This window comes from Balaenoptera ricei, chromosome 7 (genome assembly GCF_028023285.1).
Source record: "Balaenoptera ricei isolate mBalRic1 chromosome 7, mBalRic1.hap2, whole genome shotgun sequence".
Taxonomy (NCBI): Eukaryota; Metazoa; Chordata; class Mammalia; order Artiodactyla; family Balaenopteridae; genus Balaenoptera; species Balaenoptera ricei.
Genome location: NC_082645.1, coordinates 115356742 through 115497324, shown reverse-complemented (window position 1 = coordinate 115497324; position 140583 = coordinate 115356742). Strand labels below are relative to the sequence as shown.

At 40.6% G+C, this 140583-nt stretch overlaps 2 protein-coding genes and 3 pseudogenes across 11 annotated transcripts; 3 read left to right on the top strand and 2 right to left on the bottom strand.

The window, feature by feature from the left end:
• Positions 1–4011: 4011 nt before the first annotated feature.
• On the top strand, positions 4012–4728 carry LOC132368748 (dnaJ homolog subfamily B member 3-like). The gene has a single exon (XM_059927502.1). It carries the CDS (start codon positions 4012–4014, stop codon positions 4726–4728), a length of 717 nt encoding a protein of 238 aa, XP_059783485.1.
• A 6975-nt stretch (positions 4729–11703) lies between these two features.
• On the bottom strand, positions 11704–19397 carry LOC132368840 (neuropilin and tolloid-like protein 2; annotated as a pseudogene).
• A 15775-nt stretch (positions 19398–35172) lies between these two features.
• On the top strand, positions 35173–35635 carry LOC132369313 (ATP synthase subunit a-like; annotated as a pseudogene).
• A 10701-nt stretch (positions 35636–46336) lies between these two features.
• Positions 46337–140268, top strand: USP40 (ubiquitin specific peptidase 40). Of its 10 annotated transcripts, none has more exons than XM_059928963.1 (33): positions 46337–46390; positions 47525–47742; positions 50328–50395; positions 52670–52783; positions 55798–55962; positions 57691–57837; positions 60555–60698; positions 63192–63320; positions 70062–70157; positions 71541–71648; positions 80533–80833; positions 83496–83577; positions 85108–85279; positions 87429–87513; positions 88518–88588; positions 89274–89593; positions 92512–92635; positions 94040–94097; positions 99842–100105; positions 101626–101679; positions 102440–102528; positions 103843–103929; positions 114376–114412; positions 116020–116084; positions 119484–119558; positions 122472–122598; positions 124594–124688; positions 126012–126130; positions 129915–129980; positions 132253–132463; positions 132603–132698; positions 136970–137064; positions 138373–140268. In XM_059928963.1, the coding sequence occupies exons 2-33, from the start codon at positions 47544–47546 to the stop codon at positions 138482–138484; spliced, it is 3975 nt and encodes a 1324-aa protein (XP_059784946.1). In that variant the 5' UTR covers positions 46337–46390; positions 47525–47543; the 3' UTR covers positions 138485–140268. The 10 variants fall into 10 exon arrangements, with proteins under 10 accessions (XP_059784946.1, XP_059784951.1, XP_059784949.1 ...); XM_059928968.1 differs by having other exon boundaries at positions 46360–46449; XM_059928966.1 differs by lacking the exon at positions 55798–55962 and having other exon boundaries at positions 46369–46449.
• Positions 73218–73367, bottom strand: LOC132369407 (small nucleolar RNA SNORA11; annotated as a pseudogene).
• Positions 140269–140583: the final 315 nt, after the last annotated feature.

Sequence of the window (140583 nt, the reverse complement as noted above, 5' to 3'; positions counted from 1 at the left end):
TCCCCAGAATTCATGCTCCATCTGGAGAGACAGACTGACAATCTATACAGATAAACAGACACATCAGAGGTTGTGACCTAGCAGGTAAGAAGGAAATGAATGCTGCTGGAGTAGAGAATGATGGGAAAGGAAGCCCAACTCAAGTCTGTGTGCACAGAAGGCCTTTCTCAGGACAGATCTATATCCATTCAGGGAGGCAGTGAGAGAGCACTCAGTAAATAAGAAACCAAAAGAGATCAGGCAGCAAAAGGTCAACTGTGCTCATCACTCAGGCCCAGGGAAAGAAGACACTTTGGGAAATTCTGATGATCAGTTGAAGGCGAAGGGGCAAGAGGAACAAAAATACTAAGAGGAACATGTATCTATTGAGCGTATGCTATGTGCCAGGTATGACACTTAGTACTTTACAACACATCTTAGGTAATCCCCAAGAACTGTGCTGTAAAAGCTGATACTCTTATTCCCATTTTACAAACAAAGACACTGAGGCTCAGAGAGATGGAGTGATTTGCCAAAGTCCTGTATTTACTAAATGGCAGATCTGAGACCCAGGCCCTGGGTGTGGAAGCCTGGAAGCACTGCCTCTTAACCACAACTCCCCACGGCCTCAAGCAGGGCCCAGACAACAGTATTAAGACTGAGATGGAAATGGACAACAGACCAGAAGACAGAAGTAGAGCTGTAATCCCCACAGTCATGACCCAATCAAAATAAACGGAGAGAAGGCAGATGGCAGGACTTTGGGATTAAGTAGAATGTACTCCCACAGCAATACCCAGCACTAGCTGGTGCTCCGAAGATCGGGCGAAGGGTCAGGGAGCGAAGTGTGGTAGTTGCCGAATAGAAGTGCCCCTCCCCAAGAAAGGGCAAATCGGAGTGCAGACAGAACTGAGCACCTCGCTCTTTCCTTTTGGGATCCATTGTTGTTTGACGCAACCCCAGGATGAAAGCACAGAGCCCAAAGTTTTCACTATGGACATCACTGGCCCATACTTGGGGATCTGTTAGGAGGTTCGTGGAGAAACTGCTAACTTAAATTGATGTCCTGTGGGGCATGTTCACTGGGTCCCCCTCATTCCGGTACTTAGAGTAGTTACTTAGAGTCCCTTTTCCCTGTACCACCATCCTTCCTCCACAGACCTCCAGTCTTGTGTGTGCTTACGTATGGGTGCACATGTGTGCACGTGCTCACACTCATGTACTCTGAAGCTCCCTGCCCTCCCTGCCCTGCCCAGACACTCAGCAATTCTCCAGGACCAAGATTCTGGGTGAACAGGAAAGAGGTAGCAATGCTTTTGCTCATTGGTGTGCGCTTATCTGCCATTCTGAAATTCATAGCCCAGTTTAAACAGTAAGGGCAGTAATTCTTCCGAAGTCTCAATGTTGTGAGAGTTCATCTGTAGATCACACAGAGAAAAGGGGCTGTAAGTACACACAGTCACCACGGTAATGATTTTGTGGCTTTCCTGCACGACGCAGAAACTCAGAAATTTTTGAGGCCTCTGTGCACTTGGATGGTTTGGGATCGTGACTCTGCCCATGACCAGGGAATGTTCTTTACCAATATGAATAGCAGACAATCCACACACTGTCAAAAATTATGACCAAGAACCACTACTAAGCAATTCGATAAAGCTCCTGCCCTGAAACCTGTGAAGATCTGACACTCAAAATCCATTGTTAATTCCCCCACTCATCAAATATTTATGGAAAGTCTTGGCTCTCCCAGCACAATGCTAGGAGCTGGGGCCACAAACCCAAGTTAGAAACGGTCTGTGCCTGTCAAGAGGGCTCTGGTGGACAAACAACCAGGCAATTACAGGGCAGAGTGAGATGTGCCCTGGTGGGGGAGCATGGGTGGCCAAGGAAACTGAGCAGGGCAGTGATGTAGTCTTGCTTTAGGGGCTACTGAAGAGTGGGGCGTCTGCAAGAGCATTCCTGGAACCCATTGGAAGGTGATTTCTTTTAAAGCTGAAGCCAATAGTTAAGAAACCCACCACTCCACAGATTCCTAGTTCTTTTGATGGAATCAGATTGGAGCTGCTTGTTACTAAACTAAAAGGGCTACATAAACAAGTCTTTTGCCCTCTGGATAATCTGTGGGACCCTGCAGGGGGAAACAAAGCCACCTTCCTTAAACCTCTGTAGCATTTTGCTTTATTCTGCCTTGTACCCCTTAGCAGTCTGCCTGTCTGTCTCTGCTACTAGACTCTCTCTGTGTCTCCGCCTCTACCTATGTATCTATCTATTCACATATATATACATATATATGTCCACAGGTTCAGCTTTGGAACCACTCTCTCACGCAGGTGGCCGTCCATGGTTTTGCAGACAGTAAGACTCAGTAAATGTCTCTGTATGGATGTGACACCCCTTCTCCCTTTGCTCTAGGCCCCATGTCCAAGCAAGAAAGTGCTGAATCCGGATCATTCTATCACTGTTTCTCAGACCCACCTGCCATGGTCCTGCTTCAGGGCCTCAACCGCCAAGCCCCCTAATCCCTACCTGTCCCTTTTGGCTCCCTGCATCAGCTGTCCCCACGCCACCACCACCCCTGAAACCTTGGTCAACAGATTCCTAGGGCCCAGAATAGAATTCAGACTCCTCAGCCTTGCCCTCGGAACTCCCTGCGGTGGACTCCAGCTCACTCCTCCTCTCTAGCCCTTCTGCTTAACCCCTCCCTCTGCCCCTTTCCCTCCTGCCGTTCTGGATCACTTAACCCTCCCAAAACACACCTGGTATTTTTCCATATTGCTTTGTTTACACCGGACTCTACTCCCAATCTGCTTCCTACTACTCTTTATTGCGTGCTTAGCAAATGCCAAGTTCAGGGCTTCAGTCTCTCCAGGCGATATGGAGTCAGCAGTTTGTCATGGTGAAATGGTGCACCCTTTTGGATCTACTACCCTTCATGATGAAATGTTGAGAGTTCATTGGTTAATCATTTCCTCTTAGAACTAAGTGACCTTTATTGGTGTTGCCTCACCATTTATGAAAGCAAAGAATATAGAGTCAGGGAGAGAATAAGGAGGTGGAGGAAAGAAGTCAGATGTCAAAAAGAAAATCATGGTTATGATACAGCAGTTTTAGCAGAAGTAATCATTGAACCCCAAGTTTACCCACAGCACTATAAACATGGCCAAACAAGCTTTAATCATTTTGATATACTAGACGAGGTGTTCACAAACTATGGGCCACAGCCCCCTCGAGATCCCCAAGACTTCATCAGAGAATTTCCCAAAGTTAAAACTATTTCCATGATAATGATATTTGACTTTCGTGTACAGTGGAATTTCCCAGTGGCTACATGACACGTGATATAGCAATACATTAAATGTAGGAGCAGATATAAAAACCTAGCTGTCTGTTAAGCCAGAGAGATGAAAAAAATGTAAAATGAAACCACTCTTCATTAAATTTCTTTGGCTTGAAAGATATTTTTCCATAAAAATATGATTTATGTTATCATGTAATGGGTTTATCGTTATTAAATTGACTAACTTTGGCTGTTTTAATTTTTAATGGAGTAAGTGCTGATAGATATAACCCACATAAAATCAAAAGGGTCCTGAAGCCAAAAAGTTGGAGAAATGCTGTCCTAGACAAATGATACGACTGTCCTTCAGCCCAGGGTCAGACTAAACTCACTCCTGTTGCTCTACCCCTACCTCAGGCCGAGGGGAACCCTGACGTAAACCCTATTTTAAGAAAAGCATTTCCTAAGGCATTCAGAGCCACTGCCCCTATTTGGAGACCACAGGTCAGCTGAGGGCCGGGTGGGCGGAGTGAATGAGTGGGCGGGGCCTCCGCGCCTGCGTGAAACACGTCACAGAGCGCCTCGTGGGGAGAGCATTCTGGGATGCGGCCTCGGCCAATGAGACGCGGGCCTCGTCACAAGGGGCGGGCCCTCCGGGCAGCCTGGCCTGGTGGGCACTCTGGCCTGTGCCCCGAGGCTGACGGCCGCGCCGTTCGCCCTCTCCCTGGCCTGCGGGCCGTGCCGAGCCGTCCAGCATGGTGGACTACTACGAGGTGCTGGGCGTGCCCCGCCAGGCGTCGATCGAGGCCATCAAGAAGGCGTACCGCAAGCTGGCGCTCAAGTGGCACCCGGACAAAAACCCTGAGAACAAGGAGGAGGCGGAGAGGAGATTCAAACAAGTGGCCCAGGCCTACGAGGTGTTGTCAGACGCCAAGAAGAGGGACGTCTACGACCGATACGGTGAGGCGGGAGTGGAGGGCAGCGGTGGCGGCAGGCCCTTCGAGGACCCGTTCGAGTGCGTCTTCACCTTCCGCGACCCGGCCGACGTCTTCAGGGAGTTCTTCGGCGGCCGGGACCCGTTTTCGTCTGACTTCTTCGGAGACCCGCTTGAGAACATTTTGGGCGGTCGGAGGAGCTCCCGCGGAAGCAGAAGCAGAGGGTTCGCACCGATTTTCTCCACCTTCAGTGAATTTCCAGCATTCGGAGGTGGTTTTTCTTCCTTTGATACAGGATTTACTTCCTTTGGTTCCCTGGGGAATGGGGGCCTTTCTTCCTGCTCCATGTCTTGTAGTGGTGGGACGGGCAACTTCAAATCCATGTCGACTTCCACCGAAATCATTAATGGCAAGAAGATCACCACCAAGAGAATCATTGAGAATGGCCAAGAAAGGATAGAGGTGGAAGAAGACGGAGAGTTAAAGTCCATGACAATAAATGGCAAAGAGCAGTTGCTACGCCTTGACACCAAGTGATTCCGGTCCACATTTAATTCAGAGCGCATTTTGAGGAAGAGTAGGATTTTTTTTTTTTTTTTTTTTTTTGAAGATTGCAAGCGAACTCTACTTTCAAAACGACTGTACTCAAGAATTTAGAAACAGATCAAGGCAATGCCTATTTGTTGTTGTTGGGACCACAGAATGGGACCTCTGTTTTTCTTTAAAACTGTGGTAAATATCTGTATGCTCTTTGCTACTTATTAAACATCCCAAGGCTGATAGTGATTATTTCATGGTACTAAGACAAAATGTTCACCACCGCACTTTGAACCTTGCCTTTCCATTTTGTTTGAAGTGTGAGCCAAGTAGCTCGCTCTGAAGTTAACATTGCGAAGGTAAATATGTTTACTTCAATTTTTTAGCACAAAGTAGTAAGAGGTATGAATATATTAATAATACTCCTGGCTTACAGATGGTTTTTAGTTCTATATAATGCTGGTGACATAGTAAGAGTTGACTGCTTAAATATAGTGGTAAACCTAGGCTTTTTTAAAACAGGTAAACCTGGCATAGGTTGATGTATTAGTTTCCTATGGCTGCTGTAACAAATTACCACAAACTTGGTGGCTTGAAACGGTGTCTGTTTATTCTCTTAGAGATCTGGAGGTCGGAAGTCTGAAATTGGTTTCATTGGATTGAAGTCGGTGTTAGCAGGGAGCGTGTTCCCTCCAAAGGCTTGGGCAAAATACTTAAGTAAATTCCTCATGGTTACCATTAGTTAATAGGATCCTTAAGACACTATTCAGATAACTTGATTTAAACAGTAATTTAAAAAAAAAAAGCAGTGGTGGTGATGACTCAAAAACTTTATTCAATTGCTAGCTGTACCCAAACTGGTTCTACAACTATGAATGCTGGAAATGTAAAAAAGCATTTCCAGGGGCTTCCCTGGTGGCGCAGTGGTTGAGAATCTGCCTGCTAATGCAGGGGACACAGGTTCGAGCCCTGGTCTGGGAAGATCCCACATGCCGCGGAGCACCTAGGCCCGTGAGCCACAACTACTGAGCCTGCGCGTCTGGAGCCTGTGCTCCGCAACAAGAGAGGCCGCGATAGTGAGAGGCCCGCGCACCGCGATGAAGAGTGGCCCCCGCTTGCCACAACTAGAGAAAGCCTTCGCAGAGAAACGAAGACCCAACACAGCCAAAAATAAAACAATAAAAAAAAAAAGCATTTCCATAAGGCTACACAAAACTATCCCATTGCCATGTGCATGATATATCTCATTTCAAATTAGATTGACAAAAGCCACAAAGATTGGAATAGTGGAAAGTTTGGAATATTGTTTGAGTGATGAAACACACACACATCTGAGAGGATAGCTTTCTGTTGGCACAATTTATGCCCCCAAAGGGGGCATGGTTGCCTTAGGATAGTCCACTGCAAAATGTTCCATCCTCCTTGGTCCTCTCCCAAGGAAAGGTTTGCGTGAGGCATGAGAGCAAAAAGACAACTGAACTGGACAGACTGAAAATGCAGCATGTTCTTAGTTCTTTACGGAAAAGTCATGTGACCTGAGCACATTGTTAACAAACTTAGAATATATGAGATTGAGTTTAGATACCCTTTGGTCCTTTAAAGTTCAATCCCCATGGAATGACATGCGAAAAATACACAGCAGGGACACAGGATTCAGCCACCACTCTCCTACAGGGACACGCGGAGTCTATTAAAACCATGTCAACTAAACAGTCACTGAAGTACCTCGGCAGTGCTGCTTATATACTCTGTTCAAGCAGGAACAGAATAAAACAGACTACTTGGGCTTTTCAAAAATGAGTTCATTTCCTTGCCAGGCAAGGGAACACACTGTTGAAGACATTCATGGTTGTTGAGGGAGCTGGAAGGGATGGGGAGCAGGGACAGAAGGGATGTTAGGAGTTTTGAAGTGATAGGAAGGAAGGTGCACAATTTCATGGTGCTTATGCTAATTAAGGGTAGAAAACTACCGTTCTAGATAGAGCAAAATAAGTGCATTTGTATACAAATAGTTAAAATAAGTCCCCGTTGTTCAGTGGTCAGGTAAGTCTTCAGTTGAATCCAGTACGAGTCTGGCACACCAAGATGACACAGAGGTCTTAGATCTTCAACCGCTCTGGGTAATTAGAATAGTTGAGGGCAAGGACAGCGTTCAGTTTTGATATATCCTGGATTAGTACTGCTAAGTGGAAAGTTTCCCTTTTACAGAAATAGAAAACATTTAAGGAATTTTCAGGGAATTCCCTGGTGGTCTAGTGGTTAGGCACTTTCACTGCCATGGCCCTGGTTCAATCCCTGGTCAGGAAATTAAGATCCCTGCAAGCTGCGAGGTGTGGCCAAAAAAAAAAAAAAAAAAGAATTTTCAAAACTGAAAATCTTTTTTTAAAATTAATTTATTTATTTTTGGCTGCATTGGGTCTTTGTTGCTGCGCGCGGGCTTTCTCCAGTTGTGGCGAGCGGAGGCTACTCTTCGTTGCGGTGTGCGGGCTTCCCATTGCGGTGGCTTCTCTTGTTGTGGAGCACGGGCTCTGGGCGCACGGGCTTCAGTAGTTGTGGTACGCGGACTCAGTAGTTGTGGCTTGCAGGCTCTAGAGCGCAGGCTCAGTAGTTGTGGCACACGAGCTTAGTTGCTCCGTGGCATGTGGGATCTTTCCAGACCAGGGCTCGAACCCGTGTCCCCTGCATTGGCAGGCAGATTCCCAACCACTGCACCACCAGGGAAGCCCAAGTATTCCTCTTTTATGGAAAGGCTTGAATGGGTTTCAGAGTGGAAGAAAAGCATTTCCTCTGGTGCAAAAGTGAACATCTCAAGTCCCCTGCGTTGGATTCCCTCCATGGAATCACTAGCACCACCCCACAGAACACACCAGGCAGGGAAAAGTGTGTTCCTGTGAGCTCCAAGAGACCTGGGGACCTGTCGTCATCTTAGCAGAATCCAGATAGACACTTCCCCGCTGGAGCGCCACACTTAACTAGTTCTAGTTCAGCTTATCTCACACAACAGAAAGTATTTGAAAGAAAGAATACTCTCTTCAAATAACCATTAAGGATCAGTCTTCTTTCCCCTGTGATTCCACTCTTCTGTCTCCAAACAGGGAGGGAGTCCCTCTTCATCTTGGGCAATCATTCACCCAAATGCTTACTTGTCCAGCAATTTCTAATTCCACTTTCTCAGTAAACACAGATTCATTTCCTCTTCTCCTACTCTCCTTTGAACTCTTTCTGTATAATTTCAACGACCACCAATGAGCATATGCAGCAATGTAATGTGACTACACTCTGGGAAAGAGTCCACAACCTCATTAATGAAATAGTCTATTCTCCATCTTTAGCCCATGCAGCTGAATTTTGGACTTATTAGTAACTTACAGAACTCTTTCCTCCTATTAATATGCAACTTGTAGAATACCTAATCAGAAATAAGCTTTGTTAAGGTGGAGCTCTCTAAGGAAAGCTCCTTATTTGTTTTTTTGGTTTTGTTTTTGTTTAGTGGATGAGAATACTTAATGTAAAATCAGGGAGAATGCTTCATTTGAGGTATCTATATTTGGCAAAATAAAGAGGAACTCTTTACCTTGGAACTTTATGAAAACAAAACCATTTGTTGAAAATGAGTATATTCATATTATGGGAGGGGCAGTAACTAACTTGAAGGAAGCAAAAGAGTGAATTTTTTTAATGCATACTGAAAGCAGTAAAGATCATAATTGATAATGCAGAAAGTAAAATCAGTGTAGAAGTATGCTCTTCCAGAGATCATCTCCCAGAATGCATCAGAAAAATAGAGTAGATAGGATTGAAGAGCAACATGAGAGCAACAGAGCCTGGAAAGTAGAAATCTGTGGGTGACAGATGTTCCCCAAGAAGAGACCAGAACAAAATTTCAATAACTTAGAGGAAAACTTTCAAGTTTTCAATAAGATCTGGGTTTAACTTTAGGCTGATGGTGTGTGGTAGGCAGAAAAATGGCCCTGCAGAGAAGTTCACATTCTAATCTCTGGAAGCTGTGAATATGTTGCCTTACATGGCAAAGGGACTTTGTAGATATGATTAAGTTAAGGGTCTTGCCATAAGGAGATTACCATGGATTATCTGGGTAGTTTCAACCTAACCCCACAGGCCCTTATAAGTGAGAGGGAGGCAAGAATGTCAGAGATTTGGAGATGCTGTACTGCATTTACATGGAAATGGAAAAATAACAGATAATTCCCAAATTAACAACAAATAATATTGTTTATAAAAAAAGGAAAAAGGAAACACAAAAAGAATGAGCTTATACTAAATGGAAGGAATAAAGTAATTATATTGTGTGAATGAACAGAATTCTTACATCAAAAGAAATAGATTGGATGGAGATTTTTTTAATATTTTTTAAATTTTTAAGTGAACTTTTAAAGGTTTCAAGTTAAAAGAGATAGACTTCACATACATGGTCAAGTTACTTTTTTCAAGGGTTCAAAGAATATTCAATAGGGACAGTCGTTTCAAGAAATGGTGCTGGGAAAACTAAATATCCAAATGTAAAAAATGAATTTGGACTCTTACTAATGTCATATAAAAAATTAACTCAAAATGGATCAAGGATCTAAAACTATAAAACTCTTAGAAGAAGACATAGGACAAAACTTCACAACATTGAATTTGGAGAAGATTCCTTGAAAATTACACCAAAGGCATAATTAATGAAAAATAACAAATTGCTGATAGTTTTGGTTTTCTTTTTGCGGGGGGCGGGGGCATGCCACACAGCATGAGGGAACTTAGTTCCCCGACCAGGGATCAACCCCGTGCACCCTGCAGTGGAAACGCAGAGTCTTAACCACTGGACTGCCAGGGAAGTCCCTAAAAAATTAACAAATTGGAGTTCATGAAACAATGTTAAATGTGTACATCAAAAGATATCACAGAGTAAAAAGGCAGACCATAGAATGGGAGAAAATATTTGCAAATCATATATTTGATAAGGGATGAATATCCACAATATATAGAGAAGTCCTAAAACTCAAAAACGACAAAAAGACCTGATTCAAAAATGGGCAAAGGACTTAGACATTTCTCGAAAGATGTGCAAATGACCAATAAGCACATGAAAAGATGCTCAACATCATTAATCATTAGGGAAATGCAAATCAAAACTACAATGAGATATCACCTCACACCCATTAGGATGGCTATCATTTAAAAAAATACAAAAAAAAACCAAAACAAAGCAAAAAATACAGAAAATATGCCTGGCAGAGGATGTGGAGAAATTGAAACCCTTGTGTACTGTTAGTGGGAATGTAAAATGGTGCAGCCACTGTGGAAAACAGTATGGCAGCTCCTCAAAAAATTAAAAATAGAAATACCAGATGATCCAGCAATTCCACTTCTGGGTATATACCCAAAAGAATTGAAAGCAGCATCTCAAAGAGATAATTGTATGCCATGTTCATAGCAGCATTATTCACAATAGCCAGAAGGTGAAAGCAAATTGTGTCCATTGGCAGTTGAATAGGTACACAAAATGTGGTCTGTATATACAATGGAATATTATTCAGACGTAAAAAGGAAGGAAATTCTGACATATACGACAACATGAATGAACTTATACGAGGTACCTAGAGTAGTCAGATTCTTAGAGACATTGAGTAAAATGGTGACTGCCAGGGACTAGGGAGTTGGGCAAATGGGGAGATGCTGTTTAAGGGACGTAGAGTTTCAGTTTTTCAAGATGAAGAGCTCTGGTGTTTTGTTGCACAACAATGTGAGTGTAAGCACTACTTTGCACAACAATGTGAGTATAGTTAACACTACTAAACTATACCCTAAAAAATGGTTAAGATGGTAAATCTTATATTAGGGGTGTTTGACCACACTTAAACATTTTTAAGAAGCAAACTTTATGAAGAAAACACAGCAGTCATAAACCTATGTGCACCAATCTAGCAGCTATATGTTTAAAGTAAAAACTATTAAAATTCCAGATGTAAATTCACCAAAATTCAGTTAAATGGGAAAATAATTTCAGATTTGGGCACAGCAAGATTTTTTTTTTAATAAAAAATTGAAAATATACATTTTTAGTTTTATCTATGGAACATTTACAAACGTTGATCATATGCTGTCTGATATAGTAGCCACTAGCTACACATGACTATTGAGCACTTGAAATGTGTATAGCCCAAATTGATATGTGCTGTAAGTGTGAAATACATACCAGATTTTGAAGACTTAGTATGAAATTTAAACATGTGAATTATCTCATTAGTAACTTTATATTGAGGCAAGTGGGCAAGATGTCAGATTGGGAAGAACTTGAGCTCACTTCCTGCCACAGGCACAGCAATATTACAATTTACAGAGCAAATATTGAAGAGAAAGACCTGAAGACTAGCAGAAAAGATCTTCTACAACTAAATATATAAAGAAGGAACCACAAGAAGATGTGTAGGAGAGGTGGAGACAAGGTAGAGTCAAGACCCATACCCTTGGGCGGACGACCCACAAATGCGGGATAATTACAATTGCAGAGGTTCTCCCTAAGGACTGAAGGATATGAGCCTACATTGGGCTTCCCAGCCTGGGGGTCCTGAACCAGGAAGAAGAGCTTCCAGAACATTGGGCTTTGAAGGCCAGTGGGGCTTACTTTCCAGAGAGCCAGGGGGCTGTAGGATATAGAGACTCTACTCTCAAAGGGTGCACACAAAATCTCACACAGACTAGGACCCAGGGCAGAAGCAGTAATCTGGGAAGAGCCTGGTTCAGACCTGCCTTCTGATCTTGGAGAGCCTCCCAGAGAGGCAGGAGGCAACAGGAGATCATCCTGGGGATATACACACTGGCAGCAGCTCTACTGGGGAGCTCCGTTCTACCACAGTAACACTGTGCTGGCAAGTGACATTTTGGAATCTTCCCTCTAGCTTATTAGCATTGGGACCCAGCCCCACCCACCAGCCTGTCAACACCAGTACTAGGATGCCTCAGGCCAAGTAGCTAGTTGAGTGGATACACAGGCCCATCCACTAGTAGGCCAGCTTCCTTAGGACCCCCTGAGCTCACAGCCACCTGGGACATGGCCCCATCCGCCAGAAGGCCCAGGATCTGGCCCTGTCCACCAGAGGGCCCAGGACATGGACTCGCCTACCAGTGCATCAGCACTAGCCCAGGGACCCCCTGGGCCTCACCCCACCCTCCAGCAGGCTGATACCAGCTCCAGGACCCTCAGGCCCTGCAGCCAGAGACTCCAGGATCTGGCTCCACCTACCAGTGGGCCAGCATTAGATATACACATAGATATATATGGCCGCAACATAGGAGAACCTAAATACAAAAAGCAAATATTAACAGACATAAAAAAAGTTGACAGTAAACAACAATATTAGGGTACTTTAAAACCCCACATACATCAATAGATGCATCATTCAGACAAAATCAATAAGGAAACACTGGCCTTAAACAACACATTAGGCCAGGTAGACTTAATAGATATAGATAGAACAGTCCATCCAAAAGCAACAGAATACACACTCTTTTCAAGTGCACATGGAACATTCTACAGGGTAGATCACACATTAGGCCACAAAAGAAGTCTCAGTAAATTTAAGAAGACTGAAATCATATCAAGCACCTTTTTCAACCATGATGCTATGAAACCAGAAATCAACTACAAGGAAAAAATTGCAAAAAACACAAACACATGAAGGCTAAACAATGTGCTACTAAACAACCAATGGGTCATTGAAGAAATCAAAGAGGAAATAAAAAACTACCTGGAGACAAATGAAAACGAAAACATAACAATCCAAAATCTATGGGAAACAGCAAAAGTAGTTCTAAGAGGGAAGTTTAGAGCAATACAAGTGTACCTCAGGAAATAAGAAAAATCTCAAATAAACAACCTAACCTTACACCTAAAGTAACTAAAAGTAACCCCAAAGTTAGTATAAAAAAAATAAAGATCAGAGCAGAAATTTAAAAGATCAATGAAACTAAGAACTGATTCTTTGAAAAGATAAACAAAACTGATAAACCTTCAGCCAGACTCATCAAGAAAAAAGAGAGAGGGCCCAAATAAATAAAATCAGAAATGAGAAAGAGGAAGTCACGACAAACACCACAAAATATATAAAGGATCATAAGAGATTATTGTGAACAATTATATGCCAATAAAATGGACAACCTGGAAGACATGGACAGATTCCTAGAAATGTATAATCTCCCAAGACTGAACCAGGAAGAAATAGAAAATATGAACAGACCAATTACCAATAATGAAATTGAATCAGTAATAAAAAGACTCCCAAGAAACTGAAGTCCAGGACCAGATGGCTTCACAGGTGAATTCTACCAAACATTTAGAGAAGAGTTAACACCTATCCTTTTCAAACTATTCCAAAAAATAGGAGAGGAAGGAATGCTTCTGAACTCATGCTATGAGGCCAGCATCACCCTCATACCAAAACTAGAAAAAGATATCACACACACACACACACACACACACACAAATTACAGACCAATGTCACTGATGAACATAGATGCAAAAATCTCAACAAAATATTAGCAAACCGAACTCAGTGGTACATTAAAAAGATCATACACCACAATCAAGTGGGATTTATCCAGGGATGCATGGATTGTTCAATAGCCGCAAATCAGTCAATGTGATACACCACATTAACAAACTGAAGATTAAAAGTCATATGATCATCTCAATAGATGTGGGAAAATCTTTTGACAAAATTCAACATCCATTTATTAAAAAAAAAAAAAAACAACTCCACAAAGTGGGTATAGTGATAAAATACCTCAGACTAATAAAGGCCATATATGACAAGCCCACAGCTAACACCATACTCAGTGGTGAAAAGCTGAAAGCATTTCCTCTAAGATCAGGAACAAGACTCTTGCCACTTTTAATAAACATAATGTTATAAGTCCTGGCCATGGCAATCAGACAAGAAAAAGAAATAAAAGGAATCCAAATTGGAAAGAAATAAGTAAAACTGTCACTCTTTACAGATGACATGACACTCACTATACATAGAAAATCCTAAAGGCACGATCAAAAACTACTAGAACTCATCAGTGAACTGGGTAAAGTTGTGGGACACAAAACTATTATACAGAAATCTGTTGCATTTCTATACAGTGACAATGAACTATCCAAAAAAAGAAATTAATGATACAATTCTATTTTCAACCACATCAAAAAGAATGAAATACCTAGGAATAAATCTAACTAAGGAGGTAAAACATCTATACTAGGAAAACTGTAAGACACTGATGAAAGAAATTGAAAATGACACAGATAGAAAGATACACTGTGCTCATGGATTGGAAGAATTAATATTGTTAAAATGACCATACAACCCAAGGCAAACTACAGATTCAACACAATACCTATTAAAACACCAACAGCATTTTTCACAGAATGAGAACAAATAATTCTAAAATTTGTATGGAAACAGAAAAGACCCTGAATAACCAAAAAAAAAAAAAAAAAAATCTTGAGAGAGAAGGACAGAACTGGAGCAGCAACAAGGATGGACCTAGAGATTATCATACTAAGTGAAGTTAAGTCAGACAGAGAAAGACAATAATCATGTGATATCACTTATATGTGGAATCTAAAAAAATGATACAAATGAACTTATTTACAAAACAGAAACAGACTCACAGACACAGAAAAGAAACTTATGGTTACCAAAGGGGAAGGAGAGAGGAGGGTTAAATTAGGAGCTTGGGATTAACAGATACACATCACTATATATAAAATAGATACATAGCAAGTTCTTACTGCATAAAACAGGGAACTGTATTCAATACCTTGTAATAATCTATAATGGAAAAGAATCTGAAAAAGAATATATATCTGAATAACTTTGCTGTACAACAGAAATTAACACAACATTGTAAATTAACTATACTTCAATTTTTAAAAAGAGCAGAACTGGAGGCGTCATGCTCCCTGGTTTCACACTATACTGCAAAGCTACAGTGATCAAAATAGTATGGTACTTCAGTCTATGATTGAAGGCAATTTGTAGGATGATACACATAGAGGAAACACCATGTAAAAAACTTCTTCTTGCTGTTAATGTTAGTGTATGTTAGCTGTGAGTGCCACTCCAACTGTGTTTGCAACTGTACATGCCAAACCTGATAGCCCAGAAACCATCACAAATGAACTTCCCTTGACAGAAAGAAAAATTATGATCCCAGTGAGGGCTAGAAAAGAAAGATAAAGAAGCCAAACACAACTGGTAAGAATCTGGACACGTAAGTAATAAAAACTGGGGATTATTTAAAGTGTTCATTTGAAAATATGAAAATATGGTCGTATTCCCCACTGCTATTTCATTTTATTTTATTTTTTTAAAAAAGCATGTTATTTATTTATTTATTTTTTAATATTTATTTTATTTATTTATTTTTGACTGCATTGGGTCTTTGTTGCTGTGCACGGGCTTTCTCTAGTTGCGGCGAGCAGGGGTTACTCTTCATTGTAGTGTGCAGGCTTCTCATTGTGGTGGCTTCTCTTGTTGCAGAGCACTGGCTCTAGGTGCGTGGGCTTCAGTAGTTGTAGCACGAGGGCTCAGTAGTTGTGGCTCACGGGCTCTAGAGTGCAGGCTCAGTAGTTGTGGTGCACGGGCTTAGTTGCTCCACAGCATGTGGGATCTTCCTGGACCAGGGCTTGAACCCATGTCCCCTGCATTGGCAGGTGGATTCTTAACCACTGCACTACCAGGGAAGCCCCCCACTGCTATTATTTTAAATAAAAATGTTGAGAATCACACACACACAAAAACAGGATGGTACTGGCACAAAAACAGACACATAGATCAATGCAACAGAATATAGAGCAGAAATAAACCCACACTTACATGGGCAATTAATCTATGACAAAGGCGGTAAGAATATACAATGAGGGGAAGACAGCCTCTTCAATAAATGGCATTGGGAAAACACAACTACATACAAAAGATCAAACTGGATTACTCTCTCACACCATGCACAAAAATAAATTCAAAATAGATTAAAGACTTAAATGTAAGACCTGAAACCATAAAACTTCTAGAAGAAAACACAGGCAGTATGCTCTTTAACTTCAATATTAGTAATTTTTTTTGGATATGTCTCCTAAAGCAAGGGAAACAAAAGCAAAATAAACAAATGGGACTATATCAAACTAAAATCTTTTTTTTAATGTAATAATGTATATTTTAATATCAGATTTGTGTAGTGATTTAGAACAATAAATATCACACAGTGAAAAATTTATCATAAACTAAATGCAATAACAAGAGGAAACATATGCTTATGTACACATTACCAAGGTCTTTACAGTAAATTATAGTGTACAGTTCCATCACAGCATATTTGTATACAAAGCTGCTAATGTGAACACTGAAAGAAATCTGTCATGTAGCTCTTTAATCTTGATTTAATAAAGTTTGTACAGTATCAAATAATATCAAAAGTCTAAGAAAATGCAGTGAGCTTTTATATCATGTTTATAAATTATTGTTTATATACCATAAAAAAAATAAGGTCAAAAGTGCAGTTTTAAAAAAAGTGGAAATTGTTATTCTTGGTAAGAACTAGAAAAATGTATTGTCCCAAAGAAGAAGCAATCTAAAGGCTTATACAGTTTCTTAGGCATTTTCCTTTAACTCTCATACAACCTTGGTTACCATATCCTATAAGATAAACCAACACAAAGGGAGTGAAATAATCTTTTTATAAAAATAATAAAAAACACAGATCTAGTAATGAGAAACACTGGAAATAAATATAATGATAGGCCTCCCCCGAAATGAATTAAATGACTTTTTGCTCACAGGAATGGATGGGCTATCACTGAATGTGATAAAACTTGGGAAATTTCAAAGCATTTCTAAAAATTTTTAATCTTTTTCAAGTTTTTAGGTATGACTGGCAATGGTGCATACGTCCCAGGATTATGAAACTTTTTAGTATAATATAACTAAGACAAAATATGACTTAAAGGTGCTAAATCATATCACAGAAAATAAAGACTAAGGATCCAGTGATTAAAAGGCAGCAGTATAGAAACTAGTCAAGAAGAAGCAGATGGACAGAACACAACTCTGCGTCTTAATTGGCACTTACCGCAGTAACTAGTTATATTTTGACAAATTCTAGAACAAATGCCTATATTGAAATACGTGTGATACATGAACCATTTACATAAGAAACTGAAAGGGTAAAATTACTGGCTTATAAAACAAATTAAATTTAGTGAAAAGAAAAAAATAAAAGGAATGTGAAGAAAAATCTTACTTTTAAACTTACTGTGGGATCAAAATATTGACAGAGCTGTATCAATCAAGAGCAGTCTTCCTGCTGCTAAGACCCGCAGGCAGCTGAGCCTGGCGCACCACGACCCCTCCTCTCTCCAAATGCTACTATGTAACTGGTGCTTTGTTTGTAGGACACTGAGCAATAGAGGCTTATTTTTTGTTTTTTACTGAATGGAGTAAGTTCCTTGGTTGGCTTAACATATATAGACTGCCTGAGATAATAGAAACTTCACCATTACATTAGGTTAATGGGAAATGAAGGTCTTCCTAGTTCTGACCGGAGAAAAGGGCTGGCTGCTGAAGACAGTATGGGTGGTCCGTAGGCTACATACGTACATACTTAATAATTAATGTCACCTTCAGTAGAAGATTAAAAATCGATGGCTAGGGTGGGAGGGAGGGAGACGCAAGAGGGAGGAGATATGGGGATATACGTATATGTATAACTGATTCACTTTGTTATAAAGCAGAAACTAACACACCACTGTAAAGCAATTATACTCCAATAAAGATGTTAAAAAAAAATCGATGGCTATGGATACTTGTGCAGAATCTTCCCTCCCTCTGACAAATTTCACAGGGAATCTCTTCCGTTACTCTGTCTTCTAGAGCCTGTTCAGGGCACTCATGTGCCTGCTTGAAAGTGTAGCTTCTCTTTTTGAAGGTGCTATTAAATGTTTTCATTGGCTGCGTTTGTGCAAAACCATTTCGGAAGGGAAGTTCCATGGAACTCAGGTTGGTCCTGCTTTGTTTGATGCTGGGTGCTTGCGATCCCCAGTGATGGTCGCGGATGCACCGCGACGCAGTGGAGGAGCGCCGCGTCTCCTGTAGCTGTCCAGTTCCTCCGACAGGTCTGCAGACATCACCTTGTCTCTCGGTGAAAACAGTTCATAATGAGGAGGATCAAACTCTTCTTGAAATCTAGTTTTATTAAAAGCAGTTTTGCAAGCCATGACCTTTTTTCGAGGCTGTTTCACTTGTACTAAAATAGAAATAATGAGAAGGACCAAGACAATCCCTGACGCAATGCCATCGATTGTTCCGTGAGTTTTAGTGATTTGTTCAAACAGTCCTGCTTTTTTCTTTTCTTTACGATGATTTTCATCCCAAGGGTAGGCACAGTTTTGAACCCCATTACAGACTAAAGAATTATTGATGCACACGTTGCTATGGCAAAAGAAAGTGCTGTCTGTGCAGGGAGGCTCCACAAAGGAAGTAAAAAGCGTTCTGAACGTGCTAAGCCGCCTACCTTCATCAGCCCACAGCCGTATCACCCCAACTCCTGTTTTACGCGTTACCTCGTGGGCCACAGTGCTGCAAAACCTGGCCTTCAGATTTTCAATAGAACTGCTCCCATCGTAGACTGCAACAAAATTTCTCTTGCATTCATTTGAGCCCTCCATTTGATAATCTAGGAACCTCAAATAAATCTTATCTTTTGGAGTAGCTTTTTTTTTTTTTTTTAATTAATTAGTTAATTTATTTATTTTTGGCTGTCTTGGGTCTTCGTTTCTGTGCAAGGGCTTTCTCTAGTTGCGGCGAGCGGGGACCACTCTTCACCGCGGTGCGCGGGCCTCTCACTGTCGCGGCCTCTCTTGTTGCGGAGCACAGGCTCCAGACGCGCAGGCTCAGTAGTTGTGGCTCACCGGCTTAGTTGCTCCGTGGCATGTGGGATCTTCCCAGACCAGGGCTCGAACCCGTGTCCCCTGCATTGGCAGGCAGATTCTTAACCACTGCGCCACCAGGGAAGCCTCTTTTGGAGTAGCTTTAATCGTCCACATGCAATCAACTGCTAGGCCGCGTTTTGTTTTCTTCCCTTGTTCTACCTGACTCGAACGTACTATTCCGTCGGCTCCTGACGGCTCAAAATGGCAATCTCCTAGGTAAGTAAAGTCTGGATCTGGAATAAACGAATATTTTGCTAGAAATCCCAGTCCTTCAAGTTCTTCATCAGAACTGAACTTAATCCACATGAATCTCCCTGTTGATCTAATTGATGGAGGGCTTTTCACACCACAGTAACGATCTACATGTGGAGAGAAACCAAACTTCCAAGTGATCAAACCGACATTCAAATGATGGTTCTAATATAATAATGTTCCTCAAAGGTCAGCTGTGTTTTTTGACTTGGAGCAGCTTCCAAAATGTAGATACATTCCTTGTTTGGTGGATATGAGTCAGGATAATTTGGTACAGCAAAATGACCTCCATTACTGGTTCGAACCCAAAGGCCACGCTGGGTTGCAGGAATGTGCTTGATTCCAAAATTTTGTCCATCTTGGGTCTTTTGGGCCACAGCAATCCCTTCCACTACAATTATTGTTATTAACCACGCGGGACGCAGCAGAGCTGCTCCAGGGCCATGTTCCCGAGCTGCCCGGCGCTTCGCTGCGGGGCCGAGGAGGCGGCGGCGGCGGCAGCCCCGCTCCATCCCCATCGCCCGCCACCAGCTTGCTCCCCGAGCTGTAGGGCTCAGGTCCTGCGGCCCGCCGTGCCCGAGCCTCCCGGCGGGCTCTTGCGCTGCCCCAGCCCCGCGACGGGCGCCGCCGCCTGCTCCGCGGCGCTCGGTCCCATCGACCGCCTCGGGGCCGGGGAGCGCGGACAGGAGGGACTCGACCTGCGCCGTCCGCCTGCGGCCGCGGCGCAGACCCCGCCCAAGTTCAAACGAAAATCTTTTGAACAGCAAAGGAAATTAGTAACAAAAGGAAAAGGCCACTTACTGAATGGGAGAAGATACTTGCAAATGATGTGTCTGATAAGGGGTTAATATCCAAAATACGGAAAGAAAACATACAAGTCAACAACAACAACGACAACAAATAACATGATTAAAAATCGGCAGAGGGGCTTCCCTGGTGACGCAGTGGTTGAGAATCTGCCTGCTGATGCGGGGGACACGGGTTCGAGCCCTGGTCTGGGAAGATCCCACATGCCGCGGAGCAACTGGGCCCGTGAGCCACAACTACTGAGCCTGCGCGTCTGGAGCCTGTGCTCCGCAACAAGAGAGGCCGTGATAGTGAGAGGCCCGCGCACCGCGATGAAGAGTGGCCCCCCACTTGGCACAACTAGAGGAAGCCCTCGCACAGAAACGAAGACCCAACACAGTCATAAAAATTAAAAAAAAAAAAAAAAAAAAATTGGCAGAGGACTCAAATAGACATTTTTGCAGAGAAGACATACAGATGGCCAATAGGCACATGAAAAGATGCTCAACATCATTAATCATCAAGGAAATGCAAATCAAAACCACAATAAGATTACCACTGCACACCTGTCGGAATGGCTATTATCAAAAAGACAACAAAGTAACAAGTGTTGGTGAGGATGTAGAGAAAAGGGAATCCTCGTACATTGTTGATGGAAATGTAAACTGGGGAAGCCACTATAGAAAACAACATGAAGGGTCCTCAAAAAATTAAAAATAGAAACCCCATACGATCCAGCAATTCTACTTCTGGGCACTTATCCAAAGAAAGGAAAACACCAATTAGAAAATATATATGCATCCCTGTGTTCACTGCGGCATTATTTACAATAGACAAGAATATTGGCTATTGCATATTACTCAGCCATAAAAAAGAATGGAATCTTGTTTTTGCGACAACATGGGTGGACCTGGGGCTACTATGCTCAGTGAAATAAGTCAGATAGAGAAAGACAAATACTGTATGATTTCACTTACATGTGGAAAATAAAAGGCAAAGCAAATGAACAAAATGAACAACTATAACAAAACAGAAACAGACTCATAGATACAGAGAACAAACAGGTGGTTGATAGAGTGGAGGGGAGTAGGGGAAGAAGAGAAATGGGTGGGAGGGATTAAGATACAAACTTCAGTTGCAAAATATATGTCACAGGTAAGAAATTCGAGTGTGAGAAATACCGTCAATGGTTATGTAATATCTTTCTATGGTGAATATCATAGCCTGATTTACTGTAGTGATTATTTTGAAGTGTATGGAAGTACTGAATCACTATGTAGTGTGATAGGAGCTAACATAGTGCTGTAGGTCAATTATACTTCAAAAACAAACAAACAAGCTTATAGAAATAGAAATTCGATTTGTGGCCACCAGAAGTGCGGAATGGGGGGAGGGGGAATTGGATGAAGGCGGTCAAAGGGTACAAACTTCCAGTTGTAAGAGAAATATGTGCTAGGGATGTAATGTACAACATGGTAAAGATAATTAGCACTGCTCTATGTTATCTATGAAAGTCGCTGAGAGTAAATTCTAAGAGGTCTCAGCCCAAGGAAAAAAAAAGTTTCTGTTCCTTTAATTTTGTATCTATATGTGATGATGGGTGATCACTAAACTTATTGTGGTAAGCATCTCATGATCTAGGTAAGTCAATCACTATGCTGTCCACCTTAAGCTTATACAGTGCTGCACGTCAATTATATCTCAATAAAACTGGAAGAAACAATGGCAAATGAGCACCTGAAAAATTTTTTATATTGAGTATATGTTTAATGGATCATGTTTTTGATATATTTGATTCAATAAAATATAGTATTAAAATTAATTTTAACCCTCATTTTGCTTTTTTTAATATGTCTACTAAAAAGCTTTCAATTACATATGTGGCTTGCATTATATTTCTGTTGGATATTCTGTACTAGACCATAAAGAAAACCTATTAAGAAATTTTTTAAAGCAGAGACCCCATAAGAAACATTCTCTGATTATAATTCAAAATCATTAGAGAAAAATAAGAGAAAGATGGCCACAATAAATCTTAACTATATGGGAATTAAGAAACAACCTTGTTAAAAAATATAGATAGCCACTGACTCAAAGAGGAAATCAATCATGTAAATTTAAGAAAAAGAAAATGAGAGCAATTTATACCAAAATCTAAGGATTCAAGAAAATGTTTTATGTATGACCTTCAATTCTTCATTATTAAGAAAACATAAAGGAACTTAATGCTTACCTAAGGAAATTAGAAAAACAGCTATAACATAAATCAAGGGATACAAGGATGATAGCATTAATAAAAACAATAAGCTGCAATTAATGAAATAGAAAACAAAAACAGTAAAAAGAATAAGCAAATCCAAAAGTTATTTCTTTGAGAAGACCAATAATATAATTCAACCCATCATAAACTTTAAGAAGGAGAAGGAACAAAAATATTAAAACTTTAGACTTTAATCTTTCATATTTTGAGAAGAATTTCCATAAACATTTAAAGGAGTCACATCTAAGGGTAAACCAAACCAAATAAATAAGGATGACAAAAATCTCAAAGTAAAAAAAAAGCTAGTGGAACAAAAAAGATAATGCTGTGCTTACGATGTATAAAACTTGAGAATTTCAGTGTAAATGATCTTTCATGTACCAAATAAATTGGCACAAACATATCTACATGCCTCCAAATGACATGCCTCCAGATGACATACCTTGTCTTGCTTGGCACCTTTTAAATAATGATAATAGATAATATTTGTGTGCTCTCTGTGACAGTGTTAAGATCAGAATGGTTAGGTCACCCACCCAAGGTCATTCAGCTATAAAATGAGGATTTGAACCAATGCAGTCTACTCTACAGAATATATTCACACAGAAAAAGTAAAAAGGAAAGAGCGGCAATTGTTTTTTAAATGCCTCCCTACTTTCCCTTTTTACAAATCTAATAGATACATACATATTTTATCATTGATCAAATGCATTGCATATAGGAAGAAAAAACTAGTAGAATAGATCCATTATGGTGCGAGCAAAAAAGAAAAATGAAGTTAGAGTCCTGTGCAATAACATATACTACATTAATAAAAAGAGATACAAAAGTAAGAATACAAAAACTATAAGAGATCTAAAGTCATGGAAGTTAATATAAATTCAGTGACTATTACATAAAAGGGCAAAAAAGATGGCTAACTCAGTGGATTAAGAAACAAATCTGGCCTCCAAGAGTCCTATTTCAATTAAGCCCAAATATTCAGGGTTAACCTAAGAAGACTCTGAAAGGATGAGGAAAGTAGTAGTTCCTGTCATGGAAACTTGGGGTGGGGTGGCTTGGGCCGGGGTAGGTTTGGTGATGTGGTCAGCCCCTCCTAAGAAACCCTTCCTCTTTGAGACTCATTTCTCAGCATCGCTCTCCCCACCTTCACTGAGTTTATAGGCTCAGTTTTACCTCCTCTCTAGCCCCTGCCGCTATCCTTTGATGCCCTCAGTGTCCCAAGTAGAAGACCTACCTGACATGCCATTAAACTCTGGTACATCCCCACATTTTACTCCAGACACCAACTCCTGGTCAGAAGACTTCTCATCAGCACAGCTCCATCTCTGAAAAGTTGGACTCAATTATTTCTTTCTCTGATCACAGAGACCCCAACTTCTCTCTCTGGCATTGTCTCACTTCCACTTAATTTTTCGACCTCTCTGAAACTTCTGCTTCTTTTTGGTGTTTAGGTCTCCTGTGACCACACCTCCGTCCCTTCCAAGACAAAACCACTAAGAACTATCAGGTCAACAAATGTAATTTGGGACTTCCCTGGTGGCGCAGTGGTTAAGAATCCGCCTGCCAGTGCAGGGGACACGGGTTCGAGCCCTGGTCTGGGAAGATCCCACATGCCACGGAGCAACTAAGCCCGTGTGCCACAACTACTGAGCCTGCGCTCTAGAGCCCGCGAGCCACAACTACTGAGCCCGCGTGCCACAACTACTGAAACCCACGCACCTAGAGCCTGTGCTCCACAAGAAGAGAAGCCACCGCAATGAGAAGGCTGCTCACTGCAACAAAGAGTAGCCCCACCTCGCCACAACTAGAGAAAGCCCGTGCGCAGCAACAAAGACCCAATGCAGCCAAAAATAAACTAATTAATTAATTAATTTTTTTAAAAAAACGACAACAACAACAGCAAAAAAGAAACAAAGCCAGGCTTGTTAAAAAAAAAAAAAAAAAGAAGGGTTAAAAAAAATTTTTTTAAACAAATGTAATTTGCCAGTTCTTTCATCCTACTTGAACACCCTCAAGCAAAATCCCCTGATGGATGGATTCACAGCTCAAGTTCTCTGCTCCTACTCAGCTGGAGAAAATTGCACAACTGTTACGAACGTGCCTTTACTAAAGGGCAATCACGGTTGAATCACACCATTGCTTGTCAATCCTATTATGGACCCTCACCCCTTCCTCTCATTCCTCTCAAAGACCATAGCAAACCTTTACTGCACTACTGGAGGCACTTTAACAATTTATCTATCTCACCAAAGACTGTTAGAAGGAGAATGAGAGGTGGAAATCTTTAAAAAGATCAGTAGATAAATAAGCACCTGGAAGTAAGTTGTTTTTTTAAAAAAATGTGTTCCGCTTGGAACATTGATTGAATAAAAGCACCAATACAGACCCGAGATAATGGTTTCCTGTTGACACAGTTGATACCCCCAATGAAGACCATGTTGGGCATGATTGGCCGGGGGTAGTCCATCACAAAGTCTCCTCTGAACAGCCAAATGGATGCAGAGCCAAAAATATCCACCAGCGACACCTCTCTGTGAAGAAGTTCAGAGGCCATACGTGCATAAGGAGGGAAAGAAACTTGGCAAATGTACTTGAGGGTCAAAGGGTAGAGCATGTTCTTGACCCTTTGGAAGAATGTCATGTGGTCTGAATTCATTGTTAATAACCTAGGAACATACGAAAAAGGGTTTGGGCACGCTGTGCCCTCAATATCTAAGTCACATGGAATGGAACGCAAAAAAAACACAGCCGGAATCGACAGGTACTTAGCCAGCACCGCTCCGCAGGGGTAAACGGGGTCCGTTAAAACCACATCAAAGGAACTGGCATTCAGGTGCCTGATCAGGTCCTTGTTATACAATAGTTCCTCACAAGACCTTTGAAAGACCAAAGACACATTTTTCAAAGAGGCCATAATTTCCAAAAACAGTGTTAGAAAATGTGTTCTTTCAAAAAGCAGATGAATCTTGCCTGTCATGATGTAATCAAATTCATCCTGGGTGTATGGAATGGCATAGGTTTTCATGGTGAAAGAGTCCTCTGCCTTGATGTGCATATTCACCTCAGGAGAAAGGACCACTGCTTGGTGGCCTCTGGCATGGAGCTCCCGCACGGCCTCCCTCATGCTGAGCCAGTGGCTGCCCTCCATGGGGACCACCAGCACCTTCCCAGCCTCGGCCCATCGCCCGACCCACAGGCAGAGCAAGAGGCCAGGGAGCACCTGCCAGGGAAGCTGCAGTCCCAGGGACATCTCTGCAGAAGCCAAAAGCAGCTGACTTTCCGTTCAGGCTGTGCCGCCTGCGTTTGTTCTCTTTATCTTATCATCAGGCCACTTAAGCAAAATGGCATGTAATTGGAAGGCAGTGCTCCCTCCTTACATTAATCATTACAGAATAAGTCTATCCCTGTGTTTCATCACCTCTGCTTTCACCCAGGGAAAGACCACTCCCCCTTATCTTGGAAAAACTCATCTGACTCTGCTGTTCCCTCTGGGGAGCATTCAAGTTCACTCTCTTGTTTTTCATCCAATGCCCAAAGCAAGGCTGTGCCTGCGCATTCCCTTTGATCACCTCCTATTTCTCTGTTAACCATGTTCTATGGGGCTGTGACTGAGCTCTGAGGAGTCACCTGCGCCCTAGTCCCAGCCAGAACCTCTCTGCTGGATGTGACCTTATTTGATAACTCTTTCAACTCTTTCCCCCAATCATGGGTGAACACAGAGCACATCCAGGGAAATATATAACATTGCCAAGACAGCTTTCTCTCAGCGGGGAGGGGATGCTGGCTGTCCGTTTTGTTCCCGTTCCACATGGGGACACCTCTTGCCATGTTCAGGGCAGAGTCTACTGAAGTGGCTGTCAGCTATGGAAATATCTGGAGGGATTCCGGAGGAAGGACAGCAGAAAGGTTGGTTGAGAATTCTGTATCCGCCTCGTGGAATAGGAGTTGCCGTTATCTAAGGCATCAGTGGACAAGGCAACCCTTAGCAATGACAGAGTGGAGTCAGAGAGCGTCGTCCCCCGGCCTCGGAGCAGGCTCTCTGAATTCCTCTTCTGATGCCGGAGGCTCCAGTCTTCTGCTACTCTGTTTAGGGACTGGGGTGTACATTAATCTGGGCCTTTGTTACATCTTATAGTTTATGTTCAGATTCTGCTCCAAGGTCATTTACAGTCCTAAGTCCTGATAAGGACAGATTCCTCCAGGACAGAGGGGCTCCATAATTTGTGGGACCTTCTGAGGTGGGGCCCATGAGTCCGGCCCTGCTACAGAGACTGATGCCCGCACGTGCTCAGCAAGATACTGACATCTCCGTGTCCCATCTGCCCTGGGGATGGTGCGGGAGGGCTCCTTGGGCTGCCCAGCTCTCTCTCTCTCACTGAGCACGCTCTTCTGCATCCATGGCTTCTGCCATAGCGACATCCTGTCCCAGGCTGCAGGACCGGCCAGGCTGAGGCTTCCCTTTCGGAGAAAGTTACCCCCAGTAGGGATCCACCACTGAGCAAACACGTGCATGCCAAGACGCCTCCTGTGTCATGCCAGCTGCCACTGTGCAGGGAGCGTTTGCTTTAACCATCCTTGGAGGCTGTGAGTCCAGGGTCCTGCTTCTCTTATTTCCCCTCCAACAGCAACATCTATGCTCTCTTTTTCTGGATCTCCTTTCTGTCCCAGCCACATAACTGCATGTTTTCCCCAAGGCTCAGTTTCTGACCTCTACTCCCAGGTTAAATCCTATCGTTTCTGTCCCCCATTCATTTCCACAAACTGCCATGCAGAATTTCTTGAGAGTGTAGGATCAAGGCTGCTCATGTGCTACTTTCAGGGTATAAGGATATGCTAGGGAAGGGAGCAGGGCCGCCGGGAGGGTGGGACTTCAAGCTTGTTTTTGCTGCTGCAGCTGCTGTCAGTGTTGTTAGCAAGAGAAGCTGCTGTTTGGGTTTCCAGCCACCAGTGAATCTAGCGACACCCTATCTGGTGGCAGAAGCAGCAAGTTAGCAGAGTTGTATCCCCTTCGCTCTGCTAAGAACTCAGTAGCCCCTGTTACTGGTCTGGCTCTAACTGCAATGGACACCTGTCAGCGAGTATCCAGGGCAACATTCTGGCTTTCCTCACTGTGATCAGCTGCCGTGTGTTTGCCACTCAACCTAATACAGATGCTGTAAGCCAAGTAAGGATACACAGTGCACTTAGGGGATTGGAAAGGGTGGTGGTGTTTTCTCTGCTCCAGTTAGAGATATCAATCTAGACTAGAATAAAATAAATGAAGAGGCATACAACATCCTGCGTGGGAAGATGTAACATTACAACACTCTTGATTTTGCCCCCAATTAAGCTATAGATGTAATGGTAGGCCAAGCAAAATCTCCCTGGGAATTGTAATATGACCAAAAATATATATATTTTTAAATTCACCTAGAAGCATTTCTGGCTTCCGGTAGGAGTAGCTCCTATCAGTCCAATGCTCCCACACATAATGATTATAATCTCTTGGGAAATTTTTTTTTTTGCCCCTGCCACATGGCTTGTGGGGTTGACTGGGGATCAAACCCTGCCCCAGCAGTGGGACCTCCGGGTCCTAACCATTGGACCGCCAGGGAATTCCCGGGAAATATTTCTTTTTGAAAGGCTGTCTGAAGGCACTGGAGAGCAAGCCAAAGCAGTGGAGGTTGAAAGGGATGAAGGAGACAGCAGATGGCATGGGAGCCCCAGGGTGGCCAAGAGCCAAAGGAGAGTTTCCCCGCTCTTCTTAGCACTCACCTCTCCTACTCTGCCCTCGCCCGATGCACCAGCTCCTACCTCTCAACAGGGAGACTATCCACAAGCCATTTGTGCCCATGTGGCCAGAAAGTAACCAGCATCTCAGTCAGCCCATCAGCCCCAGGGAGCCGGCATCACCCTGGGGCAGTGGAGTTGACAAGCCCCTAATATCGCCACCAAGCTGTGGTGTGTTTCCTTGGCAACCCTGCATCATCCTTGGAGGCTGTGCGTCCAGGATGCTGGTTCTCTTATTTCCCCTGCAACAGCAACATCTATGCTCTCTTTTTCTGTCCCAGCCACATAACTGCAGGTTTTCCCCAAGGCTCAGTTTCTGACCTCTACTCCCAGCTTATATCCTATCAAATCTGTCAAGCAGATTACAGAGCACTGGTCCCCAATCCCAGAGCAGGACACCAAGTACATGGAGAATAGCAAAGATCGTCACTATGCCAGCCACCAGGAATAGAAGTACAAACACCTCTGCCCACTGCATGTCGGTATCTGAGTCGCCAAGAAGAACAAAGTGCAGTCACGCACCAGATGGGACAACACTTTACTTATGTAGAGAAGACACAGAGCAAGGTCACCTCCAGCAGTGGGCATCAGTCTTCCACGGCCAGTCTGTCTCCCCTGATACCTGATGCAGGGCAATTTGCCTACATGCCTCCCCCCTGTGCCACGGTGGAAAGACCCCATCCCCTCTCCGAGGAGGACAGATGTAACAGTAGGGTTGGCCAAGTGCCATAAGATGCACGCACTTCAAACAAAGACAAAAGAGCAGTCATTGAAACTGAAACAGGGAAAGATACTCCCACACAAGGTGATAAGCCCGGCATAGGCTCTTGGTAAGGAAGAGTTCTAAGCCAAGGCCCATTCTTATGCCGCCAAGTGAGGGCCAAAACACTGCACGCGTGAGGCTGCCTTTGCCAACACAAATTTTTATGGCTTTTTACAAGAGGGCAAGTCATAATTGGTGCTTTGATGGGCCCCACCTGCACAGAGGCATGGACATGGCAGGAAGCATTCCTAACAGCAAGAGAACTGTACACCTTGGGAAACTCATGAAACATACAAGAGCAGGAAGCAGGAGGCTGAAAACGGAGAGGGCTGTATTCACCTCTAGGGCTGCTGTAACAAAGTGCCCAAAACTGGGTGACTTAGGACAACAGAAATTGATTGTCTCACATTCTGAGGGCACGGTCCAAATCAAGGTGGCAGCAAGGCCATGCTCCCTCTGAAGGCTCTGAAGGAGAATCTTTCCTTGCCTCTTCCAGCTTCTGGTGTTTGCCTACAACCTTGGTCTTCCTTGGCTTATAGGTGCATCACCCTTGCCATCTTCCCCCTGGGTGTCTTTACATTATCTTCTTTCTGTGCATGTCTGTCTCTGTGGCTAAATCTCTTTTCATAAGGACACTGGTCATATTGGATTAGGGTCAACCCAAATGACCTCATTTAACGTGACTACCTCTGTAAACACACTGTGTCCAAATAAGCTCATATTCTGAGGTGCTAAGGGTTAGGACTACAACATATCTTTTGTGGCCCCTGAGGAGGCCACAATTCAACCTATAACTAGGGGCCACAAGCTGGGGGCTTGAGCTTCATTCCGAAGTCTCGGACAACAACTAAAGTTGTTGTGGCCTGGCCAAGTTTGTGGGGTTTTTTGTTTTGTTTTTTTAATAAGTTTATTTATTTATTTATTTTTGGCTGTGTTGGGTCTTCATTTCTGTGCGAGGGCTTTCTCCAGCTGTGGCGAGCGGGGGGCCACTCTTCATCACGGTGCGCGGGCCTCTCACTGCCGCGGCCTCTCTTGTTGCGGAGCACAGGCTCCAGACGCGCAGGCTCAGTAGTTGTGGCTCACGGGCCTAGTTGCTCCGCGGCATGTGGGATCCTCCCAGACCAGGGCTCGAACCCGTGTCCCCTGCATTGGCAGGCGGATTCTTAACCGCTGCGCCACCAGGGAAGCCCCAAGTTTGTGTTTTTTAAAAGTCCCTTTTGCAAAGAAGTAGGGAATAGTTCAGAGGGGTCAACCTGGACCCCAGGTGTCATATTCAGAGGCTGTTTGTGTGAGGTGAGGGCCTGAATCACAGTCGCAGGAGCACTGGAGACAGAACAGATGTGAGAGGCAGTACAGGAAGCATCTGCTAGGGGGCGCCCACAGAGGACAGCGCATGAAGGATGGGTCCAGGGAAGGCAGGGACAGGGCTGCAGAGGCGTCCCGCACTGCCCAGGGGAGGATGGTCTGGGTCTGGAAGTTGCGCGTAGACTGGGCACTAGAAAGGGGTTCTTAGCTAGGGGTGAAATATTTCAGCCCCTGAGCTATTCGCCCAAACCAATTAAAATGTCTGTGAGTATTGGGGTGAGGGCAGGAACACACCTGCAGAGGAGTGAGATTGTTCTTGTCCCATTGAAGGGCTCTCTCCCATTCTACATCAGCGCAGTGGCACTTTACTTAGACGTTGGTGTCATCTGATCTCTACTTGCACTTCTTGTACTCGGAGCCCCTGGGGAGAGCTGGACCCCTGGGGGGATGGTGGTACCTTCACAGAGATGCGGGCCCTGGGGAGAAGCAGGGCTGTGGGGAGGGAGCAGCGTGTGTTCCCTGTGCCTGTGAAACACCAGGAGGATATGTCCAAGGTAGTTGGCTTCACGGATCTGGAGCAGAGGAGGGGCCTGGATTGCACAGATGGGCTTGGAACCATCAGGATATGGTGGTGACTGACGCCAGGGGTGTGGGTGAGGTCACCCCACAAAGGCCAGAAATAGAAAACGACATCACTCGAGCCTGACCCCTGAGAGGTGGTATTCCCCACTGCCACTCTCATAAACCTAAACAGAAAAACTAAAACTATTTAAACTTTTTGAAGAAAACATAGGACCAAATCTTCACACCTTAGGATAGGCAAAGATTTCTTAGGACACAAAAAGTACAAACTATTAAAAAATTGATTAGTCGGACTTTACCAAAATTTAAAACTTTTGCTCTTTGAAAGACATTGTTTTAAAAATATAATATAGGACTTCCCTGGTGGCGCAGTGGTTAAGGATCCGCCTGTCAATGCAGGGTACACGGGTTCAAGTCCTGGTCCGGGAAGATCCCACATGCCGCAGAGCAACTAAGCCTGTGTGCCACAACTACTGAGCCCAAGAGCCACAACTACTGAAGCCCGTGCGCTTAAAGCCTATGCTCCACAACAAGAGAAGCCACCGCAATGAGAAGCCCACGCACCGCAACAAAGTGTAGCCCCTGCTCGCCACAACTAGAGAAAGCCCGTGCACAGCAATGAAGATGCAAAACAACCAAAAAATAAAAATAAATAAAATTAAAATAAAAATATAACATAAACCACACACCAGGAGAAAACATCAGCAAAACATGTATCTGACAAAGGACTTGTATCCAGAACATATAAAGAACTCTTACAGCTCAAAAATAAGAAGACAACTACCCCAATAAAAATGAGCAGAAGATTTGAAGGGACACTTTTTTTTTTTAAAGATATGCATGTGATCAGTAAGCACATGAAAAGATGTTCATCATCGGCAGTCATAAAGAAATGCAAATTAGGGAGTTCCTTGGTGGCCTAGTGGTTAGGATTCGGTGCTTTCACTGCTGTGGCCCAGGTTCAATCCCTGGTCCGGGAACTGAAATACCGCAAGCCGCGCAGCGTGACCAAAAAAAGAAGGAAGGAAGGAAAGAAGGAAAGAAAGAAAGAAATGAAAATTAAAGCCACAATGAAATTCTACTACGCATCCACAAGAGTGGTTAAGATATAAAAAACTGATAATAGCAAGTGTCAGCAAGAATGTAGAGGCAGGAATGTAAACTAGTACAATTACTTTAAAAAACAGTTTGGCTGTTTCTTATAAAGTTTACATACACCTACCATATGACCCAGCAATCCTGCTTCTAAGTATTTACCCAAGAAATACAAAACGATTTATTCACATAAACACATGTACTCAAATATTCATAGCAGCTTTTTTCCATTCATATTTGTATAATTCCATTCAGATGAAACTCTAGAAAAGATTATTCTAATCTCAGTGACAGATACCGGATCAGTGGTTGCTTAAGGTCTAGAGAAGGTGTTGGTTGACTGGGATAGAACACAAGGTCAGTTACTGGAGTGATGGAAGTGTCCCATATCTTGACTGTGGTGACGGTTACATGGGTATATAAAATTATAACTCAGAAATGTACAGTTAAAATGGTGCATTTTATTACATGTAAATAATACCTCAATAGCATTAATTGTTTTAAAAATAGCATAAATTGAAAAGATACAATGCAATGGCAAAAGAATAAAACTTTCCAGAGCTGATAAAGACCAAAATCTACCATGGAAAGACCTATATATTCTAAGAAACATTAATAGAAAAATACCGGACTTCCCTGGAGGTCCAGTGGTTAAGATTGCACTTCCACTGCAGGGGGCGTGGGTTTGACTCCTGGTCAGGGAAATAAGATCCCACATGCCACGTGGTGCAGCCAAAAAATAATAATAATAATAAAAATTTAAAAAGGAGACGGCTGCCCTTAAAAAAAAAAAGAGAGAGAGAAAGAAAAATACCCATAGCTAATAGTATTCCTTCCACTTGCTGGGGAATTTGTTAAATTTCAAGTTTAAATTTAAAAGTATCTACAAATATCACAATAGGGAAAAAAATATCTAAAAGAGAACAAAGATCAAAGACTTCAAATACAAAATGCTTAGAAGCCCCAAAATGATTGCCTTAAAAGTTGACAGATCATCCTTTCCTGGGGGCATTCCTATTTACTACCCACCCACATTTTCTTAAAATAAACTCAGATTAGGACACAGAGAAATCTATATGATAATAGATTTGTAAGATAAACTAGCAATGAAAAACCTGACATCTAAATTGAAAACATCTTTAATTTGTCCAGTGTGGAAAGTCATTAGGAAGTGACTCATCCCAGCGACCTCCCCAGGACTTCAGGTGAGGCTCCGCAAGAGCTGCTCTGGGATAGAACATGTGACCTAGGCCTCAACCGATTAGCACATCTCATCCCTTCGGCCACAGTGATTAGTGCAGAGATGGACATGTCACTTAATGAGACCCAATGAGGCAGAAAAACTTTACTAGGAATCCTGGGAAAAGGACTCCGGCTAGAGCCCCAGGTGCTTGGGTATCATGACACCCAGAAGGATATCATCAGAAGCAGATATAAGAATTAAAGGTGAAAAATGGGTGTCATGGTTTGATCGCTGGAGCAAGCCACACCTAATCAGTATACCCTGAGATTTTCCCAGTATTTGAGCCAATAAAATTGCAAGCAATGAAAAGCCTTCCAACAAATTCACTGAGTCAAGAATATGGTGGGGTTACCCGATGAGCTAATATGATCAGAGGTGGCATCAGTTATATTCATTGAGGGAGGTCAGCTCCAGCTCTCTTCTTCACTGGTCAAACAACTTAATTTTTTAAAAAAAGATAAACAGTTAATGAGGGAAATGCAAATTAAGATAACCTTGAGATATTTTTCACCTATTGGATTGGCAAAAACCTAAAGTCTGAAGATAAGTGTGAGTAAGAATTTGAAGAAAAGGGTATACTTATACATTGCTGGAGGGAGAGTAAATTGTTAATACTTACTGACATTTAAAATTCACCTTGGGCTTCCCTGGTGGCGCAGTGTTTGAGAATCTGCCTGCCAATGCAGGGAACACGGGTTCGTTCGATCCCTAGTCCGGGAAGATCCCACATGCCGCAGAGCAAATAAGCCCATGTGCCTTCCTCACTTACCAGAGCTGTGACCATGGGCAACTCGCTCAACCTCTCTGTGCCTCAGTTTCATTATCTGCAAAACGGGGCTAATAACAATGTCAACCTATGTTGGCTTTTGTTATATTTAATTTCTAAACTCTCCCTAAGGGGACTCTATCCATCTGAGGGTTAAATAATTCATAGGAGGCTCCCAACAAGAGGAGAATATTGACATCTGATCATGTTGTTTTGAAAAGAGCCTGATCTCATCGTTACTGTTAATATCGTGAAGGTTGGAAATAATCATACTGGGAAATACCTAGCACCACGAGGTTATGGCAGTTACAGCTGTCACTGATTCTTTGCCACACATCTGGCACTCTACATGCATTACCGTTTCTGATCTGGAAAAGAGCTGTGTGTGGTGCTACTATTTTATCCCTATTTAACCTATTTAGAAACAGTGGTTCTTACCCAAGGTGATGTCGCTGCTAAGTGTCAGAGCTGGGGTATTTACGGGCATGAAAAATCTAAAACATTTACTTTCTGGCCCTTTACATAAAGTTTGCCTGATATAACATCTTGAATTTACACAAACAAAATAATATGTTCTCTGCTCCAAAAACACTTAAATTCACTTTTAGCACATGTATGACGGTAAGTGCTTAATTATTTTTATTCCAAAAAAATTTCCTCGTAAAAATGGGGTGCTTTATACAAGTCTGTGCATTCTACAGCCCAACCAATATTTTGATTCTCGTTTTCTTGCATTCAGTCATGCTAAATAAATCCAACATTATCATCTGTGTTGTGTGTGTGTGTGTGTGTGTGTGTACCCAGTCTGGGTGAAACTTCCTCAGCTATGTGAGGATCCAGGGGACCCCAGTGGGCAAGGCAAGGTGAACAGAGGCCCTTATAAAATGCTGTCCTAGCCAGACTTGATTCATGCTCTAAGTAGTAGGAGTTACATAAGCAGAGTGTCCATAACATATATTCACTGAGTACCTAATCCATCTGTAACCTCTCCTTAGTTCGAAGGGGAAAAAGAGAATATGACTATATTATAAAATGTACTGAGCCTTATAAGCAGCCAGATCAATAGATAAAAATAAATAGGACTTCCCTAATAAAATAATAGGCTGAGATAAGCATTTCATCTGGATTTAGAGACTCTGCATTTGCCAGGAATATTACTCCTGTATTTGAAAGTACCTTTTCAATTGCAAGTGATTGAACTCCAATTCAAACTGTCTGGACCAACTATTCAACATTATTCATAAACTATTGAATAATTGTTATTGAACTAATGACTCCATGATGTTTTGAAGGTATATGTTTCAGTGAAACAAAATAAGAGGTATGAATATGGGAGGTTATTATTTGCAGACAATATTGTATACCTAAAAAAACTTACAAACTACTAAGAGTGATTAGTAGTATGGCTAGATCAAGATAAATGTGCAAAAAGCAAAGCTATACTTTAATTACCACTTCAAAATAGAAATGAAAATATACTCTGTTCACAATAGTTTCCAAAGTAATAAAATGCCTAGGAATAAATTTTAATAAGAAAAAATAAAAGACATACAAAGAAAAATGCAAATTTTCATTGGTAGACTTAAAACGAGATCTGAATAAGTAAAGAGAAGTACTATATTCTGAATAGGAAAAGCATAGCAAAAACATGTCTCTCATTCTATTTATTGGATCAACCAACCTTCTGGGACTACTAACCCACCCGTTTACACCCACCTCGCAGCTCTCAATAAATGTGGAATAGCTGTTCCCCTATGAGCCAGCACCGTGGTTATAGGTTTCCATAACAAAACAAAAGCATTTTTGGCCCACTTCTTAGCACAAGGCACACCCACCCCCCTCATCCCTATGCTAGTGATTATCGAACTATCAGCCTGTTTATCCAGCCAGTAGCACTAGCTGTGCGATTAACAGCCAATATCACAGCAGGTCATGTATTAATACATCTAATCGGAGGAACAATCTTAGTGCTAATAAGCATCAACACCATCACGGCTTTCATTACCTTCATTGTTCTCACCCTACTCACTATCCTCGAATTTGCCGTTGCTATAATTCCAGCCTATGTATTTACCCTCTTAGTATGCTTATATCTCCATGACAACACATAATGACCCACCAGACCCACGCGTACCGCATAGTAAACCCCAGTCCTTGACCCCTTACAGGAGCCCTTTCAGCCCTCCTCATAACATCAGGCCTAATCATGTGATTCCACTTCAACTCAATAATTCTACTAATATTAGGCCTACTAACCAACACTCTAACAATATATCAGTGATGACATGACGAGATGTTATTCGAGAAAGCACCTTCCAAGGCCATCACACACCAATCGTCCAAAAGGGACTTCGATACGGAATAATCTTATTTATCGTCTCAGAAGTCCTCTTTTTTATCATCTTCTTTTGAGCCTTCTATCACTCAAGCCTCGCCCCTACCCCTAAATTAGGCGGGTGCTGGGCGCCAACAGGCATTCGCCCTCCGAACCCCCTAGAGGTGCTGCTTCTCAACCCTTCCATGCTATTAGCCTCTGGGTGTCTATCACCTGGGCCCACCACAGCCTTACGGAAGGAAATCCGCAAGCACATACTCCAAGCTCTCTTTATTACAATTGCCCTTCGCGTCTATTTCACACCCCTACAAGCCTCAGAGCATTACAAAGCCCCATTTACATCTCAGATGGGGTATATGGGTCAACTTTCTTCATAGCCACAGGATTCCACAGACTGCACATAATCATTGGGTCCACCTTCCTTATTGTTTGTTTCCTGCACCAATTAAAATTTCACTTCACATCCAACCACCACTTCGGCTTTGAAGCCGCTGCTTGATACTGATATTTTGTAGATGTTTTATGACTATTCTTTTACGTATCTATCTATTGATGAGGCTCATAATTCTTATAGTATTAATTGGTGCAACTGACTTCTAATCAGTTAGTTTCGGTACACCCCGAAAAAGAATAATAAACTTAATACTGACCCTATTAACACATACTGCACTGGCCTCATTGCTTGTACTCATCGCCTTCTGACTCTCCCAGCTAAACACTTACACAGAGAAAACAAGCCCTTATGAATGCGCATTGGACCCTATAGGATCCGCCCGCCTGCCTTTTTCCATAAAATTTTTCCTAGTAGCAATTACATTCCTCCTTTTCCACCTAGAAATTGCCCTCCTACTGCCCCTCCCCTGAGCAACTCAAACAAGTAATCTAAAAACAATACTCACCATGGTTTTACTTTTAATCTCATTATTGGCAATTAGCCTGGCCTACGAGTGAACTCAAAAAGGACTGGAATGGACTGAACTAAACTGTATTTAGTTTAAAACAAAACAAATTATTTTGACTCATTAGATTATGACTAAACTCACAATTACCAAGTGTCTTTAGTGTATATAAATATTATTATAGCTTTCACTATATCCCTTATAGGATTACTAATATATCTATCCCACCTAATATCCTCACTACTATGTCTAGAAGGCATAATATTATCACTATTCATCCTGGCGACCCTAACAATCCTAAATTCACACTTCACCTTAGCCAGCATAATACCCATCCTCTTGCTGGTGTTCGCATTCTTCAAGGCAGCACGCAGATTAGCCTTATTAGTAATAGTATCAAATACCTATGGCACCGATTATGTACAAAACCTTAACCTCCCCCAATGCTAAAATTTATTATCCCCACAATTATACTAATACCCCTAACTTGACTATCAAAAAGCAACATAATCTGAATTAACTCCACAACCCATAGTCTGCTAATTAGTCTCACAAGCCTACTTCTTCTTAATCAATTCAATGACAATAGCCTTAATTTCTCATTCATATTCTTTTCCGACTCCCTATTCACACCATTACTGATCCTAACAATGTGTCTCCTTTCCCTAATACTAATAGCCAGTCAATCTCACCTTTCTCAAATGAGTAAAAATATTTTACATAATAGTAACAGAACCCTAATGGTTTATTTTTATATTTTGGACTAGATAAAACAATTTTCAATTTTGTGAAGGAGAATAAATTATGAGAATCACTAAGAAAACTTGGAAAAAAAGGAATAATGGGTATGGGGCATGCCCTACCAGATGTTAAAACTTACTACAAAGCTATTATAATCAAAATATGGTCCTGGCACATGAATAGATAAATAAATCAGTGGAGCAAGACTGGAAGTTCAAAAGCAGATGCAAATAAACATGGGAATTTAAAATATGATAACGATGCATTTCAATTCAATGAATGAAGGAGGAGTTTTTATTAAATGATGTTGGGATAATGGACTATCCATTTAGGAAAAATAATGAAGTTAGATCCTTATGCCATGCAAAGTTCTTATTATAAGAAATAAAACTATTAACATTGGTGGAATTAAAACATTAAGACATAATATAGAAAAAAATGCTTATATATGTCAGACTTGGAAAGATCTAAACAAGCTGAAATCCAGAAACCATTAAAGGAAAAGTCAACCAGTTTGACTACCCAAAAATGAAAGTCCTGTATGAGGAAAGATGAAAGATAGCCAAGGAAAAAAATATTTGCAGCACATATAAAAAACTAAGTATTAATATTCCTAATACTCAAGAGACATAATAATTAGCTGTAAAAAGAAAGTTCTATAAAAATGATTAGAGAATGTGAATACATAACTCACAAAAGAGGAAATACAAATGGCCAGTATATCTAAGAAAATAGGAAACAAAAATTGATGCATCTACGTAGAATTATTTTGCTAAAAATTTTAAACTTTGACAACTTCTGGAGGTGGAGGGGGTATAGAAAAAACAGAGCTCTTGTATACTTTTGACCAAAGTGTCAGGTTGTTCAATATTTTGAAAGCAATTTGTTGAATTCATTAAAATATAGTATGTACATACTATTTGACCCAGCAACACTACTCCTAAGGACTCTAGCTTACAGAGATAAGAGCATAGAAACATAGAAATATATGAAGGTAAAGAAATTAAGAATGTTAATACAGTCTTGCTTATAAAAGAAAAAATGGGAAAAGCTATCAATACCTATCAATATTGGTTAGTTGAATAAATATGGTACATCCAAAGTAAAGAATTTTATGCAACTATTAAAAAGAATGTGACAGATTTGTATGTACTGACTGTAAAGATGTCCACAATTTATTGGCAAGTGAAAAAAAGCAAGGTAAAGAACAATATATCCAGTCTGATACTAGATTGTATTTTAATAAGTGGGTGTGAGAATTTACATTAGATACATGCACTTAAATAATATTAAATAATTTCAGAAAAATTGGAAAAGATACATACAAAACGGCTAAAAGCATTTTCCTGTAGGGGGTGGCATTGGATTAACAAAAGGGAAGTTTCATTTCTTACTGTATTTTTCAGTATTTTTCCTAAAACAGGATTTAAAAATGCAGCCTGGAAATTATATACAGTTACATCAATTGTATACACATACATATCAAAGAAGACGGCTTTGTAAAATTTGATGATGCACAATTAAATGAACTGGCATAAAATAGTTTGTTCAACTGGAGAGGAATTACAAATGCAAAGGATATAAATGACAAATCACAGTTTAATAAGGAATCTTTTTTTTTTAATGTCCAAAGCCTGATTAATTCTTAATATGCTAAAGGAGAAGTAACTTACCTTTGACAACGGCTTTCCCTCGTAGCAGTTGATGCCACCGATGAAGACCATGTTGGGCATCACAGGTTTGGGATAGTTCAAAACAAAGTCACGTCGTAACAACCAAATTGATATTTGGCTGAAGAGATCAGATGCTGTGACAGTTGTCTGGAGAATCTCAGAGGCGGTTTCTACAACATTTTTGAAAAGATAGTGGCAAAATAAACGTTCCTCCAAGTGCCGGATATGATTCCACAGTCTCTGTCCGAAAGTCATGACATCAGAGAACCCTGAGAAATCTCTAGGAACGTAAGAAAGAGCCATGGGACACTGAGTGCTTTCTTCAAGATAATGGCAAAATACTCCCCTGGTGAAGACCACAGATGGGAGTGAAAGATATTTGGCTACAATTAAGCCACACATATCAAAAGGATCTAGAAACACTGCATCAAAAGAACTCTCTTTTAAGTATTTTACTAATTTTGTGTCCTCAAACAAACTCTTACAATGTGAAAAAAAGTAGTCAAAAGCTTTGTTGGACGAACTCATCAACATAAGAAGTAGACTTCGTGGCTGAGCTTTCCAGTGAAAATCGGAGAACTTCTGGAACTCACTATTCAAATTCTCCAGAGTGTAAGACGTGGAATAAGTCTTTACCGTAAGATTGAATGAACTTCCCAGGTACCAACTCACCTCTGGTATGACTAAGACCACCTCATGCCCTCTGTGGGCAAGTTTCTCCACGACTGGACGCATGGTAAACCAGTGGCTCCCATCCATGGGTACTACCAGCAGCTTGCCTGCCTCAGCAAAGCCAGGTGTCAGCAGCAGACACATGCACAGAGGAAGGAAGCCGGTTAAAATCGCAGGTGCCATCTGTTAACTGCAGCCCAGAGCAATCCAGCTGCCTGGATTCTAAGCTCATGTAACAGGAGCGGCATAAGTACAGGCACAAAACCTGCCTCAGGAGAGGGCGTGTATTTAGACATTCATAAAAAAAAAAAAAAATTATACTCATTGCCAATGAATTACTCATAAGGATGATAATGAATGAGAAGCATTTGCTGAAACAGGTAGTAGTATGTTTTCCAGATGAGATAGCTTTTGATCTTTACCATGAGCAGAGACATTTCACTGCAATGCCCTTTTAGAAACAGAATTATTAAACAATGCTCTTGGAACCTAAGGACTCAGAATGATAAAAAAAAAGAGGGTAAGTTTCAATAAAGCTGGGATTTTCGCAATTTCTCCCAAAGGAAAATTTGGATTTTATCTTCAGGGTACCAAAGACTCTTTGCCCAGAAAGTGATTGGCATCCTAGATTCCAAGGAAAGATTTGAAGCACCTTGCCGCTGACCTCCTCACTGGCAGTGAACTTGAGGTCGACAAGAGTCTCTGCGATGCTTGATGTTACTGCTTGTCTTATTCCATTTCCAAACCCTCTGAGGCTTCTGAAATGTTGAGATAAGATTGACAACCCCAACTCCCAGTCTAGGGATGTGATGGAATGTGTTTGTCATCTATTTTAAATTGCTTTCTCTAGATATGTCACATAATAGGGTTACCTGCCCAGTGTTTGCCCGAAGCACTCTGCTGGGACTGCTTTCTCTTTTCTCTCTGCTTCCACAGTCCTCTGTTTAGACGTCTGTTGTGGGATTGCCCCAATAGGCCTGGTACCCTCCTTCAGGAATCTCTGTATCTGTCTCACACTCTATCAAGCACTCCTTGAGGTCAGGGGACATGTCTTCATATTTGTACTCTCCTCCCACAATACCCATGCTATGCCTCGTACAGAGAAAGCACACAAGGAAATGTTTGTTGCACTGGACCAAACTACACTACGGAGGTTTTCTAGACACCTTCATGGGTAAACTCACTGGTGTCAGATTAGATCTTGAGGACCATTTGGTGAGGGATTCTAGAGCCAACCTAGGGGCATAATCTTTGTTAGGGGTCCAGATGGCTCCGTCCAGGACACCCAAACTATAACTGGTGACATTTGCTTAGTCACCATTTACCTTGGTGACTGGAAAAGTTTCAGATAAATGTCTGAAAAATAAAAATGGTGGTGAGTGGTCTACCTGCAGGTAGGCTTATTTTAGAATAGATATCAATGAAATAGAAAATAGAAAAGCAGTTGATTAGAGATAATCAATGAACCCAAAAGCTCGTTCTTTGAAAAACTGAATTAACTTGATAAAGCTCTAGGGCTTCCCTGGTGGCACAGTGGTTGAGAGTCTGCCTGCCAATGCAGGGAACACGGGTTCGAGCCCTGGTCTGGGAAGATCCCACATGCCGAGGAGCAGCTGGGCCCGTGAGCCACAATTACTGAGCCTGCGCGTCTGCAGCCTGTGCTCTGCAACAAGAGAGGCCGCGATAGTGAGAGGCCCACGCACCGCGATGAAGAGTGGCCCCCGCTTGCCACAACTAGAGAAAGCCCTCGCACAGAAACGAAGACCAACACAGCCATAAATAAATAAAAAAATAAATAAATAAAAAAAGCTCTAGCCAAACTGATCAGAAAAAAAAAGAAAGAGAGAGAGAGAGAAGAAGAAATGACCAATATCAGCAATGAGAGAAGTGGCATCACTACTACAGGTTCTATAGATATTAAAAGAATAAGAGAATATCATGAACAAGTTTATGCCAATATATTCTACAACTTAGATGAAATGGACAAATTTCTTAAAAGATGCAAACTACTAGAGTTTAACCAAGAATAAATAAATAAGCTGAATAGAAATAACCTATGTATTTTAAATTAAAATTAAATTTGCAATACAAACTTTCCCACAAATAAAACCTCAAACCCAGATAACTTCACTGATAAATGTACCAAACATTGGAAAAAGAAGTACTACCAATTATCATTCCAGAAAATATTCTGGAATATAGATGCAATATACTCCAGTAGAAGCATAGGGAATTTCCTAATTCACTCTATGAGACTGTTACCGAGTCCAGGCTCACTCTGCTCCCCACACGACAGGCCAGTAAATAGGGAGACGAGGGCTTCCCTGGTGGCGCAGTGGTTGGGAGTCTGCCTGCCAGTGCAGGGGACACGGGTTCGAGCCCTGGTCTGGGAAGATCCCACATGCCGCGGAGCGGCTGGGCCCGTGAGCCACAATTGCTGAGCCTGCGCGTCTGGAGCCTGTGCTCCGCAACAAGAGAGGCCGCGATGGTGGGAGGCCCGCGCACCGCGATGAAGAGTGGTCCCCACTTGCCGCGGCTAGGGAAAGCCCTCGCACAGAAACGAAGAACACAGTCATAAATAAATAAATAAATAAATAAAAGAACGTGAATTTCTAAAAAAAAAAAAAAATAGGGAGACGAGGTGTTCAGGCAAGGAATAGCGACTTTATTCAGAAAGCCAGCAGACCAAGAAGATGACAGACTAGCGTCCCCCCAAAAACATCTTATCGGGGTCTGGATGCCAGTTTCTTTTACAGAACGGAGAGGGGGAGGAGGTGATGAAGTAAAGTAAGAAGGCCATTAATTTCACAAAATATCTCCTGGCTTGGCCAGCATGGGGGAGGGGATGTGTCAATTTCTTCTTTTCTGCAGCCATTCACAGGTGGGCAGGGTCAGATTGTCTCCCTGAGAGCTGAACAAAGGCCCTTTAGTTTAACATTCAGGCAGAGAGGTAGGGTTCCCTGAGGCAGGCCATTGTGCATAATTATAATAATAAAAGTAAATGAAAAGCAAAGGTTGAAGTAGCAAAGGTTAAAGTAAAAGAAACAGATCCAACATGGAGTCGGGTTTTGCTCTTCCGTGTTACAAGACCATAGAATTGGTCTATGAGACCAGCATTGCCACATAATAAAACTAAATAAGGAGTTTGGAGCAGAGAAAGGTTTATTGCAAGGCCATGCAAGGAGAGGAGGTGGTTCATGCCCTGAAAAGTCTCAAGCTCCCCGAAGGGTTTTGACAAGGCATTTTTAAAGGGCAGGTGAGGCGGGGCTGTCACAGGGTACTGTCAGCTTGTGCACAGTTCTGTGATGGGCTGATGGTGAGGCAGCAGGACGGTGTCACAGGGGTTAAGATTATCAGTCCTTAGGCTCCAGGAGGCCTGGGGGTCTGTGCTCATGGTCAGCAAGTAGTTTTTCCATTTGGTGGGGGGTTTTCACATCTGCAAAACAGCGCAGGAAATTTGCATCAAATACTATTATCTACCCTGGCTTTTTTGTTTGTTTGTTTGTTTGTTCTGGCTCATGAAATTCTTTTGTTTGTCATGGAAATGTAAGAGTGGAATATTAATACATTTCAGTTTAGTTCTGTAATGTCAGGAATTTTTCAAAAAAATTAGAAGATGGACTGGAGCTTTTTCTTTGTGAATAGAAACTGAAAAATAAAAAATACTATTATGTAGGTACTTCAGAGAGGAGCTAAAGCAGAGGATATGGGGGAAGGTATGTCCTGGGAAGGCCCCATAGGGCCTTGCTCGGTTACACTACAGACCAATACCCCTCAAGAACATAGATGCAAAAATTCTAAGCAAAAATTTAACAAACCAAATTCAATAATATAAACATATATGTGTACCATGTAATACATAAAAATATAATATGTCATAACCAAGTGAGATTTATTCCAGGAGTGCAAGGCTGTTTTAACATTAGAATATCAATCAAGGTAATTCACCATATAAATAAACTAAAAAAGTAAAACCATGTAATCATTTCAATAGGCACAGAAAAAAATGTTTGATAAAATCCAACATCCATTTCTGATAAAAATTCTCAGCAAACTAGGAAAAGAAGGGAAGTTTCTCAACCTAATAAAGGGCATGGATCAATAATGAGAAACCCACAGTTGGGGCTTCCCTGGTGAGGGAAGTTCGCACCCCGCAACGAAGAGTAGCCCCCCGCTCGCCGCAACTAGCGAAAGCCCGCGTGCAGCAACCAAGATCCAACGCAGCCAAAAATAAATAAATTTATTAAAAAAAATAGTGTTTGGACCATGGTGGAATTTCTAGACTAGATACCAGAGAATCACCAAAGCCTCTTTGGTAGAGAAATGCGAGCTCAGGTGCGCCTCAGATGGATCTGGTAGTGACATGCATGATGGGATGGAGGTGGTAGTGATACGCATGATGGGATGGAGAAAGCGGCAGTCCACCTAAAATGTTGTCATTCTAAGGTGGGTGAGACTTAATGAGGGTCTGCCAGGCAGAGAGGGAGCCATGGAAACAGAAGAAGCATTGTCCAGGTGATACTTTGAGTTACAAATGATTGGATTCATGGAGGAAAGATGAAGTTTCAAAGACAGCTCCGAGACTTTGATGCTGGATGAGGGGAAGGATGGTGCTGTTAACAGGCCTTTCATTCAACACATATTTATTAAGATCCTGTAATGAGCCAGGCACTGTTGAGATGGCTGGGATACAGCTGGGTACAAGGGTGAGCCTGTGTCCTCAGAAACTAACCTTCCAGTGCTAATTATTGGCCAGGGAATGGAACTTTGAGGAATATTCACTGTTAGGAAGAAGGGAATGAAGCACAGCGGGCAAAGAAGAAGCAGTCAAAAGGCAGAAAGAGAAGCAGCAGGATAGAGTGCCTTGGAGCAGGGACGAGAATCATGAAGAGGAGGCTGCCAAGGGGGCAAGGTGGCCTAGGAAAGACTGATAAGAACTGAGAAGGGCTTCCCTGGTGGCGCAGTGGTTGAGAATCTGCCTGCCAGTGCAGGGGACACGGGTTCGAGCCCTGGTCTGGGAAGATCCCACATGCCACGGAGCAACTAGGCCCGTGAGCCACAACTACTGAGCCTGCGCGTCTGGAGCCTGTGCTCTGCAACAAGAGAGACCGCGACAGTGAGAGGCCCGCGCACCGCGATGAAGAGTGGCCCCCGCTCGCCGCAACTAGAGAAAGCCCTCGCACAGAAACGAAGACCCAACACAGCCAAAAATGAATAAATAAATAAATTTATTTTAAAAAAAAAGAAGAAGAACTGAGAAGATGCGATTCCCACTGTGGTTTCCTGGTCTAGACCTTCAGCCTTCCAGCTGGTCCCCTGCCTCCAGTTCTTTCCCTACCGACACTTCCTGAACATTTGCAGCCACAGGAATGTCGCTATGTTCCCAGTACAAATCCCTTAGGCTGGCATTCACTTTGACTCCTGCCTTGTGGCTTCGTCTATCACTATTGCTGTTCTCAATCTCTCAAATCTCTAGCTGAAGTCAAAATGATTTTCTTCCCGTCGCCCTCATTCGACAGGAGAGACGGCCAGAGAGCCTAAATAGGCTATGGAAAGAGTCCACCAAAGGTGCTCAAGAGGGCAAGAGAGGAGATTTTGAAGTATTTTTAGTGTACTCTTGTGTATGAGAGTTGGCGCAAAGTAAACACTGAGGATGTTATAAAGGATCAAAGTTACTTGGAACATTTTTCACTGGAGATACACCTGTAAAATGTCTTTGTAAGTGCACGGCACTCTTGAAGACCTACACAAATGTTTCCAAGGTTTAAGTAACTTGGCATTAGCCAGGCCAAATGACAAGCGATCTTTGTACTCTCTACTGCAACTAACATGAGTTGAGAACAGCGATAAAAATAAACTTTAAAAAGTGAACGAGGGCTTCCCTGGTGGCGCAGCGGTTGAGAATCTGCCTGCCAATGCAGGGGACACGGGTTCAAGCCCTGGTCTGGGAAGATCCCACATGCCACGGAGCAACTGGGCCCGTGAGCCACAGTTACTGAGCCTGCGCGTCTGGAGCGTGTGCTCCACAGCAAGAGAGGCCGCGATAGTGAGAGGCCCGCGCACCGCGATGAAGAGAGGCCCCCGCTCGCCGCAACTAGAGAAAGGCCTCGCACAGAAATGAAGACCCAACACAGCAAAAATAAATAAAAATTAAAAAAAAAAAAAAAAAAAAGGAATTAAGTTTCACAATCCAGCATCCCCCATTAGCATCTCCAGCCTACAGAGGACAGCCGTCAGAGCTAGCCAAGGATGCTGGTGGCCCTTACCAATGCATTTCTTTAAAAAAAAAAAAAAAAAAAGTGAACGAATGAGTGGCCGGCTGACCGAGCGGACTCGCGAAGCCGCCAGCAGACAAGGAAGCGAGCACTGTCCACCCAACGCGACTCCCGCATTCTCGGGCCAAAAGAACTACATTGCCCATAAGGCCCCGCGCGGCGGGCCGCCGCTCCCCCGCCGGGCATCCTGGGAGACGTAGTCCGTGCGTTCCAGAAATCGCTCACGCGCGGTGCCGCGGGAGAGCTGCTCACGCCAACATGGCGGTGTCCGGTAGTGGCGCGTTCTTTCGCTTCGAGTTTTGGCCGGGGCGGGGGTCTGGGCTTTAGGCAGTAAGTGGGGCCTGCGGCCGGGCATCTCGGGAGGGATGAGGGGGGCCGAGGCGAGAGGCTGCCCCGGCCGGCCCCGGGATGCGGCATCCTCCTGGTGAGGGGTCTGCGGTCTCCCGCCGCGGGGACCTCTGCCTCCTCGCGCCCCTGGGCTCGGTGGCTTGGAGTGCTTGAGGGCCTGGTCTGACCGTGGAGTGGAGGAGACCGGAATCTAGACCACGCGCTCGAGGCCACACTTTCAAGTTCCATTTTTTGTGCTTTTCTTCTGAGGAACGGGTTGAAAAGGCAAATAATTGCATTTCAGCGTTTCCTATCGCTTAGGAACTGTGCTAGGCGCTTGGCCTTTCTCATCTCCAGGTGACCCTCCTCCACGCTCGATGTGAGACCTTGAGCGGATTCTTTAGATCCCAGGAGCTAATGTTGGGGTCACTGGATGGATACATGTTGTAAAGCCCTCGAGGCTCCATAATTTAAATGGCAGTGTTTTTTTCCCAGTGAATCTCCACCCGGCTGTCCGGCTTCGGGGCCATGTACTAAACTACTCTAAAGATTAATTTGTTCCATTTAACTTATTTAAGTGTCATAATCTGGTGCAAGGAGTTTGAGAAGCAGAGATTTTAGGAAGTGATTCATGGTCCCTAGGCCATTGTCAACGCTCAGAATCTAGCTTCGGCTCTGCCACCTCAGCGGATTAGGTGTATTGATGGGTTTTCTTTCTTTTTTCACAAGTGATATCAATATGCCTTTTTAAAAACAGCTGTCATTTATTGTGGGCTAAATCCTGTACCCTAAATGCCTTTCTTTCATTATGTTATTTGATTGTTTAAATGATCCTGCGTGACAGTTGGTATCGCACTTTACTTATAAGAACGGGGGTTAAGTAACCTGCCCACGCTCGCACAGGTTGTGTGGAGCAGGGATGAAAAAATTCAGGTCTTGCTGCCTCCAAAGCCCAAACTACTGTCTATACTTTCTAAAGAGTGACTTAAAATGGAGACTCCCAAGTATAAAAGGGAGATGTGGGGAAGTTTTGTTTTAAAAATAAAAACATTTATATAACATGTTATATTTTTTTAAGGGTAGTATTTAGTTTCACAATGTTTGGGGACCTGTTTGAAGAGGATTATTCCAGTGTGTCAAATGATCATTATGGAAAAGGGAGGAAATTAAAGACCAAAGCTTTGGAGCTACCTGCTCCTAGAGGATTCACCAATTTAAGTGGAATCAGAAATCAGGGTGGAACCTGTTACCTCAATTCCCTTCTTCAGACTCTTCATTTCACACCTGAATTCAGAGGTATGCTATGTTACATGCATTTGGCTGGTAATATGTATCCTCAGTATCTACCTGTAATTAATTATGCAGAATCACAAATAGACAAAGTATTTTAAATGTGTATTCGACAGTGTGCGTTAATTGTTGCTAATGAGGGACATAAATTGGTAATTCTGCAGAGGAGTGTGAAGCTTAAATTATGAATATTTTCTGTGTGATCACAGTAATGTTCACTAACAAGATAAGAAAATAAGGCAGTGTATTTCTTTTCTAATTCCTATAATTTAAAATACAACATAGACAGTTTTGTCATGAGGGCCAGCCTTCATTATTGTACACCATTTGTATTTTTGAGTTTCTCAAAGTAATAAACACTTAAACCAGAGTTACTCAGTACACTTACATGCTTCCTTTTGGAGTGGGGAGGGGTTGTCACATTCATACAGTCCACAATCATTTATCTGAAGTTCTGAAATCTGGAAAACTCTGACAGCCTGACCTAATAATCTGAACTTGCTTGGCCTGAGAGCTTGACCTGCTGTGAGGCTGTTTATAGTCTTCATTATCTCACTTGGGTGAGCAGTCATACATTTGTTACAGGAATATTAAGTCCTTGATTAATAGATATTGTTTGTCCCAGACTCTGCTGGGGATGTAATGTTAACATATTGAACCCTTTCTTAGTATTACCTTTCTAAAATCTGGAAATTCTGAGTTCCAGAGATCCAAGGTGTTAGGTAAGGGGCTGTGTATAAGGAACAGAAACCCACTCAAAGTAGCTCAATTAAAAGGGAGGTTTACTGTGAGAATATAGGGGACTCTCCTAGAAACCACCTATAGGAAGCCACCCTGACCTCCTTGGACCCTTGATTTCTTGCCCCTATTTTTCTCTACATGTTTGTCCCATTCCTCCTCTGCAAACTAGCTTCCTCCACACGGGTCTTAGTCTCTGTGTTCCCGAGAGGGCCTTAGTCTCTGTGTTCCCTTGATTTCAGTGTGAAGGTTCCTCTGCCTTCACATGGCCCTGATTGGGGTCCCCCAGCTACGAGGCTCCATGACTGTAGCTCAGCTCCCCACCATGTCCCCATATTCTGAGGACAGACAGCCTGGCTCATCCTGTATCCAGTATCTCATCCCCCTTCCCACCACTACCAAATTTAGCAAAGTTTTGTGACATTTTCTGTTGCTTCTAAGCTTACAGAGACTTCCTGCCTCCAGAGATTTAGTGTATAATTACCATTATCCCCTTCCAGGGCCATTCTGCTGGGTCGAAGTGCACGTGGATTTGAGTGTTGCCTCTTGTCTGTGACTCCATCCACTCCATAAAAATACCCCCCCCAGTGCCTTCAGTAGTTCCACCGTTAGAAATTTGGAGCATGAATAAGCGGGTTCCAAGGGAGGTTAAGTTTTTCCCAAGTTTTAGTATAATTGAAGTTCAAGGGCAACTTAAAGTAGAAAAGTAGCCTTAAGAAGAGGGTGAGGAAGGCGACTGTTGGGGAAGGCAGGCAGGTCTTGGAGAGCGCCGCTAAGAAGAAAGGGCTTGGAGCCCCGGGCCCCCTTCTCTCTAGTAAAGGGGGTGGCTGGCCAAGCACGTGGGCCGACACCTTAGCGTGACTCGCACACTCCTAGTAAGGCGTAGCGCGGGTCCTGAAGCTTATTGAGGAAGGCGTACAATTTGGAAAGGGTAGGGACTGGCAGAGAACTGGGCAAATTTTTGGAACTTTTTGGAATCATATTTAAAGGAATAGGACTAGATTCGGCTCCACTGTACTCCCAGATCAGTGTAGCTGGGAGTAGTGGGAGACGATTGTGGAAGGCTTTGTACGGTTCTTATGCTTTAACCTTTATGTTTGTAACCTTCCTGTAGTGTTTTTCCCAGTTCCTGCCGGGAGCTCAGGAGGAATATAACGTAACAGTAATCACTAAGGCAGCAGTGCAACACCCGTCCCAACCCTTCTCTCCCTGGAGTATATCACAGTCTCCCAGTAGGTGTTCCTGTCTGTTTGAATACAGACTTCCCAAAAGATTCAGATATGCCCCACTGGGTGGCATACCCAGACACTGAATTATAAACAAATTCTGGAGTTGCCAACGTCTTTTTCCAGGTAAGATCACCACCATCTGTTATTACCCTCAACGCAGAAAAGATATTTTCATACCAAAATGGGAAGGGCGTTATCTCAGAGTTAAAGGTGCTCCTTCTCCTGAAAGAATGGTTGGAAGTCTCACGTGTGGCTTGTAAACAAACACGTGTGACACAATTACATATTGTGTATTTCCTAGTATTCCTCACGTGGCTTTTGGGACCCACTGCCATAGGCAATAGGAAGCCACCAAAGATTTCTGATGTTACGGTTTTTATATGTATAATTTTCCTTTTACAGCTCTCCCTTATTGAAACCTTAGCTTCCCACTTTCTAATAGGGTCAGTGGTTAAAAATAACGTTACCAGAAAGCAAGGTGTGTAGGGTAAGGGTGTAAATATTGTCAAGTCGTATTTCTGAATCTTTAACTGATTTTTACTTACTGGTGGCCTTGGCTTTCTAAGACAGTTTTCAAAAATGAGATAATGTCATTTACATCTTTGATTCTACTTTTTTGTTTAGAAGCTTTATTTTCTCTTGGCCCGGAAGAGCTTGGTTCGTTAGAGGATAAGGATAAACCTGACGCAAAGGTATTAAAATCTTTGATTCACAGGGGTTTTTTGGAGTACTGGGGAAATGTTTTAAGGAAAGAATTAAGTTGCTTATTCATAGGAATCAATAATTTTATTAATTACCAAATATGATCTTTATTTTCAGAAAGTGTCTTGGCCTATACCTTACTGCTAAGGGAACTGCCCTTCCAACAGAGAATTACTTATGCAGATGCAATGCCGCTGCTGCTTTTTAGACATACCTCTCTCTGCATTAAGGAGATACTCACGAGTTGTCCGCACTAGCGCGCCAAAAAGTCCGCTTAATGCACTTACTTGTAGCAACAACAAAAAATAAGGGGCCAGGGCTTCCCTGGTGGCGCAGTGGTTGAGAATCTGCCTGCGAATGCAGGGGACACGGGTTCGAGCCCTGGTCTGGGAAGATCCCATATGCCGCGGAGCAACTGGGCCCGTGAGCCACAACTACTGAGCCTGCGCGTCTGGAGCCTGTGCTCCGCAACAAGAGAGGCCGCGATACTGAGAGGCCCGCGCACCGCGATGAAGAGTGGCCCCCGCTTGCCGCAACTAGAGAAAGCCCTAGCACAGAAACGAAGACCCCACATAGCAACCAATCAATTAAATAAATAAATCTAAAAAAAAAAAAAAATAAGGGGCCAATATTCTTTCAGTTTGGTATTCTGGAAGTAAACTGAGTGAGGGATTGGTTTACTGTAAGTGCGTATCTAATCACGTTTCTCCCTTGCTTAAACATCATTCAGAACTTTATCACCCTCAGACTAAAATCTGTACTTTTTCTTTTGGCCATGCTGTGTGGCGTGCAGGATCTCAGTTCCCCGACTAGGGATCAGACTCACGCCCCCCAGCAGTGGAAGCGCTGAGCCTTAACCACTGGACCGCCAGGGAAGTCCCCTAAAATCTGTACTTTTTTTTTATAAATTTTTTTTTTAATAAATTTATTTATTTATTATTTACTTTGGCTGCGTTGGGTCTTCGTTGCTGCGCATGGGCTTTCTCCAGTTGCAGCGAGCGGGGGCTACTCCTTGTTGTGCGCAGGCTTCTCATTGCAGTGGCTTCTCTTGTTGCGGAGCACGGGGTCTAGGTGTGCGGCTTCAGTAGTTGTGGCTCATGGGCTCAGTAGTTGTGGCTCGCGGGCTCTAGAGCACAGGCTCAGTAATTGTGGCGCATGGGCTTAGTTGCTCTGCGGCATGTGGGATCTTCCCGGACCAGGGATCGAACCCGTGTCCCCTGCACTGGCAAGCGGATTCTCAACCACTGTGCCACCAGAGAAGCCCTGTACTTCTTTTTTTTTTTTTTTTTTTTTTTAATAAATTTATTTATTCATTTATTTATTTTTGGCTGCCTTGGGTCTTTGTTGCTGAGCGCGGGCTTCTCATTGTGGTGGCTTCTCTTGTTGCGGAGCACAGGCTCTAGGCACACGGGCTTCAGTAGTTGTAGGTCGTGGGCTCTAGAGCGCAGGCTCAGTAGTTATGGTGCACGGGCTTAGTTGCTCCGCGGCATGAGGTATCTTCCCGGACCAGGGCTCGAACCCGTGTCCCCTGCACTGGCAGGCAGATTCTTAACCACTGCGCCACCAGGGAAGTCCAGCCCTGTACTTCTTAATAAGAGTCTTTCATGATCCAGCCCTGGATTCATGAGTGCTTCTCAAACTCCCCGTGTGGCAAAGAGCCCGGTTTTTTTGTTTTTTTATTCCCAATCTGTTGCAGATCAGACTTTCATTGGATATAATAAAAATGCTGTGGCAATGCAAAATTGCCATAAAGTTTTCTGAAGGCTTATTGTCAGCTTAGATATTTAAGTCCAGTCTTCAGACCAGGCTCCAGGCAGCTTTCTCAGGGCCCTGGCCCACAGCGCACAGGCAGGAACGGCCGTGGTGCCAGCAGGAAGAAAGCCACGCAGGGTGCAGCCAGCCCTGTGAGATACTTGTGACCGGAAAATTCCTCATAGGGAGTATGTCTGTATCTGAGGTATTTTGGAGAAAGGATGAACTATTAGAGAGTTGAACTACTGTCAGTCTGTAATTAATTGGGTGGTTTATTAGGACCTGTTTGGGTTTTAATACTGATCTGTGATATGTCAAGATAGCTAAGAATTGTACTGAATTAAAATTTTCAAAGAAAAATGAATCTTCATTCACCCTTTACAGTACTTATAAATTTTCTCCCGAGTGAACTAAATGAACTAGGAGGTAGGAGAAAATTAGTACGCAGTTCTTTTAAAAAGGCCCAACCAACATTTAAAAGATATTTAGAAATGCATTTTTTTCTCATTCAGGTCCGAATCATACCTTTGCAGTTACAGCGGTTGTTTGCACAGCTTCTGCTCTTAGACCAGGAAGCTGCGTCCACCGCAGACCTCACTGACAGCTTTGGGTGGACCAGTGATGAGGTACGAAGGTCAGCTTCTCCAGGGAAAAGTTACCAGCAGTAAAGACTGAACACTGGCTTCATAATGTTATCCAGCTTCTCCTTTAATTTTGTCTTATGGTCTCAAGATATTTTTTAAATATTTACTTCTAATATTAGATAATTACAAACCAGTAAAACATTTTTACACACTTGGCTGTATCCAGGATTTTATGAATGAGTGTGATTTGGGTTTGGGGAAGAGGGTTGAAGATACAGGGAGAAGTATAAAAGCTGGTTTTTATAATTTCTACCATTTGTATAGTCTAGTTGAGATATACCACCTGTTACATTAATGGAAATTGCCATTTTAATAGCAAACTGCTTATCAACTTAAAAAGCTGACTGGCTGTAATTCTGTCTGCCTTTATGGCATGCTTGTGTGTTTGAATCTGGGTGTTCCAATTTGCACATTTGCTTCAAGCAAAACAGTGAAACCATTCTCGGCAGGTCTTTTCATTTTCACTGTCCTGCCTTTCTCCTGACTGTCTTCATTTTCTTCCTGTATCCTCCTGCGTGTGGACTTCCTCTTGTTTTTTTGTTTGAGTTCCTAAAGGGTATTTCACTGTATACAAACACCAAACATTTGTCAGCACTGAGATGTGTGTTGTCGATATTGGTGAGCTGTGAGCTGTATAAAATCAAAGCTAGGCCTGCGGTCTTCATGGAACAGATGCAGGGATGAAGCCATCATTTAAACCCATCGCAGGGTTTAAAGAGACAGTGATCAGAATAAGGGTATGTTGCCTTCAGAAGTAAACTGTCAACTCTTGTCTTTTAACCAGAAACACTCATTAACTAGGTGGTGCTATGTGGGTAAAGAGGTAGGGCTTGGGCTTGGCAGCACAATGAGGTATAATACATTCCCTAAAGAGTGTGTGTTAAGTTTCTGGTGTAGGGCAGGTGCTTAGGGTTAATTCCCTTTTTCTTTCCTTGTTTTAAAAAAAAACTGCTTGCTTTTCTTTTTTTTTTTTTTTTAATAAAATTCAGGATAGTGGTTACCACTAGAGGGGATGTCATCATCGTGGAAGGGTTTTTTGTTTTGTTTTTTTAATTAATTTATTTATTTATTTTTGGCTGTGTTGGGTCTTCGTTTCTGTGCGAGGGCTTTCTCTAGTTGTGGCAAGCGGGGGCCACTCCTCATCGCGGTGCGCGGGCCTCTCACTATCGCGGCCTCTCTTGTTGCGGAGCACAGGCTCCAGACGCGCAGGCTCAGTAGTTGTGGCTCACGGGCCCATTTGCTCCGCGGCATGTGGGATCTTCCCAGACCAGGGCTCGAACCCGTGTTCCCTGCATTGGCAGGCAGACTCTCAACCACTGTGCCACCAGGGAAGCCCAAAACTGCTTTCTTGAGATATAATTCTTATGCCCTAAGCTTCCCTCTTTTAAAGGGTACAATTCAGTGGGTTTCTTTAGTATATTCACAGAGTTCAACAAGCATCACTACAGTCAATTTTGGAACATTTTCACCACCCCAAAAAGAAACCCCATACCCATTACAAGTCACCCACACCCTGCATGCCCTTTCCCCTGAGTCCCTGGCCACCACTAATCTCTCTGTCTCTGTGGATTTGCCTATTCTGGACACTGCACAAAAATGGTATCGTATAATATGTGAACTTGTGTAACTAGCTTCTTTCACTTAAAGCAACGTTTTCAAAATTCGTTTGTGCTGCAGTATGTATCGGCACTTCGTTCCTTTTTATTGCCAGATAATGTTCTGTTGGGTGGGTATGCCACGGTGGCTTGTGGTTTTTTTTCATCTAGTCATCAGTTGATGGATTTCCCTTTGTTTTTGGTAATGAGCTTCCTCTCAATTGCTGGCTTCATACTTCTTAAAAAACTGTGAAAACTTGATTGACTGATTGACTGATTTCTAAATAAAATCTTGTAGTAAACCCTCTAGGACTGGACCTACAGTGGTAGAGAGGGTCTCTGAGGCACCTTTGCCGAATTTAGGATTGTTCAGAAACAGATCTTGAAACTTCCACAAGTTTTCTGTCCCATCAGAACCAGTGATATTGGAGAAATTTATATCATCTAGTGTCTTGTGTGTTAAAAACTAAGAAAGAGATCCCGAGTCCCACATGTTACTCCAGCTTTCATCTACTTTATCAGCTTCTCTTCACATGACACTTATCTTTAAAGTCATTGTCCCTCACTGCCTCTCCTGTGCCTTCCGTTTGCTCCTCTACCTCCTTCCTACCTTCTTGTCAAGGCCGCTCGTGGCACCCTCACGCCAAGACCAGGAGACACTGCTCATCTCTCCGCAGCCCGCAGTAGTAGCGCCACCACCCCTCCGCTGTTCCCGTGACCTTGCTCTCCTGGTTCTCCCCTTCCCGGCTCTTCCTCGGGTTCCTGTGCCGGTTCTTTCTTGTTTTCTCCACTTCTAAGTGTTGGTGTGCCCCTTGGCTTTGGGTTTATAAATGGTTCTTTGGGAGTAGTTCAGCCTCTTCACACACAGTTGCATGATTCATAGATTGAAGCAGGTTCCATCAGAGTTTTTCTCAGTAGCACTGTGTTAGTCTTCCTTTAGTTGGTCTAGATATCAAAGCAGTAAATTCTAGTTCTTTTCAAATGCTGATAATTCAGAGTGTTTATCAGTCCCTCTGAGCTGAGATTCCGCTGTGTACACACTGCCGGCTCTTAGAGACTGCTCTGTGCCTGTGTGTTCCTTCTTCCCCTCTCCTCTCTGTGGCACCGCCATGCGTATGGTGTCCCACAAAATAAACGCACTTTCCTGTTTTCAAGTGAATTGAGTTATATGTACACACTGAACACCGTCTGTTTATATTTTCGTTTTGTAGTAAAAGTAAAAATAGGGGGTGATCTCTTACCCTGCTCTCCGCTTGCTTAGCATGGTCATCCTTACGTTTGATCGAGGCTTACCTCGGGATTTCTAGATAAGTCTTGTGTTTTTAAACTCATATCACTTTAAAAATCTGTTTTTAAAAATCTGAAGCACAAAATTACATTTAAAAGTTACCTGTTTTATAGGAAATGAGGCAACATGATGTACAGGAACTGAATCGAATTCTCTTTAGTGCTTTGGAAACTTCTTTAGTTGGGACCTCCGGCCATGACCTCATCAATCGTCTATATCACGGAACCATTGTTAACCAGATTGTTTGTAAAGAATGTAAGAATGTCAGTGAAAAGCAGGTGAATATGCAAGAGTATTTTAGTAATAAGTTAAATCATAAAGTATAATTCAAGTAATTAAATCTGTGATCTATACCACATGAGGATTAATGTGTTTATTACTAGAAATAACTTTATCAGTTTTTTTCTTGTACTCTAGCTACACCCAGATTATAAATTTATAATCCAGATTTCTCCGTGTAAACTGAAAGAAGTAGATATCTTAAGATGTAGCTTTAATCTTTTATTTAGTACTCTAATATATAGAAAGTAGATTTGGGGGGCGTTTACAAGTAGGGACCAGTGACCTTATGAGAAAAGCCAATTATCATCATGGTTGGTGGTTGGAATATTATAAAGAAAGTTACTTAGAGAAGTAATAAAAATAGAGAATACTGAGGAATGTTTAAATTGACAATTAGATCTGTAATTAAATATTGGATTTAGTTTATTGATACCCCTCAGAAAGTTCATTTGTATGTGTGTGCTTAGGTTTAAATATTATTTATATAAAGCTATTATAATCCTGTTTAAACTAGTGTAACCTTCAATTCTGTGTCATAACAGAGATTGCCCATTTCATCTAATTGGAAATTTGCTCATGTAAATATAATAATCACTACTTGCGCTACAAATCTTATATAGCAAATGATTTCATCACTGAACAGTTGTCCTTTAATAAAAATATTTTCTTATGGCAAGAATTATAGGAAGTTTCTGTATTTGACTATATGAGTAGAATAATTAAATGCCATTTTCTAAATGTTGCATTAATTGCTTTTTTGGAATATATATGTATATATATTTCTATTTTTTATGAAAGTGTTGGGCATAAAGAAGGCTTTTTGGCCCTTATTGCCTATGCTAATAGAAGGTTTGGCCAGCCTAGTTTGGAAATATTAAGATGTTGTATGTCTTTGGATTACTGTATGATTGACCAGTATAATGTAATGATTCACAAAGTAATTTCAAAACATAACATATATGAAGGCACGTTATAAATTACAGACATTAACTTTTCACATATTTATATTATAAATCATATATGAATGTTACTTTTATTACTTTAGATTTCCACCTTGAACTAATTAATTAGTGCTATTATTTTACAATCCCCATAATCCCTTAAGGTAATGCGGTTGCACAAACATACACACAAAGTTATAAATGTGCTTTAAACTTGTCAAATTGTAACCGTTTATTACTAGAAATATGTTGTAATTCAAATGTACTTTTAGTAGAATTGGTAGACTCGCATTTTGCAAAATACACTCTTAATTTTTTAAAAAATACCTTTGTATCCTGGCTCAAAATAATGTTTTTCCTAAACCAGCCCTAGCAGAAGAGGAGGAAGAAGAGTTTACATTAGAGAGTCCAACCCTGGCCTTGCCATGCCAGCCTAGAGACTAAGACAGCACTAATAACCCTGCACGTATACTCTTCTCAATTCATGTATTAAATGGTTTGTCTTATTTCCTGATAAAATAGGTTTCGTTGTATCTACAGTGAACTCGTAAACTGGTTCCTGATATATTTTAAGCTAAGTTATAGTTTGGTTTAGAAAGAATAATTTATTGTTACGAATTTCACATTATCTAATCAGGAGATCTATATCTTCATATATAGAAAAAATATATGTGTTTTAGAAAAAAATATATCTGATTATTCCCAGTGTATGTATGAATTGGTGATGTGTTTGTGAACCTCTGTGGGATTGTTTTTTCAATGTTATATTCATGTGTATTTCAGGAAGACTTCTTAGATCTCACAGTAGCGGTCAGAAATGTATCAGGTTTGGGAGATGCACTCTGGAACATGTATGTGGAAGAGGAAGTTTTTGACTCTGACAACTTGTACCACTGCGGGACTTGTGACAGGCTGGTTAAAGCAGCAAAGGTAAAGATAGATCCCTGCTTTTTCTAAGGGTGCCTGCTCAGTTTTTGTTAGCAGGAAGGTCCGTCAAGGGAAGTCAACTTGTATGAAGTGTCTTGAAGATATACATGAAGCTCTTAATCAGTACTAAGCATTGAAAAGATATTTACATTTTATATATATATATATATATATATATATATATATATATATATATATATATTTTAATTTTTTACAGTAAAGAATTTTTTTTAAGCTTTCAACCCAGCAGTTCTCTCGGCTTCTTTTTCTCACAGGAAAAAATTATTTGTACCTCAGTGTTTCTTAAATAAACCTTTTTTTTTTTTTTTGCAAGTTACCATTATGAAGAAGGCAATACATTTTTATTTCTGCCAACCAGGAAGCTTGTTGAGCTTTCCTTTTTTTGGTCTACCACTATACAAATGACTTTCTTTATTTGCACATTTGCAGTTATTTTACAGTATTGATGTGTGTATATTTCTTCCCTGACTAGCAAATCCAACATGGCCTTTCCTCCTCCCCCAGTTGGAAGTACGTAACTGGCTAATTACAGGGCTTGACAGAGCGTGCCAGGGTTTCTCTTTGTACAACAGAGCAAAATACAGGAAAAAAAGGAGGATAAGATTTAAGCAAGTGATTTCTTTTGCAACGTGGCATCAACTCAGCTGTTGTTATTATCTGCAGTAGGAACTATTTCACTGCTGGCAGATGATATGACAGGCTATTCATTAGCGTGATAACCTTGAACTCAATTGAACCAATGGTTATTGAGCCCTGACTTAAAGAAATACCACTAAAGATGTATCTTTGCAGTTACTCTGTTAAGACAGAGTGTTAGCACTATTCCTAGAGCTGACAATATTGAATTTTCCAACAAAGAAAATGAGGGTTGATTTAGATAGCACACAACATTGATTTGGATCCTGGAGATTATAGGTGAAAATGTAATTAAAAACAATAAACCCCATGCCTGTAGCTTTCACAATAGGATTTGAAACCAGGATGAATTTTATATTGTTTAATATTTATTTCCATCTAGCCTTTGCCCCTTTATGAAAACCAAAGAGAGGTTTATTTTTTGCTTATTTATTTTGTATTTCCTCTTTAGTGTTAACAACTACAACCTAATAAAATAAATATAAAATTCAGAGGATGAAGCATCTTGGAAAGACACTTAAACACATTCTTAGTTTTGGTTGACCTTAATTTGCACATTAGTAAAATAAGAACCTTTTGTTAAACAAAAGCAATTCTTGTGTGCACCTTTTCTATCATTGGTTTAATTCTTTTTCACTGGAATTTTTTTGATCTTGACACTTTAAAAATTGCCTTCTAGTTGCGTTAGATTTATTGCATTCTAAGGTTAGGCTTGGTTGCATTACCTAAATTAATGCAGATCATCTTGTTCTGAGCAGTCTTTCTTTCCTCAGCCACATTATAGTTGAGTTACTCACTTTTTTTAGATTTTTTTTTTGAGCTAGTTTGAAAATCTGCCATGTTGTTAGGTTGCTGTATTTTCATTTAACTTTTCTTTTCACCCACTAGATTTGTAGAATTGTTTTAAATATATTTTTAGGAATGTTAGATGTTTATGATTATGGATAATTTTAAATATGGGGAAGGATTCTTTTTGCCTCCTCACATGCCTTTAGTGCAAGGAGATTGGGAAAAGCTGATGCCTTTTAAATAAAAAGTAGCTCAGTTTAGTGTTTTGTTTTAAAGCAAGGCATTAAAACAAAAAATATCTTATTATCTGCTTTTAAGAACTGTAAAACCCCAATCAGTGGATCTCAGCATTTGAAGAGTTAGAGTCCTTTTGAAAGTCTAGTGAAAGCTGTGACTCTTCTCCCCAGAAAAATACATATACACATGCAATTTTCATATAATTTCAAGGGTTCACATCCATTGAAACACGTCCCCAGGTCACAGGTTAAGAGCTCCGGTTCTTCAGTAAATAAGAACTGTGTGTCTGCTAGGTAAAGTAGACACAGCGACCGAGGGGGAAGGTGAAAGGTGAAAGGCCAGGGCTCGGGCAGGAAAGAAGCACTATTAGAGGGGCTTCCCTGGTGGTGCAGTGGTTAAGAATCCACCTGCCAATGCAGGGGACACGGGTTCGAGCCCTGGGCTGGGAAGATCCCACATGCCGCGGAGCAACTAAGCCTGTGCAGCACAACTACTGAGTCTGTGCTCTAGAGCCTGCGAGCCACAACTACTGAGCCCATGTGTCACAACTACTGGAGCCGGCGCTCCTAGAGCCCGTGCTCCGCAACAAGAGAAGCCACTGCAATGAGAAGCCCGCGCACCGCAACGAAGAGTAGCCCCCGCTCACCGCAACTAGAGAAAGCCCGCGTGCAGCAACGAAGACCCAACGCAGCCAAAAATAAATAAACAAATAAATAAATTAATTAATTAAAAAAAAAAAGAGCACTGTTAGGGGGGAGCACCCTCATCAGATAGCTTTGTTAGGATAGTGACATTAAAACATACGAATGGGTTGTGAATTTTCAGTTGTAAGCATAAGTGAGTGATGTCACCTTTAGCCCCATAAAATAGATGAGTTTATATCAAGAGCTATGTTGAATCCATGGTGATTAGTTTATGTGACTTAAGGACATATTTCTCTTAAAACTGTGTCATAGGTCACTTTTTTATATCTTAAGAAACATTATGTATTCTATATAATTCAGCTTTTAAAAATTAAAAATTTTTTCTTTTGACAGTCGGCCAAATTGCGTAAGCTGCCTCCCTTTCTCACTTTTTCATTATTAAGATTTAATTTTGATTTTGTGAAGTGTGAACGATACAAGGAAACAAGCTGTTATATGTTCCCTCTCCGGATCAATCTCAAGCCATTTTGTGAACAGGTTTGAACTATTTTGTTTTGAAATTCTTTCTTTTACCCTCTCAAGATTGAATCTTTTATTGACCTGATTTACAGTTGGCTGAGTGCAGAATCTCTCAGCCTTGGCACTGTTAACATTTAGAGTTGGATGATTCTCTGTTGTGGTGGGACGTGCCCTGTATTGTAGGATATTAAGCAACATCCCTGGCCTCTATCTACTAGATGACAGTAGCATCTCCCGCTTCTGCCCCCAGTAGTGACAAAAACGTCTTCAGAATTTGCCAAATGTCCGTGTCTCCAGCGGGGAGGGAAGGTGGGTAAAATTGCTCCCGGCTGAGAACCACTAGTTTATTACAGTTCTTTTGAATTTCCAAAGTATGGATTTGTTCCCAGTTCTTTTTACTAAACTTGCCTTGAAAAATCTTTGCAATGAAAATTTAAGAACAGAATTAGAAATGACCCTGCATTAGGAAAAATTACCATTCAGTAGTACATTCCTACTTGGATTTAGTTTACTTTAGATGCAAGAATGAATTACACATATAGAAAGTGAACAAGAAATTGGAATGTCACTAGTGTAGAATTTGTAATCCTTAAGACACGGGAAAGAAAAAGTTTTAAAAACAAATTAATGACATAATCTACTTACTTTATAAGCTATTTAGAAATATTTTCTATGTGATTGTATACATGCCAGATCAGAGTGATGAGACTGATGCATTTCTTACTACAAATCATTCTTTATATGTTTAAGTCCAGAACATTTATTAGCCAGCTGTTGAATTTCTATGTATAAAAGTAATCTTTTTTCTAAATGGTCTAAAATTCAGGTGGGGCTTTCTCTACTTCAAGCCTAATTACTGAGCTTTTTGGTTTTGTTATTATATTAATTTCCATTCAAAGCTTCTAACGTGTTGGCCCTGAGCCTGTTACTGGCACACATAGAATAAACAGGTTTTCCAGGGTACTTCCCCTGCTCCTATTTGCTGCCTGAAAAAAAAATGTTTTTTCGGAATAATTGAGTTAATTCTCTTTCTTTCTTCCCATCTTTATTGAGAAATTATTGACACACGTCACTGTGTGAGTGTAAGGTGTACAGGACGAGGGCTTGGTTTACACACATTAGGAAACGATTCCCACAGTACGTTTCGTTAGCATCCGTCACCTCAGAGAAGAATTTTTGTCCTTTCATAAAAAGTAGTTTGTCATGGGAGTTCCCTGGTGACCTAGTGGTTAGGATTCCTGGCTTTCACTGCCATGACCCGGGTTCAATCCCTGGTTGGGGAACTGAGATTCTGCAAGCTGCGCGGTGCAGCCAAAAAAAAAAAAAAAAGTAGTTTGTCACATGATTTTGACATATGTTGAAATAACAAAACTGAAAAAAGCAAAACAGCACTTACCTAAGAAATTCACAATAATTTTACTTTCTAATTTCTGTATTAATGAAAAAAATGATCATTTTGCACCTTTGTTTACATCTCTCTTGTTTTTTCCCTGAGCCAGACATGTTAAAAATGCTGCTTACTTAAAAAGTGCAGTTTAAGCAAATAAGTTCTTAAATAATTGGCACTCCCTCAAGTAGCATCCATATGCCAAGTATCTCTTAACCTAAAGTAGATTTTTTTAATGCCAGTGTAGGTGTTCATAATTACAGAGTACGTTACTTGTAGAAAAGATTGATCATAGAATTGATAAATCAAGAAAGAACCTGTTCGTTCCACTAAACTGCCTCTAAAGGAAACCAGCTAGTATTCATAACTGCTAAATTCCTGTTATGCAGAGGACTGAAGTGTCAGGAGGGGTGATCGATAGTAGATACAACTCTGACTTTGAGGTGCATGACAATCTAGTTAAAATATAGGACGAATTCAGCTGCTAAAGAGCACATTTATAAAGCAGCATAATAGGTTTAATACAAGATGGTTTTTTCTTGCCAAAACTCTGATAGGGTAGTGTGTGTTTTGTTATCACATGGGGTTACATGATTTTAGCCAAAGTACATAAAAATAGCATCTTGTTTGGAGATACATATATATATAATTATTATTTTTTTAAAATATTTATTTATTTGGCTACGTCAGGTCTTAGTTGCAGCTTGAGGGATCTTTTGTTGTGGTGTGCGGGCTTCTCTCTAGTTGTGGCGCACGGGCTTAGTTGCCCCGTGGCACGTGGGATCTTAGTTCCCCAACCAGGGATCGAACCTGCTTCTCCTGCATTGATTGGAAGGTGGATTCTTAACCACTGGACCACCAGGGAAGTCCCTGGATATATGTTTTTATGTTTAACTCAGAGGCAGAATTTGGCATAGTGTGATTGGTATTAGATCAACGATAGATAATTTTCCATCTAAGAATTAAGAATTTCAAAGCCGATTATTCAAATTTATCTTAATTTACCCTAAATAACAATAATAGTGAAGTTTCTTACTAACTTTAATAGTTGAAGTTTTTTCCCCCTTTGGTTATGTATCTTCTTATTTTATGTAAACTATCAATGTTTGTGCTCTTTCTTGTAGAGTGAATTAGATGACTTGGAATATATGTATGACCTCTTCTCAGTTATCATACACAAAGGTGGTTGCTACGGAGGACATTATCATGTGTATATTAAAGATGTCGATCATTTGGGAAACTGGCAGTTTCAAGTAAGTATAGAAATTAGATTAAAAGTATCTTTGCAACTTTTTCCTTTTCTAGTCCCATTATTTTGGTCAGGCTAATCTTTTGCCATTTATTATATATTCACTCTGTAGAAAACTTATAGGCACTGAAAGTTAATACAGATAGAGGTTTACATTTTTTGTTTCTAAATAATTTCACACTTACAGAAAAATAACCAGCATAGTACAAGCACCTCCTGTATACTCTTCACCTAGGTTCTCCGGTTGTTAAACATCTTGCCACATTTGTGCAGGCACATCCTCTGTATACAGACGCATGCACACACACACAGTTAACATTATCATTATCAGTGCTGACCACTAGAAATAAAGTTGAAGGCATTAGACCTCTTTACCCCTAAATAACTCAGTGTTTATCTCCTGAGAACCAGGACATTCTCTTACATAAGTGTAGGTCAAAATCAGGAACTTTAACACTGATATAATATTATTTATTATCTAATATATGTTTTATATTCGGATTTCACAGCGGCCTCGTCCAAATCCTTTAGAGCGTTTTCTTCCCCACTCTAGTATCAAGCCCAGGATCATGCATTAGATTTAGTTAGCATATGTCTTAAGTCTCCTTTAATCAGTAACCATTCCTCAGCTTTTCTTTCTTTCATGGCACCAACCAAAGATTTTCCTCCTATATTGTCTTCCAGAACTTTTATAGTTTTGCCTTTTACAGTTGAAACTTCAGTCTTCCTGGAATGCTTTGCTGTGAATGTTGTGATGTTGTTTTTCCATCTGGGTACCCAGTTGCCCATTACCATTTATTGAATGATCCATTCTTTCCCCACCAGTTTACAATGCCAGTTCTGTTATATCAGTTGTTTTCTTACATTTGAGTCCATTTTGGGGCTCTGTATTCTGTTTTTGTTGTTGTTGTTATTGTTCTTTTTTTCTATTCCTAGGCAAATACCACATTGTTAATTTCTGTAGCTTTATACTGTGTTATGATAACTGGTAGGGCAAGTCTCCCTATGTGTTATTATTCTTCAGGAGTGTTTTGCCTGTCTTGGATTTTAATGCTTTTCTGAACATTTCTAGAATCACCTTGTCAATATTCTCACACATACACACACGTAAAAGTAGTGGCATTTTGTATCTACATGTGTAAACAAGATACATCTTTTTGGTTTTTAGAGCTTCTTTAATGTCTTCTAAAAAAGTTTCATAATTTTCTCTAGAAGAGAAAGCACTAATTGGGAATCTACTTCCAGTTATTTACAGTGGGAAAAATTATAATCTATTACACACCAGCACCAAACTCTCAGCCACTTTTCTAAAATGTAACTAAAACACTGGTAAGTTCCAACCCATCATGTTAGGATGTTGAATGCTTAAAACCTATCTTCAAGAGTGTCAAACAGTTAATATCGTTGTGAATGAAAAATTGCTCCACATGTAGTAACGTGGCTTCTCTGAGTGCCAGCAGTATAGAAGATGCTGTGTTCCCTTTGTTGACATTCAGTTTGCCTTTCAGAACATCTACCTGTGTTTCTGATGCTCTATCAGTTGTACTTAGAATGTACTGAGAGATAACGTATGTTTTGTAAAGTTTGGGTATTTAAAGTCTAACTGTTCTAGTGGGAAAATGTTGATCAGGGAGGTGTTCTGTGGGGCTATGTCTATACTGTATTTTTTGGACTATTTGTGGCTGGTGTATTGAAGTACAGTTATCTTTAGTACATTGATTTTATAATCAACCATCTTGCTAAACCCTCTTATGTTGTAGACATTTTTGGAAAAAGACAGTTTTGTTTCACTCTTTCCAGTCCTTAACCTTCCATTTCTTTTATTTCTACAACTGGGTTTATCCAATTCTGGGTTGAGAAAGCCATACAAGCATCTCTCAAATGCTTGTGCCATATTTGCCAAGACACTAGCTTGTTTGGGCACATGCCAGTCAGATGGAGTGAAGCACTTCTTATCCTCCTCTGGTCTAATTCTGCTCTCCATGTTTCTATCCTTCGTTGCTGATTCTTAACCTGTTGCCTTCCTTCACTCGGCTGTCTTACACTCGCAGGGTCCCGTAGTAGTGAACCTTACTCTCTAGGGCACCCCCAGCCCTTTCAAACAATTATTTTAACTTTATTTCATTCTCTCTAAAAGATGAAGTTGAAGCCTTTTATTAGATTCTCATAGAAACTTGCGAACAGGTCTAATAAATAGTTATGATGTTGTTCATTTATTTTTTTCTCTTTGCCTTTTCCACTGTAGTTCTTGGTTTTTTCCTTCCATTTATGCTTCCATTTGTGGCAGCCTTTTTTTCCGATGTTGCCCTGTCTCTCTTCAGCCTTAGAAAGTGCTCCTGCCCTCCATGTCAGTTCCGCTTCCGCCTCAGGAGTGTGTCTCTGCTTGCCTCCATGCTGGCTGCAGACATTTCTTCAATTTTGCTCAGCCATTGTCAGATTTCAGGCACTTCTCTGGCTGGTGGGATTTATCCTCAGTATTTTGAGGCATAAAATATTTATTTACAGTTTCCTATTTAAGTTTATCATTGACGTCATGCACAGAGGTAGCTTCACACTCTGTGGTGAGGTAGCGTGGCTCAAAAGTAATGATTGTTTTCTTCATGTCTTCCTTTTGGTTTGTGCTTCCTTGAACTTCTCTGCAATTTTGTGTTCATTTCTTTGGAAATGATCAGCAGCGTCAAGCTCTTCTCCCGGTTCCGTTACGTAACTCGAGAGGGCAGGCAGGCGTTCTTTCATTTGGTTTTGCCCTCTGCACTGCTTCTCTGGTCTTGAACCTCTGGTACTTTAGCAAGGTCTTCCTCGGGGCTTAAAGAACAATCAGAAGATTGCTTTCTGTTTGTGCTTGTGTATTTCCTTATTCATGGCCTCTATGAAGCATCCCATATTTTTTTTTTTTTTTTAAATTCTGCTCTTTAAGAATCACAAGCTTTGTGGTGTTCACATACTGATGAGTGCTTTAAGAATTTCAACTTCAGTAGGTACACCTGCTGGACACTGCTTGTCTCTCTACTACCATTATCCTGAGAGATCTCTTATGCCTAGAGACAAAGGATTCCAGATACTCTAAACATAGTCAGGTATTGTTTTTTTCTGCTTATAGTTTAGCAGTTTCTTCTTCCCTTTCAAGGAGCTGTCTGCAAGGAACAAGTTTCATGACCAACCCCACATAATGTTCCCTGGGTGAAAGCCAACATCTCAGTCTCTCTCAGCCTAAGTAGAAGATGATCTCTTGCCTCTTGCCTGGAGGTCATTAACTATTCAAAATGTGGCTCTCGATCCGGTGTAAAGAGGAGCCTGACCTATGCCTTCCAAAGTGGGGTCTTTTGCTTCGCTGATGGTTGACATCACTTCAGACATCATCTTGCACATTTGAGGATGTGGGACAAAGAAGCTTTACAGCAGCTCCCAGTAGGCAGCCCTGGGACTGGTGCCTCCTGGACGAGCCTGTCCCCACAAGGCCAAGGTCGGCCACTGGCAGAGGGCAGGAGGACGAGGCCCAGCCCACGTGCCGCCTGCACCAGTGTGTCGCATCCTAGGCAATGCCGGCCTGCGTCTCCCCTCCTACCATTTCTAAATCTCTTGTTCCTTAGCCATAAATGGCTTTAAACATGTTAAACATACTATTTTATTATTCTCTGTCTGATAATTGCAGTATCTGAAGACTTTGTGGGTCTTTGGATAGCTGCTGATTCTGTTTCCTTATGATTTTGTTATTTTAGACTGTGGGCTTGGTTGGCTGGTTGGTTTTTTAAGAACACGGTGTAGGAGTAATTTGAAGCCCGAGTTAAAAGTACCTTCTTCCATGAAAGATGTGTATTTGTCTCTACCACATGCCTGGGGTCACCTCCAACCTTTAATACCTTTAAAATAAGATCTAGACTTGGTGGTTCTAGAGCCATACAACTAATGTGAATTTGGGCCACAAACCCACATGAAGACCTACTTGTGATTACAGATTATTAGAGGAAATGTTTTTCCACCTTCATATAGTATCAAGGTCAAAACAAGCAAGTTTCTCATTGTCCTTTTTGTGGGGTGGATTTTTTTGGTAGGTCATGCTTATATTGATAGCGTAGTCCTTTCAGGTTTCTAGCTTTCCGCTGGAATCTATCTTTGTGGTATAATAAAAAATATATACTTGGTCCTTGTCCCAGGTCCCTGGCACAGAGCTCCTTGAAATTTCCTGAGTGATAGGCATGATGTCTTTTCTTGTTCATAATGAACCCCTTTCAACTATACCTGAGTTTATGCTAATGAGGTTACCTGTGGGGTGAGGGCTGGTCAGCAGAGAAACCAACCACATGATTAGAGGGTTGGAACATTCAGACCCACCGCCTCACCCAGGGAGGGACAGGGGCTGGAGATTGAGTTTGGTCACCAAGGGCCAGCGATTTAATCAATCATGCCTGCATAATGAAACTTTGATTAACACTCTGAAAGAAGAGGACTAAGGGAGCTTCCAGGTTGGTGAATACATCCATGTGCAGCGAGGGTGGCCACCCCAACTCCACGCGGACAGAGGCTTCTGCACTGGGGACCCTCCCCAGCCTTGCCCTGTGTACCTTCATCTGGCTGTTCATTTGTATCCTTTGTAATAAACTCTAGTCCTGAGTATAAGTTCCTAAGTTCTAGGAGCTGTTCCAGGAAATTATCAAACATGAAGTGGAGCTTGTAGAATTTGTAATCAGCCAGGCAGGAGTGCAGGTAGCCTGGGAACCCCATTTGCAGCTGGTATCTGAAGTGGGGGCAGTCTCGTGGGACTTAGCAACATTAGTGTCAGAATTGAATTGACGGACAGCCAGGTGGTGTCAAAGAATTGGAGAGCTGGTTGTTTAGAAAACCAGCCATTCGACTCCCCGCGTTGGGTAGGTCCTTATGCTTTGTCTCCCAGACCCTGTCCTGCATGAGCATCAAGGTGGAAGCTGTGTGTCAGCAAGGCTGGGCAGCTGGAGAGCTCAACTCTGGATTTCTTCCCTGGATTCCCATGTCACTTGTTCTCTGAGGATTTTCCCGATGTTCTCTTGCTAGTTCAGCATGTGTTTAAAAAGATATTTTCTGTTGTTGTGTTGTGTTTTACTTTATCCAGCATTTTTAGTAATTTTACAGCAGGATGGTTGTATTTCATCTGCCTTATTCTTCTATATTTCTTTATTATTTTTGTCTTATGTTAACTATTTAGGTCTATTTGTGTTTATGATTTTAAGCCAGTTTAAAATACGTTTGCAAGACGCCATGTATGAAAAAAAATGAATAAAAATACCTTATCAGGAGAATTTTGACATGTTTCCAAGTAACTTCATAAGATGGGGTGAAAACTTGGGTGATCAGAAAATAGGAGAGAGGGACTTCCCTGGTGGCGCAGTGGTTAAGAATCTGCCTGCCAGTGCAGGGGACACAGGTTCAAGCTCTGGTCCAGGAAGATCCCACATGCCACGGAGCAACTAAGCCCATGTGCCACCACTGCTGAGCCCGCGTGCCACAGCTACTGAAGCCTGCGCGCCTAGAGCCCGTGCTCCACAATAAGAGAAGCCACCGCAATGAGAAGCCTGCACACCTCAACGAAGAGTAGCCCCTGCTCGCCGCAACTAGAGAAAGCCTGCACGCATTAACGAAGACCCAACGCAGCCAAAAATAAATAAATAAATAAATAATTTATAAAAAAGAAAATAGGGAATGTTTAAGCTGAGCTTGCAGAGGTTGATAGGATTTTGTTAGGCCAACATAAGTGAGTGAGAATAAATTGGGTGGAGACCAGAAAATATTTTGAACTGAATGATAATGAAAACACAACATATCAAAATTGTAGGATGCAGCTAAAGTAGTGCTTAGTGGGAAAATGTTGGAACCCGCTGTGTGTATTGTGCTAGAAGCTTTCCTTCACAATCCCAATTTACAGATAATGCCAGAGGGATTAGGTAATTTGTCCAGGATTATTCAACCACAGTTGAAATTTAAAGCCAGGCTGCCTGATTCAAAAGCATATACAAATGATTATGATGTTTTTATCATCATTTCTCCATCTTGAAACCTCCGTGGCACAAACGCTCCTATTTCATTAACTGCTTTTTAAGGAATTAGTGATAGAAACTTTTTTTCTTTCTTTTATTTGCATTTATTTTTTGTGGCATTTACTCCTGGGCCATAAGTTTTTGTTTCTTCAGTTTCTTCTGGTATATCTTTTTCTTCGGGGCAACCTCCCCTTCTGGTTTAGGAACAATCTGTTCTTTTTCAGTAAGGATCATCTCAATGTGGCAGGGACAGCTCACGTATGGGTTGATCCGACCATGAGCTCTGTCAGTCCTGCGCCGCATCTTGTGGGCTTTGTTCACCTGGATGTGCTCAATGACCAGAGAATCTACAGCTAAGCCCTTAAGTTCAGCATTACTCTGAATTTTTGAGCATGTGCAGTAAAAATTCAACACTCTTTTTGGGTCACTGACCCTGCATCCAGCCCCACTGTTTGGCCTGGGCACACCTACCGACTCCACCACAGTAACGACGGAATGGCACACACTGCTTTTTTAAAGTGACGTCCTTCAGATACTTGGTGGCTTTTCGGATACACATATCCTTAATGGCCTGGGCAGTTTCATGAGTGTTCTTAAAGTGAACACGAAGATTTGAACCTCTTGACTTGCATGATTTTGTGGGGTTTTCTGGGTCAGGTGAATAGTGAACCATTTTTAGAGGTCACCTCAGGCCGCTTACCAGGAAAGCGAAACTTTTTTATTGTTTTCTTTATTAGGAGGACAAAAGTAATCCAGATGTGAATTTGGAAGATCTTCAGAATGAAGAAGAGATTGATGATCCATTGATGATTCTAAAAGCAGTCTTATTACAGGTAGAGAGAGAGAGTGTATGTTTATATTTGTGTGTGTATATCAGGTATATGATTCAGTTGGTAGAAGTGATATTGTGACTATTCATAGTCTTTTTCTTTTGGGAAATTCTCTATGTCTATTTAAAAAAATTTTTTTATTGGAGACTTTTGGTTATAAAAGGAATACATATGAATAGTAGAAAATTTGAGGGGAAAAAATTAGAAAGTATGTAAAGAAACAAAGTTTAAATAAACCAAATGTCTGGTCATTGTTAACACTTTGATATATATTCTTTGCATTCTATTTCCTTTGTGTTTATATACATATATTAGGATTGGGTTACAAGTTTTTTGTGATATTGTTATTTTAAATAGAATTGGGATTTACTTTACATACGATTTTGGAATTTACTGTTTTCCCATATTATCCTTTTAATGTCCATAGGACCTGAAGTTATGTCCCCTTTTTCATTCCCAATATTGATAACATCTCACGTATATGACTTTTAATGTTTGCTTCGTACCCTGTTGTAAAGATGGTAGTCTCTTTTCATTTATTCATTCAGTCTTAATAAACAGTTTTTTTCTCAATTTCTTACTAGGGGCTTAGGTTGAGTATTGGTCTATGGCCACTATATTAGTCTACTAGGATTGCCATAACAAAATCCCACAGACCGGGTGTCTAACGTAACAGAAATTTATTTTCTCATAGTGCTGGAGGCTGGAAGTCCAGATCAAGGTGTCGGCAGGTTTGGTCTCTTCTGAGGCCTCTCTCCTTGGCTTGCGGATGGTTGCCTTCTTGCTGCTTTCTCACATGGCCTTTTCTATGTGCATGCACATCCCTGTGTCTTTGTGTGTCCAAATTTCCTCTTCTTATAAGGACACCAGTCAGATTGGATAAGGGCCCACCCTAAAGGCCTCATTTTAACTTAATCACTTCTTTAAAGTCCCTATCCAAACATAGTCACAGTTGAAATTTTGAGGGTTAGGAATTCAGCATATGAAGGGGCACATTTCAGCCCATAATTGTCACTTCTTACCCCCTTTTAGAACTTGGTTATACTTCAAAACATTCAGAAGAGACATTAGTCTTTTTGCACTAAAGTATTTCTTCTAAAAATCCCACATAATATCAGGAATTTACCAAACCTCGGAATACTCTTTGGATATTGCTCTTGAAATGTTTAAACTTTGCCACATGGAAAGTGGCAAAATTCAAGTTTTCTAAACTTAGGCTTAATCTATTTTTTAAAAAACTTTTTATTTTGAAACAATTATGGTTAATGCACTTACATGTTTGCTGTTACAGGCACATTTATTAATCCTGTTGGTTCCATTGAACTCATAAGTGTTGAGGTTATATCTTATCAGATTTTCTTAAATGACTTTCTTTTCTTTCATAAGGAGGAGAGTAATCTAATTCCTGTTGATCAGCTGGGCCAGAAACTCTTGAAAAAGATAGGAATATCTTGGAATAAGAAGTACAGAAAACAGTATGGACCACTGCGAAAGGTAATACATGACATCCTTATAAGAAGTCCTATTCCCAGGAAATTTTATTATGATTTTGGCAACATGAATTTCTTGTGGTTTGGGGAAGGAAATTTGGGGAAGGAAATTTAAATTAGACGGAAATACAATTAGTATTTTTGTTTAATGGTTAGAATTCAGTTAATTAAGTAATTTATAGAATCAAGAAGTAAGCAAAAAAAGAATAGAGGAGGGGCTTCTAATCACAACAGCAAAAAATGTCACAAAGTTCATATCCTAAAGCTTATCATCTTATTTATAGAAACGTCTTCAGGTATTCACCCAAATTTCACTTTTATCTTTCTTTGACACACAGTTCTACTAAACTTGGCAATCTGGTTTCCTAGGCTGTAAGGTTAGGTGCAAAAACTGGTACTGCCAGACTTGGGAGACAAAAACTTGACTAAAAACAAACAAAGCAACAGAACAGTTAGTCAATATTTTGGAGCTATTTCTTGTAGAAGCAAAGAGTGTACACAATATAGACTGTGTTTAAGTTCATCTTTTAATTAGACCACAGTTCATAAATGAAGTTAATGACCATGAGTTCATAGATAGTCTTAGGTTTTCATTTAAAATGATTGGATCAGTGTTTCAATATTTTACTGTTAAGTATGTTATCAGCTGTGCAGGGACTTTTTTGTCTTGTTTTGTTTTTAAATAAAAATATCCTTCATAAGTTTGAGGAAGTTAGCTTGTATTTACAGTTGACTGATAGTTTTATCTCTTTTTTTCTTTGAGGTTAATTTGTGCCTTTATTTGCCAGTATAACTTAACTACAATGGCTTGCAAACTTTTTTGACCTAAAAAATGCATCTTACATCACAATCCAACCAACACACACGTATATAACTTGTATACATACGTGTATAACTGAAATGAGTTTTGCCAAAAATACCTATCCTAACACTGAATGTTCTTTTTTCTAAGACTTTTTTTTGAGTAGTTTTAGGTTTACAACAAAATTAACAAGAAGGTACAGAAATTTCCCATATACCCCCTTCCCACGTACATGCGTAGGTGTTATCAATATCACTCATCAGGGTGGTGTGTTTTTTTTTTTTTCCCTAAACCTAGGATGAACTACATTGACACATCATAATTGCCAAAGTCCACAGTTCACCTAAGGTTCATTCTAATGAAGTAGATAATATGGTACATTCTGTAGGTTTAGATGAAAGTATACTGACATATATCCATTGTTATGATGTCATACGAAGTATTTTCACTGCGCTAAACAACTGGACTCTGTGTATACATCACCCCTCTCCCCCAGACTCCTGGCAACCACTGATCTTTTTATTGTCTCCATAGTTTTGCCTTTTCCAGAATGGCATGTAGTTTGAACCTATCTCTTTCTTTCTTTTTTTTTTTCTCTTGAAAAGAGAGGTTCAAAGCCTTTATATTTATGAGACCACTCATGGCCCACCCATTCATGGGCTGGATGGGCTCTAAGTGGCAGGACTTCCCCACTAAATACTGCAGCTTTTCTTCCAGTATTGAACTCTGTCCCACTGGTCTTACGCAGCAGCCACTGAAGTGCAGGAGGACACATGTAGAGTATTTGTTCACAGGAAGGCCAAAAGTCTTATGCCCGTTAGCACAATGAACCCAGATTCCTTTCGGGTGTGATATAAGCAGCTGATAGTTTTATCTTGAATAGAGGTTGGATTTTATCAAATGCTGTTTTGTGTACATTTATCAACGTGATCACATGGCTTTTCTCTTTTATTCTGTTAATGTGGTGAATTCTGTTGACTGACCTTTTCAATGTTAGAGCAAATCTTACATTTCTGGGATAAAGCACACTTGGTCATGATATACTTGTGTGTATTGCTATATACATTTGGCTCATATTTCACTAAGGGTTTTGTGTCTATGAGAGATATGGGTCTTTAGTTTTTTTTTTTCTGTAATATCTTTGTCAGGTTTTAGTATCAGGGTTATGCAGGACTCAAAAGAAGTTAGGAAATATTCCCTTTTTTATATTCTTGGAAAGGATTTCTCTGAGATAGATTGTTATTTCTTTCTTAAATGTTTGGTGAAGCTAGTTAGACCTGGAATTTTTTTATGATAAGGTTTTTAAATTATAGTTTTAATTTCTTTATTTGTAGAGTTGTTTTAGATTTTTTATTTACTTCTTGCATTCTTTTGGAAAATTATATTTTTTAAAGAATTTGTCCTTTTATCTATGGTGTCAAATTTATTGGCATGAAGTTATTCAAAATGTCTCATGTTATCTTTTCTAGTGTCTGTAGGACCTAAATTTCTTCTTTTTCATTCCTGATATTAATAATTTGTGTTTGCTTACTTTTGTTTTTCGTAAGTCTTGCTTAGGGCTTATCAAGTTTATTAAGCTTTTCAAAAAACAACTTTTTTGCCTTTGTTGATTTTTCTCTACTAATCTGTTTTCTACTTCATTGATTTCTGCTCTTGTTTTTAATTATTTCCTTCCTTTTACCTTTGGGATTTAATTTAATCATCTTTTTCTAGCTTCTTGGGTTGGTATCTCAGTTGTTTTTTAAACCTGCCTTTTAATTCATGCTTTTAAATCTATAATTTCCTTCTTAGCGCTAATTAAGCTGTAGCTAAATTTGACAGGTTATCGTTATCTTTCAATTAAAAATATTTTGTAATTTTTCCTTCTGATTCTTTTATTGACCCATGAGGTTTTTGGAGGTGGATAGCTTAATTTCCAAATATTTGGGGAATTTCTAGTTATCTTTTTGTTACATCTGTAAATTGATGTCTAATTCCGTTTTACTCTGAAAACATGCTCTCTATGATTTCACTTCTTTTGAATTTTTTGAGACTTGTTTCATGCCTCAGGATATGGTCTGTCTTGCTGAATGTTTCTATTCACCAGTAAAGTTATTAATTTTCTGCAGTTGTTGGGTATAGTGTTTCATAAATGTCAGCTAGGTCAAATTGGTTAATAGCATTCTCTATTTCATCCCTATTCTTAACTAATTTTTCTGTCTTTCTGTTGTATCAGTTACTGAGAGAGTAGATTTAAATCTCCAACTGTAATTGTACCTTTGCCCTTTCGTCCTTTTACTGTGGACAGTTTTGCTTCATGTATCTTGAAGATACATTATTAGTTGCATACACACTTTGGATTGTTAGTGGCCTTTTGACATAAGCCCTTCCTTTATCTCTGCTAATAGTCCTTACCTTCACATCTGCCTTATCTGGGATTAATGTCACATACAAGCTTTCTAATGCACGTGTGTCTCTTGTAAACAGTATGAAGTTGGTTCTTGTTTATTTTGGAAAATTGTGATTTTTAAGGAATTTGTTCTCAAAGTGTCAAATTTCTTAGTATAAAGTTGTTTGAAATATTACCATATTATCCTTTTAATTTCTGTAGGACCTGTAGGACCCTATTTCATTTCTGATATTGGTAATTTGTGTTTTTTAGCTTTCTTTTGCATCAGTCTTGCTAGGGATTTATCAAGATTATTGTACTTTTCTTTTTTAAAAATAATTAATTAATTAATTAATTAAACTTTTGGCTGTGTTAGGTCTTTGTTGCTGCACGCGGGCTTTCTAGTTGCGGCGAGCAGGGGCTACTCTTTGTCGCAGTGCACAGACTTCTTATTGCAGTGGCTTCTCTTGTGGAGCATGGGCTGTAGGCGCACAGGCTTCAGTAGTTGTTGCACGTGGGCTCAGTAGTTGTGGCTCGTGGGCTCTAGAGCGCAGACTCAGTAGTTGTGGCGCATGGGCTTAGTTGCTCCATGGCATGTGGGATCTTCCCAGACCAGGGCTCGAACCCGTGTCCCCTGCATTGGCAGGCGGATTCTTAAACACTGCACCACCAGGGAAGTCCAAGGTTATTAAACTTTTCAAAGAAACAGCTTTGCATTTGTTGTTTTTCTCTATTGTTCATCTCTTTTCTATCAAATGATAGAGTTTGACAGTCTCTTCCTTTAAAGTAGAATGTTCAGTCCATTTTTTTTTATTAAATTTTAAAAAATTAATTTATTTAATTTATTTATTTTTGGCTGCATTGGGTCTTCTTTGCTGCATGTGGGCTTTCTCTAGTTGCAGTGAGCAGAGGTTGCTCTTTGTTGCAATGCATGGACTTCTCATTGCAGTGGCTTCTCTTGTTGGGGGGCAGAGGCTCTAGGCATGCGGGCTTCAGTAGTTGTGGTACGCGGGCTAGGTCGTTGTAGCTTGCGGGCTCTAGAGCGCAGGCTCAGTAGTTGTGGCGCACAGGCTTAGTTGCTCCGCGGCATGTGGGATCTTCCCGGACCAGGGATTGAACCCGTGTCCCCTGCATTGGCAGGCGGATTCTTAACCACCGCACCACCAGGGAAGACCCCATTTATTTTTATTTTTTATTTTTAAAAATATTTATTTATTTTTTTATTATCTTTGGCTGTGTTGGGTCTTCGTTTCTGTGCGAGGCTTTCTCTAGTTGTGGCAAGTGGGGGCCATTCTTCATCACGGTGCGCAGGCCTCTCACTATCACGGCCTCTCTTGTTGCGGAGCACAGGCTCCAGACGCGCAGGCTCAGCAGCTGTGGCTCACGGGCCTAGTTGCTCCTCGGCATGTGGGATCCTCCCAGACCAGGGCTTGAACCCGTGTCCCCTGCATTAGCAGGCAGATTCTCAACCACTGCGCCACCAGGGAAGCCCCCATTTTTTTTTAATGTATTAAATTGTGTGGTTGAGTTTGAATTTATCATGTAGCCATTTGTTTTTTATTTGCTTCCTCTGTCTTCCTTGCCTTTCTTTCTGTCTTTCTTACCTTTGGACTAATCAAGTAATTCTTAGTGTTGGATTTTTGTCTCCTCTGTTGACTTTTTAGCTGTACTACTTTAACTTTTTTATTCTAGGTATTACACTATATACATAAGTTAATATTATAAATTACAGACCAATAGTGTAACACTTCATGTACAAGGTAAGATGTATAAGGTACAGTAGTATAATTCCATTTCCCGACTTCCATCCTTTTCTGCTGTTGTCTTATATTTTACCATTATGTGTAAATTCACCGTGTGTGTATGTATGTATGTGTTTACTTTAAACATTTAAGCAACTTTTAAAGAAATTAATGAAAAAATCATGTTTTATTTTATCTATTCTGGTGTTCATTGCTCCTTCTTGCATGTCCAGGTTTGCATCTAATATCATTTCTCTTCAACCTAGAGAACTTCCTTTAGCATTTCTTGGGCATCCAGAACTGCTGGCAAAAATACTCTCAGCTTTTGTTTGTCTGAAGTTTTTATCTTGCATTCGTTTGTTTAAATGGTATTTTTGCTGGATATAGAATTCTTTTTTTCTTTTTAAAAATTATTTATTTTTGGTTGCGTTGTGTCTTCGTTGCTGCACACGGGCTTTCTCTAGTTGGGTCGAGTGGGGGCTACTCTTCGTCGTGGTGTGCGGGCTTCTCATTGCAATGGCTTCTCTTGTTGCGGAGCGCGGGCTCTAGGCATGCAAGCTTCAGTAGTTATGGCACATGGGCTTCAGTAGTTATGGCACATGGGCTCAGTAGTTGTGGATCGTGGGCTCTAGAGCACAGGCTCAGTAGTTGTGGTGCACGGGCTTACTTGCTCTGCAGCATGTGGGATCTTCCCGGACCAGGGATCGAACCCGTGTCCCCTGCATTGGCAGGCGGATTCTTAACCACTGCACCACCAGGGAAGTCCTGGATACAGAATTCTAGGTTAATAGCTTTTATTGGTTTTTTCAGCACTTTAAAGATGTCATTTTATTATGTTTTGGCTTCCTTTATTTTGGCTGAGAAGTCGGTGTTACTTAAATGTAATGTGTCTTTTTTTTCTGTCTACTTTTAAGATAATCTCTTTATCTTTGGTTTTTAGCAGTTTAATAACAGTGTGTCTCAGTATGGTGTTCTTTGTGTTTATTTACTTTGTATTTGCTAAGATTTTTTTTTACCTGTGGCTTGAAATCTTTCCTCAGTTTTGGCCATTATATTTTCAATTTGTTTTTATGCCCCATTATCTCTCTCTTCTTCAGAAATTACAGTTACATATATATTGGACCATTCAGTATTTTCTCACTGGTCTTAGATATTCTAGCAGGAGGGTTTTTTTTCCCCCTCACCCTCAATTTGGATAATTTCCATTGATCCGTCTTCATGTTCATTGATTCTTTCTCCTACTGTATCCAGTCTTTTAAGCCCAGCCAATGAATTAATGAATTTTTTCGTTTCAGATATTGTCTTATTCAGCTGTAGAATTTTTGCTTAGCTCTTATTTAAAGTGCCCATTTCTCTGCTGAAATTCCCCATTTGAACCTACTCTGTACATCCTTTCCTGTAAATTTACATATTTTGATAGCTGTTTACTCTTATAACATCTGGATTATTTCTGGGTCTGTATTTATTACCTTTTTTTTTCTCTTGTGAATTGACTGTGTCATTTCTTGGTTATGAATCACATTGTCCTATTTCTTCGCATGTCATATACTTTTATAGTGCCTACTGGACATTGTGGATGATGTGTTTTAGAGGCTGTGGATTATGTTATTGTTTTTTAGAAGGTTTATTTATTTATTATTTTTGGCTGCATTGGGGCTGCACGTGGGCTTTCTCTAGTTGTGGTGAGCGGGAGCTACTCTTCATTGTGGTGCGCAGGCTTCTTATTGCGGAGGCTTCTCTTGTTGCAGCATGGGCTCTAGGCGCGTGGACTCAGTAGCTGTGGCTCGTGGGCTCTAGAGCACAGGCTTAGTAGTTGTGGCTCATGGGCTCAGTTGCTCCGCGCCATGTGGGGTCTTCCCGGACCAGGGCTCGAACCCGTGTCCCCTGCATTGGCAGGCCGATTCTTAACCACTGCGCCACCAGGGAAGTCCTATGTTATTGTTTCTAAAGGGTTTTTCATTACATTCTAACAGGCCATTAAGTAACTTTGAATCATGTTGATCCTGTGGGAGCTTCATTTGGGGCTTTGGTAGGGTGGATGTGTTGCATTTAGCTGTTAGTCCTAGGGAGTAGCTGTTAGTCCTGGGGCCTGCATGGTCCTCCCTCTTAAGGCAGAGGTTAGCAAACATGGGGAAACTATGGCTTGCTGCCTTTTTTTGTACAGCCGCCAGGTAAGAACTGTCTTTATATTTTCAAACAGTTATCTTTAGAAAGGTGCTCAAGTTTGCCTCTTAGCCCACAAAGCCTAAAATATTTACTGTCTGGCCCTTTATAGAAAAGTTTGCCAATCCCTGACCTGAGACACAGCCCTTCTAGGATTTCAGTGGGAAGCCTGAGGTGTTTGTCATATGCCTCTAATTTGGCAGGACTTCAACTCCATGCTCTTTCTTTTTTTTTTCTAATCTATCTTAATTTATTAATCCATTCACAACATGTTTATTTAACTCTATGCTCTTTCTACCCAGCAGCAGGGTGCTAAAATCTCTACTCAGATCTTAAATCTCCCAGCTGTTGCTTTCTGCTCAGTTCCGTGGGTCTCAGGCTGTCCATGTACCATTCAAGACTCAGCCAAGGATTTGAGGAGGATTTGATAGAGATTTGGGGCTCCTTTATGGGATTTTTCTCTTTCACGTTCTAGGCTCTGTAGCATTCTCAAATTCTGTTTCCTTAGTCCAGTAAGACTCTTGCCCTTTGCTTGAACTCTCTTCCGCCATGCTCTGCTACAAACTGGGAAGTGGTGGGTTAATGCAGGACTCACCTAGCTTGTTTCCCTTTTGAAGGATTATGTCCCCCTCCACTTTAGGTCAGCTTTTGGTTACTCTCCAAACAATTGTTTTCATTATTTTGTCTAAAGTTTATAATTTTTAATCAGTGGGGTTAGTCCAATTAAAAGTTCTCTGCCATTACTGGAACCAGACTACACTGAAGTTTGAGGTTTAAAAGAGTTAATCCTCAACTATCAAACAAAGAAAAGATTCGCAATACAGAAAGTATTCATTACTCAGAGGTTTCAAATTATTATTTTATTGTACGTAAATTAGCTACAAAACTATATTGCCATCTGTTATACACAGTGTTAATAATGCCTTTGGGTCATATGCCCTATACCCTTTTGTTTGATTAGAGAGTATCCATTATCATAAATTCTTCCTTTCCAAGAAAAAATGAGAAAATCACCTTTCTGTGTTGATTGGTGATCTAAGCAAATGTTACAAATACCTCCCAAGTGATTTTCTCCATAAAGTAGTTTGTACTGAGAGAAAAGGAGGAGATACAAAGCCACATAGAGATTAGGGAATAAAAGAAGAGTAGAGCAGGGGATGGGGAGGTGGGATAGGCAATGGGGAGAGAAGTTTTTTTCTTCCTAATCCTTTAGGTAGAGGAACTTGAGAAATAATAGTCTTTGAGATTATGACTTAAGCCTTTCAGTGTTTTGATTTCCTGAGCTAGCCTGTCAGCTTCCGGGACAGACAACACTTAATTTAGTTAATGTAAGCTTATAATTATGACTATATCCCAACAGTTTGTCTGAGTCACCAGTTTTGAAATTATCTTCTGTGGTACTTCACTGTATAATTGCCTTTGTTTTGCGCTTTGTTTGGATTGCTTTAAACATTTCAAAAGTGTTTGTTCTATCTAATCTGTTTCAGTAAAGACTTTTTAAAAACAGCATTACGAGGTGTAATTAAAGTATTTTTAAGATTGTGTCATGGCAGCTTTCTCCCTTGATATAACTGTTAGACTATTTAACAGAAAGCACTCTGGTTTTTATTAAATGTTTTATTATGGCCCAAATGAAATTTTTTTTCCTCTTAGCTGGCTAGGCCAAAAAGTTGACATTAAAATATCTAATCACAAAAAAAAAAAAAAAAAAAAAAATATCTAATCACAGAAAAAGGAAGGTAAAGATTTTGTAATCATGTCAGTGGAATTTTTTTTCATTAACCTAATGTTTGTTTGTTTGTTTTCTGTATAGTTTTTACAGCTTCATTCTCAGATATTTCTGCTCAGTTCAGATGAAAGTACAGTTAGTCTATTGAAGGACTGTTCTCTCCAGGCTGAGTCTGATATACGAGGAAATGATCCACAACTTTTGAAGACACTTACTTCAGAGCCCCCAGGATTAAATGATAGACCCTCCTGTCCCCACTGGTTTGATATAAACGATTCCAGAGTCCAGCCAATCAAGGAAAAGGATATTGAACAGCAATTTCAGGGTAAAGAAAGTGCCTACATGTTGTTTTATCGGAAATCCCAGTTGCAGAGACCCCCTGAAGGTATGGAAAGATAAATGTCCCTATTTGTTTAAGTTGATCACTTTAAAAGATAAATATTGAATGTTATTTGAAAGTTTACCCTTTTAGAAGAAGGTTTACTCTTGAAACATTTTAAAATATTTTCAAGCTAACCATAAGAAATATACCAGAAGAAATTCAACATTCTGTCATTTTATAAAGATTATATATTTCTGGTTTTTTCCCCTGTAATAGTATGAGGCTGTAGTTAGATTTTCAAAATTACATTTTCTTGGATCACATCATGTTTTCTTGTTGTGTGGGCAGACATGATTGTCCTCTGCTCAGGCTTCTCTCTACAGTTTGGCCATGTGTTGTCTTTGAGTTGCAAGTGGCCTTGGTCTTATTTTCATGTGTTCTCTTTTATTTTCCTTTCTTTTTTCCTTTTCCTCAAGGTAATAAGTCTTTAAGCAGTTGAAATATCTCTGAAGCCCTCTGTTGAATCTTCTAAGAGAGTTCATACCATGGTGGAGGTTAAACACTGAGACCCACTGTGATAAATTTTTGAATTGAAGCTACTAACATGAATCAGTCTGTAAGACTTTATGTGATCACTTCCCAAAATTTATGCAAAAGTAAAAAATCCTAACTGGGAAAGCTCTGTAGATGGAGACGTATCTGTGATTAGAGATGAGGATACTGTCCCTAGAGAGTGAGCACAGTGATCGTTTTTGTGAAGAATAAGAATAAAGCAGTTACCGATTTGCAGATGAATCAAAGGAAATTAACTCTCTGGCTCTGAAACAATTACATAACTGTTCTGTTGACCAGAAGGGGCTTTGCTTTTTTCTGAGGGGAAAAAATGTGGTAATCGTTCCGATAAAAATACTGGGGAGCTGAATTCACAGTTATAGAAATATATATCAATTTCTTCAGATGACGTATTGTCCTTTTCACTGAATTGAACTTTAGTGTGTACATGATTGGAATATGTACTGACAATTTTCCAGTTAGCTTAAGATTTGAATGAAGGTCTAACCAAAATCTTGATGGACTTTTTTGGGGGATGAATGGATGGAACTTGACAAAACGATTCTAAAATTTATCTAGGAAGATAAATTAATGAAAATTGAAGAAGGAACTACTCAAAGAAAATTTACTGTATCAATATAAACATGTTTATAGTGCTGTAGCAATTAAGACAGTGTAGTGCTAGTGCAAAGAGGTGGACAGATCATTGAGCAGTAAGCCCAGAAGTTGATCTAAGTATTTTTAAGATTTTAATCCATGAAAAGGTAGCTTTTCAGATAAATAGGGGAAAAATGAATTAATAAATACAACTGAGAAGTTGGTTAGTTGCTAATCACTTGAATTAGCAGTTAGTACAGTCAAGTGATTATATTTATCACTTGCATGAAATTATAGTTCCTTTAATGTTTATGTAAAAAAGGGGCCTTAAAATGTATAAAATATAAATATTTTTCTGCTCTTAAGGTAGAGAAGACCTTTCTAAGCATAAAAGCAATGAAAAAAAAATTGAGGAAAAGTGATATAAACCTTATTACATAATACCAAAAGGCAAATGACAAGCTAGTGGAAAAAAGCAAAATATATGACAAATTTATTTCCCCTATCTATAGCGTGCTCTTACATTTATTCCATTGTGCTCAGTAGTAAATTGGGAAAAGGATATAAATAACTAATGTACAAAAGAAGAAATAAGAACAACCAATAAACTGCAAAAAAAAAATATTCCATCTGGCCTGTAACCAAAAAACATGAATCATAACAGCAATGAACGACAACCTTTTTCCTACCAAATCAAATATTTCTATTAAGCTGGTTCTCAACAGTTGGCACTACCTCTATATTTGGTATGTATGTAAAGTAATACAACCAATTTGGTTGTATGTACTTAAAAACCTTAAACCAATAATTGTACTTCCACAAATTTGTCTTGAAATAATCAGGACTGTGTATACCTATTTATGTTCAAAGATGTTTGCTACCCCCGTTATTTTATAGTAATGACTAACAGAAAATCACCTAAATGTCTACCAGAAAAGGATTGGTTAGATTAATTATGCTATTTATAGAATGGGCTACTATGCAATCATTTAAAGATTTGGAAAAATATTCACAACATATGAAATGAAAAAGCAACTTACATGTTTGTTGACTATACTCCCAGTTGCTCTAAATAAGCGTGGTGTGGGTGTGTGTGTGTGTGTGTGTGTGTGTGTGTGTGTGTGTGTGTATGTGTATGTATAGACACATTGTGTAGAATAGAAAAAAGACCAGAAGTATATAGATCACATTTTAGCAGTATTCCCTAGGAGTGGGATTATAGGTAATATTTATTTATTTTACATTTAAAAAAATCATTTCCAGAACTTTCACAGTGACCAATTATTACATTTGTTATCAAGAAGAAAACAGCAGGTGTTCTTTTTAAAAAGTATATTTAAAAAGAGTTGAAGAAATGGAATTCTCTAGCTTGGCTTAAAGAACTGTTTACCTTTCATATGTTTTAATGTTTTCAATTTGCAGATGGGAAAACTGAGATCCAGAGAAAATTCACGTTCACACAGGCAGTAGAAGCTTTCCTAGCTCCCAGCGCGGTCCTTTCTAGTTTTCTGTGCTACCTCTTCAGCAACCAGTTTTTATGTAGTCAGCACAAGTTAACGGAAAATTTTGTTCACAGCTCGAGCTAACCCAAGATACAGGGTTCCATGTCATTTGCTGAATGAAATGGATGCAGCCAACATCGAACTACACGTAAAAAGGTAATTTTAAATTACTTTTAGAGTTTGAATAGTTTTTCTGGAGAATGAGCCTCTAATTTAGGTCTTAAGTATTCAGTAATGAAAATTAAAGAGGAAAAAAGTCAACTGTTTAATGCCCGTGTCTTTTTATTAGCTGCTGAATTTTTATACTGAGAGTATCTTTTACTTTGAAATTACCCAGTGAGAGTGAATGAAATAATGACACTTAAATGGCCATCGCTAAGTAGAGATTGAAGCCTAAGAAAACTAGAGAAATCTGTGAGCACGTAGTTGTGCTGAATGAATTGTGTCCTGGCCTGTCAGGTTATTCCCTCGGCACAGACAGAGCCCATTGTGAAAATTCCCCCTCATGTGTTAAGTGGTTTGTGAAGAACTGGCCCGTAGTGACAGCAGAGCAGCGGTGGGCAAAGGGGAGGAGATGTGGAGTCTACAGACTGTTTGGCTTAATGTCAGTCTTGGGCAAAACCCTACAGTGGATTACTAAAGGGACGGTTTGTGAGAATTTGATGATCTGAACATTCTCTTTTGAGGTCTAACCTTGGACCATGAAGAACCGGTTCTTTATTTGCTCTCTGGGTTGGTGGGGTACTGGATTAGGGAAATGGATGGTCCCATGGTCTCCCTGTGGACCCGAGGGGCTGATTACATAGCAGGGCTGTGTTCAACATTTTTATCATTGATTTGAAGCTGAGAAAAAAAAATAGGTAGATTGAATGGCAGATTAAGATCAGAGGAGATCTCAACAAAAATCAAGACACTAAAAATATAAAAATTTAACAGAGTAATATATCTTAAGTGCGAAAAATAACCAACTTGCATGAGTGGTGTGGATTAGCAGTTGGTATTAAAAACAAAAACAACCTATGGGGTTTTAGTCAGCGAGCACTAAGCTTTTTAATGTGGTCATCAAAAAGCTAATGCTGTCTTTGACCACATTCACAGAATTGTGCCTGAGGTACCTGAATGGTGGCTATAGCTTCATCCAGCTCTCCGTTGGTGGGGCTGCCTGGGGTGTTTTTGGTGCTGTGCTTCGCAGCAGCTGAATGGGTTCAGGAAAGTGTAGCAAGCGCCTGGCTGCTGCTGAGGCCATTTGACTTGGGGAGAGCAGACTCCAGGGATCATGAGGCTGACTTCACATAGTTTATGGGAGAGTCTGTGGGGTCTGGTTGAAGCAAGGAGAAAATAGAAGTTGTAAATCTAGCGCTTACCACAGTTACAGGAGCGTGTTTCCAGCATTTTGTTCATAATTATAATCTCAGTATTGCACGAGTTCAAGTGTCAGTATTTGTTCAGAGTAACATTGCACAGTGTACATTAAAACCATCTTCCTTGGAATTCACGGTGGCAGAGCTATTAATTGAGAAACTAAAATGAGTCATTTTGGAACATGGAAGAAAAGGATGTTAATTATAATTGCTTAGGTGGAGTGAAGAACTTCTTTATATTGTAAGTCAAATATTTTTGGTTTGAGATGAAACAGTATCTGTTGTAAAAACATGGCATTTATGTATTTTTTATGCCTCTTTAAAGGGCAGAATGTGATTCTACAAACAATAATTTTGAATTGCATCTCCACCTCGGCCCTCATTATCATTTCTTCAATGGGGCTCTGCACCCAGTAGTCTCTCAAACAGAAAGCATGTGGGATTTGACCTTTGATAAAAGAAAAACTTTAGGAGATCTTCGACAATCAATATTTCAGGTAATTTAGCCTCACTTACGCTTAATAGACATTAAGGTCTGTCTTAAGCTGGATTCTCCTTTTCAAACTTCTGTTTGAGATACAACTATTTATTTTTCACAGCTGCTTAGGAAAATCCTACATCTACCACTTCCATAGAGGGATGGTCCAAATGTTCTCCCCTCACTTGTAAGTCTCTTAGAGAGGCTTTTCTGCACAATCAAGACTCACTGAGTCCTGCCAGCAGGTTTTCAGGGGAGAATCAAGCCTGGTATATTTAATCTGGGGGAGAGAAAGAGTATAAGGTTGTCTCTTTTGGGGAAAATAAATGTTTTTTTAAAGGAGTAAAAAGGTAGATAATTATGTTGCCTAAAACCAAGAGCTACTAAACAAATAAAAGCAACTAACTTTTCTACCTTTCAGTATAGAATAACATTTATTACTAAGATTCCTAAGTGAAGGAAAATGTCTACTGCTCTATAGTAAAAGCAAACATCATTGTAATCATTGTCTCTAAATAATTTATCCAGTCGTGTTTTAACGACGACAGCAGTGCTCTTTATTTTACTTACAATGTTTTCATATAAATTCTATCGTTTGATTCTTTAACCTCATGAGGGCAAGATAACCCCATTTTAAAGGTGAGGAAATTGTGACTTAAAGAGATCTAATGGCTTGCCCAGGGTCAGACATCTAGTCAGCAGTTGAACTAGGACTCCAGCCCTGGTCTCCCTACCCTTTCTTTCCTCTTAATTATACTTCGCACTACTTCCTGATAGAGGAAAAGGCAAATAGAAAATGTAAGCTTTTTTGCCCCCCAGAATTAAGTGAATTTTCTGAAAAACTGTATCATTTACCAAAATTATTAGCTTTCTTTTGATTTTCCTCTTGCACAAAGAAAAGCAGACTAATTTCTTCTTTAACTTTAGTTGATTTGAATATTTAAATGTTGGATCAGGATCAGGATTTCTAAAATTATCTAATACTTCGGAACTTTTCCACTAAAAGTTTATTTCTGAGCCAATCCTGGCAGAGATGATATAGGTGGACTTGGGGATTTGACCCTGCCTAGGGTAACGTTTCAAGTGGAAAAGACCTTGGTCACCTTTATAAGGTTTAGATTTCACGCCAGTCTGCTTTTTTTTTTTTTTTAATTAATTTATTTATTTATTTTTTGCTGTGTTGGGTCTTCGTTTCTGTGCGAGGGCTTTCTCTAGTTGCGGCAAGCGGGGGCCACTCTTCATCGCGGTGCGCGGGCCTCTCACTGTCGTGGCCTCTCTTGTTGGGGAGCACAGGCTCCAGACGCGCAGGTTCAGCAGTTGTGGCTCACGGGCCCATTTGCTCCGCGGCATGTGGGATCTTCCCAGACCAGGGCTCGAACCCGTGTCCCCTGCATTGGCAGGCAGATTCTCAACCACTGCACCACCAGGGAAGCCCCAGTCTGCTTTTTGATGGTTTAAGTGCACATCTCTATTATCTTAGAATTAAGCCACTGGCAAGAGGCTGAAAGACTGACAGTTAAGTAATCATGTGTAAGTATGAAATTTCTTTTTAAGAGAACTATCTTGTGATTGTGGAGAGGGACTAAATAGGACTGACCTTTATGGGTGACATTGTTTTGGTGAGGTTACCACAGTCCCCAGAGTCTTGGAGCTAGAAACTTAAAAAATAAATCCCTGGTAATCTATTAAATAAACTGGTAATGCTACTTTTTAAATTTACAGTGGGAGACATTCCTTTTGAGAAACAAGAGTATTCATGTGTGCTGCTTTTCCCTGAATAGTGCTGATTAAACACATAATTTTTGCTCTTTTGGACCAGGATTCCTGGGCTGGCACACTGATCATTTTGCCTGCTGATAAAAGTGATCTTCCCATAAATTAAGTAGAAATGGTTGTTGTTTAGATGGTCATTGTGCTCTTTGTGTATGTCAAGGTTCTTCAGTCACTAATGGATGTGAGATGAACCATCTTTGGATTTGACTGACTTAACATTGAAAGACGTCCACTTTCCTCATTTTGGGTGCTGGGTGGGGATTGTCGTATTCATTTGCTTGTTCCCTGTATCAGCTACATAAGTAAATTGGCACAGTGCTCTTCTTACTTAACCTGGAAAAGTGATCTATATGTGATTTTTCATTGTTCTCTTTTCTTTCATTCATATTCTGCAGCTGTTAGAATTTTGGGAAGGAGATATGGTTCTTAGTGTTGCAAAGTTTGTACCAGCAGGACTTCATGTTTACCAGACACTTGATGGTAAGAGAAATATTAAAACACAGCAACTTACTGTGTATATGTACATTTTGTGGCGCTCATCTGTGACTTTCTGCTCTTGGCCAGTCTTTCCCTACATACTACTTTTCTTAGCTGTGCAGGTTCTCATCATATTGGTTTTAACAAATAATATATTTAGTTTTTTATATTTAATAAAACAATTTATTTAGTTTATAATGTATCCAATATATGTAATGTGTGAAATTTTGCTAACATGGAAATGTTTTATGTTTTCTGAAATTAAGGCTACTTCTCTACCTAAACAAATTTTTTCTTAAAGGCTTTGGAAATTTTTTTATATTACCACAAACTTCTGAGCAAAATGGTTTGAAACCATTTAAATCTTGTTTAATATGGCTTGTTTTTTTAATCCAATCTCAGCTTCAGACTTTGTAGCAAAACAAAAGTACTTCGGGAGCTTAAAAGTACTTCCTTTAAATAACAACAGAACAATAATAGCAGTAGCAGCAGTAACATTTATCTTGGACTTCATGGTGCCAAATACCGAGATAAGTGTTTTGTGTAAATTATCTCATTTGATTTTCACAAAATTTTTTTATCCCCATTTCATAAATGAGGAAACTGAAGCATAGAGGCTTGAAGTCCACAAGGTCATACAGCTCATTAGTGGGTGAGTGAGGACTGTTTGATGTGTAAGCCTTCCCCATGTTCACAGTGTCAAGTACAGTTGACCTTTACATTAACTTTTTTTTTTCCTGCTTTCATGCCCACAAATCTTATGGGGGAAACGCTTACATAAAATGAAAATGGAGAAAAAAAAAGGCTAAAGAGCGTGATGGAAGGAATAAAGATAAAAATAATATAAAATAATACCAATATAACAATCATAATTACTCCCTTTTTCTTAGTTTTCCTCAATGAGAATGCTTTTTTTCAAACAAATGTTTGTGTCTTGGCTGTTGCTATAGTTAAATTTTTTTTTGATGATCATGAGAATGGTTTCACTGATAATCTCATCTTCCTAGGAGATCACCTGACACTGTGTGAAATTGAAATTGCTGATGGGGAAGACATCTTTGTATGGAATGGGGTGGAGGTAAATAAGTGTTGAAGAAATGTTCATGAGAGTTTTGGATATGTTTTAAGTTATTGTGATAAAATTTTATTCAGCATATGTGATGGCACTTACATATTAGAAAACTGCTGAAATATCCAATAAATTTTAAGTACAATTAGTGTTGGTTATATGTTCAAGAGATAGTTGTAGAACACCTCCATGGTGCCAGGCTGTGTGTCAGAAGCTAGACGCAAAGGTAAATAATCAGTCTGTATCCTTCAGGCACGTAGTGTGGGTCACTGCACTAAAATAAGTGAGCAGGAGGGTCTGTACATACTCTTGATGAGGTTTCAGAAGGGAGCGGTTCGTTACACTGGTAGGGCTGGAGGTGACTTAAGGGAGCACAGTCAAGAAAGCAGTGAGGAGCATCTCACCCACTCAATGGACTGTCCTTGGTCCACCTCATAAATTTACCACTGCTGAGGACTCACATGTCTGTCTCCACTTCAGATTTCTCTCCTAAGAAGTAAAAGATGGCTAAGAAAAAGTTTCAAAAATCTAAAGCTGTTCTTCTGATACTTAAAAGACATTTGTGAAAACTTTATTTCACTTGAAAAGAAAAAAAAATGGGAATTGTTCTACAAGAGTCTTTTACTACATTACGGTGTTGACTTAATTTTGGCAAATATGAACTATACTAATGGCTGACTTGATATTGTTGTAGGTTGGCGGAATCCAGATTCCAGCTGGTAGTGACTGTGAACCTCTGCTTTTAAACGTTCTTCATCCGGCAACAAGCAATGAAGAAGAGGAGTGTCAGCAGTTGATAGACTCTCCACATGTCTTTCCATCTAATGCAGAAATAGGTAGTGTATTCACAGCCTTTGCAATCCCAGACGGAGTCATCTTAGTCAACAAGACTGAGTCTGTAGGTGAAGAGAGCTGGACCACCATTCCCAAGGAAGACTTGAAGAAGACATTCAGAGAACAAGGTCTCAGAAACGGAAGCTCGATTTTAATTCAGGATTCTAATGACGGTAACAGGTAACATGCTAAGAAGAGAACTCTTTTTGAACTGATTTTAGTTACAGTGCTATGTCTTAGAACTCTAAAGCTTTATGTTAATAATGATGAGTTAAATGTTTCTCTTTATTTCTAGACATTGTGTTCTATATATTGTAAATAGGAATGTTTGTGGTTAGGTAACCTGGAGAAAAATGATATTGTAATGTAATTTTTTTTTTTTGGTAAATGTGGTAACTGAATAATATAGGTATAGGCTAGATATAGTGTAGATTAGTTGGCAGTAAAGCAGAATCTTATCAAATAATTCTGATTAGCACTCATTATAAGATGGAGGGCACATTCTCACAGAGAAAGTTCCTAAAATTTTTCATGAGGAAGGTATTATCACAGCTAAATTTGTCTGTCTTGTCGCAAGAATCTCAGAAGGCAATTCAGTTTTTTGTTATAATCCTTTTTATGATGCTTGAGATCCTCCCAGCTGCCCAGGTGAGGCAGTTGCTTGGGGAGTTGCAGCCTTGGTTCCTGTAAGTCACACGCGAAGCTCAGGAGTGCTTCCTCTCCTCGTTTGTGTTACCCATGTCTGTGCCAGTACGTCTCTGTGGCCAGCATTATCATACCCTGTAACCCCCCCGATTTCCATACACTGAAGACTTCGGGTTATGACCAGTGAATCCGTTCCCTGCTGTATCAGTGCTATGACTATACTTAGATTACAGAGGCTCTGTATTATTGTTTATTAGTGGCTGTGACATAGAGAAGCAGAGCACTTGGGAAGTGTGTTTATTTTGTATTACAGTTATCACTCTGTTTTTGACAAGTGTTTTCCAGACATTTATTTCCCTACCTTGTTTATTTAATTTAAAAGTTTATTATATATTTCTTTTTAGAAAGTAATATACATTCATTAGGACTTGGGAAATGTAGAGGTGAAGACAGGAGACCCAAAACAGCATCCCCATACCACTCATGCAGTGTCTGTCACTGTTAGCTTTCTGAGCTGGAATAATTGGGTTTTTGTTTTGAAAGGTTTTTTTCTTATTAATTTATTATTATTTTTTATATATATGTTTTTTGGCTGCGTTGGGTCTTTGTTGCTGTGCGCGGGCTTCCTCTAGTTGCGGCGAGCGGGGGCTACTCTTCGTTGCGGTGCACGGGCTTCTCACTGTGGTGGCTTCTCTTGTTGTGGAGAACGGGCTCTAGGTGCGTGGGCTTCAGTAGTTGTGGCTCTCAAGCTCTAGAGCGCAGGCTCAGTATTTGTGGCGCACGGGCTTATTAGTTCCTCCGCGGCATGTGGGATCTTCCCGGACCAGGGCTTGAACCCATGTCCCCTGCACTGGCAGGCGGATTCTCAACCACTGTGCCACCAGGGAAGTCTGGTTTTTTTCTTTTTAAACATAATAGTGATGATTTTCTAGGTAAATAGTTACATGCTGCTTTCCCCTCATGTTTGAAGGCTCTTCATAAACCTCATTTCATGGCTGCATAATAACCTATGTTGATGTTATAGGGTACCTGACTGCTCCTGTGTGAGGAGTGGGTAGGGACAAGGCCTTGAGGGCCAGCTGCCTGGCTTTGTTTCCAGCTTCATCACTTAATAGTAGTGTGACCGTGGGCAAGTTACATCATCTCTCTGCTCAATTTCTTCTTCTGTAAAATGAGCATAATAATTAGTACCAGCTTCATACAGTTGTAAGGATTGAAAGAGTTAAGAGCTGACAGGTGTTTACACATAGTAAGTGGTAAATAGTTTAGCTAGCATCCTTGTTATCGTCCAGTTTTTCATTATTTTAAGGTGGTCTTCAGGGAACGTCTTTGTCCGTAAAACTTTGCTCTATTTAAGATTGCTAACTCAAGGTGGAGTCCCAGAGTGGAATAACTGAAATGAAGAGTAGAATTGTGTTTTAGGGCTCTGCTGCACACTCCCAGAGAGGACTTCGCTCAGTGCCTCTGTGTGAATTAGTAAGAAGTCGCTCCTGGGCTTCCCTGGTGGCGCAGTGGTTGAGAATCCGCCTGCCAATGCAGGGGACACGGGTTCGAGCCCTGGTCTGGGAAGATCCCACATGCCGCGGAGCGGCTGGGCCCGTGAGCCACAATTGCTGAGCCTACGCGTCTGGAGCCTGTGCTCCGCAACAAGAGAGGCCGCGATGGCGAGAGGCCCGCGCACCGCAATGAAGAGTGGCCCCCGCTTGCCACAACTGGAGAAAGCCCTTGCACAGAAACGAAGACCCAACACAGCCATAAATAAAACATAAATTAAAAAAAAAAAAAAAAAAAAAAAAAACATGGCTAGCAGGACATCAGAGCCGTTTTTAAAAAAAAAAAAAAAAAAAGAAGTCGCTCCTTCCTCAAGAACCTTTACTATTATCTGTAGAGAAATCTTGTTAGAACAAGACACTCCACTGCCATCTGCTATCATAAAATTTTTTAAAACCTCTATAATAAAAATACAAACATACAGTGTATATGATGTGCATGATATCCATTAGATGTGATGCTTTTATTCTGCGTCAGTCTGCACGGCTGTGCATGCTGTCCTGCTGTTAAGCTACTGAAGTCTATGGGTGGGCTTCTGGTGTAGGTACTCTTTTAGAGCTCCCCTAGTGATTGCAGCGTGCAGGTGGACGTTAACAACTGATTGTTCAATTACAACAGTTCCCTTTGAAAAATGTGGCAACAAATTATTTGTATAAATCAAAGAATATTTGGAATCATGAATATAGACTCTGTGGAATACTGTCTTAACACTACCCTAAAAAGATAGTGAACTTTCAAAAACCCAACTCAGTAGAACTTGGTCACCTTTAATTAGTCACATTAAGTGACACATGCAGAATTTTGGAAGCGGTGCCTAAAGTAAAGCATGAATTTTCCAATCCTCTCTGATCCATAAAAGGGCTGTGTAAAGACACATTTTTTAAATATCTTTTTACCTACAGTTTGTTGACCAAACAAGGGAAATGGATCACCAGTGTGAATGAGATTGACTGGCTCCAAGTTAAAAACTTATGCCAATTAGACTCTGAAGAAGAGCAAGTTAAAATATCAGCAACTCTTAACACAGTGAGTAGAATATTAAGTGTGGTTGACAGTTTTTAGTTAATACAATTTTATTTAGAAAGCAATACCTTAATCTTTCAGAACAGTTGTCTCAGTAAACTTCTAAATCTTAAGAAATCACCTTTTTATTTGTAACATTTGATTATTGCTTATTTACCTTTGTTAGCCCTTGGCATATTTCAAGAAAATATATGCCTTTTTTTCCCTCCAAAGCCTAGAATTAGAATGTGGGAGTTACCTTTTTAATTAGTTCATGGAATCTTCTGACTTTGATAACTGTGAAATGCTATTTTCAAGAGTCTTTTCTATATTTTTAAAACAAGGTATATATGTTTTGGTTTTGTGTTCTTTGGTGTTTGGGTTTTTTAAAGTTTATCTTAAATTGCTCTGCAGTATACTCTGTGCTCTGTATAAAGCCAGTTGCTCTTCAAAGGGATTTTTTTCAGTTTTCCATTTAAGACTATTATACTGGTTTCCTTAAACATTATTTCAGGAAACATCTTTTTATATTTATGTAGTCTCCATTTATTAAGTTTTTCTGTAACTTTATTTTAAAAACTTAGAATGTTTTCTTTTATATAAAATTATAGTTTCTTAAGGTTTGTTTGCACATTAGTGGGAACAGTATAAGGTCAATGCCCCAAAGCTCAGGAGACCTACCGCCCTGACCCCTAATGGGAGGCTGGTGCAGTCCTTGACTACTGCAGGCTCTGTTCCTTCTTGGCACAGTGGGGGGCACAGTGGGGGGACACCAGTGGGGAAGTAGAGTCAGTGATCTCTGTCGTCAGCTTTACCCCTAAATTTCCACGATTTTATGCCCTAGAGGCAATTAGCCTAAATTTTAAAAAGAAAAGGAAACACAATCTAAAATAATTTAAGTAGAAATTTTAAATAGTACCCTTGGATTAGTACATTTTTATATTATTAATGCTTGTTAATTATTAGTACAGTTTTATATTATATTATTAATGAAGATGTGGGGTCTTCCCAGACCAGGGATTGAACCCATGTCCCCTGCACTGGCCCTGAATTCATCATTCTTAACATAAAGAAACCTATAGTTTCTTTTATTTGCTATCATCAGAAAGCTTAACTGTTTGTCAACTTTTGCCTTTCGCTACTATTATGTCTTTAGTTTTCTAAAGTTTTCTGTAGGCGGCCTTTCCATTCCAATTATTATCAATTTGGTGAAAACTTAACCAAGATCTAAGTTTTTGCCTTTGACTCTGTAGAAGAGAGAAAAGAATTTCAGGGATGGAAAAACATTTTTTTCAAGTAGGCAAAAACTGCTAAATGTAAGGTAGTTAATAACTCAACCTGTATATGCACACACTGACAGTCTTCATTTTCTTCTCCTCCCATTGTTTTTAACTTATACACAGTCATTAGTTTATTTCTCTATTTTAGGTGGTGTTTGATATTCGAATTAAAGCCGTAAAGGAATTAAAATTAATGAAGGAACTAGGTAATCATTTATGTTTGCTTTTGGTTTTTTGGTTTAATTTAGTTTTGTTTTGATTTTTAATTGAAAAAAAATATGGGAGAGTTCAAAAAAATAATTAGGGAAAACTCACGTTATCTACCACCCAAAATGGACAAATGTTAACATCTTGCCATGTGTTTGTTTTCGCCTCAAACATTACAAATAAAGTCCTCTATGTTCTCCTCCTTAGACCTATCCTCCCTCCCCAGATGCAACCAGTGTATCTGATTTGGGTGTGTATCTAGTTCGTGCATTCACATTGTACTATATATATTATACCTCTCTCTATATATGTATGTGTGTATATTGTATTTTTACATTTATGTAAATTCTATCTTAATGAAAATAACATTCCACAAACACACTGTTCACTCGGCATTAGGTTTTCTTTTACAGCTTTATTGAGGTATAATTTACATATCATAAAACGTCCATTTTAAGCATAATTCAGTGATTATTAGTAAATGTATAAGGTCGTACAACCATCACAGCAATCCAGTTTTAGAACAGTTCCATCACTCCAAAAAGATCTCTCGTTCCCATTTACATACCAAGCCCCTGACAGCCATTCATCTACTTTCTGTTTCTTTTGACTTGCTTTTCTGGTCATTTCATGTAAATGAAAGCATGTAATGTGTAGTCTTTTGTGTCTGGCTTCTTTCACTCAGTGTATCATTTTTGAGATTCATCCATGATTCAGCATGTTTCAGTAGTTTGTTACTTTTTATTGCTGACTGGATAAAAAGGAATGTGTTGTACGGATTGTATGGATATATCACATTTTGTTGGTTCATTACCAGTTGATGGACATTTGGATTGTTTCCACTTTGGGGCTTTTATGACTGATTCTGCTGTAAACATTATGTCTTTGTATAGACCTGTGTTTTCAATTCTCCTGGGTGGATGTACAGAATTGGAACTGCTGGGTCATATGGCAAAGTTATGTTTAACTTTGTAAGAAACTGCCGTACTATTTTCCAAAGTGGCTGAATCATTTACGTACCCACTGGCAGTGCATCAGGGTTGCAGTTTCTTCACAGCCTTGCCGATGTTTATAACTGTCTTTTTTTTTTTTAATTTTATTTATTTTTGGCTGTGTTGGGTCCTCGTTGCCACGCACAGCCTTTCTCTAGTTGCGGCGAGCGCGAGCTTCTCATTGCAGTGGCTTCTCTTGTTGCGGAGCATGGGCTCTAGGCATGCGGGCTTCAGTAGTTGTGGCACACGGGCTCAGTAGTTGTGGCACACGGGCTTAGTTGCTCCGCGGCATGTGGGATCTTCCCGGACCAGGGCTTGAACCCGTGTCCCATGCATTGGCAGGTGGATTCTTAACCACTTTGCCACCAGGGAAGTCCTATAATTGTCTTTTTGATTGTAGCCATTTTAGTGAACATGAGTTGGTATCTCCTGTGTTTAACTGCGTTTTCCTGATGCGGTGATGGTGAGCACTATTGATGTGCTTATCATCTACTTGTATACTCTGAGGATCCTATTAAAACTACTAGAATTAATAAGTGAGTTTAACAAGAACTCAAAATCAATATATAAAAATCCATATATGTTTACTAGCAACAAAAAAATGCAAAATTAAATTAAGAAAACATTTATAATAGCATAAACTATCATGAAATACTTGGGGGTAAATTTAACAAGATATGTGCAAGACCTGTGCACTGGAAACTAGAAAACATTGCCATGAAAAATAAAAGGAGACCCAAATAAATTAAATGATGTACCATATTCTTGGATCAGAAGACACAGTACTGTTTGGTAATTGCAATCATTGTTGCTTTTGTTGTGGTCATCCATTTACAATGCTTGGTGTCAGTCTATTTATCTCTTGTAAAAATAAAATACAGTGTGTGTGTGTGAAAAAAAATGTAAACAATGCTTGATAGGATAATGAGATTAGAGATGGTCTTTTAAATTTTTCATTGTTATGCTAATACAATACCTTTATAAAACCTAAAAATCTTGAAACAAACAAAAAAAAATTTAAAAAAATTAAAAAAGAAGACAGTACTATTAAGAGGCTAATTCTCTCAAAATTTATTTGTACATTCAGTGCATTCTCACTCAAAATTCTGGCAGGTTTTTTTTTGTTTTGTTTTTGGTAGAAATTGACAAGCTGATTCTTAAATTTATGTGGAAATGCAAAGAACCTAAAGTATCTGTAACAATTTTAGAGGAAATAAAGAACAAAGTTGGAAGAGTTACACCATCTGATTTCAAGACTTACTCTGAAACTATAGAAATCAAGACAGTGTGTGTAGTCATGAGGGTAGACGCATGGAGCAGAGTTCAGCACGTGTGGCCTACAACCTGCTTCTGCACAGCCAGTGAGCTAAGAATAGTTTTTACATTTTTTAAGGGCTCTTTTAAGAAGAAGAATGTGCAACAGAGATCATATGTGGAAATGTTCCAAAGTATTTACAACAGAACTACATCGAAAAGCCAGAAATAGATGCAAACATATTCAGTCAGTTGACTTTCAACAGAAGTGCCAAGGTATTTCCATGGGGAAAGATACTATTTCAGCATACAGTGCTGGACCAATTGGATATCAATAGATGCAAAAATGAACCTCCACCTTTGCCTTACATCATGTAAAAAATGAACTCAAAATGGATCACAGGACTTGCCTGGTGGCCCAGTGGTTAAGAATCCACCTGCCAATGCAGGAGACACGGGTTCAACCCCTGGTCCGGGAAGATCCCACATGCCGCGGAGCAACTAAGCCCATGGGCCACAACTACTAAGTCTGCGCTCTAGAGCCTGTGCTCCACAACAAGAGAAGCCACTGCAATGAGAAGCCCGTGTACTGCAACAAAGAGTAGCCCCCGCTTGCCGCAACTAGGGAAGGCCCGTGCGAAGCAACGAAGACCCAACACAGCCAAAAATAAATTAAGTAAATATTTAAAAAAAAAAATGGATCATAGACTTAAATGTTAAAACCTAAAATTATAAAACTTCTGGGAGAAAACATAGAAAATCTCTGTTACTTTTACCATAAGGAAGAGATTTTTTTAAAGATAGGACTTAGAAAGTACAAACCATGAAGGGAAAAGCCAGTTGGACTACTACAAAATTTAAAAGGCATTTGAAAAGGCAGGCCACAAACTGAGAGAAAAAATTTATAAAACATGTATTTGACAATAGACTTGCATCCGGGATATATAAAAAATACTTATAACCTAATCAGAAGACAACCCAAATTGGGAAGCCACTTTACAAAAGAAAATCTACCTATGAACTCCCAATAAGCACAGGAGAAGAGGCTCAGTATCATTAGCCAACAAACTAAAACCGTAATGACGCATCACTGCACGCTTAGTAGAATGATTAAAATTTTAAATGCTGACAAAACTAAGTGATATCAAAGATATGGAGCAACTGGGACTGCCGTGTATTGCTGGTGGGAGTGTAAAATGATAGTCACTTTGGTAAGGAGTTAGCTTATTTCCTGTGAATTTAAACATTCACTTATCAATTCTCCTGGATTTTTATCCAAGAAAAATTAAAACATGTATGCTTACAAATACTGTATGTAAATGTTCATAACCAAAAATGGGAAACAATCCAAATGTCAGTGAGCAGGTGAACAAATTGTGGTGTATCCATACAATGGGATACTATTCATCAATAAAAGAAGTAAACTACCACCCCATGCAAAACATGGGTGAATCTCAAAGACATCATGCCAAGCAAAAGAAGCTAGTCACAAAAGAGTAATACTCTTAGGATTCCACTTATCGATGTGAAATTGTCAAAAAAGAAAACCTAAGCTGTAGTTACAGAGGCAGATCAGAATTAGGGGATGGGGGATTGACTACGGAGTGGCATGAGGGAATTGGGGGGGTGATGCAAATTATATCTCAATTTGCTGGTGGTTACCGTGTGTTTTCATCGACCTCTTTTAAACTGTGCGCTTAAACTGGATGTGTTTTATTATAAGTAAATTATACCTCAATAAAGTTACTTAAGAATATATGGTTTATTAAAATGAATAGTTGTCTTCCCATGTCACAGATCTCCTTTCTTCCACTCCTTCTTCCCTCCGAACTATTGTTTACATAGCAAGTGGTCTTCTTAAACGTAGGTGAATCAGGTCATGTCACCCTCTGCTCAAAGCCCTGTTGTGCTCTTTGTACTTTGTAGTGGATTGCCTGTGGGCTCCTAGCCTACGGGGACCTGCTTCGTCTGACCACTGCCTAACTTGCAGTCCACTCATCTGCTTATTCACAGCACACTTCCCATGCTGACTTTGTGGAGTTTCTGGTCACAGGCTCTCTTCCACCCCCGAGACTTCTTTTTTATTTTTTAAAGCAGAGGGAGGTTTTTTGTTTTTTTGTTTTTACATATTTATTTTTGGCTGTGTTGGGTCTTTGTTTCTGCTCGTGGGCTTTCTCTAGTTGTGGAGAGTGGGGGCTGCCCTTCACTGTGGTGGCTTCTCTTGTTACGGAGCTTGGGCTCTAGGCGCACAGGCTTCAGTAGTTGTGGCTCCCGGGCTCTAGAGCTCAGGCTCGGTAGCTGTGACGCACGGGCTGAGTTCCTCCGAAGCATGTGGGATCTTCCCGGACCAGGGATCAAACCCATGTCCCCCGCATCGGCAGGTGGATTCTTAACCACTGTGCCACCAGGGAAGCCCCCCTGAGACTTCTTAGTCTTGTAATCTTTTTGAACTCTGTTCCCTTTACTCTTCATCTGCTAACTTTAGTCACTCATTTGGTCTCAGCTGAAATGTTATTTCCGTCATCCCTGGCTACACAATCTCAGTTAATCTATCGTACTCTAATGCCCTGTCCTTCCCTTCGTAGCACTTACACTGTAACTACCTGTGTTTTGTGTTATGAATGTCCACCTCTCCCATTAGATGAGGCTCTTTGCGGGCAGAGTCCATGGCGGTTTTTCTTATTGTCAGCTTCTAGGACAGTGCCTGGCACATAGAAGATACATGGCGTTTGTTGAATGAAAGTGAAAATTTTTTTAAATCACTATTTTAAGTTAGCATTTTTTAAATTGAAGGACTCTTTTACATAAGCTGTTTCAGTTGTCAAGGCGTTTGTATTAGAATTCTATGCTGGCTTCACATTACTGTAGTATAAGGGCTAGAACTCAGGAGTCTCAAAGAGGTTCTGTTCTGTTCAGATAAAGTTAGAACTTCTAAGGCCCATGGCATTCATTCCTGCCCTCTCAGAAGCCTCCACCCCTTTGAATTCCCCCACTTCATATGCAACTTGGTAAGAATTCTGTTTGGAATTAAAACCTAATATACTTCTTCCCACAAAGCAGGAGTCTTTGCATCCTCAAGAACAGGGCATACTGGCCCTAATCCGTTTACTAACTGAGCATAAGAATCACCTAACTCACCTTAAATCTAGGCAGTCTCTGTGCAGTTCTGATACATGTGAATTTCAGTTACCACCGTTCATCTGTTACCCAGCAGCATGGTTCAAATTTCAGCTGCCACTGGATATTAACTGAGTAATTGCATAAAGTACAAACTTTGCTACTAGCTCTTTAGTCTGCAGATCACTGTGAAATAACATGTACATCATGATCAGTGACCAGTTACTTCAGTCTTTAAAGCCTATCAGTAATTGGTCAGTGCATAGCTGCTATTAATTTCACCACATAGACAACAAAATGTGTAGTTTATTGCCTCCTTTTCTCCCAGTGGTAAACTCAGGTAACATTTTAAATTTATTTATTTATTTATTTATTTTTAGCTGTGTTGGCTCTTCGTTTCTGTGCGAGGGCTTTCTCCAGTTGCGGCAAGCGAGTGCCATTCTTCATCGCGGTGCGCGGGCCTCTCACCACCGCGGCCCCTCCCGCCGCGGAGCACGGGCTCCAGACGCGCAGGCTCAGCAGCTGTGGCTCACGGGCCCAGTCGCTCCGCGGCATGTGGGATCTTCCCAGACCAGGGCTCGAACCCGTGTCCCCTGCATTGGCAGGCAGATTCTCAACCACTGCGCCACCAGGGAAGCCCTCAGGTAACATTTTACAAGAATGGATAATCGAATTAGCCAACAATGGTGAAAGTGCAGGAAAGAAACAAAAGTATATGGGACTTCCCTTGTGGCGCAGTGGTTAAGAATTTGCCTGCCAATGCAGGGGACACGGGTTCGAGCCCTGGTCCGGGAAGATCCCACATGCCACGGAGCAGCTAAGCCCATGCGCCACAACTACTGAGCCTGCGCTCTAGAGCCTGAGAGCCACAACTACTGAAGCCCATGCGCCTAGAGCGCGTGCTCCGCAACAAGAGAAGCCACCGCAATGAGAAGCCCGCGAGTAGAGTAACCCCTGCTACTCTACGAAGAGTAGCCCCCGCTCACCGCAACTAGAGAAAGTCGCACGCAGCCACAAAGACACAACACAGCCAAAAAATAAATAAATAAATAAATAAATTTATTAAAAAGACAGAGAGAGAAACAAAAGTATATGGAGCTGTAGAAGAAATAGCTGGCTGTGGGAATGCTGGCACTGCTGTCATTTGAGAGAATCCAGATGTGCAGCCAGAGAAACTTAATGAACATAAACTCACAGGAGTGAGGAAAGTGGTTGTGATGAAAAGTATATGAAGATATCCCAGAGGAGTCGACGCTGGCAGAAAAACTTCATGTTAAAGGAGCTCTTGTAGATATTTCATGAAATTGAAAGTATAAAACATAAAATACTGGAAGCTGATGCAAACTTAGAGTATCATTAGGGGCTAGAGAAGATGGTCACCCTGTACTGCAAGCTCTACGAGACAAAAGCAATCCGTTTCAACTATTCTTGTGTTTTTTACAAAGAAAACATTTTAATTCTCAGTGTCTGTAGTGGTTTTTTTTTTAATCTTATTATTTTTGGCTGTGTTGGGTCTTGGTTGCTGCACATGGGCTTTCTCTAGTTGTGCCGAGCCGGGGCTGCTCTTCATTGCGGTGTGTGGGCTTCTCACTGCGGTGGCTTCTCTCGTTGCAGAGCACGGGCTCTAAGCACGCGGGCTTCAGTAGTTGCGGCATGTGGGCTCAGTAGTTGTGGCTTGCGGGCTCTAGAGCGCGGGCTCAGTAGTTGTGGTGCATGGGCTTAGTTGCTCCGCGGCATGTGGGATCTTCCCGGACCAGGGCTTGAACCCTTGTCCCCTGCATTGGCAGGCAGATCCTTAACCACTGCGCCACCAGGGAAGCCCCCTGTAGTGTTTTAAATTACAGTGTAAATATTAGTTTGCTATTTTTTTATTTCACTGTACATGTGTAACTGACAGAGTTTTTAATGTTTTGACAAAAAATTGTAAAGGTCACGGTACAATCATAATTTTTTTTAAGATTTCTGTGCACAGTTTCAACTTGCACAGGCATTCTTAGGGTCCTGCACTGCTGTGCAAAGGGAAGACTGCCTGTACGTGGTTTTTTGTTGTTGGGTTTTTTTGCTTGTTTTTTTGGTTTTTTAGCTTCCTGCTAATTAACACAGTATAGCATCTCTCTTTGGTTTTCTTTGTTCGCTGCACTAACCAGCATCTTTTTATTTATAGCCGAGGACAGCTGTTTGAGGCCTATTGATAGAAACGGGAAGCTTCTTTGTCCAGGTAAATCTTTTTGGTAGCCTTCAAAAGCTGACACCTACTCATGCCACCTATCTTTCTCAACACTTTTACCTTAAACAGTGACTTCCAATACCTAATATTCTTAAGTTACCTTTTAGAACTGGTTTATAGAACAGACTTTCATCCAGGTGTCTTCCTTGTGAATTACAGAAAGTCTTAACCAAGAATCAAACACTTCTGTTTTCTAAAGGAAAACACCGGTCTTTCTGATTAGCTGACATGCATTTTAGTCATGGTTTTGCCCTAGTTGTATCTTTCTAGATTTATTATCAAAGTTTTTTATTTGTTTTGCTAATTTTATTGTGATACCAGTTATCACAGTAACCAGAGTCTTGATTCTTAACCTCTGTAATGCATCTTGTCATTAGACTTAATTTACTCTTTTGATATAGTCACCATAGCAGCTTTAAACTTGGAAGAAGCTAGTCCATCATGCATGAATCAATTCAGAATATTACATAATCCATGCAGACAACAGCTCTCTTTTGTTAAGTATGAATCTAGAACATTCATAGCTGCCTCTTATTTCTTAGCATTGCTGTACAGATAACAAGAGTATACGTTCTAGAGTGAGAAAATCTAAGATCAAACATAACTGTATATAATCCTTTTGCCTGGAGTATAACTCAGTTTTTTTCTTTCTTAACATTCTTGATTTACAAAGAAAGGCTGATTTCAGTGTATTAGTTTGCCCAAAGGTAGGAATTAATAACATTTACCATGTTATAAAAATTCTTTTTAGTGCCAGACAATTATACTCTGAAGGAAGCAGAATTGAAAATGGGGAGTTCTTTGGGACTGTGTCCTGGAAAAGCACCAACTTCCTCTCAGGTAAAAGGAGATCACCTGACAGACCCAAACCAACCTTACCATGATCAGAAGTTCTTAATTGTATGATTCATTCCTTAACTACTGCAGTAATACTGTTTTTCTTAAAATTTTTCTTTTCCTTAAATGATACCTTTTATTTAGGAATACATCCATATAGTTCTCTGTGTTTAAGTCAAAAATACGATGTCAAAGTATATTCATAAGGTGGTTTTCCTGTGAAAATTTTGTGTTTAAGGGAGATCTTTAAAGTTGAGTGGCCACCAGTTTCAACCACCATAATTCATAAATTCTAAAATGTACCCTTTTTCTCCTGCATTTTAACATCTGTGAGATTAAGATGCGTCTTACAGTCAGTGGCATCCTGCACTGTAGCTGATGCTATGCTTCCTTTCTTAGTGGTACATAAAATAATGAGTAACAACTGGCAGCATTTTAGATTTAATGAAATAAAGTATACTGATTTTGAACTTAATTACTCCTTGCAATAATATAATAGACTCACAGCAGATTTTTCTTTATCGGTATTCATTTTATTTATAAAATACTATCAGGATGACCTTTGCCTAGAACTCTACCTACTTAATAAACTTTCATTATAGTCCAAAAGCCGTAATGATGTCCTTATTGTTAAGACTGTATCACGGTAAGCTAAACTCATATCAGGATCCCCATGGCTCCTAGATCCCTGATATGGAACTAATCCACTTCATTATTTTCCCAACTACCTCCCTTTAATTTGTTCTTCCCCAAACTCTAACAAATAGTAGTGCATGACAAGATCATAGGAGAAAAAACATGACAAGTGTGGTTGAGTTAGGAGAAAAAACATGACAAGTGTGATTGAGTTAGAAAGGAAAAATAGGGCTGTAAAGAACTGAATTGACGAGATCAGATTGACATTTTTCCTGTGGGTTCCAGGGAGTTAAAGTATATGGGACCTCTGGACAGAAAGTAAGGTCACAAACTAATGACTCAGAAAAAACACAGTTAATGCTCATAGTGTATAGTAATTGCAAGTCTCTTTGAGGAATGACTGAGAGAGAGATGGAGATCATACTAGAATAAATAATGTCTGTGAGAGATGTTTCTTAGGAGTAAAAACATTGGTGATAAAGAATCTTACATTTCTAGGTAGTCAAGATTATTGTTTAAATTGTAACTTTAAAATACCCAACGTAGACTTGTTTTTACATAATTTGAGATTTCTATTAAAGTTTTATGACCTTTGGCTTTTCGGTTTTGGAAATAAATAATATATTTATAGAATTTTGAAATTCAAATTAAATTGCATTTATACCTCTATCTTGATCTTAGCTGTTCCTGTTTTTCGCTGTGGGAAGCGATGTTCAGCCTGGGACAGAGATGGAGATCATAGTAGAAGAAACAATATCTGTGAGAGATGTAAGGAATTTTACTTTGGGTGGCCGGGGTCTTGGGTGTTTGGTATGGGGAGCAGTGGTAACCTGTGTTAGGATTTTGAGATCCTAAGGGTAGGGTTTACATAATATCCTTTAAAGAATTCTGTTTATTCACTAAAAGAATACTTTGGATTGCTTGAAAGGTGGTGAGCCAGCTATGGTTTTAAAAATAAGATTATTGGGCTTCCCTGGTGGCGCAGTGGTTGGGAATCTGCCTGCCAATGCAGGGGACATGGGTTCGAGCCCTGGTCTGGGAAGATCCCACATGCCGCGGAGCAACTAGGCCCGTGAGCCACAACTACTGAGCCTGCGCGTCTGGAGCCTGTGCTCCGCAACAAGAGAGGCCGCGATAGTGAGAGGCCCGCGCACCGCGATGAAGAGTGGCCCCCGCTTGCCACAACTAGAGAAAGCCCTCGCACAGAAACGAAGACCCAACGTGGCCATAAATAAATAAATAATTTTTTTTTTTTAAAGAAAAAGAATCCTATATCTCTTAAAAAAAAAAAAAGATTATTCTTTTTTCTTGTCTGACTACCAATAATACATGTTTATTGTAGAAATTTGAGATATATAAAAACGGGTTAAAAGAAAAAAATTAAAACCCCTCATTATCCCTTATCCCACTAATGTTAACATTTTGGCATATTTCCTTCTGCTGTTTCTACATTATGTGTACACACATAATCTCACACACACAGGTGTGAATGTGTGTGTGTGATAAAGCAGACAATTATGTTAATGTCACTGAGAACAGGGACTTTCAGTCTTGGAAAATGGAGAGACAGATAATATCAATGTGGTTAAAGAAAGCCTGTACTCCTGAATTTGTTTTTTGTTTTCTTTTAAATATTTATTTGTTTGTTTGTTTACTTATTTATTTTGGCTGCGCCGTGTCTTCGTTGCGCCATGCGGGAATCTTCGTTGCGGCATGCGGGAATCTTCGTTGCGGCATGCGGGATCTTTAGTTGTGGTGTGCAGACTTCTTTTTTTAATATTTATTTATTTGTTTATTTATAATTTAAAATTTTTTTTAATTTTTAATTTAATTTAACTTTATTTTTTTATACAGCAGGTTCTTATTAGTTATCCATTTTATACACATTAATGTATACATGTCAGTCCCAATCTCCCAATTCATCACACCACCACCACCACCACCACCCCCCCACTGCTTTCCCCCCTTGGTGTCCATACGTTTGTTGTCTACATCTGTGTCTCTATTTCTGCCCTGCAAACCGGTTCATCTGTACAATTTTTCTAGGTTCCACATGTATGCATTAATATACAATATTTGTTTTTCTCTTTCTGTCTTATTTCACCCTGTATGACAGTCTCTAGATTCATTCACGTCTCTACAAATGACCCAATTTCCTTCCTTTTTATGGCTGAGTAATATTCCATTGTATGTATGTACCACATCTTTATCCATTCGTCTGTCGATGGGCATTTAGGTTGCTTCCATGACCTGACTATTGTAAATAATACTGCAGTGATCATTGGGGTGCATGTGTCTTTTTGAATTATGGTTTTCTCTGGGTATATGCCCAGTAGTGGGATACCCATTCTAACTGGTGTGAGGTGATACTTCATTGTAGTTTTGATTTGCATTTCTCTAATAATTAGTGATGTTGAGCAGCTTTTCATGTGCTTCTTGGCCATCTGTATGTCTTCTTTGGAGAAATGTCTACTTAGGTCTTCTGCCCATTTTTGGATTGAGTTGTATGTTTTTTAATATTGAGCTGCATGAGCTGTTTATATATTTTGGAGATTAATCCTTTGTCCGTTGATTCATTTGCAAATATTTTCTCCCATTCTGAGGGTTGTCTTTTTGTCTTGTTTGTAGTTTCCTTTGCCGTGCAAAAGCTTTTAAGTTTCATTAGGTCCCATTGTTTATTTTTGTTTTTATTTCCATTGCTCTAGGAAGTGGATCAAAAAAGATCTTGCTGTGATTCATGTCAAAGAGTGTTCTTCCTATGTTTTCCTCTAAGAGTTTTATAGTGTCCGGTCTTACATTTAGGTCTCTAATCCATTTTGAGTTTATTTTTGTGTATGGTGTTAGGGAGTGTTCTAATTTCATTCTTTTACATGTAGCTGTCCAGTTTTCCCAGCACCACTTATTGAAGAGACTGTCTTTTCTCCATTGTATATCCTTGCATCCTTTGTCATAGATTAGTTGACCATAGGTGTGTGGGTTTATCTCTGGGCTTTCTGTCCTGTTCCATTGATCTTTATTTCTGTTTTTGTGCCAGTGTCTTGATTACTGTAGCTTTGTAGTATAGTCTGAAGTCAGGGAGTCTGATTCCTCCAGCTCCGTTTTTTTCCCTCAAGACTGCTTTGGCTCTTCGGGGTCTTTTTTTCTCCATACATATTTTAAGATTTTTTGTTGTAGTTCTGTAAAAAATGCCATTGGTAATTTGATAGGGATTGCATTGGATCTGTAGATTGCTTTGGGTAATGTAGTCATTTTCACAGTATTGATTCTTCCAATCCAAGAACATGGTATATCTCTCCATTTGTTTGTATCATCTTTAATTTCTTTCATCAGTGTCTTATAGTTTTCTGCATACTGGTCTTTTGTCTCCCTCGGTAGGTTTATTCTTAGGTATTTTATTCTTTTTGTTGCAGTGGAAAATGGGAGTGTTTCCTTAATTGCTCTTTCAGATTTTTCATCACTAGTGTATAGGAATGCAAGAGATTTCTGTGCATTAATTTTGTATCCTGCACCTTTACCAGATTCATTGATTAGCTCTAGTAGTTTTCTGGTGGCATCTTTAGGATTCTCTATGTATAGTATCATGTCATCTGCAAACAGTGACAGTTTTAGTTCTTTTCCAATTTGTATTCCTTTTATTTCTTTTTCTTTTCTGATTGCAGTGGCTAGGACTTCCAAAACTGTTGAATAATAGTGGTGAGAGTGGACGTCCTTGTCTTGTTCCTGATCTTAGAGGAAATGCTTTCAGTTTTTCACCATTGAGAATGATGTTTGCTGTGGGTTTGTCATATATGGCCTTTATTATGTTGAGGTAGGTTCCCTCTATGCCCACTTTCTGGAGAGTTTTTATCATAAGTTGTGTTGAATTTTGTCAGAAGCTTTTTCTGCATCTATTGAGATGATCATATGGTTTTTCTCCTTCAGTTTGTTAATATGGTGTATCCCGTTGATTGATTTGCATATATTGAAGAATCCTTGTGTCCCCTGGATAAATCCCATTTGATCATGGTGTATAATCCTTTTAATGTGTTGTTGGATTCTGTTTGCTAGTATTTTGTTGAGGATTTTTGCATTTCTATTCATCAGTGATACTGGTCTGTAATTTTCTTTTTTTGTAGTATCTTTGTCTGGTTTTGGTATCAGGGTGATGGTGGCCTCATAGAATGAGTTTGGGAGTGTTCTTTCCTCTGCAGTTTTTTGGAAGAGTTTGAGAAGGATGGGTGTTAGCTCTTCTCTAAATATTTGATAGAATTCACCTGTGAAGTCTTCTGGTCCTGGACTTTCGTTTGTTGGAAGATTTTTAATCACAGTGTCAATTTCATTACTTGTGATTGGTCTGTTCATGTTTTCTGTTTCTTCCTGGTTCAGTCTTGGAAGGTTATACCTTTCTAAGAATTTGTCCATTTCTTCCAGGTTGTCCATTTTATTGCCATCGAGTTGCTTGTAGTAGTCTCTTAGGATGCTGTGTATTTCTGCAGTGTCTGTTGTAACTTCTCCTTTTTCATTTCTATTTTATTGATTTGAGTCCTCTCCCTCCTTTTCTTGATGAGTTTGGCTAATGGTTTATCAATTTTGTTTATCTTCTCAGAGAACCAGCTTTTAGTTTTATTGATCTTTGCAACTGTTTTCTTTGTTTCTATTTCATTTATTTCCGCTCTGATCGTTATGATTTTGTTCCTTTTGCTAACTTTGGGTTTTGTTTGTTCTTCTTTCTCTAGTTCCTTTAGTTGTAAGTTTAGATTGTTTATTTGAGATTTTTCTTGTTTCTTGAGGTAGGCTTGCATTGCTATAAACTTCCCTCTTAGAACTGCTTTTGCTGGATCCCATAGGTTTTGGATCGTCGTGTTTTCATTGTCATTTGTCTCTAGGTATTTTTTGATTTCCTCTTTGATTTCTTCAGTGATCTCTTGGTTATTTAGTAACGTATTGTTTAGCCTCCATGTGTTTGTGTTTTTTACGTTTTTTTCCCTGTAATTCATTACTAATCTCATAGCGTTGTGGTCAGAAAAGATGCTGGATATGATTTCAATTTTCTTAAATTTACTGAGGCTTGATTTGTGACCCAAGATGTTATCTATCCTGGAGAATGTTCCTTGTGCACTTGAGAAGAAAGTGTAATCTGCTGTTTTTGAATGGAATGTCCTATAAATATCAATTAAATCTATCTGGTCTATTGTGACATTTAAAGCTTGTGTTTCCTTTTTAATTTTCTGTTTGGATGATCTGTCCATTGGTGTAAGTGAGGTGTTAATGTCCCCCACTATTATTGTGTTACTGTCGATTTCCTCTTTTATAGCTGTTAGCAGTTGCCTTATGTATTGAGGTGCTTCTATGTTGGGTGCATATATATTTACAATTGTTATATCTTCTTCTTGGATTGATCCCTTGATCATTATGTAGTGTCCTTCCTTGTCTCTTGTAACATTCTTTATTTTAAAGTCCATTTTATCTGATATGTCTCTTGTAACATTCTTTATTTTAAAGTCTAGTTTATTTGATATGAGTATTGCTACTCCAGCTTTCTTCTGATTTCCATTTGCATGGAATATCTTTTTCCATCCCCTCACTTTCAGTCTGTATGTGTCCCTAGGTCTGAAGTGGGTCTCTTGTAGACCGCATATAGATGGGTCTTGTTTTTGTATCCGTTCAGCAAACCTGTGTCTTTTGGTTGGAGCATTTAATCCATTTACGTTTAAGGTAATTATCGATATGTATGTTCCTGTTACCATTTTCATAATTGTTTGGGGTTTGGTTTTGTAGGTCCTTTTCTTCTCTTGTGTTTCCCACTTAGAGAAGTTCCTTTAGCATTTGTTGTAGACCTGGTTTGGTGGTGCTGAATTCTCTTAGCTTTTGCTTGTCTGTAAAGCTTTTGATTTCTCCATCGAATCTGAGATCCTTGCTGGGTAGAGTAATCTTGGTTGTAGGTTCTTCCCTTTCATCACTTTAAATATGTCATGCCACTCCCTTCTGGCTTATAGAGTTCCTGCTGAGAAATCAGCGGTTCACCTTATGGGAGTTCCCTTGTATGTTATTTGTCGTTTTTCCCTTGCTGCTTTCAATAATTTTTCTTTGTCTTTAATTTTTGTCAGTTTGATTACTATGTGTGTCAGCATGTTTCTCCTTGGGTTTATCCTGTATGGGACTCTCTGCGCTTCCTGGACTTGGGTGGCTCTTTCCTTTCCCATGTTAGGGAAATTTTCAACTATAATCTCTTCAACTATTTTCTCTGGTCCTTTCTCTCTCTCTTCTCCTTCTAGGACCCCTATAATGCGAACGTTGTTGCATATAATGTTGTCCCAGAAGTCTCTTAGGCTGTCTTCATTTCTTTTCATTCTTTTTTCTTTATTGTGTTCTGCAGCAGTGAATTCCACCATTCTGTCTTCCAGGTCACTTATCCGTTCTTCTGCCTCAGTTATTCTGCTACTGATTCCTTCTAGTGTATTTTTCATTTCAGTTATTGTATTGTTCATCTCTGTTTGTTTGTTCTTTAATTCTTCTAGGTCTTTGTTAAACATTTGTTGCATCTTCTTGATCTTTGCCTCCATTCTTTTTCCGAGGTCCTGGATCATCTTCACTATCATTATTCTGAATTCTTTTCTGGAAGGTTGCCTATCTCCACTTCATTTAGTTGTTTTTCTGGGGTTTTATCTTGTTCCTTCATCTGGTACATAGCCCTCTGCCTTTTCATCTTGTCTATCTCTCTGTGAATGTGGTTTTTGTTCCACAGGCTGCAGGATTGTAGTTTTTCTTGCTTCTTCTGTCTGCCCTGTGGTGGATTCTATTTATTTATTTATTCATTTGGTTACGTTGGGTCGTAGTTGCAGCACGCAGGCACTTCGTTGCAGCATGCAGGGTCTAGAGCATGCAGGCTTAGTTGCCCCATGGCATGTGGTATCTTAGTTCCCTGGCCAGGGATCGAACCCGGGCCCCCTGCATTGGGAGCACAGAGTCTTACCCACTGGACCACCAGGGAAGTCCTTGTGCTCCTGAATTTGAATTAGAAGAGTCAGAATGAACCTGATATATTTTTTCTTTAAAAAATTATTTTTCTAGCTCTGTCCCCTGAAATGGCTTATAGAAACAGTGATCAACCTGGTAGTAGCAAGCACCCCAGCATTCAGGTTGTGGTCACTAAATACCATTTCCTAGAGGAACTAGGGCTTCTCGGAGTAATGGCTGGTTCTGTATCTAGGTCAGGAAAGTGTATGATGAGCCTGGAACATCTTATCAGGACACAAAACAGTATAGCTGGCAAAGACCTCTGGGATCAGCAAAGAGAGTCGGGAGCCAACCTGAAGATAAGAGTTTGAACCTCAGTGGGATTAATAATGAAAATTGATTCACACATACATAAAATCCATGAGTTCACAGTGATCCTAAAAACTATGCTATTCATTGCTTACCTATAGTGGATGCTAGGGAACCATAAATGAAAGAATCAAGCATTTATCTTTTTCTTTGCAAACTATACCTCACATCAACCAAATAGATAATGAGAAGATTTTTTTAATAGACATATCCCAGCTAACAAAATGAAGAAGGAATTTTAGACTATCACTGTTTTTCAACTCCTAATGAATTAATGGATCTAAACAAGGATTCTGATAAACTGCTAACAGCTCCAAAAGAGCAACACCCAGACATTTAGAAGTTCAAAACAATACCCGTGCTCTTCTTGCCAAAAGAAAAAAAAACTGGACCTGAGTCCGATCAAACCTCTAGGTCTGAGTACCAGTTTATAAGAAGTGCAGGGGACAGAGGAACCTGTTACGTGCACCACAGGCCTGCAGTAAGCACTGTCCTGAAGTGGGAAACTCCTCCTCTTCAGGAAATCAACTGCAGTGTGAGACAGCCTGTAGGTTAAAGGAGACTTAGGAGAAATAGCAGGTGGGTGCAATGTATGGAATTTATGTGGCCCTTGATTCAAACCGAAAGAACTGTAGTAACAGTTTAAGAGAAAGTAAGGAAATTTGAACACTGACGGAATATTTGTTATTTAGGAATTCTTAATTTTTTTAGATATTATAATTACTTAAGAGTTACGTTTTTTAAAAGAATCTTCATCTTTTAGAGCTGAGTACTGAATATCAATAAATGAAATGATACCTGACATTTGCTTCAAAAGAATGTGAGGAGCAAGTCAGGGGGAGTGGGTGGGGTATTGACAAGACTGGCCACAGCAGGAGTTGAGACTGGCAATGGATACTGGAGGGTTCATTTTACTGGCTTCTGCATGTGTTTGAAATTTTGCATGATAAAACGATTTTTAAAAATTTTTTAATAAATTTATTTTTATTTATTTTTGGCTGCGTTGGGTCTTTGTTGCTGCACACGGGCTTTCTCTAGTTGTGGCGAGTGGGGGCTACTCTTCGTTATGGTGTGCAGGCTTCTCATTGCAGTGGCTTCTCTTATTATGGAACATGGGCTCTAGGCACATGGGCTTCAGTAGTTGTGGCTTGAGGGCTCTAGAGCACAGGCTCAGTAGCTGTGGCGCACGGGCTTGGTTGCTCCGCGACATGTGCGATCTTCCCGGCCCAGGGCTTGAACCTGTGTCCCCTGCATGGGCAGGTGGATTCTTAACCACTGCACCACCAGGGAAGTCCCCAAACATTTTTTAAATAAAATACTTTTTTACCCTTTGTTACAAGCTGTAAATATTTTCCCAGGTTTTCATTTGCCTTTTAACTTTAATACATTTTTTGTTTGGGGGTTTTTTTAGCTTTAAAAAAAGGTTTATTATTGACTTACTGCCAGCAAGCGATACATATCATAGGAATCAGACATTAGAGTGTCCCTGATAAGGTTTGGACTTGTGCTAGATGATTCTAAGGAGGGATAAGGGCTAATCTTGGATTGGATGCTATCAAGAATTGGGGGGCAATTCAGTATCTTATTTATGTTTGTAGGTTGGAAGTGTGAAGAGGGACTAGAGATATCATTGGAAAGGCAGCAGTTACTTAGAGGAAAAGATGGTTAGTCATTTTGTGCCTGGGATGTGGCCTTGGGTAACTTTAGTGTTTTTTCGTTTCAAAGAACGGAAACCACAAAACTTTTCAAAGGTGCGATGTGCATGTCTTTCTTCTGTTCTATCCTGAACCCACTGCAGGCAGATTCATTCCCTGTGCCCACCCACCCCCCTTCCCCCAGCTGAAGCTGCTCTCTCAAGGCTGTCAGTGGCCTCCATGTTGCTGTGTCCGGTGAGCAGTTCTCGGTCTTCATCTTACTTGCTCTTTCAGCAGCGGTGACATACTTGATGACTTTTGTCACTTGCTTTGAGAAGACCGCAGCTCTTTAGGTTTTCCTCCCACCTCTCAGGCCTACCCGTTCTCAGTCTGTGCTTCCTCTTCTCTCTGCCTTGTGAGCACCTCGTGCTCAAGTTGTAGACGCCATATTCATATGTCCAGCTACTCTTTGGTTGTCTGATTGTCATCCGAAATTATAGCACACCCACAGCAGAGCTCCTGATCTCTCTCAAACATACTTCACTCACATTTCCCTTTTCTATTACGGTGGCTCCATTTTCTGCTTGCTTAGGCCAAAAACCTTGAAATCATCTTTGATTCTTTTCTTTCTTACTTCATAACCAGTGTTTCAGGAAATCGTTTTGGTTCTGCCGTCAAGATTTACCTGGGATCTGATCACATCTTATTCCCTCCACTGCTGTCATCCCTTCACCTCTCATCTGAATTATTCCAGCAGCTTCCTAACCGATCTCCTTCCTTCCAGCCTGACACCTCCCAGGGTGTGTTCTTACAAAGAAGTGGAGTAATGCTTTAAAGTGTAAGATCAGTCAGTCCTCTGCACACAACCCTGCTCTGCTTTCCCATCTCACTCGGGGTGAGGGGGGGAGCCCCTGAGTGACCTTGCAAGGCCCTGTGTGATCTGGCCCTTTGGTATCTTTAAAAAAAAAAAAAAAAAAGATGTCTAACTATTACTCTCTCTCGCTCTACTCCAGTCACGTTGGTCACTATGCTGTTCCTCAAACAGGCCTTTACACTGGCAGTTTCCTCTGTCTGGAACACAGTTAGGTTGAATGCTCAATTGCTTGTTTTTCTTAAATAATGGAGGCCTTTGAGACTGCACTTTGCTTTGAATATGGCTTTGGTCCCGTTCCCTGTTTTAACATACTGTGTTGTCATTGTTGTCGTTTTCTAAACAATCTTTAGTTCTAGAGTCTCTTTTATTTTTAATCAGACAAGTAATTGTGGATTTAGTCTTATTTTTTAAACTTTGGGGGGACTAAACATCCCCCTTGGTCACCACCCTATTCTTGTCCCTTCGCCAGAAGTCACTGTTGTCATTGGACAGTATAATCTTATCCACATCAGTAGAGTGTATCCTTCTGTACCTTTGCTGTGTGTGTACCAATGTGTGGGTATGTATGTACGTGTAGAAGTAAGAGCTTGACTTGCATGGTTTTTTTTAAAATCATAAATGGGATCCCAGAACTTTGTTTCACTTAAAATATTTTAAAGATCTTTTAAGACCAGTAAATATAAATCTCTTTTATCCTTTTAATTGTTTTAAGACCTCTCATAGTTTATTTAAATGTTCCCCTGTTAATCCAGGGATGTCTGGATTGTTTACCATTTTTCTCCTAATCCAAGCAGGGCAGCAGTGATCATCCTTTGTACTACTCCCTTCTGCTCTATTATGGTATAAATGAAATTTTACATACTCCTTTGCCCTAAATTTATTTAAGAATGTTTTTCCCCTCAAGAAGTTGGGAGTTTTTTATGACTATTTTTGTTTTGTTTAAACGTCTGTTAATCGTGTCTCGTTTATTGAATTGTGCCATGAGCTCACAGTATGCATAGTTCTTCCCTCATGAGTGGATGTATGACCAGTTGTTTCTTAGATGATAAATAAAAGCTAATCTCCTTCTATAGGAGTCAGAGTTCTGTGAAATCAGCCTAATTAATCACATCTGGTCAAAAATACACTGTTAGTCCTCATAAGAAACGAATCATACCACAGTCCTGGAAGTGGAGGAACTTTTAGATAGACCTGGTTGTGAACACCGGAAACTGGTTTTCCCTGCTGAACTGGCACCACCTAACCCTTAAGAAGCGCTTACTTAATCACTGCACCGTGTGTATCTTTATCTATTTGAGAATTACTAAGTATAATCAGACTCAGATAGGCCCAGGGTGTTTCTCGCAATACTGTAACTCAGATATAGAACAACTAATGAACATAGTTTTTTTTTTCTTACAGTGTTTAAAGGTAATGCTGGAGAAATCTGGCCTATCAGGTAAGTTACAGAACATGATGATACGTAAGTTTATCCACATCCTTTACTTATAATAAATTTTCTATAAGCCTAATGAAAAGTTTTCAAACTTTTTTTTTCTCCGGGGTTGTCAGTTATGCTTTACATTTCTATACGTACATAATTCTCCTGGTTCTTGTTTGCAGGCTAAAAGAAAACTAGTTGTAGGTTAGCCTGCTTCTAAGGAAAGAGAGCCTAGATAGGAAACAACAAAGGTACAAAAGAGATACAGTTAAGATTTAGACCCTCTGGAATTTCCTAGATATTTTGCTGAATTTCTTTTTTTAACCTCACGGATTCAGAATTTCAGTGCATTGTGTTTCATGCCAGTATTTCTGTGTATAGATTAGGGAATGTAATATGAATGAAAAAATAAACCCAGGGTATCCTGAAGTGGCTACCCAGATGGAACCACGGGAGCGAGCTTGAGGAGACATCACACTGCTTTCATTGGAGTGAGTGCTTGCCATTCTCTCCCCCAGAGTGGAAGCGCGGGGCTCCGTTATCTGGCAGGGACATTCACTTGCTCAACTTCTAGGAGTTTCTGTGCGGTGCCTCAGGTCATCTCGACAGTAGTCCTCCCATGCAGGGATCATCCCCCGTTCCCACTTTATAGATGCTGAAAATGGTTAAACGACTTACCCAGTGTTACAGAGCAAGTAGCTAAGTGGCTCTGATTTCAGAACTCTGATTCCTTTCTACCATGCTGTGCTAAGAAGTAATGGTGTTAACTCTTAACTTACTGGGGCTTTTTTAAAACAAACTTAGATTAAGTTAAATATCGATATAAATCTCACTGCATTTAAAACTAGAACCGATGACAAAAGAGGGTCTACAAAGAACAGTATTGGGATTCAAAACCTGTGGCCTGTGCGGGATAAATGTGAGGTCTATGTTTCTTCCTTCATCTGTAGCTTCTTTCGGTGGGTGGGGGAGTTGACTGTTATAAAACATTGCTCGTTTTTTAACCATCAGGATTTTCAACTTTTGCTCAGTTCCCTCTCCCCGAAAAAGATTGATTCTCTCCCCATGTCGTGTGTAGCAAGCATGCTGAAAAACTGATTAACCTTCATAAGTGTTCATTTGTACCAACTACATTGAAGCACTGTGCCACAAGGGCACGCTTTCGTTAGATCGCTGCTGATTGGATAGGACAGGTTTGCTGTACATTTTGTCAGTTGCTGAGCAATGCTAGCGTGTATTTTCGTCTAAGACAGTGAAATAGAACTCAACTTCGTGATTTTAGGAGGGATTCTGTGCTTATGTACGTACATCTGTCTATGCTTAACGTGTGATGTGGATGCGTGTGTACTTGTAAATAATAAAGGTAGGTAGATGTTGCGTACTAGTACCAAGTCTTATTTTTATTTGCAGGTATACAGTTCTTGGTGGAATAGAGAGAAAATTAACCAAGTTCGGGCAACGACTTAATTTTTTTCAGGCCCTGGAAGAGATAATTTACTTTAAAAATTAATACTTATTAGATCATATCCCATTTGATACTCATTTATCCAGAAGGGTCATTCCTGACAAATTCTTAAAACATATTGTTCTGAATTCTTTTTCATCTGATTTTGATTCCTTCATAGGAGACGCATGGCATTTACGAAAAATGGATTGGTGCTATGAAGCTGGGGAGGCCTTATGTGAAGAAGTAAGATTATTTCTGTACATTTCGTTTGTAAAGTGATTGTGTTTATTTTGTATTTTCATAAGGATACCACCCTACTCATGTGAATAAATTCTAGAGAAAGCTTTACTTTTTTTTTAGGATATACAAATCCAGGTGTGGGTCTACTTTTTCCTTATTGAAGTTTTTTCATAGAGTCAGAGGGAAAGTTTCAGCTAAGTGGGAACATATCTAACATCTGTATTGAGTCCTCTTTTGATAAGAGAATATGTCTCTAGTAGTAGTTCTTCATTAACAGGCAGAGAACTACAGAGAACAAAAGACATTTGAACCAGTGAAAGAATTTGAAGATACACTCTGAAGTTTGAAACCTGAATATTTTAATCTGAGAGTTTCTCTGTGAGTTAATGATGGCAGAATTCATCTTACCAACCAATCACTTAGCCTCTGATTCAAACTGCATCTCTAAATCCAGCCCAGACTCTTAGGGTAGACTTAGGAGCAGTGTTATCACAGGATGGTTGCAATCTGGTTAATCTTCTTTTTTCTTCTTCTTCTTCTTTTAAAAAATTTTTATTGAAGTGTAGTTGATTTACGATGTTGTGTTAGTTTCAGGTGTACAGCACAGAGATTCAGTTAAGTATATATATTCTATTTTAGATTCTTTTCCATTATAGATTATTATAAGATTTTGAGTATAGTTTCCTGTGCTGTACAGTAGGTCCTTATTGGTTATCTCTATTTTATATATAGTAGTGTGTATATGTTAATCCCAAACTCCTAATTTATCCCTCCCCCCCTTTCCCCTTTGGTAACCATAAGTTTGTTTTCTATGTCTGTGAGTCTATTTCTGTTTTGTAAATAAGTTCATTTGTATCATTTTTTTAGATTCCACGTGTAAGTGATATCATATCATATGATATTTGTCTTTCTTTGACATACTTCACTTAGTGTGACAATCTCTAGGTCCATCTGTGTTACTGCAAATGGCATTATTTCCTTTTTTTAATGGCTGAGTAATATTCCACTGTATATATGTACCACATCTTCTTTATCTATTCATCTGTCAGTGGGCATTTAGGTTGTTTCCATGTCTTGGCTGTTGTAAATCATGCCACTGTGAACATTGCGGTGCATGTATGTTTTCAAATTAGCGTTTTCTCCGGATATATGCCCAGGAGTGGGACCACTGGATCATATGGTAGCTCTATTTTTAGTTTTTTAAGGAACCTCCATAGTGTTCTCCATAGTGGCTGTACCAATCTACATTCCCACCAACAGCGCAAGAGGGTTCCCTTTTCTCCACACCCTCTCCAGCATTTATTATTTTTTATTTTTTAAAATAAATTTATTTATTTATTTTTGGCTGCATTGGGTCTTCATTGATGCGCGGGCTTTCTCTAGTTGCGGTGAGCGGGGGCTGCTCTTCATTGTGGTGTGCAGGCTTCTCATTGCAGTGGCTTCTCTTGTTGTGGAGCACAGGCTTGAGGCACGTGGGCTTCAGTAGTTGTCGCACGTGGGCTAAGTAGTTGTGGCTCGCGGGCTCTAGAGCGCAGGCTCAGTAGTTGTGGCGCACGGGCTTAGTTGCTCCACGGCATGTGGGATCTTCCCGGACCAGGGATTGAACCTGTGTCCCCTGCATTGGCAGGCAGATTCTTTACCACTGTGCCACCTGGGAAGTCCCTCTAGTATTTATTACTTATAGACTTTTTTTTTTTCCTTATTTTTATTTATTTATTTATTTTTGGCTGTGTTGGGTCTTCGTTTCTCTGCGAGGGCTTTCTCTAGTTGCGTCGAGCAGGGGCCACTCTTCATCGCTGTGCGCGGGCCTCTCACTATCGCGGCCTCTCTTGTTGCGGAGCACAGGCTCCAGACGCACAGGCTCAGTAGCTGTGGCTCACGGGCTTAGTCGCTCCGCGGCATGTGGGATCTTCCCAGACCAGGGCTCGAACCCGTATCCTCTGCATTGGCAGGCAGATTCTCTGCCACTGCGCCACCAGGGAAGCCCCACTTATAGACTTTTTGGTGATGGCCATTCTGACTTGTGTGAGGTGATACCTCACTGCAGTTTTGATTTGCATTTCTCTGATAATTAGTGATGTGAGCATCTTTTCATGTTGGTTAATCATCTTATTGTTGCTCCAAGCAGCATCAGACCTTACAGTCCAAATCCATGGCCTTAGAAGTAGACCCAGAATAAAGCTCTGTGAGAAAGCTTAGACAATTGTGCTCACTCCCCTTTCCCCCCATCTTTATCCGCCTGCTTTCTGTTCAGTGAGACACTGGCATTGAACATCAACAGAGGTTGATCTAACGCAGGGCCTTCCGGAGAACAGTCCTTGCTGTGTAACAGTCGGGGATAATACAGAGAGGCTCCTCTTGAGTCCTGGCCAGGAATTTGACTGCCTAGAGTAAGAAGTGAACCTCAAAGAATCTTCAGGACGTACAGTTTGGATGTCAAAAGAGTATATCTAGTCAAATGGTTTCCTTATTTTCTCCTCTTATTAATTCCCAAATCAGTATCAAACAATTCATCTAAAAGCAAACTCATTACCCTCAGAACTGGCTCCGCTTCCCAGATTTGCTGCTTGACTTTCCCATCCTGATCTTTTTCAGCCTGAAGTGTGGCTTACACTACTTACCTTACATCCGTCATATTTGGTCTCAGCCTTCAATCAGTTTTTCCACTCCTTCTTGACCATTCCCACTGCCGGCCTCCTGGTTCAAGCCCTGTTTTTTTGTTTTTTTGTGTTTTTTTGCCTCTTACCTAAGCTACTACAACTGGCTTCCCTGAGCCCATGTGTTCCCCACTTCAGTATGTCACAGGTGTGGCAGCTTAGATTGATCTTTAAAAACTCCCTTCGCAGAAATCTTGAGTGGCCTTTTTAAAGCAACTGAAAACTCCTTTTTTTCTGTTCCACATCCCTTTGACCTGTGACCACCTTTCCAACCCAGTTTTCTTTCCCGTTACTCTCCAGCGGATACCTCCCATTCTAATTAATCTAGTCTCTTAGCTCTTCCCCAGAACAAGTCATGCTGACTCTTGACTTAACCTTGACTTCGCCGTGTTCTTCTTTCCTTGAGAAATTCCTTCTTGTTTCCTCTGGCTTTCCCAAATCCAGCCCATCTTTTAGGCTTAACTAAAATTTTATCTTCTGTAAATTAATCTGTCATTTCTTATCTCATCCATCTCCCTTCTTTAATCTTTTACAGTTCATAATTATACAGTTTTAATACATAATGATATACTTTTTTATGGTTTTAGGTTATTTCCATCTCTTCAATATCTGCTTTGTTATTCATTTACTTATTTCTTGAAAGGGTAATAGAGGCATAGGGTTTTTAAAAAAAGATACAATGGTCTCTTTGTTCCTTTCAGAAGTCATAAGTGACAAAAAAGACTTTCACTTTCTGTTTTCCCAGGATGCAGCACTGAAAGAGCTTATGCTCTGTTCCGGAGACACTTTGCTTTTAATTGAAGGAAAACTTCCTCCTCTGGTAAGATTTTGCTCCTGAACAGACATTTTGTAAATAACAGTTACTATTTTATGATTGCAAGGATGATATGTTCTCATTGTGTGAAAATGGGGAAATACAATCATAAAGAGAATAGAGTACTTACCCAAAATCCTACCAATCAGACAGCTACCATATTTTACATCTTTATATATTTTCTTCCTATAAAATCAAATTGTATGTACAGTTTTATTTCCTACTTTTTATATTTTATTTTTTAACCTGACCATAAAATCCAGAAACAATCATTATATCTAATATATGACTTACCACACTTTTATTCACCTATATCCCTGTTATTCAGATTTTAGCTTATTTTAAATTTTTTGTTCTTATAAATAGTAATAAATATAAATCCTTCTTAAGACAATTCTAAAGATGGAATTAACAAGCCAAATTGTTTTCCCAAAGAGTCGTACCAAGTTTACAGTCCTAACGTGGGTCTGTGAGAGGGCTCACACCACTGCTTTTCCATAGACACTGTGTATTACCACTTGGAAAAGCCATTACTTATTAGTTTGTTTTTGTTTTTGTTTTTAATGTGGACACATGTAAAGATGAAAATGACCCAGAATTCCAGCATTCAGATAATCATTTGCTTATGATTAGAAAACTCTGACAGTGTAGAAGGCTATAAAATGATAACAGAAGTTTCTCCCATATCTTTCTCTCCAGAAGGAGCCACAATAAACTTATTTTTCCTTGTGTATCCTTCCGAGAAAAAAATTATGCCTGTTTGTATGCTGAATGTAAATATGTGCGTATCCTTTTCAAAGTTTACATAAAGGGGGTCATATTCTATGCACTGTTTTTTACCTTTTGTTTTTTGTTTGTTTTTATTCATTTAATATATCTTGAGGATCTCACATCAGCACATACAGACCTACCTTATTTTTTATCATGACTTCATAGAATTCTGTTGTATTTTATACCATGCTCTTTAAAGTTAATTTTTGACTTGATAATATTCATGATACAAAATTCAAAGTGTATAAAAAGCTGGGCCAGGAAAAGTATCCCCCATCCCCCCTGTCCCCCAGCCACTTGGGGTCCTCCCTCCACAGGCAGCCAGCTTCCTCTGTATCCTTCCAGAGGCACGTGCTTTTTAATGCACACACACACGTATGTATGTGTATATACATAACATATATGTACACATTCATATGTATATACATATTTTTATTTACACAAATGATTATAAGCTTGACACCCTATTCTGCACCTAGCTTTTTTCATTACCCCCATATATATGCCATATCAGTACCCATAAAGTTATCTCATTCTATTTGATGTATATAGAGGTACCATGATTTATTTATTTATTTATTTATTTTTCCATGATTTATTTTTTAACCAATCTCTTTTCAAAGAATATTTAGGTTGTATCCAGTCTTTTGTTGATACAAATAACATTGCCAAAAATATCGTTTATTTGCCATTTTGCCCATATGTATCTACAGGATATTCCTAGAATTGAAATTGCTTTGTCAAAAGTAATGGCCTACCGTAATATAACCATACTTCTAAAGAGGGACCCTGAGAGTGTTCCATGGTTTTTGCTACCATAAACGACGTACAGTGACTGTCTCTGCGTGCACGCGCTAGTGTATCAGACGGGAACTCCTGACCGTGGAATGGCTGGGTCAGAGGGCTGGGGCACTGTAAATTTTGGCAGCACCCACTTACCGTCCAGAAACTTTGCAGCAGCTTACACTCCTGGAACCAACTGACAGGAGTTCAGCTTTACTCACAGTTTCACCAACGTAGAATATTATTAGACTTTCTGGTTTTTGACAGGTGAAAAAAATGGAGTTTTTTGCTCTGATTTACATTTATTTATTTACTGCATGGAAGTTGAGTATTTATTAATCTTCACCAATTTGATAAACAGAAAAATATTCTCATTTTAATATGCATTTCTTGAAATACATATTTAAAATACATGTTTTTTTTTCACATTCTCATCTTCTGTTGTTGGAAATTGAGCACTGTAATAGCAACTGATCTTTCATTTAGTAAATCTATTCAAGTTCTTTACCCACTCAAAAAAGGGGTGGGGAAGAACCAGTTAAATTAGTAAAACTGAAATTACAGAATGTGTTTAAGGAGATGAGTTTATTTCATGTAGTTGGTATACAGGAATGCACCTTAGATCAATAGGTTGTTGGATCTCTGTAATGTTCCTTTAGAAACTTTTATAAATAAAAACTGCATGTAACTGGTGCATTGTGCTATGGTGCTCTTACAATGCCTGAAAACATTTATATAGTTTGTTCTGTCAAATGTTTTGTTAGTTTGTTTATACTTTTCACTTACCGTAGCTACTAAGATATAGAACAGGGACTTCCCTGGTGGCACATTGGATAAGACTCCGCGCTCCCAGTGCAGGGGGCCCGGGTTTGATCCCCGGTCAGGGAACTAGATCCCACATGCATGCTGCAACTAAGAGTTTGCATGCCACAGCTAAGGAGCCCTGGAGCCGCAACTAAGGAGCCAGCGAGCCACAACTAAGACCCAGTGCAATGAAATTTAAAAAAAGAAGATATAGAACATTGGTCCCAGTCATCCTAAAGACTGATTTTTATGATTTTAAACTTTGATTGTAAAAACAGTAAACAAGTATAATACATGACAGTTAATACATACATCTTAAGGAAAAATAAATTCAGGAACATTTTCTGTATCAAGATGTTTCTTTCTGGGAATTCCCTGGTGGTCCAGTGGTTAGGACTTATTGCTTTCACTGCCGAGGGCACAGGTTCTATCCCTGGTCAGGGAACTAAGATCCCACAAGATGCTTGGCATGGCCAAAAAAACAAAAAAGTTTCTTTCTGTGGAAGTAGAAGTTGACTTAATCTGTGTGCATCACAGCAGTTGGAAATCTCCATTCCTCAGGGTTTCCTGAAGGTGCCCATCTGGTGGTACCAGCCACGGGGTCCCTTGCATTGCTGGAAGAGTCATCAGGACCAGACAGACTGTACCTTTTCTCAGGGCGGCGTCTGGAGAGCTGATTCCATCCAAGGTGAGAGCGCAGCGGAACTACAGCAGCCAGCGTGTCATAAAGAAAAGTAAAACGATTGCTTCTGCTGAGAGGCAACTGAAATATGTATGTTTTAAATATAAGGTTGAAAATCAAAATCTATTCCATAATTCATAGTATAATAATAATACCATACTATTTTTATACAGTCGTTTGTAACCTCTATAAAATACCATCTTTTTTTTTGGCTTTACCTTTCATTTGCCATCTGTTATTTTTATTATTGTTATTATTATAGCAATATATTACATTTTTTCAAGGAATTGTTACATAATATCACCTCTTAAGCGCCTCATGGCCATAGGAATAGAGGCCCCAGTTACTGTAACAGACTAAGACATTGAAGCTTCAGTCGCTTCCAGTGACTTCACTGCGGCCCCAAGGGGCGGAGAGGCTGGAGTCCGGACCCCACGCAGCTCCTGTTCTTTCTGCTGCCGCCACCCAGGAGCTCCTTCAAGGGCGTTCCAACTTGCTGACTTCTGAGAAGACTCACAGACAGGGGATAAACATATTATTTCACTCTGTCTAAGTTTCTTCTCCACAGGCAGAATTCAGCACACACGTCATGAGGAGCAAAGGCAGGGAGTTTGAATTGCCATTGTAAAAAGTGGGGTTCCACTTCATTATAAGGAGATACAAGTTAATCTCCTTTGTAACTGTAGATAAAGAGAATATATTTTGAGTAGGACCAAGTTTTTATATTTTTTTCCTTTTATCGTGCTTAATTTAGCTTTTTTAATGCCTTGAAGTATTATATACTTATATTTCTTTTTATCTTTTAAAATTCGGTACTGAAACTAACATAAATGATCTCCTTACTTTTTGAAGTTAGGATTATACAAGAGCAATAAAAGACTTCATGTTGAATTAGCTATGAAATTGGCATTAAGTTATTTTTTGTTTGACTTATATTAGACATGTTAAACAATTCTAAAAATGATTTTGTGATAGAATAATAATTACAACTTAAAAAGCAGTGTGTTTCTCCGTGAAAGTAAAGAAAACAGTTCATTTTTTTGGTAGTCCTTCTGTATCACAACATATGGCAAATGTTTTTATTTCTGAGAATTTCCTAGAAGTGTCTTTCAGGTAGTACCAGCTTACAGCATCCTTAAGACACAAGAAGAACCGCTCATGAAGAGAGCTTTTTAACTTAATTTACTTATAATTAATTTCCTATTATGTATTAGCAGTGTGCCCAGCAGTAAGCAAAGACATTTAACTAAAGCAAAAATGAGTCAAATTACTGATTTCAAATTTAGTTCTCAACTTTTATATCCAGAGTTTTATATGAGAGAGCATTTTGTTTTCCCCTTTTTAAAGCAAATGTAGAAAGGCCTTCCTATTGTCAAGAATTCTTTCAGTCAATAAACATTTATTGGACATTTATTGTGTGGCACTCACCATTCCTGGCACTGGAGAGACACACAAGATAGATGACCTGTTCTCTCTTGAAAATCATGTTCTGTAGGGGAGATAGATTAGGTAAAAAAAAAAAAAAAAAAAAAAAAAAAAAAAATATATATATATATATATATGTAAAAAACACATGTATACACACACATAAGAAAACAGACAAAAGAGTAACAAGTTGCGACAAGTGTTACGAGAGAGAAGCAGGTTAAATCAAAGATGAGAGCAGGGCGGAGTGCCTGACCAGCAGAGTCCTCTTTGAGGAGGGAGAGGGTGTGGGAAAGCGCATTCCAGGTAGACAGCACAAGTGTTAAATTCCCCAAAGCCATTCTAGTGAGAAGAGCTGGTGCTGTGCCCACAGCATCCTCCCTGGCTGCCCACCTATTGGGCCCTGCTTCCTCCCCGTGAAGTCCCGAGGGGCTGACTCGAGGAATTCAGATTCTGAGTTGCTTGGATGGAATTGTACTAAACCCGTTTGCAGTATCAAAACGTGGCCTGTATTTCAGAAATAAGAACTAAGTACGTCTAAAGCTCCTGTCAAACATCTTGCTCTGTGCTTTGTAGATGCTCCCAGTGACGCGCATGCAGAAGTTTCCCTCCGCTACTTGGGAGACGTTGAAATCTCAGAAGATGCTACCTTGGGGGAGCTAAAGTCTCAGGTCAGCCTTCTTCCTGCAGCGTACCTTAGTGGTGGTCTGGCTGCTTCCAGTGAGATATTAATATATTCTTCTATTTCCTTTTCCCTCAATTACAGTCTGTTCTGATAGGGCATGTGTTATATGCCATGTTCAGTGGTGAGTACCCAACAGGCCACACACACATATTGCTCAGACAGCTCCCTGGGTTTGTTTCTACCAGTTGCCTGTGGCTTTCATTTATCCCCTCTCTGACAGGCATGCTGTGCTTTCATTTGAAATCTCCTCAGTGACTTGCAGCTTATGTTCATTTTGATTTTTTAGGGAAACATTTGTTGGAACATTTGTAAAGCATTCACTTTACTCCTTTATTTACATTGTTTTTGTGTCATTGTGATTCATGTGTTAAATGTTGTTAGTAAAAGCTGTGTCGTTAATTTCCCAGGAGGTCAGAATATCAGCTTTATGTTAGGATGTTAAACTAGATACTGTATTGTTTTCCTGGACATTAATACTCACAGGCAGGGTGTTCTGTCCAAATGGAAAGGCTGGGCTGAATACAACACAAAATGCTTAAGAAGCATCTTATTCTCGTTGGATTAAAATGAACATCCCTTCTTGCTCTTAAAGGAAAAAGTGTAGGTGCATGTAAGGTGAATATCAGTCATTGATTGACTTCTTCTGTGTGTCTTCAATATCTGAAATACCCTCCTCAAAAAAAACAAATGGTCTTATTCTAATAAGAACAAGTAGAAAGAGACTTTTTTTCTTATATTAGATTAAAAGATACAAAATTGCTGTTTCTAGATTTAAAACGGATGAATATTGGCCATTTTATATACTACAGCCTAAGTATATAAATAGTTATCCACCCCTGCAGAATTAGTACTGCGGTTTGGGTCTAGCATTTGGATCCAGAGATTCTGAAATATTTCAAAATCAGAAGTTATTTCCATGGCAGAGCAACCTTTGTTGAATTATATTAGCACAGATGGAAGTTGAAGACGAGTCCTTGCTTTTATTAGAGAGGCCTCCACTCGAGTCATAGTCATATAGAAATTAATTTTAAAGTTTCATTTTCTAAAACATAATCATTGAAAAGGAGCTTTTGGCTCAGATTTAGAAACAGAAAAGTCACGTATCTTTCAGGCTGATTTCAGTAGAGAGGAATACAAAAATTACTCAGGGTTAATTTCATTTAAACGATATTCCTGTGGAGTTTTTGGTAGATGTTATCATTACTTAAGATACTCTTTCCCTTAAATGTCACTGTGTAGCGCTTCATTTTTTTTTCCTAAAGCAGTCTATTTTTAAGAGTGCTTTTTCAGATGTCTGTTTCTTTTCTAGGCCATGACCTTGCCCTCCTTCTCGGAGTTTTCCATCCCATCGCCCGCCTTCCTTAGAGCCTGGATGGTGGAAAGTAAGCGCCCCGGCAGGCTCTTACGAGCCCATTATCAGCAGCTCAGGTAGGGTTCTCAGTGAACACTCCTCAACAGCCCGTTCTAGGTCATTCCACATTTGTCATGTGGATGATACTTTTTATCATAAATTAAACTCTGAGACAACTTCAGTTTCTCATATTAAGTATAAATGTAGTTTCATCTGTTTTTACTGTGGTCCAGAGACTGTGGACAAAATTTTGATTGTTTTTTCCCCCCAGCTTTATTGAGATATAATTGACATATAACACTGTATAAATTTAAGGTGTACAACCTATTGATTTGACAGACATATATTGCAGAATGATTACCACCATAGCATTAGCGAACAACCTCCATCACATCATATAATCGCCATTTCCTTTTTGTGAGAACATTTAAGATCTACTTTCTTACTAGCAACTTGCAAGTATATATAATTCAGTGTCATAAGATGAATGCGCTCTGGGGATGTCATGTACAGCATGTTGATTATAGCTGATGACTGGGAGTGTGCACCCTGTGACCAGCATCTCCCCTTTCCAGCCAGTCCCGGTCCCTGGAAACCACCATTCTAGCCCCTGTTTCTATTAGTTCAGCTTTTTTAGATTCCACGTATAAGTGATACCATACAGCAGTTGTCTTATCTCACTTAGCATAATGCCCTCAGGGGCCATCCACGTTGTCTCAAACAACAGGATGCCCTTCTTTCTTACGACTGAATGATATTCCTTTGTGTGTGTATGAGTGTGTGTACACGTACATACATACACCACATCTTCATCCCTTCATTGGTCAACAGACACCAGGTGTTTCCATATCTTGCCTACTGTGCATAATGCTGCAATGAACATGGGGGTGCAGATAATCTCTTTGAGATCCTGTTTTCATTTCCTTTGGTGAGGTACCCAGAAGTGGGATTGCTGGATCATATGGTAGTTCTATTTTTAATTTTTTGAGGAACCTCCATACTGTTTTTCCATAGTGGCTGAACCAATTTACATTCCCACCAGCACTGAACAAGGGTTCTCTTTCCTCCACATCCTCAAAAACACTTGCTATCTCTTGTCTTTTTGATGATAAGCATTCTAACAGGTGTGAGATGATACCTCATTGTGGTTTTGATTTGCATTTCCCTGATGATTAATGATGTTGAGTACCTTTTCATGTACCTGTTGGCCATAAGTATGTCTTCTTTAAAAAAAAAAAGTCTGTTCACGTCCTCTGCCATTTTTAAATCAGATTGTTTGCTTTTTGCTATTGAGTTGTATGAGTTCTCTATATACTTTAAATATTAACCCCTTAGATTTGCAGATACTTTCTGCTGCTTCATAGGTTGCCTTTTAATTTTGTTGATGGTTTCTTTTGCTGTGCAGAACCTTTTTATTTTGATGTAGTCCCACTTGTTTCTTTTTGCTTTTATTGCTTTTGCTTTTGGTGTCAAATCCAGAAAATCATTGCCAAGGCTGATGTCAAGGAGCTTACTCCTCTGTCTTCTTCTAGGAGTTTTACAATTTCAGGTCTTAACGTTCAAATCTTTTAATGTATTTTAAGTTGATTTTTGCATAAGGTGTAAGATAGGGGTCTAGTTTCGTTCTTTCGCATGAGACTGTCCAGTTCCCCCCGGCACCATTTATTGAAGAGACTCTTTTCCCCATTGTGTGTTCTTGGCTCCTGTGTCATAAATTAATTGACCATATATGCATGCATTTATTTCTGGGCTCTCTATTGTGTTCTTTTTTTTTTTTTCTTTGGCCATGCTGTATGGCATGCGGGATGTTAGTTCCCTGACCAGGGATCGAACCCATGCCCCCTGCAGTGAAAGTGAGGAGTCTTAACCACTGGACCACCAGGGAAGTGCCTCTTTTGTGTTCCATTGGTGTATGTATCTGTGTTTATGCCGGTACTATACTGTTTTGATTACTATACCTTTATAGTATAGTTTGAAATGAGGGCGCATGATGCCATCAGCTTTGTTCTTTCTTAAGAAAAGATTGCTTTGGCTATTCAAGGTCTTTTGTGTGGGTCTATACCAATTTTAGAACTGTTTTTTCTATTTCTAATTGAAAAATGCTTCTGAAATTTTGATAAGGATTGCACTGAATTTGTAGATTGTTTTGGGTAGTATGGACATTTTAACAATGTTCTCCCAATCCATGATGATGGAACATCTTTCCATTTATTTGAATCTTCAATTTCTTTCATCAGTGTCTTATAGTTTTCAGTATACAGATCTTTTACCTCCTTGGTTAAATTTAGTCCGAAGTATTTTATTCTTTTTGATGCTGTTGGAAATGGGATTGTTTTCTTAATTTCTCTTTCTGATAATTTACTATTGGTATATAAAATGCAGCTGATTTTTATATATTGATTTTGTATCCCACAACTTTACTGAATTCATTTATTAGTTTTAACAGATTTTTGGTGGAGTCATTAGAGTTTTCTATAAATATCATCATGTAATCTGCAGATGGAGACAACTTCACTTCATCCTTTCATCCTTTCCAATCTGGATGCCTTTTTTTTTTTTTCTTGTCTAATTGCTCTGGCTAGCACTTCCACAAATGTGTTGCATATGAGTGGCAAGAGTGGGCATCCTTGTCTTATTCCTGATCTCAGAGGAAAAGCTTTCAGCTTTTCACCATTGAGTATGATACTAGCCATGGGCTTTTCATATATGGCCTTTATTGCACTGAGGTACATTCCCTCTATATCCAGTTTGTTGAGAATTTTTAACGTGAAAGAATGTCAAATGCTTTTTCTGCATCTGTTGAGATGTTATGATTTTCTTCCTTCATTCTGTTAACATGGTTGTATCACACCAATTGATTTGCGAATGTTCAACCATCTTTGCATCCCTTGCAGAAATCCCACTTGATCATGGTGTATGATCCTTTTAATGTACTGTTGAATTTGGTTTGCTAATATTTCTTTGAGGATTTTTGCATTTATGTTCATCAAGGATATTGGCCTTTAATTTTCTTTTCTTATAATGTCCTTGTCTGGTTTTGATATCAAGGTAATGCTGGCCTCATAAAATGAGTTTGGAAGTGTTCCACCTGTTCTGTTTCTTTTTTTTGGAAGAGTTTGGGAAGGATTGGTATTAATTCTTCTTTTGGTAGAATACATCAGTAAAGCCATCTGGTCCTCAGCTTTTTTTTGTTAGGAGGTTTTTGATTACTGATTCAATCTTTTTTTTTCCTTAATAAATTTTATTTATTTATTTATTTATTTATTTTTGGCTGCATTGGGTCTTTGTTGCTGCGCGCAGGCTTTCTCTAGCTGCGGCGAGTGGGAGCTACTCTTCGTTGCAATGTGCGGGCTTCTCATTGCGGTGGCTTCTCGTTGCAGAGCACAGGCTCTAGGTGCGCAAGCTTCAGCAGTTGCAGCACGTGGGCTCAGTAGTTGTGGCTTGCAGGCTCTAGAGCACAGGCTCAGTAGTTGTGGCTCACGGGCTTAGTTGCTCCGCAGCATGTGGGATCTTCCTGGACCAGGGCTTGAACCCGTGTCCCCTGCATTGGCAGGTGGATTCTTAACCACTGTGCCACCAGGGAAGCCCCCAATTCAATCTTCTTACTCATAATTGGTCTGTTCAGATTTTCTGTTTCTTTATGATTCAATCTTGGTAGGTTATGTGTTTCTAGGAATTTATCCATTTCTTCTACGTTGTCCAATTTTTTGGTGTATAATTGTTCATGGTAGTCTCTTAAATTTTGAGTGTTCTTAAATGGTATAATATTTCACTTAAGAATACCTGAAATTGGTAAAAAAAAAAATTTGAAAAAATTATGTGATATGTCATTCGATATTATTTTGTTTCATTTGTTATCAGGGAGTATAAATTGGGACAGAGAACTGAGATCTGCTTAGAGCCCCTTCAGAAAGAAGAAAACTTGGGGTAAGATGATGTCCTACTACACATACAAAATTATACACTTGTCTGATCCCAATGGATAGTTTCCTTACTATCGATTAAGGTGTTAAGTTTTTTAAGTGTTTTTTTCACTGCTTCTAAGGAGTCTGGCAACTTAAAACAGATTGTGTTCTAGAAATGTGTTTGTATGTCTGGTGTCTAGATCTTAGAACTCATTTTTCCATAGAAACAGAATTTTTCAGTAAGTCCCAATGCATGTTGAACCCATAATGATCTTGAAGTATAAGCAAGATGCTCATCCCAAGCTCTTATCAGTGCCTGCAGACAGTCTGTTGTCAAACCGATTGATAGTAACACCTGACATGCTGCCCCTTGTCCTACTTTTTTCATCCTAATATCACCTGACATACACTTATTGAATTATCAGTTACTATCTGTCTCCCACTACTAGAGTGTAAGTTTTGTGAGAGCGAACACTTTGTTTTTTGGTCACTGCTGCATCCCCAACACCTAGGACAGTGCCTTTGTCATAGTCAATAATTATTTATGGAATAAAGAAGCACCCCAAAGTTGTCCACGTTCAAACCTACCTATTCTTTTTTTCATTATAGGACATTCTTTTATAAGACATTTTTATCAGTAACACCAAATATTAAGATTCCTTTTACCTGATGTGACACGATGATTCTTGTTGCCCTCCTGTTGTATAACAACTCTACTCTTTCAACCGTGTGACCTTCATTTAATCCCACCGTTTTATAAAAATGCATTCTTAACGCAAATTGTATTACTAGGAGTAGTTTCCTGGAGGGGAATTTCTGGATCAAATGGTATGGACATTTTAAACCTCTTATTTGTTAAATTCCTTTCCAGGTAAGTTAATACCATTATGTTTCCACAAGCTGTGTTTCTAAGTATTTATTTCACCTCACCATGGAACCATCGTTGAATGTTGTCATTGTTTAAATGTTTGCTAAATTGATAAATGAAAAATGGTTATCTTGTCTCATTTGCTTCAATGCTTTGATTGCTAGTAAGATTAGGGCATTTGTTCAAAGGCTTGTAAACCATTTGTATTTTGTGAGTGAGTGAATTGTTTCATATATTTCGCCTGTTTTTTATGGGGTCTTAGAAAAAAGTCTAATTTGTGTGAACTCTTTCTATAATATAGAATATATTATATTACGTAATATAAATTGACCCTCTGTCATGTTTGTCGTGAGAAGTGTCCTTTTGAAGACCGTGCTGTGCACTTACTTAGACCCCCTTCCCCATCTGTGCTTCTGTCCTCGACTGACCTCCAGAGCACTCTTGCCCTCCCTCAGTGAGGACCCTGGCTCCTCATGGTCTTCACCCAGACTCTGTCACCTCCTTGGCAACTCCTGCATCTCCACTGACCACACTTTGTATGCTCTGGGACCTCAGCTCTGCTCACTGACCTCAACAACACCTACACCCTCTCAAAAATTCCTTCTTGACCACAGTCCCCCGCTTTCAGTCCAATCTCCTAATTCACTGGGCTCTCGCTCTCCCTGCGTTGCCTGTTTCCTCCAATTGTGTTACCCTTTCTTTAGATAAAAACACCAGTATAATAGAAATACAGCATTAAAATCGTTCATTGTCTCACCATCCTTAAAGTTTTCATTTCTCCTCTCCACCTTCCAATTCTTATCTGTAGTTTTTATTTCACGTCCTATCTAAAACAATCTCCATACGTCTAAATTTCTTTCCGACCTTTCTGAATGTTTCTCCTCTTTCTCTTCCTTCAAGGACCTCTTATCTGTGCTCATCTCCTGCAAAGGTTTCCTTTGCTCTTACAACTACTCCCATCATCTTCTCTTCCTAACTATAAGCCCTCAGTTTCTTCTCCCTGGCTAAGTTTTCTGCCAGCTTCACAGATTCTGGTTCTGAAATCAGCATTTCCTAGGAAGTCGCCGTAGCGGGAAACCCATCTTGCCTTTCATCACCGGGATAGCCCTGCCAGCCCTTTCAGCTCTGTCTCCAGTCCTCTTCCCTCCGTGCCCCACTGAGGAACTTCTTCCACCTTCAGCCTTGCCTGCTGCCTCCCCAGGGACTCTGCTGTGGACTCAGAATGGGAGCTCACCTCCATTCTGGGTCAGGATTGAAGGAAATCAAAGTAAAGGTTTCCCACTAGCATTCAGGGTTTAGGGGAAAATCTCTCCTTATAAAAAAAAAACAAGAGTCAGAGGAGAACCTTTGCTGTTCACACCTGCCGTAGTTATTGCATGTTTCCCATTTCGTTGCAAATCTGACATTTGACTGTTTTCTGATGCAGCCCCCAGCATGTGCTGCTGAGGACACAGATGCGCCTCCCTGGCAAGAGGGCATATGCCTTGCCCGTGGACTTGGTGTGGGACACTGCCCGAGGCTGGACGGCCGGCTCCCTGAGGCACCGAGTGGCCGATTTCTATTCTCTTCCTGTGGAGAAAATTGAAATTGCCAAATACCTTCCTGAAAAGTTTGAGTGGCTTCCAGTACCTAGCTGGGTAAAGTTGTGGGGCTTCCTCAGGGAAATTGGGCATCACTGGCATAGTGAATAATTAACCGCAGTTTTCCACAGACAGGGAATTTAGTCAGAATTTGAGATTGAGTTTTCTTTATTCAAGATACTTAATTTTTCTGTAGAACCAGCAAATTACCAAGAGGAAAAAGAAGAAAAAGCAAGATAATTTGCAGGGGGCACCTTATCACTTGAAAGATGGAGATACTATTGGCATTAAGGTAAGTTTTTAACAGTAAACTTACCACTTTGACAAAACACCAGAATCAATTTTATAGAGAAATTTTATCAAATCTTCAAGGCATAGATAATCCCATTTTATATAAATTGTTTCAGAAAGTGGGGGGAACAAAGAGGGAAAGCAGACAACTCATTTTTTAAAAAATAAATAAATAAAGTTTATTTATTTATTTATTGGCTGTGTTGGGTCTTCGTTGCTGCGCGCGGGCTTTCTCTAGTTGTGGTGAGTGGGGGCTACTCTTCGTTGTGGTGCGCGGGCTTCTCATTGCGGTGGCTTCTCGTTGCGGAGCGTGGGCTCTAGGCGCGCAGGCTCAGTAGTTGTGGCTCGCGGGCTTTAGAGCACAGGCTCAGTAGGTGTGGCGCACGGGCTTAGCTGCTCCGCGGCATGTGGGATCTTCCCGGACCAGGGATCGGACCCGTGTCCCCAGCATTGGCAGGCGGATTCTTTTTTTTTTTTTTTTTTTTTTAAATTTTTATTTATTTATTTATTTATTTATGGCTGTGTTGGGTCTTCGTTTCTGTGTGAGGGCTTTCTCCAGTTGCGGCAAGCGGGGGCCACTCTTCATCGCGGTGCGCGGGCCTCTCACTATCGCGGCCTCTCCTGTTGGGGAGCACAGGCTCCAGACGCGCAGGCTCAGTAATTGTGGCTCACGGGCCCAGCTGCTCTGAGGCATGTGGGATCTTCCCAGACCAGGGCTCGAACCCGTGTCCCCTGCATTGGCAGGCAGATTCTCAACCACTGTGCCACCAGGGAAGCCCCCAGAGAACTCATTTTATGAGGCCAGTAGAACCTCAATACCAAAACCTTAATCTTGGGTCTGACTTGAATGAAAATGTTCTGAAGTTTTATCACTAAGTGTGTTGCTGTAGGTTTTATGTAGGTACCTGTATTAGGTTAAGACATTTCCTTCCATTCCTAGTTTACTCTAAGTTCTTTTTTTTTAAATCATGAATGAGCACTGGATTTTTAATATTAAATTTTTTTTAATATTAAATTTTATTCTGTGCTTTTTCTGCATCTGTTTAATTAGCCATATCGTTTTTCTTCTTCAATCTGGTAATGTAGTGTTATTACATAAACATGGTCTCAACACCGAGCCATCCTTGCATTCCTTGGACAAACCTACTTTGTTGTCATATAATAATATTTTTTGTATTAAGGGTGAATGATTTAAATCCTTAATTTAAGAATTAATAATTTATTAATATTAAATTATTGATTTATTAATAATTTGATTCTTGACTTAAATAATTTTTTATATTAAGGAAGAAGTATTCCCTTAATCACCACTTCTGTTCTAAACATTGTACTAAAGAATGGGACCAATGTAATATGAACTTCCACCCAACGAAGAAAAGCAAATAAAAATTGAAAGACAGGTAAAAGAAATTCTGAAAGGAAAATACAGAACTGTTCTTAGTTTTTCTACAGTCAAAGCATCATCTCTGTTTAAGAGAGTTCAAAAGGTTGTAAGATCAACGTACGTAAAATTACAGGGTACCTGGGGATACACCCAACAGAAAGACTTATAAACCCTTTTTGGAGAGTATTACAAAAATAGTGAGAGGCATTAATGCTTCAGTTAGATACAGAATCATATCATGTTCTTGGAAGGGAAGCCTCACGACAGTAAAAATATCAGTTTTCCCCACATCTACCCCAGTGACAAACCATGTAGATTAGATTAAAGTGAATAAATTCATGTGGAAGAGCAAAGGGCCAGAGAGCTAAGATATTTTTAAAGAACAAGATCAGCGTATTGCCGTACCAAGAATTCAGACTGATTACACATCTGTGGTGACCATTTAGCTTAGGGGCAGGGGAAGAATTGAAATAGAGCCTCAAAACAGAATCACCCATATAGGGAAACTTGACAGGTATTTGAGGGCAACATTACAAATGGATTATTCAGTAGTTACGGTCATAATTTTTATTTCATTTTCATAAAGAGGGTCGCCAAATTTGTGTAAGCTTCGGGCCCAATAAAATCTGTATCCACCTCTGCTCATATACCTATATAACAATCAGCATGAAGACTTAAATGTGAAAAGCATTTCAACCATTAGAAGAAAAGAAGATAAAAGAAAAATTTTTATGACTTAGTTCAAGAAGGATTTCTTAAAGGAAAGGAGCAATAAATTTGAATACATTTGACCCTTGAACAACATGGGTTTGAACTGCGTGGGTCCAGTTACATGCAGATTTTTTTTCAATAAATACATACAGTACACTACGTGATCTACAGTTGGTTGAATCCACAGGTGTGGAACCTCAGATACGGAGGCCCGCTCTGGACTTGAGCACCCCAGGAGTTTGGTTTCTGTGGCAACTCCTGGAACCAGTCCCCTGTGAATACTGAGGGACGACTGCACGTTAAAAGTAAAACCTTCCTTTCATCAAAGGAGACCGTACAAAATGAGAAAACAGGCCACAAATAGGAAAAGATACCTACAAGGATATGACCAACAAGGATTATTATCCGGAATACGTAAAGTACTTCTACAAATCAGTTACGAAAGAATGATCTTTGCCCATCTCTCCCCTATTGGGTAACGCCCGGCAATTCCCAGAAAACGAAATGGCCAGAAAGCAGATGAAAAGATAGCTTCCCAGTAACCAGGGACCTGCAAAATAAAGCCGGGAGCTGCTGGGCCAGACTCTCGGGTCTCCCGTGCAGCACCAGGAAGAGGGCCAAGTAGACAGCAGCTGGCCGTAGTAAGGGTGCCCCATATGATGCAGCCAGGTAATTCTACTTCAGATATAAATCCTAGAAACACCCATGCGTATGGGGAGATGTACAGAAATGTGCATTGAAGGGCTCTTTGATTTGTAATAGCATAGATTGGAAAGAACCAAAATTACCCTTAGCAAGGGAATACATAAAATGGGAAAAAGAAGTATTGATATGGTGGTAGAGAACACAGCAGATACAACAGATACACCAGAGCTACAGACGTCAATGTGAACATACATCCAACTACTTAGTGTTGAAAAAGAAAAAGTCACAGAACAATCATTTGTAGAAAGTATAAAACCAGGTAAAATGCTGAGGATTGCTGGGAGTCACGTTCCTGTGTAGTGAAGACAAAAATGGGAACGATCACACCGAAGTCCGCGGAGCACTTACCTCTAGTGAGGGGAGGGGCATCAACAGACTGTGCTGCTTCCTCGAAAACTAAAAATGAAGCAAATACGGTAAAAGGTTAATACTATTAATAGGTAGCTCTCACTGAGCATTTTGTATTTGCCGTCCATGTATACATTTAATTCAGTTCTTCCTCATAACAACTGTAGAAAGTCGTGCCATCTTGAGCTGAAGAAAAGGAGGCCGGGGGGTTTTGTGACGGGGGCCCTTGGACAGGGGCCGCCACGCCCGCCTCCTGCCTCCCGAGAACGTGGGCGTCTGTCCCAGGGTCTCTGTATTTTCTCTGATTTTGTGATGTTTCATAGTTTTATAAAGCACATCATATATATCATTGGAACTAAAATTATACTATTTATCATGCACCATTTATTGGAATAGAGATTATCATCTTTGTCACAGCATTTTTCCCACCTGAGAGTGGAGAAGCAGCGAAGCCCTCCTGCAGCCCTTCAGCTGACATGTCAGACGCAGAAGGGCCACCACCCCCGTAATCAGCATTAACTCTCCCAGATCCGCACTTGGGAACACGGCCAGTAACCCTGGGGTCCCTAACGCGGGGGTCTGGCAGGCCTCAGAATTGCCGTGTTGTGATACACTTTCCTCCCGGGCACGTGTTCTCAGGGTTAGCGTTTTGGCTGGTGGATGCTGACGGAGACCGGCCTGTGGGAGCAGTGGGGTCTACGGTGAATCACAGTCTCTGACCGACTGTGAGTCCCGGGAAGGCTGAGGGAGCGCCTGCTCCTTGTAAAGCACCGGGGTGGCTCCGGGGAGATGCCAGGAAGCCCAGAAGCTCAGGGCGCAGCTGGGGAGGCGCAGGGGACGCAGAAGGCAGGGTCGCAGGCCGGTAGGCAGCCTGTGCCTGGGCCTCGGCTCTCTCGGGGCCCCTTGCCCACTCACTCGGGGAGCAGTAAACAGTAACCCCGCCTCACTAGGCTCACTTTGTTTTCATCAAGAGCTAGAATGTTTCGTATCAGTTACTAATCTGGTTTATGTAAATTTGGATATCCCCTTTTGTCAATTTAGGTGATTGTTTTACACCCATCTCTCTTAAACGTAGACTAAAAAGATGTCTGAAAACATGGCTCATTAATTATTTTGAAATGCAGAATCTCCTGGTTGAAGATGATGATGATTTCAGTACAGTCAGAGATGACATTGGAAGAGAAAAACAGAAAGAGTTCGCTCTGGGGAAAAAGAAAAGGTAAGTGAGGGTCCTCGCCTGCGTGACAGATTCCACTGCTCTCGCTGGAAAGCTCCTGACTGAGGCGTGGAAAGAAACAGCGGAACCCTCCTCCCTGCCTGCACTTGCCCACCTTCTCTCCATCACCTCCTAGAGTGGCTTCCTGGGGACCGTGCAGGAGAAACCTGGGCGCAGCTCGCTGCGAGGAGGAGGCCCTTCCCCGAGCTCCGGGTCGCGTTCTCCCTCCTCCGGGGCCCTGTTCCTTCAGTCGGCCTCCCATCTCCGCACACGCGGCCTCCGCCCTCCCTGGGTCTCTTCCTTCAGACACCCGCCCTTGCGTGTCCCGGATTCGCGCGTCCTGACCCTGCTGCCGCTGTCGCCTCCCATCGCGCTCCACCCCCTCCGACCCCTCCAGGCAGTCAGCCAGGCTGCTAGCCCAAACGACCCTCCCCTTGGAGGGAGCTCCCTCCCCGTCCGTCCATCTTCCCCTCTGCTCTGCCCGAGCCACTTCACCTTGGGTGGGCTCGCTCCTTCCTCTTCTGTACACAGCCCAGCTCTCTCCTGGCCTCCAGACCACGTACACCTATCAGAATCTACTGGAACCTTCCACCAATGCTGATAACTTCCAACTCCATGTGCCTGGACCTGGCTTCCACCACCGTGGTCCACATAGTCATCCCCCCGCAGGCCACACCAGGGGTGCGGGTGGCCGTCCTAATCTGTCCCCACTTCCAGTCTCCTGAGGTCTCGTGTCCTGTCCCCGTTCTAACTGCTTCTGGCTTGGTGGCCTCTCCTCTCTGCCTGCCTGGGCCAGCCCCTGCTCACCTCAGCCTTCCTCTCCTCCCACCTTCCATAGCTTGGGTACCAAGTGTCAGGCGTTGTGACGGCAGCAAGAAGACATGCCCTCCGCCTGGCCTGCAGGACAGGGAAGCGAGGGCCGGGGTGGAGGCGGTGTCCCCCAGGTGTGTGACCCTGTAACCATGTACAGAGCTGGCGTTTCAGACGTGAGCATCTGTGAAGGTCACGCTTGGATTGGGAAGGTGAAGCAGGAAAGACTGCGCTGCTCTGAGACACCTTCCCTCAGCAGCTGGGAAAAGGCCCGAGGCTGAACCGCTCTGTGGGGAGGGCGTGGGAATGCGCCCCGGGGAGGGGTACACGGAGGCCCCTGAGGGAGCAGTGCAGAAATGCTGCCCAGACTGTCAAGTGCGTCTCTGCGGCCCGCCCTGACTTGACCCTGAAGGTTGGAATGAGGTGTGGAGTCGCTCCTCGACCGGGTGGGGCCCTTGGCGTCTGGGATGTGACCCCGTGACGGCCTCTGTGTCCCCGCAGCCAGGAAGCCCTTCGTGTGCGGAGCGGCGACGTCCCCTCTGGTGCAGAGACGCCCGCCCGCCCCCGTGGACCAGAAGCTTCTCTCTCCATCCACGTCGGGAGCTTCAGATAGCACAGGGCCTCCACGCTCCTGCTGCAGGTCCTGGCCCGTTTCCTGCTTTCTGCCCGGTGCGGACACGGACTCAGGGCCCTGCTTTGTCACGAGCAAAGGGGGCGCTCCACCGCAGGCCAGGCGAGTGCGCTTGTCACCCGGCTCCGTGGCGCGTCCCCCCGGGCTGGCACGGACCTGGCCGCGCCACAGATGCCAACCGGCCGACACCCTCGAGCCCCGCCACCATCTTTATACAGAAATCGGCTAGTTCTGCATTAACTGCAGGCGTGGGTGACGTGGCACGTGGCGCATCCCTGCACACCTGCCCTCTAAAGTACACCCGCCCCACTCTCTCTCTCAGGCTGTTCAGGTGACTCCTTTGGTATCTGTAGCCGCCCAGGCTCTGACAGCTCGGCTCACAGCGATGGGCTGGCCAGGCTCACGCCGTGACATAAACAGGAGTCTGCTTTCTGGTCCCCAAACGGCACGTTTCCCCTTTGGTCTGAGTTAGAACTGGTTCTGAAGTGTTACCTCCCTTTCCGGGATGAGGAGACCGACGGGGCATCCTCTGAGGTCGGGTGCCGCTGGAGAGGGGGCAGCATGAGGTGGGGTCCGGCCCGTGCTGTCTGTGGTCAGAACATTCCCGCCGGGGCCTCTTCCTTCTGGGAGCCTGATGGGGAGGCAGGGTCATGGCAGCCAAGCCTGGAAAGGGCTGAGGGGACAGTCCGGAGGAGCCTTGATTAAAATGGGAAAAAAAGAAATTGTGAACCAAGAGTCTTCTTAATGCGGCATAGCTGGGCTATCACATTTAAAAGATGTGAGTGGTATTTATGACAGATACGTCGCGTCTGTGTTACTGAGCTGAGTGACTTAGGACACCGGGGTGATTCACTTTCTCAAGCTAACTCAGTCGGAAGCAGGAATTCCTGAGAAGATAAAATAAATTCTTTAACTTTCTTATACCTCAGTGATGCTTCATAGCGACTCTCTTGCTAAGTACGGTTATCTTCTTGATTTCACAGTTTTTCATCAGCCTTTTTACCACTGATGCTATTAAAATAGCTCTTAAATGTAAGGGATGGAAAGGAAATGGCAAATGGGGACCAGGTCGCGGCCCGCACCGCCGGCTTAAGGAATCGAGTGAACGTTGCTCCAGCCGTGCTGCTCTCCCACAGAGCCTGACCGCGAGTGGAACGAACGGCCCTGCTCTTCCTTCCTCTGTCCTCCCTCCTTCCACACAGTGTCGACACCACCACTAGAAACTCTGGTCTCTGTGTGTGCGTCTGAAATTGGTGGCTCGCGAATTATGTGCTAATTTGTATTGAAGCAGTCGTGTTTTAAGTTGGACTTTGGCGAGTGCTTCCGGCCTCTCAAACACTAACCCTGTCTCAGGAGACGCGCACGTGGGGTCCAGACTCTCCAGACGCACCTGGCGGGCAGTGACGAGGCCGAAGTGTAAGGCTCCCTGACTGACCGCCGCTCTGTGTAGAGGCTGTTCTGTCCCTTTTCCCGTAGCTGACAGGGCTCCTTGGTGCGCCCCTTCATTCCACTGTAATAAGACATTAATGCACTAACTGAAAAGCCTGGCTTCTGAGAAGCCAGCGGCCTCGCTGGGCGTCACCTACCACGACAGGCAGGGTCGAGGCGCGGCACGGTGTCCGCGGTGAGCGGCCGGGGCCTCGGGTGGTCTCTGCTTGTCGGCTTGCTCCCCTCCTTCCTTCCAGTTCGGGGATGGAGTGGGGCTCCAGGGAGAGAGCTGTAAGAGTTTGTTAAAGAAAAAATAAACTGTTCAATTTGTAACCTCCCGTCTCTGTGCGCTGACTGCTTCATGTTCTCCTGGCCTTGTTCCCAAGCGAACTTCAGATGCTAAGTCGCTGGGGTTTATGTTTAGAAATCCCACTTCAGTACTGCTGTAGAAATAACAGAACTGTGTTTTCGTTTTAAATAAACTCAGACTCGTGGGAATAACTGTATTTGAAGAAACTGGAAGTGGTCTGGTTCTCTTTTCCTTCTAGGAAAATAGAACTGGCAGGGGTGCTTGTGTTACAGAAAACATATTTACTCAACTGGGACACTTTCCTGGCAAAAAGGGGAGGCGGGGCCCAAGAAGAAGTCCCTGA

Excerpts from the sequence above, each read along its gene's own strand:
- LOC132368748 (XM_059927502.1), top strand. The coding sequence starts at position 4,012 with ATGGTGGACTACTACGAGGTGCTGGGCGTGCCCCGCCAGGCGTCGATC.
- USP40 (XM_059928963.1), top strand. The coding sequence starts at position 47,544 with ATGTTTGGGGACCTGTTTGAAGAGGATTATTCCAGTGTGTCAAATGAT. Across the intron at positions 94,098-99,841 it reads AAAATTAATGAAGGAACTAG|CTGTGTTGGCTCTTCGTTTC; the intron begins GTAATCATTTAT and ends ATTTATTTTTAG. Across the intron at positions 126,131-129,914 it reads GCCCATTATCAGCAGCTCAG|GGAGTATAAATTGGGACAGA; the intron begins GTAGGGTTCTCA and ends ATTTGTTATCAG.